Here is a 144179-nt window from a genome sequence, read left to right as displayed (position 1 = left end):
ACAGTGGAGGTGAATGGAACCAGGCGTCCTCCTCTAAAAGCCCCTCACAGAAAGTGAGGACAGTAAACAGTGGGGGACAGGGGACAGTGGAGGTGAATGGAACCACACGTCTTCCTCTAAAAGCCCCTCACAGAAAGTGAGGACAGTAAACAGTGAGGGACAGGGGACAGTGGAGGTGAATGGAACCACACGTCTTCCTCTAAAAGCCCCTCACAGAAAGTGAGGACAGTAAACAGTGAGGGACAGGGGACAGTGGAGGTGAATGGAACCACACGTCTTCCTCTAAAAGCCCCTCACAGAAAGTGAGGACAGTAAACAGTGAGGGACAGGGGACAGTGGAGGTGAATGGAACCAGACGTCCTCCTCTAAAAGCCCCTCACAGAAAGTGAGGACAGTAAACAGTGGGGGACAGGGGACAGTGGAGGTGAATGGAACCACACGTCTTCCTCTAAAAGCCCCTCACAGAAAGTGAGGACAGTAAACAGTGAGGGACAGTGGACAGTGGAGGTGAATGGAACCACACGTCTTCCTCTAAAAGCCCCTCACAGAAAGTGAGGACAGTAAACAGTGAGGGACAGGGGACAGTGGAGGTGAATGGAACCACACATCTTCCTCTAAAAGCCCCTCACAGAAAGTGAGGACAGTAAACAGTGAGGGACAGGGGACAGTGGAGGTGAATGGAACCAGACGTCCTCCTCTAAAAGCCCCTCACAGAAAGTGAGGACAGTAAACAGTGAGGGACAGAGGACAGTGGAGGTGAATGGAACCACACGTCTTCCTCTAAAAGCCCCTCACAGAAAGTGAGGACAGTAAACAGTGAGGGACAGGGGACAGTGGAGGTGAATGGAACCAGACGTCCTCCTCTAAAAGCCCCTCACAGAAAGTGAGGACAGTAAACAGTGAGGGACAGGGGACAGTGGAGGTGAATGGAACCACACGTCTTCCTCTAAAAGCCCCTCACAGAAAGTGAGGACAGTAAACAGTGGGGGACAGGGGACAGTGGAGGTGAATGGAACCAGACGTCCTCCTCTAAAAGCCCCTCACAGAAAGTGAGGACAGTAAACAGTGAGGGACAGTGGACAGTGGAGGTGAATGGAACCACACGTCTTCCTCTAAAAGCCCCTCACAGAAAGTGAGGACAGTAAACAGTGAGGGACAGTGGACAGTGGAGGTGAATGGAACCACACGTCTTCCTCTAAAAGCCCCTCACAGAAAGTGAGGACAGTAAACAGTGAGGGACAGGGGACAGTGGAGGTGAATGGAACCACACGTCTTCCTCTAAAAGCCCCTCACAGAAAGTGAGGAGACAGTAAATGGTGGGGGACACACGGTTGATGTCTGACTGTAGTTTGAAGAAGGTTTTTGGTGTTTAAACTCAGTCCTGGTGGAGAGGGACACACTGGATGCTGTGAGGGACACACAATGTCCTCCAACATCATCATCATCACTCCACAGAGACTCTGTAGATGGTGGAGGTGCTGCTGGAGGAGGAGATGGAATAAAATGCTGGGTGTGTGTTGGAGAAGTGGAGACGCCTGGTTCCATTCACTACCACTGCACACCAGACACGTCTCCACTGTTGTTTTTTAATTGGTGATGGCAAAATCCTCCAGGGCTTCTCACTGGTTGAGTCACGAGGAGAAAGCAGAAAGACAAAAGCTTGCTTTCCACTGTCTTGCTGATCAGATCCGGGTCCAATCAAACACGTTCCTCCATACTTAAGTCACACCTGCTGTCTTCAGCACCGAGACAAGTCGGGACAAATAAACACACACAGCACGACAAATTAAACGCTTCTCATCCCACTCATGTTCTCACACACCCAGCGAGAACCTCAAAAAGTGCCCCGAGGAGCCCAGCAGCTTTGATCTGCCTATTAAACAACAGCCATAACAATAAAAATAATAAAGATGATGATGATGATGGTTATGACGCCTAATTTGATTTATCACCTCAGGAACCAGAACAGGCCTTTTCTGCTGTTCCTGTCGCTGGCTCACGTCCATGCACCTCTGTTTGTTTCCAAGGACTTTGTGGGGAAGAGCAAACACGGCCTTTACGGAGATAATGTGGAGGAGATGGACGCAGCGGTCGGTGAGAAAACACACATACAGTGCCTTGACTTGAAATCTCTATTGTTCTCTTTCTGCACAGTCTCCTTATCCTTAAATTATAAAATAACACAAGCTCTGGTTCCGGTCTTTTCTGGGTTTTAAGCGCCCCCATGTGGGGAAAACATGAATTAGTGTCAAAATTGAATACAATCCACCTCCAAATGTAATCAGTGCACATCTGTGTTGCCGCACAGACACACATTCCCAAGAGTCGAATTCAGAGCTGGAGCGAGTGCAGACAGTAAAAGCCGTGCTGTTTGAAACCAAATCTAATTCTAAGTTTGGAACTAATTCCTCTCCGTAGCAGCAGTTAGGTCTTAATAAAACATACTGAATTAATCTTGTATGCACCCCCCCCCCCACCCCTTCCCAGGCCGAATGGTTCAGCTCATCGAGAGACTGGACCTCGCAGACCACACTCTGATGTATTTCACTTCAGATCACGGCGGCCACCTCGAGGATTCAGACGAGCGAGGGCAGAGAGGAGGCTGGAACGGAATTTATCGAGGTGATGTCCGAATGTTTTAAGCTCTGGACAGTTCTGTTAGCGACCGCTGCCAGATCAGGGCCATCTCAAAGCCTTAAAATCACTTTAATTTAATGTCAGTATTTTTTTTCCCCATTATTTCTGCATTGTTGCTGTAGCGTAAGTTAATGATATAAAGGTGTGGAGATTCACATTTTAACAGTGGCCGTGTAAAAACAGACAGTGACCATGTGTTGTTTTCCTTTGTTAAAAATTGACAATGCTTGAACATGGTCAGTTTCCTCTTCTCTTTCTCTTCAGTTCACTGAGTACAGAGGAGTCCTTTATATGTTACTAGTTCAATTTATGGCCAGAAACTGTTGCTCTGTTGTAACAAGCTTGACATTGTAACAATAAAGGAACTGTTTTTGGTGCCGTATAGAACCCTTCTCTAAAATATTGCAGGCAGAAAAAACTGCAGTTCTCAGATGAGAAGTTCTTTACCTGGACTTTGCCTCTCAGTACGTTTCTGTTAATCAATGTAGTGGAATAATCCTGGACAGGATTTGCCCTTGTTTGTGCAGGTGGGAAGGCCATGGGGGGCTGGGAGGGAGGCATCCGTGTTCCCGGATTATTCCACTGGACGGGACGTCTTCCTGCTGGACGAGTGGTGAACGAGCCGACGAGTTTGATGGACATTTTCCCCACGGTGGTGAAACTCGCTGGAGGAGAACTACCTCAGGACAGGTATCGTCATCTTCTTCCTATTATTATTATTATATCCAATTAATATTAATGTACAGCATATAAAAAATATAACAAAGTCAGGACAGCAAAATCGGATTAAAACAAAATGGTTTAAATAAGAAAATAATAGAAAGAATAAAATAATAAAAAAACATAACATCCAGAAAAAGGTGCCACAGTGAGGCAGCTGGTAGTGTCTTTGTCACAGCTCCAGGGTCCTGAGTGACTGTCTGTGAGGAGTGTGGTGTGTTCTCCCTGTGTCCGCGTGGGTTTCCTCCGGGTGACTGTCTGTGAGGAGTGTGGTGTGTTCTCCCTGTGTCTGCGTGGGTTTCCTCCAGGTGACTGTCTGTGAGGAGTGTGGTGTGTTCTCTCTGTGTCCGCGTGGGTTTCCTCCGGGTGACTGTGAGGAGTGTGGTGTGTTCTCCCTGTGTCCGCGTGGGTTTCCTCCAGGTGACTGTCTGTGAGGAGTGTGTTGTGTTCTCCCTGTGTCTGCGTGGGTTTCCTCCAGGTGACTGTCTGTGAGGAGTGTGGTGTGTTCTCTCTGTGTCCGCGTGGGTTTCCTCCGGGTGCTCCGGTTTCTTCCCACAGTCCAAAAACCCACATTGGTAGGTGGATTGGTGACTCAAAAGTGTCCGTGTGTGTGTCTGTGTTGCCCTGTAAAGGACTGGCGCCCCCTCCAGGGTGTATTCCAGCCTTGCGCCCAATGATTCCAGGTAGGCTCTGGACCCACCGTGACCCTGAACTGGAGAAGTGGTTACAGATAATGAATGAATGAATAGATCATAATATAACCACCATGAGCAGGGAAAAACTATGTAAAAATTGACTTCTGTAAAGTCATTGTTGCTGTCCAATGAAAAACACGTGTCTCCATTTTTGTGGATTTTTTGTTTACTTCAAAACAGTATCTGTCCTTCAGTGTTCGTTTGCAGTAAAAGCCTGTTTTGAATGTATCATTGTTATGATAACACCACCCGTTTCCCTTCATAGTTTAGGTTAACAGTGTTTCTCCACGGTCAGTATCCATGGCTGAGCAAGAATTCTAACACCAACAGCTCTTTGGGCACGTTTGTGGTGTTTGTGTGTGTTTCCTTGTCCTGCTAATGTTGTAGTGGACTGTGTTTGCAGGCTGCTGGACGGTCATGACCTGATGCCGTTGTTGGAAGGCAGAACTGAGCGTTCGGAGCATGAGTTCATGTTTCATTACTGCGGCATTTACCTCAACGCTGTCCGCTGGCGTCCTCCCAACAGTGAGTATCTCGGAGTCAGGAACAGTGGGGGTCAGCCCCAGGTGATGCCATAGCCCTCTGTAACCAGGGGTCCATGAGAGCGTAACTGGCCTCTCTGTCTGGGTGGATTGGATGGCCCTCCGTTTCCCGATCCCTCAGCACACTGCAAAACAAAGCCTACATATCGTCACTGTCTAGAGAAAAGAATCTACCTCCAAAAGTCTATTGGACCATTCATCATGACACTTTCACACAGTGTGAAGCGTTCAAATTATGTAGTAGCCTACACATACACAGCTTTGGAGATGCATGTTTTCCCTTGGATATGTCAGCTGACATAGCGCTATTGTGCAGTTAGCATTCTCCTCTAATGCCGGGATCAGACTACACAATATTTTTATCTTTCACGATGTTCACAATGTCAGATTAGAGCTATAAACCCATGGGAGACTGGTGACACTACGTGTTTGACACAGACCACTCTTCATTCACGTCAGTGTGAGTTCAGATGTCGTCCTATCACAACTACTGTAGAAGAAGATAAACCAAAGTGGACCCGTTCTTTGGTGTTTTGGAGAGAACAGTGCGGACTGTCTCCTGCAAAGAGAACCTGAGGAAGTGTGTTACACGTCCAGAGTGTTTCCTCAGTTTGGTTGTTCCACTGACAGCTGCAGCAGAGCCTCCCTCTTTCTCTTCTCCGTGTTTACAGATGTGCGCCGGGCAGTGCTCTGTCCTCCTATTGGTCATCGTCAGGAACATGTCGTAGGGAAATGTCAGACTGGGCCAAAAGATCCAAACAATTCTAACGCGCTCGACTTTTCCTTTGGGAGTTGTGGGGCGTCACGCATCACTGTCCTTTGATTACGTCGCACTTCACGACTGCTCCTCGTCCCCGGCGTTAAAGGTTCCAACACTGGAAATTTGTTGGATACGACAAAATCTGGTCAAAACTGGGCTAAATTTGTGTCGTCTGATCCCAGCATAGACGTGTTGATTACCAATGTTTTGTTTATTAGAAGTGCAACTGGATGGTGGGGTGTTACCAAGGAGAAAACCGCTAGTGGGTGTAATCAGACATGGCTAAAAATTGGTTAAAGGCTAAGCACCACTTAATGGACCTCCATGAATATTTCACATTGTTGTAGTTACTGACAGATATAAGTATGAATTAAAATGAAAATAGCTTAATGCTTAATTTGCTTTAAAACTGACACTTTTATTAAATTGACGAAAAAACCCGAGCTCGCTACGGAAATTCTTGAACGCAACCGTGACGTCACTGGTGGACAACAGCTGAACAACGCCGCGGTAAAACACCGTTATGACTGACTGTTATGACAGTATCTAGCTAAATAACCAACATTATTCATGACAATAGCCTAGCAATAAGCTAAACTCAAATGTAGAGGTACCGTTATTCTTGTAAATGTGATCGAAGTCGAACTCGAATTCATCCGACACTATAAACCTCCGTAATGCAGCTACGTAGCCGAGTATAATCTGAGACACCGAGTTTAGCGAGTCAAGCTAACGTTAACTAACACCAACTAAAACAGGCGAAGTGAGTGTCCTTACCCTGTTTACCTCCATGTTACAGAGGCTCTTGAACACCTTTCGTTGGTGTCCTTACATGCCCATATTGTTGGAAAAGCGCCAGTGAAATGAGCTACAGATAACGGAGTGAGCGGATGGTCCTTTCCAAAGTGCCCGTTTAAAGTTGAGAAATTTAGTCCATTTTCTGGATATTTTGGGATCTTTGGGCCATTTGTTCACAGATGTCCCACTGTACATTGAATGATTGCAGCCAAAAACAACACACCTTTTCATCATTTTGCATTAAATTAAGTGCAGCTTCTAGAGTTGTTGTCCACCATCTACGTCACAGGCAAGACGCCTCTTAGAGTTTCCCAACACCGTTGGGGGGGGGAGGGGGACCAACGGTCTTTTAAACTTTATTCCTTGAATTAGTAAGAAATAACATGTTTTCTGACTATCAATAAACACAAGTTAGGAACTCAAATTCCACTGTATTTATTTGTTTGACACTTACATAGAGCTGGTGCTTAGCCTTTAAGGCATCAATTTTGAAATGTTGCTGCTGCCGTCCACAAGGGGGCACTGTGCCCATGTGTCCAGTCAGAGTTGGCAAATACTGTACAAGTCCTACAAATATTCTAAAGTGAGACTGACACAATTACACACACTGTTTGCATAATCAGAGTGATTGACAGAGAGAGTGGAGCAGGTGCACATGAGTGTATCCTCATGATACACCAATGCCATGAGTCCCCTGGAGTGGAATAAACCCCCCAGCACTGGGCTGTGGATCAGGGGATCTGCGTTCTCTGGAGTGATGGAGGTCCATCCCATACCTTTCCCCCATCTGTACCTGACCTCCCTGGTGTTCATGTGAATGTTGTATGCCATCAAATCCTCACAGGAATGCCCAGCCCTTATTTCTCATGTCCTCCTCCTCCTTCTCAGGTCAGTCTGTGTTTAAGGTGCATTACTTCACTCCCAACTTCTCCCCCCCCGGAGCTGTGGGCTGTTACGACACAAAGATGTGTATGTGTCACGGTGAGTTTGTGACCCACCACGACCCCCCACTGGTGTTCGATCTGTCCCGGGACGCTGGGGAGAGCGCCCCCCTCAGCCCTGCGATAGACCAGCGTTACGCTGAGGTTCTGAGGAGGGTCCAGGAGGCGGTGGAGGAGCACCGTAGGACCCTCAGCCCTGTCGAGGGACAGCTCTCCTGGAGGAACATCCTCTGGAAGCCCTGGCTTCAGCCCTGCTGCGGAACGTTCCCCTTCTGCTCCTGCTCTGAAAATACACTCACAGAGAGAGCGGGAGAGGGAGGAAAAAGAGGCCTGTTCCATGAAGTTCAATAAAGGAATTGGTGCTTTTCCACTGCATGGCACCGACTCTCCTGGACGCTTCTCTCTGTTTGGTCCCTGGCCGGTTTTCTACTCCCAGAGCTCCCCTCTGTCTCTGCAAGGAGCACATACTCAAAACCATGGTCATTGTCTGTTTATCTTTAATGATACTTATATTTTATACAGAAATCCATTCAAAACATATATTTTATTATTATTAATATTACATGAATTTACATAAGAAATAATAATAATCCAGGGACAGAAAGCAATAAATACTTGAAACATGGTTCATATAAAAAAATAATTATATATTTTAAAAAAAATGATATAATAAAATATCACTTTGCCTTGAAAGCCAGAATATTCATAAAACACACAATGTATGAGCTCAAATGTACTATAAACTTCATCACATCGCTGTAAAACAACGTAAATATGAGGGACTAAATGAACCATGTACTCCACTCATCTCTGAATGTAAAGCTATTGATTATTGATTGGTTTGATGTGTTTAATGGGGCAGAGAGCAGGACACTGTCTCGTTCTAATAAAGAAAACCCCAGTCCAGGTGCTGAAGAACTTATTGTTCTGGTGCTGTTTATATCTGAGGAACAAATAAAGTGAAAATCTCAAACGCAGTCAAAGTGTCTGTGATGATATTGACTTCTGAAAGCATCCTTGTGTTTGTGAAAGGTGTCTAATAAGTTGAACTTATTATTATTATTATTTAAAGAGCTATATTTGAAGGCCCTCTGATTACAAGTTAAACGTTCCACCAGCAGAGGGCGCCACAAACTAGTCACAAACAACGAACACCCTCAGCCAGGATCAGTTTGATGTCTCCAAAAATGTCTGACCTTGGCTTTAAAGAGGTCACGCCCAACCTTACACTGACAAGAACCCGGTTCTAGCTCACAGATCTTCCTCAGGACCGTTGTTACGTGGTTCAGATGTTTTAGATTAGAGCCGGAGCTAAACTCTGCAAGAGTTTGGTTGGAAATAGTTGCGCTGCACACATTTAATCGATCCCACGTTTGTGTGTCAGTGTCCGGGTTTCTGCTGTGAAACTGCAGGAGCTGCTCTGTTTTCTGTTCTGGACTCCAGCCACGGGGCATGGTGAGCTTGGGCTCGGATGCCCACGAAGATGTAGATATAGCTGGAAATACATGTTAATGCATGATGTGAGCTGGGCCAGTGACAGAGGGAGGTGAAAGGGCAGTCAATATTGTTAATATATCAATAGCAAGGCAGATGTATTTATAGAGCTCCTTTCATACGCAGTGGCAACTAATAAATCAATAACATTACAGTCACACTAAGGCCCTGTCCACGTGTATCCAGAAAATGGAGGGGTGAAGCAGGTAGTGTCGCAGTCACACAGCTCCAGGGACCTGCAGGTTGTGGGTTTGAGTCCCACTCCGGGTGACTGTCTGTGAGGAGTGTGGTGTGTTCTCCCTGTGTCTGAGTGGGTTTCCTCCGGGTGACTGTCTGTGAGGAGTGTGGTGTGTTCTCCCTGTGTCTGCGTGGGCTTCCTCTGGGTGACAGTCTGTGAGGAGTGTGGTATGTTCGTCTGTGTCTGCGTAGGTTTCCTCCGGGTGACTGTCTGTGAGGAGTGTGGTGTGTTCACTCTGTGTCTGTGTGGGTTTCCTCCAGGTGACTGTCTGTGAGGAGTGTGGTGTGATCTCCCTGTGTCTGCGTGGGTTTCCTCCGGGTGACAGTCTGTGAGGAGTGTGGTATGTTCGCTCTGTGTCTGTGTAGGTTTCCTCCGGGTGACTGTCTTTGAGGAGTGTGGTGTGTTCCCCCTGTGTCTGCGTAGGTTTCCTCCGGGTGACTGTCTTTGAGGAGTGTGGTGTGTTCCCCCTGTGTCTGCGTAGGTTTCCTCCGGGTGACTGTCTTTGAGGAGTGTGGTGTGTTCGCTCTGTGTCTGCGTGGGCTTCCTCCGGGTGACTGTCTGTGAGGAGTGTGGTGTGTTCTCCCTGTGTCTGCGTGGGTTTCCTCCAGGTGACTGTCTGTAAGGAGTGTGGTGTGTTCTCCCTTTGTCCATGTGGGTTTCCTCCCACAGTCCAAAAACACACATTGGTAGATGGATTGGCGACTCAAAAGTGTCCGTAGGTGTTAGTGCGTGAGAGAGTGTGTGTGTTGCCCTGTGAAGGACTGGCGCCCCCTCCAGGGTGTATTCCCGCCTTGCTCTGGACCCACCACGATCCTGAACTGGATAAGGGTTACAGATAATGAATGAAAATGGAGGTTTCGGAACACTCTCAAAGTGGAGAATTTTTGAAAAGTGTTTAACGTCAAAATTGAGCTTTTTAAAAATGTGTTTCTGTTCACATTAACAGTGTGTTAAGAATCTGATGCTGTTCTGTCTCGGGAACGTGTGTGTGTGTGTGAGACAGAAAAACTAAAGTGTTATCAAAGTCTGTTGCAGGTCTTTAATGTTCTGTTGAAGGAGAGATAGTGGACACAGAGAGAGAAGGACAGAGCTGATGGCAATAAAGAGAGAATAGAAAAGTAAACAGAAAAGAAAGAGACACGACAGCATTTCATGTGTGGACACTTCATGTGTTATTTCTTTGAAAACAGATAAAAATCTTGTTACAATTATCCGGACACGTGTGGATGGGGCCTAATTATCTGTTCTAAACATGGACAGCTGCAGGCGAGCGAGGGGAGCATACCGTGAGGCCAGAAAGTCCAGGGCTGTGTAGGCCCCACTGTTCCTCCTGCTCCTCCAGTGCCGGACCTCACTTATACACCCTCAGTTTTTATACGATGGCTTTAGGCCATTCCTTTATTTGACTCCCACTCCCCACACTTTGAACGTGTGGGAAGTAAAGGTGGGATATTAAACCCATTTATCTTTTTAGGGCAGAAACAGATGTGCAGCAATAACCTCATTCTCCACCACAGGGAGCGTCTCGTATTAAAGACACTCCGACTCAATTAATGCATCGCAGCCAGACCTCGCAAATTATCGCCTCAGAAACAGGGTCACCTTAAACAAGACAGATCTGCCAGGACCACCACAGAGCAGGTGTGATTTGGGCGGTGGGTAGTTCCCAGCACTGCAGTGATACTGACATAGTGATACGAGTGGATCTGACACAGCAGTGTCTACTGGAGTTTTAAACCCTGTGTCTCTGTTAGACACTCCTACCTCGTTGGTCCACCTTGATGTAAAGAGAAAGAAGCTCTTGGTATGATTCTCTGGGCTTCCCAGGAAAAAGCAATTGATGCCAGAGTGATTGAACTCATTTAGCAAATCACAGAGGCTTCTCTCAGAACATCTGTGACCGCAAAGTGTTGAGTGGAGTTTGTGAGAAGATTAGGACATGAATTGCAGTGTAATACAGGGTAATAGATCCCATCTTGAAATGTTTTATTCACTTCAGAGTTTGATCGCTCTGGGAGTGATTACTTTTCCTGTGAGTTGCAGGTTTGTGCAGTTTTTTCATAGGGGAGTATTTATGTTTTTGAATACTGTAGAATCTGAAAACTGTCAACGTAAAATAACATTACAAACTGTCTTCAAAAACAAAACATTGTTAAAATACAAACTGATGAAATACAGCCTGAAAAAAACAACAGGTTTATGAAGTTTATTAAACAAGACGTAAATATAATTCTAAACCCACGAGGTTCAGAGTCAGACTCTTGTGTCGGCCGTTAATCTCTGTGAAATACGGCGGAGGAATTCCTGCTGCTCTGACCTCGTGTCAGGTGGCTTAAATCCGACCTTGAAGCCAAAGCCGTACATCACCAGAACAAGAGCTCGTCGGGAAGGAGTCCAGGCGGGGGTCCCTGGCTCTGTGTCTCCAGAACGAGAAAAGAAAGCGAAGCATTGTCTCTCTCTCCTTTTGTTTCGTTTTAGACTGTGGGACATGTCTCAATTATTCTTTTTCCACAGTTTTTCCTCTGATCTTGCCTCGGTAATAAGTAAAATCATCTTAATCCCACAGAGTATCTCTAATATCCCTCATTCTCACATTGTTTTAAGGATAATATAAGATTATTCACCTGTTTCTGGATGGTTTTTAGTCATTTTGAGAGATTTTTGCTTGATTAATTACTTAACATGATGTGCCATTGGAATCAGACACATTCTCACTGTAGAAAATCACTCAAAACAAGCCATAAATTGTATAGGGACAGGTGAATAGTCTTATAATACTCCTGTAACAATGAGATATGGCCTATTTTTCAGTGTATGTCTCTATCAGCTTTGTGCCTCTGTGGATGAGTCCGCTGAACCCCTCCATTTCTGGGGTGAACGGAGCCCTGCTGGTTTTATGGGTGTCTGGCTGCTGAGGAGTGGGGGTCTTGATTGTTTAGAGCTGATTTAGTGCTGAGCTTTGGCCTGCTGTCTATGTAAGGAATCTGAGAAATAGCAGCAGAGGTCCGGAGATCAGTTCGTGGGTCCATTAAAATGAACAGAAACACAAGTAAAGTCGAGTTCCTGACCTCTTCACCTGATTCAGAGCCTGTTTACAGCTCAAAGCCAGTTTTTCTTCTCGTCCCAAGCCCTGAAACCACGTACATTTCCCCACTGTGGGAATATTAAAGTATTATCTCATCCAACTCTTCCGTGCTAATGATTAATGCAGGGCTCCCCAACTTTTTACGACATCAGTCTGGATGACACCCCCTGGTATGTGGTGTGGTGGGGTGCAGTCCTGGTAAACGCTACAGTATGTTAAGGCCTCCTCACACCACAGCACAACTGATATTAAAGGTACACCAGGTGAGATTTGGTGATTTTGCTCTAGGCTTCCCCTACTGTTAGAGTGTATTTCACTTCCAACCCTCCTCCCAAAGTTACATACGGTTTTTTTCCACTGCATGGTACTGACTCTGCTGGTCTCTACTGGACTCTAGTGGGCTCTTCTGGTCTCTACTGGAGTCAGCTGGACTCAACCAGGTCTCAAAGCCCTGTCTCCGGCTTTGGCTTTGGAAACCACAACAACAGCAGCGGTAACGTTAAGTGCTATTTACTCATCGTGTGTTGGCGTGTTGTTATTGTTTGGGACTGAACACAGTTCTGTCATCAGTTCCAACAGCTCCGTAACTGAACCCCAGTTTCTGGTTTGATGGAGGTCCGTCCGGCTGAAGAGGGGGTCAGTGTTGAGTGTTGTCCTGATGCCTCTGTAAGGGACCTGTGGGTTTTTGTCTCCACTGAAACTAATAGATACACATTTGATTTGTTGTTTTCACAGAGTTAGCTCTAACTCATTAACCAGCGCTGCTTTTTCATCTCGAGCGCTTTATTCAGATACACTTTTGGCGGCGAAATGTTGTTTTGTGTTTTGTGTGACAGATAGAACTGAGCTTAATTGTTTCCATAAGCTTTCACACGAGTGAATGCAAAGCTGTGGTGTAGTCCTCAAAGCTGAGAAGATTCTCTACATGACGCACTTTGGAGCAGCCGCACTTGAGCCTAAGGTCACCACGCTCAATGCTAAATGTTTGCCAGAGGGGTATAATGACCCCCAGCACTGTGCTATGGAGCAGTGAGTCTTTTCTCTGAGTGATGGAGCACCATCCATTTCCTGAGAATACCATCAAATCAAGATGAAAATGTATATCTGTGAGAAGGTCCTAGATTCTGAGGCTTTATTTATCTGTCTCCTCACTTTCTCACACAACGGTTTAGTTCTGATCCTGGGTGCTTAGCCTAGATCTCTGCGTTTGATCCCAAACATATGTTCATGTGATCTTCACCTCTGTAATTCCTCTTAATATCTCTGTAAAATCTAAATTCTATCTCTGTACTTCCAGCTTAATAGCTGTGTAGTTCCTCCTTAATTTCTCTAGATCCTCTTTAGTGTCACTTTAGTGTCTCCTTAATATCTCTGTAATGTCTCAGTGATATTTCTGCACTGTTGCCTTAATATCTCTGTAGTGTCTCCTTAATATCTTGGTCCTGTCTCCGTAATATCTCTGTTATGTCTCCTTAATATCTCTGCAGTGTCTCCTTAACATCTCTGCAGTGTCTCCTTAATGCCTTTGTAGTGTGTCATTAATATCTCTGTAACATCTCAATATCTTTGTCATGTCTCCTAATAATCTCTGTAGGGTCTCCTAATTTCTCCTGTCCTGTCTCCATAATATCTTTGTAATGACTCATTAATATCTTTGTCATGTCTCCTTAATATCTCCATAATGTCTCCATAATATCTTTGTCATGTCTCCTTAATATCTCTCCAGTGGTTCTGCCATTTCTCACCAGCACTCACAACCCTCTCAGTTCTGATGCTGGACACAATCTCTTCATTTTCATCTGGACACAAGCGTCTCATGTCTCCTGTTTCTGGGAGGGGTTTCAGGAACATCTCCTGAGATGTAAATGAGACACTTCTCACATTTTGAACTGAACTGCAGAAGTCCTGTGGTCCATGTGCGGGAAGTGTGTTCTGGCTTTTGGCGGCAGTGAGCTTTGGAGAAAATCCTGCTGAGATGGAGGGGATTTTGAGGCTCGGACCCCCCTCGGACAGAGAACCATCTGGTGGAAATTATCAAGACTGTGGTGAGAGAAGCTGTTTGTGTTGGGCATGGCTCACACTGAGAAGTGGGTCGAGATAGAGCCCTGAGCTGAGAAGGGAGGAGAAACTGAAAGGAGACTTGACCACAGGGCTCATGTTACATGACAATGGAGTGTGTAGTGTTATGTACATAAACACCAATGTGCTCCTTTTTCTTATTATAATTATTTGTTATGCCACAAAACCAACACAAGCGAGCCTAGGCCAGATAGGAGCCCACACAACTGCTCCCTGGGCATGTGTGTGTGTGTGTGTGTGTGTGTGTGTGTGTGCGGTGAATGCTAACATGTTAGTTGAAGTTATAAAGAGTGTTGCAGCCTGGATTAACATACATTCGAAAATGAGGGTTGTGACATTTCCTTAAAGCAACATTAGGATTCTGTATTTCTGCTCTTGTAGGGTGTCATTCACTGTTACAGCACTGTCCTGAAATCACGGGGGAGGGGTGTTTTGCTACCCTGCTTCAAAAGTTACATAGTGCTGTTTCTGGAGTGCTGAGCTCGGTGTAGTAACAACAGAGGCCTTATTCTTCTTATCACAGCTCAGTGGAGCATCACAATGATTTTGAAGCTGGAACTCTAAGGAAAAAATGCTACCTAGTGTTACTTTAAAGGAGCTTTCTGGTGACAATGTTGGCTGTTCCATTCTTTGCTCCTCCTCCTTCCCTCCACAGTAGCTCAGAGCTGTGAATGTGGATCCAGTCTCAGAGTGGAGTCACTTGTGTCTGAGGTTTACACACAGTTGTTTTTCATCTCTCGGTAAAACCCTGGTTTATGTGAGATCAAAGCTTGTTTTCTGTTTTATTCTTCATCTCCACGCTTCACTTGCCCCCTTCCCTCAAACATCTTGACCGAAGTGGTCAGGAAGCTGGGGTTTAGGACGCTGTAAACCCATAGAACCCACTGATTAAAGTGTGGCTGATATCCAGCATGAGGCCAGATCATTAAACAGACAATGAGGAGTGGACACCCTTTATACTGAGTCTCCTCAGCTGCTATAAAGGAACATTAGGTAGTATTTTTACCTTCAAAATTACAGCTTCAAAATGGCTGTGGTGTTCCACTGACCTGTAATAGAAAGTCTACTGGGTTGGTAGATATTTGATAATAATATCTAAAATCTAATCTAATGATAAGGTACAGCTTATGTTTAGGGCATCACGATGGTGCAGCAGGAAGTGTCTCTGTCACAGCTCCAGGTTCCTGGGGTTGTGGGTTCGAGCCCCGCTCCAGGTGACTGTCTGTGTGTTCTCCCCATGTCCACCGTGTGCTACGGTTTCCTCCCAAGGTCCAAAAACTCAAAAGTGTCCATAGGTGTGAGTGTGTGAGTCAGTATGTGAGTATGTTTTGCCTTGTTGAACATCGGAGCAAACCACCACCACCTGACGCCTCGGGAGTCTCTCCTGAGAAATGTGTAACGCTTTACGGCACATGTCTCACACAGAAGAGCTACTACGGGTGTTCAGCTCCCTGCAAAATGAGGCTAGCTAAGTATTCCCAGTCCAGACATTACGGCAGAAGCTGTGAGGAGACATTTGGTGCTCTTCCACTGCATGGAACCTACACGACTCTGCACGGCTCTTATGCTTTTCCACCAGACGAGTAAAACCAGACCCATGTGGTGGAAAAATTTAAAGCAACGTTAGGCAAGTGTTTTTAGCTTCAAAATCTTTGTGACGCTTCACTGACCTGTAATAGGCAGAAAACCTGACATCACTGATGTTCCTGTGGCTGTTTGCTCTAAAATCCTCACAGCTACGTTCCAGTACATTACAGTAAAGCCTTTCCAGAAAAGTTGAGACTGTTACTGCACAGGACAGAGAAACACACTCAGTACAGGAACATTATTATGGCCCTATTTTTATTTGGCGCTACGTCTTCATGATCAGCTTCAGTAAAACAATGGTTTGGAACATGATAATCACAAATGCAGATTAAGTAAAGACTTTAATCATAAACTCATTCTGTTTGAGATTAAACAGCCGTCACATCACAGACTGGAGACGATCGGCAGCCAAATGTTAAAAACAAAGTGCTGTCATTAAATTAAATTAAAGCCTGATTACACGCCTCCTGACGACCCTTTTAAACGTACGGAGAAGATATAAGCGCTAACGTGGCATTTCTCCGAGAGGCCTGCAGCCGAGGCCTGGATATTTGGAGACAGTAGAGTCTGGCTCTTATTTGGAGCTCTATATTTTGTGGCGGAGGGATATAATCTCTAATGATTGGGCTCGAGTGAAGAAGTAGAGGCTGTGCTGCCTGAACACAGCAATAAATGACACCTCTGCGTTAGACAACATCCTGAATCGGGATGATATCTGTCACATCTATCATTCTAAGCTTGTTGTAATGGTACGTCCGCTTCCTTCGGCAGTGCCTCGCCGCTTGGCTACTAAACAAGACATGAAAGAACGTGTAATTTCATGTACATTTCCAATTAAATATATATAAAACTCTGAGGATGTTTCCTCCATTTGTTTTCTCCAGTCGGTCTGCGCTGGAAACTGGTCTAATGTGTTTATGAAGCTTAAGTGTCTGTAAATTAGTAAAAAAACACAGTGTCTCGGTATGCTAGGCATTCTATCTCTCTCTGCTCAAGGCAGAGAAACAGCATCTGGAGGTTTTTAAACAATGGAGAGATTTCAAAAGCTGAAAAGCATGAACCAAGATAAGGATGTTGCCCTATTCCTGCTCCAAAGGTGGGTAACACAATTTTTTGCTGTTCGGATGTTGGAAATGTCTCCAAACTCGGGAGACGGCTAAAATGCTATAAAACTAAACAGCTCGAGTTACAAAGGAGTTTCTGTAGGAATTCAAACAGTGAATAAAAACTTACAGACAACTTACACTTTAGTCAAGATACAGTTGTTTTTTCCTACATTACATTGTTTCCACCTTAGAAGATGTGGAGCTTCTAAACGTAAACAAACCCGACAGAACAGTGTTTGCCCTCAATATAGATGATTTCACTGTATCTAGATGTTCATGTCTTATTTCTCCCTCTGTCTAGTCGTCCCTGCCGGGAGAGACTGTACAGGTTGCTTTCCTTCATTGCGTTTCCTTGATGAAGGACCTCGGGTCTGGATTGTAATTATCTTCGGGTAGAAAGGCAGTGCATAATGTTTCCGCAGTTTCTAAGCTTCTAAGTAACGTGACTTAGAGCCGCAGCAATGGAGCTTGATTACTCCTGCCTTTTAGTCATGACTGATGCTCTGAGAAGGAACAGATAAATACCTTCATAGTGTCACGTCACCTTGGGGATTAAGAGAGTGGAGTTTGAATAGATCCAGAGATTTCCTCATGGTTTACCTTTCTGCCGTGAGCCTGAATAACCTGGCTGTGATAACAACCCTGGAAATGCATAGAAATGCTCCAGCAACACTTCCCAAAAGAGTAGAGACTGCGACAATGAGGGATCGACTCTTTATTACACTGCAATATATGATCCTTGGAGGAATAATGGAAATACAATATAAATAAATAATAAAACAATGTCACGTGTCGAACTAAATCAAGTCCATGGTACGGCAGTGGGCTGTAGGTCCTCTCTTCCATATGGACGACGTTAGCTCCAACACATGCTAGCACTAATCAGGCCAGCTCAAACATCAAAGAGCCTCGTGGAAGTGATGTCACTACCCAGTGTCCTCCACAAAACCAGGGTCAATCGAGAGTGCGCTGAGATCTGTCAGCAGAACCTCTGGGGTCAGAGTCCGGGCGGAGAGAGTTAACACTGTAACGAAAGGACTCCGGCGTGGTTAAACTCACAGATGCTTTATTATGTTTTTTTTTTAAAGTAAGAGGATCAGTAGGGGTCAACATGCAGCAGAAAGGGTTAATACAGGATCATTCAGAATCAAAAACAGAGGGGAAAACAGACAAGAACAGATCCGGAAGCCTGTGGCACAAGGAATAGGATGCCATTAAGCAACAGACCCACCCTGAACGGTTCCTCAGTTTTCAACTCCACATTTACAGGTTCTCAGACAGACAAATGGCCACAATTTCGTTGGTCTTTAACCCACAGACCTGAGAAGTAAAGTTGTTTACCTTGTAACATATTATCAGTTATCTACTACTGCGATATGGTCCTCATGAGAAATACAGGAGAACTCAGAAAGCTCCTGAAGGAAAGCCAAGGCGTGCAGTAATATATAGGAGTTGTCGTTTAAAGCAAATTTAAAAAGAGCAAGTTATAAATGAACTGATAAAGCTTTAAAAGTGTACAAGGACTACAAAAAAGAACTGTCTACAAGTGGTGCCTAATGCTGTGGAAATAATAATTCTAGGTTCTAGGACACAGACCATCAAATCCACTCATGAACGCTGGGCTCTCAAACAAGTGGAAACTCAGGATCGTTCTTAAAAGGTTCCAGCTCTTTTCCCCAGCACTATCTTGGTAGAAAAGCAGAGATTTCTGATAGGGCCAAAGAGCACCAGAAAATACTACACAGTCAGAAATAACACATGCTCAAATCACACCTGCTCTGGGATGGTTCTTGTTGTGGTTGTAGTGTGTGTTGTGCTGATAGTGGATCAGACACAGCAGTGCCTGCTGGAGTTTTAAAAACCCTCAGTGTTTGCTGGACATTTAGAATGATCCACCGAGTCCTGAGCACTGAAGAACAGGGTCAAAGTGGGCTAAGAAAGTATGCAGAGCAACAGATGTACTACAGTCTGTTTGGAGAGTGGGCAGTGAGTGTAAAAGCGAAACGATAGCATTAATGTTTTGGCTGATTGGTGTAATTCTTTTGAACATTACCCACAGACCCTCCTTGACAGAGACAGATGCCTCTCTTAGTCTTTTAGAGGGAGTCGTGAGACAGGACACAAACTGCAGACTGTTCAAATTCCCCCGTGTTTATTTCTATCACTCTGTGATGTGTTAAACTCGTCTAATGTGGCTGAGATAATTGTAAACAGTGTGCATGTAAACATCCCTCGTCTGCGTTCCCACGCTGAGATCGCTCACACACTGGAGTTTCTCCTCATCTTCAGCAGAAAACCAGTGTCCCACCACTAAAATCTAAACTGGATCTAAGTCTCAAACCAGGCAGAGTGTGTAAATTCGCTGTGGTCGGACACATGGTCGGACAGAGGAAACCGACAAATCCTTTTTACACTGTGGGCGAAGCCACAAGCCACAAACAACATTCAGCCACTTCCACAGCTACAATATCCCACAGTAAAGGAAACGAGATGCTCATTAATGTCTCTGTAGTTTCTCCTGTATGATACTGATGGAGAAATTTTAGAGTGTCTCCTGCTGCTCAGATATTTCTCCTAAAGAAAAAAAAAAAGAGCTCTGAAATCTCATTGTCTGTTCTTGAATCTCACAAATGGCACCCACTCCAATTCCTACTGGTGTTTATTGATTATTTTTGCTGCAAATGGAACTGACTCTAAATTTGGCAGAGCGCTAACTGCTAAGTAAACACATAGCGAAAGTGCTACAAAACAAAACAGCTCAATTTAAAATTTGTTTCTGTTGTAATAAACACAGTAAATAAAAACGTACAAATTACATTTTAGCCGTGTACAAACTACAGTAATTTTCTTCCCTCAAACACCACTTCCAACCTTAAAACACGCAGAGCTTCTGAACGTAAACAAACTACAGGGTGAAGTACTTCCCCGCAATGAAGACTTAAAATGAAGGCATCGTCAATCTGTAAATATTTATGTCTCACTGTTCATTAATAGAGTTGTGTTCATTTAGGGATATTTAACTTAATAACTGTGAGTACCCAGTGTCCTCTTGTTTTGTTAACAAACAAAAATATGGTCACGCTAACCACTGTGTCTACTAGGGGTGCCGCATAGCCTCTTTCACTCATTAAGGGGGTGTTCAGAAATCTATGGACATATAGAGTATATGAAAGACAGTGGTGCAGTGCTAGGTTTTTCTGGGCTGTTTCTAGCGCCTTGGGCAGCAGCAGACAGCTGTTCAGATGAAAAAGAAGCGTCCAGCAGCGCCTGATTTATGAGAAATGACATTAGAGCGAAAGGCTTCAGGGGAAAAGAATAAAAACCACTGACATAAATTACAGTCTTTCACCCCAGAAACAGCTGCGGAGGAGGCTAGCAAGCCACAGAATCGAATAAGGCAAGAACAATGTAGCATTTTTTTAGGCTTAATGTTCTTTATTGAACTGAATAAACTGACATTACAAAGGCTCATAAAGGTACACAGTCCAGCGCTTGCTCAACACAGAGGAAATGTGTAACACTATAAAATGAGTAAACTCTAATTAAAGGAGAATAACCCTCATTCATATTTAAATTTCTTTTATAAATGCCCTGGTTTTAATTGGACCAAATATCCTGTTATTTATTTATCTATATATCTTCACTGATCGTTTTCCACTGTTGCTGTGGAGACTTTTATCCTAGTGGTGCTAGTGGTTCTGATGGTAAAGCTAGCAGCAAGCTATGTTAATGAAGTAAACTAACAACCCGGTCTCACACCTACTCGTGATAAAAACGATAAAAACGCTTTTGTTTAAGTAGGTGCTAATGCTGCTAAGATTATTAGCGGCCCCTAACTTCGGCCACCTCCCCTGCTTGTGACAGTCAAACAAGACAGTTGCTACCACATTCAGTGGCTTTGAGAGGTTCACAATGAGATTATGTTTGTCCTGTGTTAGTATCCGTACTCTACATGTAAGAATTACAGTGGTGGTAGATTTTCCCCTCAGAGAAAATTAAGCTAACCGCTAAGCTAACTTTTACACTGAGGGAAATATCTGTCACGAAATGGAAATGTGTTGTGTTCCACATGCAGTTTTGCACACAAAGAATTACAACACTGTTAGAGATACTTAAATATTGTTTAGATGTGTGATTTCTTGCAAGACTGATGTTTAAATGCCCTACTAAGGCTTGATCTTATGTTTTTTGTTTACCCAGTGCAATTGGCAAAGAGACAGAGTGGAATTGCACCATATACGGCAGTGGGTGGATTTAGGGGACGGTCGGAGTTAGGGGAAAGACTGATAATTCACATTATGCCTTTTTCTATGTTATGAGTAATGAAGCCTGTAATGAGGAAGAGTTTTCACGTTACTGTCAAACAGTGTTTGTATGGTAATTACCCATACATTAATGATTGCAATATTGTCGCATAAAATGTCAAAAATATGCGACTATGTCACAAATTGCAGTGTCCTATATATGTGCACCACTGTTGTCCCACTGAGGGCAAAGATGGAGCTCCACTAGTGTTTTTCACAGTGTTTTCTGGGCGGACCACTGGTGATTAAACAGAATTTTAGACAAAATGCCACATTTTAGCACTTTTCCATTCACAGTCCAATTAACATATTTTTTCCTTCATTAGGTTCTTTTTGTTATTCTTTATAAATAAAATAGTAAATAATTTTAATCCAGCACAGTGTCAACATTTTCAGCATTTAATCATTTTATATCAGGCTTATACTCATTATTATATCTCTCATAGATGTTTGTAATATCGGTATTAGTTTATTTTCCAGAATAAAAGTCTCTGTGAATGTTGAATCTGTTTGAGGATATTATAAATGAGTTATACCCTGCACAGGACAGTAATCTGAGTGCTCCGATGGTGGACCAGCAGTGGTCTACCGTCAGTGGTGTGCCAACCTTTTTAGGCCAGTGTGCAGATATTAATCTTCTGTAAAGCGAGGTCATATTTAAGTTAGGGTTAAGGTAACTTAACTTAAGGATTCCTAACTTTATAAAAGCAAATCGGAGCAGGGCGTTTCATCCATATGAAGGTAAACCAGTGTATGCTATGGAGCTCTATGCATACATTTTTAATCTATTTTTATGCATATATTTTTTTAAATAGAGGATACATTCTTTAAAGGAGATTGGATAAACCCTAAAAAAGAGAGTAATTCATGTTTAAAAATGATACATATACTGTGTTTACAGGTGTTTATACTCCATTATATCCCTGACTGTCACATTAACATTGTCCTCTGCCTCCTGCTCAGTGCTGAGCTCATGGAAACACTGCTGTGGATTCAGACAAAAGAACCCAAAGCTAATCAAACGGTTCATCTGTTTTCTCTCAGCACCAAAGACAAGACAAAGAAGACAAGCTTTTTTTTCTGATCCACACATGGAAGAACTTTTTTACTGGAGGTTTTGGGTCAATAGAAAAATTGAGGAAAGTCATCTTTTGAAAATTATGAAGGAACTCCACAACAACATTAAATTCCACATTCTGCACAGTTTCATCATTAAGATGTATACAGCACTGGACAGGGATCTGCTGGGCACTGACTCAGATTCCTCTCCGGTGGAGATGAATGGAACCAGGCATTTCCACATCTCCAACTCTCCCCATCATCAAAGACATGATGGAAGACAGTGGACACTTCGACTCAATCAGGGTGGGTCCTTCACAGCATTCTGCTTTTGTCCCTATCCACCAGTACTGTGTATAAACACCACCTACATCTCCAAACTATTGTCAGACATCAGGACTTGTGTCCCTCAGTGTTTACTGTCCTCACTTTCTGTGAGGAGCTTTTAGAAGTGTAAATCACCATCAATTTTACATCATTTTAACCATTAAAAGAGGATCATGGTCAATGGTCATTGAGGATGTGGCAGGAGCCTCCTGTAGCACATTATTAAATCTGAGATTCAGAACATGTGTCTCATTGTTCTCTTTGAAGTGGCGTGTGTTGTCTTTTAAAGCTCCACAGTAAAAACCCATCCACACCAGCAGCAGGATGCTTTTCTACCCATAAAAAACACAACAGGGAACAAACCATGGGTTATTTAATCTGTGGCAGAGTCTGCTGTGTATTATCCACTTTTACAACCACGTCAGTGTCACTGCAGCGCCGAGCACGAGCCACCACCCAAATCATACCTGCTCTGTGGGGGTCCTGGTTACTGAAGAGCAGGGTAAAAGAGGGGCTAATAAAGTATGCAGAGCAACAGATGGACTACAGCCTGAAACCGTAGACATACACCGTGCAGCTGAGAGAATGGACAGTGAGTGTAGGTACACTGAGATGGTTGTAATGTTATGGCTGAGTGGTGTATATTTCCAGCTGAGGCTGTCAGCTCCTATCGCATGCTTTCTGTCGACCTTTTGAGAAACTGCTGAGATGATGAGGTCACAAACCTGTCATTAAGTACTGGGAAGGATTTCCTCCAAAAGAGGGCGAGGAGAAATAGGTCAGAGTCAAGGAGGAGCTCTGTCACTGCTCTGTGTTTCATCCGCCTTCAGCTCCGTCACAGCTCTGTGAATATGTCCGACTCTGCCAGGTTTTAAAGATGCAATCCATCGTTTTTCAGCACAAGTGATTGTTTAATATTTTTACACTGCAGCTCACATGAGGTGCTCTATTTTCCCTGAATGAGGCCGTTTATGCTCCAGGGAGAGGGTCCCCCGTATGGGGGGCAGCTTAATACGGAATCTCTGATACATTCAGGCCACTAGGTGTCAGTATGACAGCGGATTATACTGTGAAGAAAAACAGTAAAAAAAAATACTAACTGAGACTTCTAATATAAATGTGTACACACGTGTTTTGCAATTAAAATATATTAATAATATAAATAGTAATAAATATACAAAAATGTATATCACAGAGTAACCAGGACAAAAATTGCTTGTTCAAAAGTAATGGCCCATTTTATATTTTATTATTTTACTCACTAGGACTGCACGGTGGAGCAGCAGGTTAGTGTCGCAGTCACATGGCTCCAGGGACCTGGAGGTTGTGGGTTCGACTCCGGGTGACTGTCTGTGAGGAGTGTGGTGTGTTCTCCCTGTGTCTGCGTGGGGTTTCTCCGGGTGACTGTCTGTGCGGAGTGTGGCGTGTTCTCCCTGTGTCTGTGTGGGTTTCCTCCAGGTTACTGTCTGCGAGGAGTGTGGTGTGTTCTCCCTGTGTCTGTGTGGGTTTCCTCCGGGTGACTGTCTGTGAGGAGTGTGGTGTGTTCTCCCTGTGTCTGCGTGGGGTTTCTCCGGGTGACTGTCTGTGCAGAGTGTGGCATGTTCTCCCTGTGTCTGTGTGGGTTTCCTCCAGGTTACTGTCTGCGAGGAGTGTGGTGTGTTCTCCCTGTGACTGTGTGGGTTTCCTCCGGGTGACTGTCTGTGAGGAGTGTGGTGTGTTCTCCCTGTGTCTGTGTGGGTTTCCTCCGGGTGACTGTCTGTGAGGAGTGTGGTGTGTTCTCCCTGTGTCTGCGTGGGGTTTCTCCGGGTGACTGTCTGTGAGGAGTGTGGTGTGTTCTCCCTGTGTCTGTGTGGGTTTCTTCCGGGTGACTGTCTGTGAGGAGTGTGGTGTGTTCCCCCTGTGTCTGTGTGGGTTTCCTCCGGGTGACTGTCTGTGAGGAGTGTGGTGTGTTCTCCCTGTGTCTGTGTGGGTTTCCTCCGGGTGACTGTCTGCGAGGAGTGTGGTGTGTTCTCCCTGTGTCTGTGTGGGTTTCCTCCGGGTGACTGTCTGCGAGGAGTGTGGTGTGTTCTCCCTGTGTCTGTGTGGGTTTCCTCCGGGTGATTGTCTGTGAGGAGTGTGGTGTGTTCTCCCTGTGTCTGTGTGGGTTTCCTCCGGGTGACTGTCTGCGAGGAGTGTGGTGTGTTCTCCCTGTGTCTGTGTGGGTTTCCTCCGGGTGATTGTCTGTGAGGAGTGTGGTGTGTTCTCCCTGTGTCTGTGTGGGTTTCCTCCGGGTTACTGTCTGCGAGGAGTGTGGTGTGTTCTCCCTGTGTCTGTGTGGGTTTCCTCCGGGTGATTGTCTGTGAGGAGTGTGGTGTGTTCTCCCTGTGTCTGTGTGGGTTTCCTCCGGGTGACTGTCTGTGAGGAGTGTGGTGTGTTCCCCCTGTGTCTGTGTGGGTTTCCTCCGGGTGACTGTCTGTGAGGAGTGTGGTGTGTTCTCCCTGTGTCTGTGTGGGTTTCCTCCGGGTGACTGTCTGCGAGGAGTGTGGTGTGTTCTTTCTGTATCTGCGTGGGTTTCCTCCGGGTGCTCCGGTTTCCTCCCACCATCCAAAAACACACGTTGGTAGGTGGATTGGCGACTCAAAAGTGTCCGTAGGTGTGGGAGTGAATGTGTGTGTGTTGCCCTGTGAAGGACTGGCGCCCACTCCAGAGTGTATTCCCGCCTTGCGCCCAATGATTCCAGGTAGTCTCTGGACTCACCGCGACCCTGAACTGGATAAGCGCTTACAGATAATGGATGAATGAATGAATTTTACTCACTTAAGTAGATACTGTGCTGTAAAATGTGGGGGAAAAATGATTCTCCTTGGATGCATTCACATATTTTTATAATTTAAGAAAATAAACAAAACATGTCACATGACCCAGGATATTTACACTTTTACATAAATATCTCCCTTGTTTGTGACTCAAAGAAACACATTTATTCCTGTCAGTGCTTTAATTTTAGTTTTAAAGATGAATGATGGAAATTTGTCTTTTGTGTTTTTTGAACGTATATAATACGTAATAAATTATAAAAAGACAGTATAAAAGTCTTGTTATAAATGTTAGAAGTTCAGAAGAACAAGGAGGAGACGTCTCCAGGAGACGCACGGCTTTCTGTGTTTCTCATTTAAATTTCAAACTTTCATGTCAGAAAAAGGTCTGTGTTTCATTGCAGTGTTATTGTTTCAGCAACAAATTACTGCTTGGACCAGAGCGAGTGCTCCAAAAAAGTTCATTATCTTTGAGGATTTAATCGTCTGTTATGTTATAAATTACTGTAAAATTGTTTTTATGTCATGCACCAATAAATAACCAAAGATGGATCAGAATGAATAGCATCACCCACCATTTAGCAAGTTTGAGCCGCACCCATTGAGGCACAGACTGTAAAAACTCTGTGGAAAAGTGACGCTCTGGAGTAGCTGCACATGAGCTCACCACACCCAGTGACAAGAGTCCACCAGAGGAGTGTAAGTCCCTCATTTTGTGCTGTAGAGGAGCGAAGAGTGTATTCCTTTGTTCTCTGAGTGAACTCCAACTAGTATTGAGTTTGTTTGAAATATATTTGTGGCTGAATTTTGTGAGTGTGTGAAACTGTCCACAGTTTTGTGCGTGTGTGAGAGTGCCGGGGTGGGTGTGTGAAACTGTCCACTGGTGTGAATGTGTGTGAGTGACTGTGTGTGTATGTGTGTATATATGTGTGTGTGTATATGTGTGTGTGTGTGTGTGTGTGTGTATGTATGTGTGCGTGTGTATATGTGTGCGTGTGTATGTGTGTGTGTGTATTTGAGTGTGTGTGTATGTGTGTGTGTGTATGTATGTATGTGTATGTATGTGTGTGTGTGTGTGTGTGTGTATATATGTGTGTGTGAGTGTGTGTGTGTGTGCGTGCGCACAGGTGTCAGTGTGTGAGTAACTGTGTGTGTGTGTGTGTATGTGTGTATATATGTGTGTATTCGTGTGTGTATGTGTATGTATGTGTGCGTGTGTATGTGTGTGTTTGAGTGTGTGTGTATGTGTGTGTGTGTGTATGTATGTATGTGTGTATGTGTATGTATGTGTGTGTGTGTGTATATGTGTATATATATGTGTGTGTGTATATATGTGTGTGTGTGTTTGTGCATGCACAGGTGTCAGTGTGTGAGTGACTGTGTGAGTGTGTAATGGACCGGTGCCCTGTTCAGTGTGTGTTGTATAAGATCCAGACACAGTGAGACTCTTGATCAGGATGAAGCACTTACAGAAAATGAATGAATGAGCAAGGCATGTGCTTAATGTAATGTTTACATCATTTATTAAAAATCCAGATGTGAGGTGCAGCCATACGTTTCTCAAAAATAGATATTCATCAGATTAAATGAAATGAATTAGTCTTTTAAAGACAAATAAGTTAAGAGGCAGTAAGTGTTATGATATCACAACATGAGAGCAACAACAATGACATAAAACATAACGTTCCTTTTTAACACGTGCAGCTGTATTTCTGTTTACATGATTAGGAAAACTACAAATTAATAAACATGACCTTTAAATCAGGCTTCATTATGACATTATAATTTAAAACAATTTCAAATATAATAAACCCAGTTATAAAATACAAACATATTGAAAATGCTTGTTAAACATATTGAAATATATAAAGTTCCCCTGATAAGCAAATTACTACAGATCAGCTCTGTGCAAAAGTCCAGGAAAATTGCCTTTAAGTTCAAGGTTTAATTGGCAGCATCAGGAAACACAGAAAATCGCACACAAACCTCAACAGCTGAATATCAATACCGTCTGTCTGTATTTACTGTGTCCACACAATAACTCAGAGCTTTATTTATTTCAGGGGACTCACTTTCAGTGTCTCAAAGGAATCCACACCCACATCCCCAAAGTTCAGTCCAAGAAATGTGTTGCCTTTGGTTTTCTCCTGATCCTATTTACTAACAGCTCATCAGTGATAGTGGACAAAAGTGGAGTTAATTTTAAAGATTTGTGTCATTTGTCTAATTAATATTCATCCCCTGTGTCTTACCTGACGCCATAAAATGAATAAATTAAACTTAATCTTCATTTTCTTAGGAAATTACATTAACAAAAGTTTGACTGAAAAAATGTGTACCACTTTAAAATAAAACTAAACAAACGAAGGTTTGTAAATGGCTTAAAGATCTATTTATTAATTATATGGATATTAAACAAATTGTAAACACCTTAAAAGTCATTATAATCATTTTTAACAGAGACAAAAAGAGCAACAGTGACATCGTTTTTTTTTTTATTCTGAAAGTGCTGGAACTTACTGAAAATGTCGAGGAAATTAATAAACTAAAACCTGAGAATGTTAATTTAGTCATTTCACATGTTAAGGTTAACCACATTATCATCAGTGTTTAAAAAGTCGTAATTAAACTCGGTGGTTAAATGGTTAAACTTATTAACAAATATGTTCTGGAGCAGAGGGGGTTAATATTGACTGATAGATACAACACAGCAAGGTCAGCATTCGGCAAGATCTGAGGTTTAAGACGGATGTGAGTTCACTATTTGGCAAACAACGGGTCACTGTTTCCCTTTATATCTGTGTGTTATAAATTATTATTAATGAATTTTAATGTGTTACAACTTAAATAACAATCATTAATAAACTAATTTTAAACCATTTATAAACTTTATAAGTGTAGTCTTATTTTAAACTGGTACCAAATATTGTTTTTAATGGCCAATGTTTGCATGATGTTAGCTTAATTAGCACCAAAATTCTATGTACATTGAACAACAATAGAAAATGCTAAATCAAATATTCTAGATCTATAAAATACCTCTGTTATGGACAGTAATCTCTGCACTGACTTTTGCAGTTCTTCGGCATGAACCTTAATTTCATTTAACTTTTGACTTTCTATCAAAACACATGTACGTAAGTTGCTTTGGAATCGCTACCGATTACGTTTTTTGCAGTGCACTTGTAGAACCCATTGTCCCTTGTGGATGGGTTCTGGATAATTAGAGAACCCTGTGGCTGGAGGTATCTATTACCATAGAGTCTTGGCTGAGCTCCAGCCTTCAACTGAGTTTTGTCAGGCATTTCCCAAAGTACCTCTGCTTTAGGAGTTCCGATAGCCATGCAGTTCAACTGGATTGCAACTCCTGGTCTTGCGTACGTGACAGAAGCTGGTCCACTGATAATGCGGGGTGGATAGGCTATCACAATCACTGCAACTGATAAAGAAGACAATCCATAATTGTTGGACGTCTTGCAAAGGTATGTACCCCGATCAAAGACAGAGGCTTGTTGGACAAGTAAGGTACCATTATTAAAAACCGTATACCGTTCCATTTTCTGTGGCCTGGTCAAGACGCTGCCACTCGGAAGGGTCCAAGTAAGTTTGGGAAGTGGGTTACCACTTGATAAACAGTTCAGCTGCAAGTTTTCGCCATTTATGATGCTAACCAAAGAGCTGTACTTGTTCTCAATCTCAGGCTTTTTCCCGGCCTCCAGAGTAACCTTTCTTTCCACATATCCAGCACTATTCCGTCCCACACATCGGTACAACCCTGCTTCTGATGCTGAAGCCTCACTTATCACCAAAGTTCCATCAAAGCCATGGAGAAATCTGAAAATACTGGTTCCGCTCAAGAGAGACGTCCCATTGGGAAGGATCCAGGTGATCTCGGGATTGGGTTTCCCTTCCACAGAACAATTCAAAGTCACTGTTTCTCCATTCGTGAGCTGGACAGTCTCTGTAGCGAGGCTTTTCAATTGAGGTTTTTCTGTTTTCTCTGTGACATGAAGCTGAACCTGAAGCCTGGCCTCTCCTGCCTCATTCCGGGCGATGCAGAGAAGCTGGACAGAATCACTCTTACGCAAGCTACGTATGTCCAGGGTGCCATTGCGGTGGACTGTGATCCTGCTGCCATAGTAGGGAGCTGGGAGAACTACGTTTTCAGGTAGAATCCACATGACACGAGGAATTGGGGTTCCTTCTGCTTTGCAATGTATGAGAACTTGTTGGTCTTTCCCAGCAGTCTGCTCAACTGCACTGATTGGGTTTTGTAGTCCGTTAATGGTGGGTGCTTTAACCACAGTGTCGACACGGACTACTTTCCTGTCTATTCCTGCGCTATTCCTGACTGAGCAAGTGTAGTTCCCAATGTCAAATCTTTGCACCTTGTGAATGAGTAAGGTCCCATCTGAGGAGACCTGATACTTGTCAGATGCTAAAGGTATGATACGATTACTTGGGGAAAGCCAAGTTATACTTGGGGTAGGTTCTCCTTTTGCGCTGCAGGTAAGAGAGACTGTGTCTCCGTAAAGAACCCGAATCACTTCGTATACATTGTTCCGAATTGTTGGTGCTGCTGCAATGACTTTGATATGGACCTTCATCTCATCTTTCCCAATCTCATTTTCAGCGTAGCAGGTATAATCTCCCTCTTCCTTCATCCCCACTTCGTTGAAGTAAAGAGTCCCGTTTTCAAAGACAACATACCTCCTCCTGCGAACCCCACTATCATTCGACTGCATCAAGCTGTTTACCAGGGTGCCGTCAGGAAGACTCCATCTGATCTCAGGATTTGGAAGACCAGAGGCAACACAGTCCACTTTCAGATCCATTCCGTACTGTACCTTGTGGTCATTCAATTGCTTCCGTTCTATTTTTGCTGCTTTCATCATCACGTTTACTTTCAGCAAAACATAGTCATCCCCCATTTTATTTCTGGCGACACAGAGGTAGTCTCCTTTGTCCTTTTCGGTTACCGACTTCACTGTAAGCGTGCCATTACTGAAGACCTTCATTCTGTGATCAAAGCTAGGAAGATAGATAAAAAGAAAGGTTAGCTTAATTGAAATGTAACTAATGAATTTATGAGACTGTGAATTAAAAAGTATGACGAATCAGATGAAAGTGTGAACAACACTGTTTCAAATTTAAGAAATATGCTGTCTGCCCGAAATTCTGAATGCCCCCTTTTAATTAGTGACATTGGGTTGGTGTAATCTCTTAAGACAAGCTTATAGTGGAATGAGGCACACTGGAGCAGCTACACATGAGCCTAAAGTCATCATGGCAAGTTGCCGTGAGAGATAGAGCAGTGGAACTCCATGTTAATTCTCTTAATTTCTGCATAACCTTTGAATGAGCAGGTTTCTTGACTACTGTTTGTCAAAGTTACTGCTTATTAATCAGGTTCTTGTTTGTGTTTATATCTATTTTAATTCAGACCAGCAGTCCGTATGAGAGCTGAGCTTATCTTTAGATCATCCTGATGATGTTGATTTATTTGGATTAATGAAATACCATTCCAAAGGTCTCAGGAATTCTCCACAACAAAAGGAAGTGAAGGTTAGAGAGTGAGCCACCCTGAATAAAAAGTGGCAAGGTGTCATGTAAACTCTGATAAATGTGAGGTCTTTGTGCAAGATTTTGCTGACAGATATGACACTGGGATGGAAAGCGTTCTTCTGTTTATTGCTTCTCCGAACCTTGGATGAACTTCTACTCTCCCGAGAGAGCTGTCCAAACCAAGGATTAAGAGCGTGGACAGGATCCCTTCATCAGCTGCTGGAACAAAGGTGGAGAAGTTCACTTTTTAATCACATGCAGATGGTGCACTGAGGTCCAAATTCTCCTCATCAGATCTGGACGTCCTAATGGCAGCCTTCTATCTGCTGAGTGAGTACTCCTAGAATTACTGTAAACATTTCCAGACTTTCCACACCTTCTTAAAGGAGCAGTTTGTTAATTTTGCCGCCAAACAATTTTACTTAATTAATTAATTTATCCATTGTCTGTAACCCTTATCCAGTTCAGGGTCATGGTGAGCCTGTGTGCAAGGCAGGAACACACCCTGCAGGGGGCGCCAATCCTTAGCAGGGCGGTACACACTCACACATTCACTCACACACCCAGACCAATGGAAAATTTTGAGTCACCAATCCACCTACCAACATGTGTTTTTGGACCATGGGAGGAATGTGGAGCACCCAGAGGAACCCCACGCAGACACAGGGAGAACACACAACCCCAGAACCCTGTGGCTGTGTGACAAGAGGCACTACTGCAGCAAACAGTAGTGCTGCCAAACATTATTCATAAAAGTGATTATTCAAGCTTATATATCTACTTTAAAATGCCTGTTACTGTACCTTAAACAAAACGTCTAATTGTTTTGTAGTGTCTGACTGAGCCAAATCAAGATCCATCGAGCTGGTCCCCCACGATTGTGACTATACTTAACATTTCCTCTCATAATTTTTGGTTTGATATTTTAAGTTTGGTTGAGTAATTGTTCATAAATAAGTTGACAACACTTCAAATATATGTACCTGTAATGTTCATCAATGAGTTTCTTAGCCGGCGTCCTCCAGATGATCCTGGGTTCAGGGCTTCCTGAAGCTCTGCAGTCCAAACGAAGATCCCCACCATAACTAACATCTATCGTTTGAGGAGAAGTGGACATTATTTTGGCTGTGGAGAGGTTTCTCTTGACCAGGACACCCACTCGTCTCTTGTCGGCACCTACAACATTTATTGCTATGCATTCGTAGATGCCAGAATCTTTCTCTGATGGGTTTCGGATGTAAAGGGTCCCATTGGGGAAGACGAAGAGATTGTCATTGATGAATTGGGAAGGTCTTATTGATGTTCCGCTTGAAATGACCCAACGGATGGAGGGATTTGGGGCTCCTTTGGCACTGCAGTGAACATGGATGGTCTGGCCTTCTTCGATGGTGTAGTTCTCTTGTCGTTGTTGCTGGATAATTGGCGGCAAGACTGTAACATGTAGATGAACAGATATAGCGTCTGCACCTGCTACATTGCTGGCGATACACTTGTAGGTTCCTCTGTCGACATAAATGGCCTCCCTAATTTGAAGTGTCCCATTACTTAAAAGCATAATCCTCTGTTTACCGGTGCTGACTGTATGCACCATTGACCGATTTGGAAGCACCCAGCTGGTGTGAGGTTTGGGAAGACCCTGAGCCAGGCAATCGAGATGGATACTATCCCCCAGGTACACCGTTATATCTCGATGCCTTGATAACAGCATCTTCGGTGGCTGAGAAAGAACCACCAAAGTGACCATCATCCTATCAATGCCGTACAGATTCTGAGCCGTGCAAAGGTACTGGCCACGGTCTTGAGGCTGGACATCGTGGATCACGAACGTGCCATTAGACTGTACCTCAAACCGTTGGATTCTGGTGTTCGCTGACATAACCGCACCTGAAAAAAAGAAACATGTCTTATTGCATGATAAGTTTTATTAAGATGAAGAACACTCTGACTTAACTGAATGAACTTATTTGTTAATGTCCTGTTTGTCTTCACACGTCATTTATTAAAAGCAAAAGTTCCCAAAGAAGTTTCAGAAGACTTGATCTGAGATGATGTTTTAGTGCATTAGTCATATATTCTTTTTAAACACAACATTTAACAGTAACGTAAAGTCCATAAGGGTAATTTATGGCTCCAAATCCTTCTTGGTGTCAACAGAAGGCACACACATGTTCTTAAGACATTATTTAGTCACACCAATCACTGCGGTTTTACACTGTGGCAGAAATCCAGTTTCAGTTTACACAGAACACTAAAAAAATTATGGCCAGCGGCAAAACCCATGGACCAAGCTCATAGGAAATAATCTGGAGTCTGATCAAATACTGCGCCCTGCAGGAGATGATGATTTATTAATTAAAAACATCTGAAATCTAGTCTTTATATCTGTTTAGTCTCATTATGTGGTTGTAGTTAGATGTTTGTAAACTGACAGAAGCCAAACTGTCTTAAAAGCACATCATTTTTTACAAACCATTTTTCCAAAAATGTTGAGACAGAGTGCTATATATAAGTAAAATAAATTCAGCGATGCGCAAATAATTTAAACCCTATATTTAGTTGAAGAATTTACAAAGACAACACGTATTTTGTTTACTTTTTTAAATTAGATGACAGCAACATGTTCTAAAAATTATGACAGGGACTTGTTTACCAATGTGTCCATCCCCTCTACATTAAACATCATTCTGTAAGCGTTTGGGAACTGAGGAAACCAGTTGCTGTAGTTCTTCCTTTTTATAGGATTTTCAGCTGCATAACAGCTCTGTGTTTCTGTTGTAGAGTTTTTCCGCTCATAATACACCATATTTAAATGGGTGAAGCTCTGAACCCAGAGCCATGCTGTTGTAATCCGTACAGAATCTAGATTTAGCCCAGAGGACACAGCATCTGTGATTTCCAAAAAGAATGTGAAATTGTGATTTGTCAGACACAGGACACTTCTCCACTTCCCCTCAGTCCGGTTAAAAGAACTCTGGCCCAGAGAAAGCAGCATTATTTCTGTATCCTGTTTAAATCTGCAATTGTGAGGTTTAACTTGTGTTTGTGGATGTGATAATGAACTGTGTTCACAGACAGTGGGTTTGGGAAGTTTTTCTTTGCCATGCAGTGATTTTCACTACAGAAATCACAACTGGCCTGTATTGTTTTGTTTGTCCTTGTGCCATGTATTTAGATATTTCCCTGGATTCTCTGAGTCTTTTGATATTATGTGCTGTAGATGATGAAAAATGTTAAAACATTATGTTTTACTGTTTGGCTGTGCAGTCTTTCACAAAGTGGTGAACCCCTCCCATCTTTACTTCTGAAAGACTCATCCTCTACGAGAAGCTCTTTTTTAAACTCAAGCATGCCAAGCATGTCTTTATTGCCCTGGCCCAATTTTTTGTAACATGTTTATAACATAAAATTAACAGTGAGTTAATGCTTTTCAAAAAACAATCATTTTTCTCTGATATAACAATTGCAAAATTGTTGTTGATTTATCTTCAATTAAATATCATTTAAATTATTTGCACATCATTGTATTCCATGTTGTATTTACAGTTTCTACACTGTCCCAGCTTTTCTGGAACTGGGGTTTGGAAATCAAGCTAAACTGTCTGAAATAGAAAAAGAATGTTTCTCTAAATAAAATGACTTAAGGGAACACTACGTAATATATGTACATTAAAATACCAGCTTCAAAATCACTGTGATGCCCCACTGAGCTGTAACAGGGAGAACAGAGCCTCTGCCATTGCTACTCCAATATCAGCACTGTAGAAACTGCACTATGTAACCTTTGGAGGAGGGTATTAAACTACGACCACTTTCTCCCCCTCCCCGTTTATTTCTGTACAGTGCTGTAAAGCCAAATTACAAAAGTCCCACAAGCTATAAAAAAACCCTAATCTTACCTAATGTTCCTTTAAAACAAGTAAAAACATCCAATAGTAAGATAAAATATTCATACAAACATCTTACAGATGAAATTATATTACATATAATACTAAAAATGCAGAGAAATTTGTAAAACTGTCTAAAAATAACTTCTTCATACAACAGTTTGAAAATAATACGTAAATAGAACATTGTTTTGTAATTAAATTACAAACAAATGTAGTAAAACCACACATGTAGAGCAGTGCACATACCTGTGGAGGCTTTGGTCCAGGTGAGGAAAGGTTTAGGTTCCCCCACAGAATTACAAGGAAGCTGCACATCTGTTTCAGCGTTCACAGTGACTGTGTGGAGGTTCGCTGTGGTGATTCTGGGCCGCATTCTCAGTGGGGAAACAGCTGGAGGATGAGCTGGAGATACAGCTGTTTTGAAATGCTGGTTGGTAGAAATTGCGGTGGTCTGAGCTCTGCTACTGGGCTCAGAGATTGCTCTCAGGGGAGCTGAGGTGCTTGTAGTTCTTGTGGTCATAGACGTTTTATGTGACTGAGAAGTTGATTTAGTGTTTCTGGTTGGTTGTGTAGATACTTGGAGTGACTGGTTGGTGGATTTGGTGGTACTTGGTGTTGTATGTTTGTTTGTAGATGTTTCAGGGTCAAGGCTAGTCAATTTGATCATTCTCGTTGTAGTTATTGTGGTTGTAGATGTTTTAGGAGGAAGGGTAATTGATTTGATGGTTCTTGTAGGTTGCACAGTGGTCGTAGAGGTCTTTGGCAATGAGGTTGTTAATTTGACAGCACTGACAGAGCCTGGGGAGTTGCTAGCTGCAGGTGTCCTATGTATAACAAATGGAGTTCTATGCCTGGGGTAATAAGGGTATCTGTAAATAGGTGTTCTTCCACTGTGCCTGTCAGGAATGTAGTTTCCTGAAGGATATCTGGAGTAAAATGGAATTCGTGAATCTACTACTGGCACCCTGGGTTTAGATGGGGCTTGTGTTGTAGTAGAAGTGGTCGTAGTAATGGTAGTGAGAATAGGAGCAGCTGTTATTGTAGGTATGAATGTTAATAAAGCAATATCCTCTGTAGACAGGGTTGTCTTGGCTGTAGTTGTTGATTCTGAGGTTGTTGAGGTTCTGAGGTTGTTCAGTAATTCTATCTCACCATCTTCACTGGGTTCAGTCCGAGGAATTGCTGATGTTGACCACTGGTTTACAGACTCAGTTTGTCTTGAGCTGTATTCTACGGGTGTGTCTGTTGAAGGACTAACCGATGCCTGATCTGAAAACGATTTCTTCCTGTCTGAATTTAGTGCCTCTTTCTCTTCAGTTGAAAATATTGCAGGGGGAGAAAGGGGTGGAACGGAAGCAGCAACATAACCCTCTTCAGATTTTACATTTTCAACAGAGTTCAAACTTTTGAAGAGATCAACCACGGCAAGACCTTTTTCTTGGTGTGATTCAGGTATACTGGGAATATCTGATGGACTCGCGGTGAAGATTTCTGTTCCATGATCTTCACTGATGGCCTTCTTATTCATATCCTCAGTTGAGAGAACACTTAAAAACTCTTGAGTGACTTCCAGAGGAATGGTTTTGTGGTCTGCTGAAGATGTCACAGCTGCTCCTGTAGAAGTAATGAGCTCATTTGTCTTGACCACTGTAGAAGCCGTGTTTTCATTTCGCCAATCCTCTCTGGATATGTCTTCATTTACTCTCCTAGGACTTGCGACCGCAGATGTTGAAGATGTTGTAATGACTTTGGATATTGAGGCTTGAGTCTTTTGATTTGTGGAATCCCCTTTCCATTTGTGGGTGACCAGACTGATGTTCTCATCAAGAAGGGATACACTTGTTGTTTCATGACTAACACCAGTCGTTGAGGGTTTGTGGTATGTGGAGGAAGTATAAGTAATAGCTCTATGAGTGTAATAGGCTGAGGTTGAGGAGGTTGTAGTTGCAATTATTGATGGAGGATGAGCTACAACAACTCTGGGTACTGTAAACAGCTGTGGTCTGCTAGTGGTTAGGGTTGAGGATGGTCTCAGTCGCAGTCTATTAATCCGTCGATTATTTCCAAATCGTCTTCTGGAGTTCCAGGGGGCCCTTGGCCTTAGCACAGGACTGGGTGGTTCTTTGGGCTTTGTAAATGGCTTAGAGGAGGTAAACACTGTTGAATGGCCATTTTTGCTCTTTGTGTACACACCATTAGCATCAGCAGTGGCTGAGATTATGGAGGACTTTTCCAAAATGCTGTGATCTTTCTTTTCCCCTGAATCTGGCTCCGTGACAGGCCCTGAAGACAACGGGTTATTTTCCATTTGTTGACTCTTTTCTCCGATTGAAGTGCTAGCAGTTAAAGTGTTTACATGGCTTCCCCCCAGGACGTTTATCTCCGTGATGCCGTAATTAAATGCAGCTGTGGACCTTACAGTGTCAGTCTTCAGTGTCACTCCGCTGACATCAGTGCTTGGTTTTGTTGCAGCTACTTGATGCAAGTTATATTGCCCTTGAGTATCTGGTGAAGCTGTGACGGATTGTGTGCTGTCTGTGTGTTGATCTACATTTTGTCGTATTCTGATGCTGCTAGACTCCTCGTTTGAGATTGTGTCATCGGGAGAAGACCCCTCTGTGTTGTCAAATGATCCTTGATTATTTACAGTTGGTCCCCTGCTTTTGAAAGAGTAAGACGGAGTTGTTTTGGGGACGGTTTTCCTGCGAATTTTGGCCAAAATATGAGCCCATTTCTGTGGATCTATTTTGTTCTTTCCTGTGTTCAATTTTCTTCTGTTTTCAAGGACCATCATCCTCTGTTTTCCGTTCACACCTTTCCTAAGAGGTCTCCTGCGGTCTGGTAACCTTTGCTGAGAGTTCCTCAAAGGATGTCCCTGTGATCTTGAAGGTGGTTCCCTCCTCTGGTTAATAAAAGCCCTACTTGGTGGCAGTGTCTCTGGGTCAAAATCTCCAGAAGCATCATCTATGTCCTCTAAAAATGCTTTGACTTTTGTGGACACCCCTGCTGCAGACTGTGGTCTCATGGGATAACGTCTGAGAGGCTGCATTCCTGGCCTTCTCAAGACAGTGAGCTTTGTAGAGACAGCGTCCATACCATGTTCGTTCAAAGCCAGACATTTGTAATATCCATTGTCATTAGATTTGCTGTGGGGAATGAACAGTGTCCCATTAGAGAAGACGAAACCTCTAGATGAGTTTGCTTTGGCATTGATCACCTGGCCATCTGGAAATATCCAGTTGATGACAGCGTCTGGTGTTGCAGTAGAGAGGCAAGGCAGAGAAATGGGCTCGCCTACAAATTTGGATACAGGAGTCCGAATCTCGTCTCCTTGAGGAGGTGTAGAAGATTCTACAATGGATAGACGGAAAGGTAGGAGGTCTATATCTCCAGGAACCTTAGCAATGCAGTAGTAAACGCCAGAGTCTGAATAATCAGCAGCTTTGAGGAGAAGCTGGCCATTACTAGATATGAACAGATGATCATTTGAGCTGCTGAAAGGAGCCTTAACCTTAGAACCATCAGGAAGCATCCAGTGAATAGAAGGATCTCCAGAACTTAACACATTGCAGTCCATCTCAATTCTACCACCCACGACTGAGGTAAACATTGTCTGGGTTGAGTTGCTGTGTTTGATCATCACCCAGGATCTTCTCTGTCGTCTTATCTGATCGTTATTTATGGTGGTTGATATTTTCGTGGATAAAATTAGCTTCACACTCTTGGATGAGGAATAGGGCCTGTTCAGTTGTAAGTTCACAAAAGACTGCATGAGCCAAGATGGATGGGATAAGACATTAGCCCGAACTCCTGTGTAATAGTATGCATCCCTCTCAATGTCCTGCCTGTATCTGTAGCTCAGTTCAGGTTCTTTACTGAGCATGATTTCTCTCCGAAGGTGCGCCGGTGTCTCGCTGTAGTACGCAAGAAGTCTCCATAAGCTCTGGTAGTTCTCCCTGTCTATGGGGCAGTCCAGGTCAAAGTGGAGACTCATATTAGAAGCTATGTCCAAAGACTTGGTGTAATTCCAGGTGATTTTAGTTGAATCTCTCGGCTCTAGAATTCTGCACGTCAAATCCACTTTGTTCCCGTGCTCGTCCAATAGGTTTAACGTCATGTTTCCGAAAGCTGGTTTAAAATTGTCCAGAGAAAGCAGCTCACTGAGGTTCTCCTCTGGAGAGATGCTCCTCTCTCTGGAGCTAATGACTGGACCTGTGCATTGAAGTTCCTTGTGTTCGGAGAAAACCTTCCCTCTCAGCTGCTGTGGTGAAGCACACAGTGGACATAGCTGACCTCTGGCAGATGCCTTGTCCTGCTTACATTTCATCACACCTAAAAAAAAGGAAACAAATATAAGCTGTTACTGGGCGCTGGGGAGAAAATACTGTAGCAAAACAACAGGTGGGTGAACTTCAACCATGATCTTTGTTTGTTGGAAAATGTCTTAAACATAATCAACATTTCATATATTTCTCATTATAAGATTGTCATTAAGAATGTTACATAATTATTTAACCTATTACTGGACACAAATAAACCCCAAAACAACAACAACAAAAAAAACTACTGTTCCATTAAGAGATTTTATTCAGTTTATTCATGAAAGTGTATCCTTCTTTTGGCAGATGGTTTTGATTGTTTTAAGCATTGTTTCTACTATTTCCCAGTAGAAAAAGACAATTATAATAAGCAAAAACACCTAAATATAGGTTGTGTATTGTTGTTCTATTCCCTTAACAGTCTTTATGGTACAGTGATGAGATGGAGCTATCTCTCTGTGCTCCAGGTGCTTTGTGTGTCCAGGTGCCGTTTGGCGCCCCTTCCAAGGTGTGTTCCCACATTGTGCCCAGTGATTCTGGGTAGGCTCCAAACCCACCGTGACCCTGAACTGGATAAGGTAGGGTGACCAGACGTCCTCTTTTACCTGGACATGTCCTCTGTTTTAGACTGTTTTTTTAAATGTCCTGGTGGAATTTCACAAACGTCCGGGATTTTGTTTTTCTAGAGCTTACATAGAACTTCGAGAAGCGTTTCGTTCACAAACTAGTCCCGCCCTCCCCTACTCCGATTGGTTCGCTTGAGTGAGAAGGGGGCGTGGTGAAGTAGCCTAAAATCTTCGGATTGGACGGTCTGACTGTAGAGCTACCGTTATTGGTCATCATTGGATCTCAGATCTGGTCACCCTAGGATAAGGGTTACAGACAATGAATGAATCAATGTTTTAGTTAGACAGTGATGATAAGCTGCCTACTTAGACACCTTAATTGTCGAATTGTACCTCAGCTGCAAAGTTAATCCCATGATGCAATGCAAGCATAACTCCTGTCTATTTTGCTTTTCTCCAAAAGCAAAAATAATCTAAATAGCGATAAAAACAGGAACTAGGCTCCACTGCGCTGAAAGGCTGAGGTGACACTCACCAACGAGGGAAGTAACAGCGGTTGTGTGCAGTGAGCGGGAACGAGCCATGACCCAATCGCTCTCTAAATACAGATTCTCAATAATCTGCCTCATGAAGACTGCAGACTTAAGCCTAATTTATACTTCGACATGACCCCTGCGCCGCAGCCTGATGCACACTTCTCCAGAAATGTAATTACGCGTTGCATCGACTCAGACCGCAGACTAAAGATTGGTCAGTAGTGGGATGGACATTGTTGAAGTTGAACTGAAGAAGTACAGGAACATGACCTCCTCTCCTCCACACACAGAAATGCAGACAGCAGCACATTCACAGCGAGAGATTTCCTCAGACATAGTGTGGACGTTAAAGGCGAATAAAAACACTGAACAAAGGAAAAATATGGAGATCATCTGGAAATAATAACTCAAGGGGAATCGGGCCCACGTGGGAAAAATGTGTCGCTTTGTATTTGCTTCTTTCTTGGCACCTCTAGAACTCTAGAACACTGGCAACTCATTGTGTACTACATGGTGCTAGAGAAATATGTTTGAGATTCCCTAGTGGTGTGATGGTGCAATTGCAGAGCAATGCAGGCTCCAACACAGAAGTATAAATGCTCAGAACAAAGATGTTTTCACTTGCTCAGAGGGCATCTCTCGCGATAATAATCCCTTCCCCGTCCCCACGTGCATTTCAATATAAAATCAATGATGGTTCAGCACTGAAATGTCCGTGATTACCTGAGTGGCGTTCGTTCCAGTCTCTGAGCCAGTCTAACCGACAGTCACAAGTCCAGGGATTCCCAAAAAGGAAGAGGTTCTCCAGCTGAGGAATGCTCTTCAGCATCTCTCTGGGGAGAGAGGTCAGGAGGTTGTCTGACAGGTAAAGGTGTTTGATGGTGGACACGGGGAAGTGCTGCAGCAGTGAGAATGTGCTGAAGGTGGCGGGATGGATCCTCTGCAGGTGGTTCCCCTCCAGGTGGAGCAGACGCAGTGATGTCATCCCAAGGAAAGCGTCCGGATGGATGAACTCCAGGCGGTTGTGGTCAAGGTGGAGTCGTACAAGTCCGGTCAGACCCTGCAAACTGTGGCCAGTGATCACCTTCACCTTATTGTAGCTCATCTTCAGAACCTGGAGGAAGAGGAATTTGAAATTTAATCCCGGATTTCAAAGATGTTCCTGGTTTAAAATCCCTGTTAAATTACAATTCCACATAATTAGCATTCTCTCTGTTCTAACTCCACTCCTCATGAAGGGTGTGAATAGTTGAATAGTTAGAGCTGATCCTTGTACATCTATAGACTGGATATCAGCTCTGTTTAATCTGATTTTACATAACCCACAGATGTACAAATAATTATAATTATGAAAATGTTTTTTGTGTAGTATATAATTGTAATTCAGAATTCAAACATTCTCCACTATTTTGTTATTTTATGGTGACTGTTTTGTCGCATTAAAATCACAATTCTCATTTTTCATTCATTCATTCATTCATTCATTATCTGTAACCGCTTATCCTGTGCAGGGTCACGGAGGGTCTGGAGCTTACCCAGAATCACTGGGCGCAAAGTGGGAACACACCCTGGAGGGGGCGCCAGTCCTTCATAGGGTGACAGACACACACTCACAAATATGGTCACTTTTTGAGTCGCCAATCCACCTACCAACGTGTGTTTTTGGACTGTGGGAGGAAACCGGAGCACCCGGAGGAACCCACCACACTCCTCACAGACAGTCACCTGGAGGAAACCCACGCTGACACAGGGAGAACACACCGCACTCCTCACAGACAGTCACCCGGAGGAAACCCACGCAGACACAGGGAGAACACACCACACTCCTCATAGACAGTCACCCGGAGGAAACCCACGCAGACACAGGGAGAACACACCACACTCCTCACAGACAGTCACCCGGAGGAAACCCACGCAGACACAGGGAGAACACACCACACTCCTCACAGACAGTCACCTGGAGGAAACCCACGCAGACACAGGGAGAATACACCACACTCCTCACAGACTAGCACCCACAGCCTCCAGGTCCCTGAAACTGTGTGACAGAGACACTACCTTCAGTGCCAGCGTGCCGCCCAACACTGAAATCCCCATCTTTAAATCGTCCAAACCCAATCTCACACGTATTTTTGGAAACAATATTTTCCCCAAGAACAGAACAAATCCATCACATGCTTCTGCAGCACTTTTTCTTTAAATTCTTTACATTTTTTTTTAATTCTTTACTCGCTGTTTTCACGCTACTTCATTTTTCGGCTACTTTCTGTTTAATAATATGATAAATGTGACATTTAATACAAAACACAATTACCGTAAAATTCCAAAAGAGCGAAGAATGTTTGCATTTTGAATCACAATTATGCGCTACACAAAAACACTTCAGCACTCGTACAGCTGATAAAAGTGACACCTGCATGAATGAGGAGTGTGATCAAAGAAATGTGACGTCTAAATTGCGATCAATAAAATACCTACACAACTATACATTTAAACTGTACACCACTCTGCAAAAGTCAGAGACCATCTGATATATTACCTTTCTAGTCAGAACACATTTGGAGTTACATAAGATGAAGATCTACGGGCTGCTGGGAGGTGAGCTGCTGTTACAAATGATTTATGAAACAACGGTGCAAGGCCTGAAGTTGCTCCAGAACCACTGCTGCATTTATTAATATTTTTCTAGTGTTTTCAGTTTTGTTTTTTTAGATTAGTCAGAAGTATTTTAGAGCGACAGAGTGTCTCCTTCACTCCTTCACCTGTAAAGCCAGCAGATCTCGAAAAGCCCCATCAGGAATTTTACGGATATCATTCCCATGCATCATCAGGAGTTCCAGTTTCCTTAATCCAGCGAAGGAGCGCTCGGTAATGTGAGAGATGGTGTTAAACCTGAGAGAGAGAGAGAGAGAGAGAGAGAGAGAGAGAGAAAGAGAAACACAATCAGAGGTGAAATTTTGTTTGCACAATAAGAATGTAGGTGATAATGATAAAGCGGCCAGTGAGTGTCAGTAGAAATGGGGTGTTTCTGATAAAGTGGCCACCGAGTGTCAGTGGGGGTTATGATGATCACAGATGAGCTCTTACCCGAGGTTGATGCGCTGCGCATGCGCGGGCAGGTACGTTGGCAGCGCGCGGAGGGACCGAAAGGTGCAGTGCAGTTCGTTGGCCCGCGGGCACGCGCAGGGTCTCGGGCACGCGGAGGCGTTGCTGCTGCGCGTGCACAGGATGAGCAACAGCAGCGGTACAGTGCTCAGGCGCATCTCGGCTTCAGACACTGGGAGTGAAATTAATCTGTGAGTTACTCTCTGATTTGAACTATCCGTCCCAACTTAACTGGGAGTTACTGGTATTTACCAACTTTCCGTTCCAAACTATACGGTCTTACCCTCCGCCTTAAGTGGTGTAAGACTTGTTGCCTGCAGAATGTTTAATTCCACCTTAAATAGTGTAGCAGTTACATTTGGCGCCAACAGAAACCTAAATTACAGAATGGCTCCGGTAGAATGAGCCAATCCACCTTAAATGCTGCACTGTTTAAGGTGGAATGTAAAATTCTCGCACAGGGTGCCGATGTTTTGAGAAAATGAAAATAATTCGAAACGATAATAAATTACCCTTGCATTAATAAATATTAATAAATAAAGTGTTTAATAAATTAATTAATAAAAAACTATAAAGTGTTGTGAATTACCACTTAAATAATAATAATAATAGTACTACTACTACTACTAATAATAATAATACAACGTTATTGACGTTTAAAAAGCCACGAAAATAATAAAAGTCTTAACGGTTATAAAATACCACTAAAATCATAATAAAAGTCTAAAAGCTGTTGTAAAAGACCACAGAAATTATAATTAAAATTACCATTAAAATGATTAGAATAACTAAATAATTGTAAATCATAATTAAAATGTGAATAAATAAAAATAGTTAAAATGTCAACATACATTATATTAAATCTATAAACTTATAAATTACAAGTAAATTATGATAAATATCTATAAACTTTAATAAACACTGAAAGTGAATGAAATACCTCTGACAGTCATCAGTCCACATTTCTTCAGCAGAAATCAGATGCTTCCAAACACACAGTAAAAACGTTATAATATTCCATTAAAAAACAAACACCCATCATGGCTCAAGCAGGAGGCCCTCTGCAGGAATATGAATATGCAAATGAAATAAAATGCTTAAAAATAAAGTTAAATCCAAAGCAGATTCCTCAGGGCTTTGATTGAGAACTTCAGCACAGAGCAGATCCTGCACTCAGCATTCACTGAGCTTTCCAGCACGAGAGCTTCTGTAAGTGTGCGCGAGAGCTCCTGTAAGTGTGCGCGAGAGCTCCTGTAAGTGTGCGCGAAAGCTCCTCATGCGCTTTTTCAGAAGGGTTTTGAGGGGAGGGGCGAGATCTGAAAGTCTCATTAACTCAAGCCACACACACACATACAACACCCCCCCAAATACACACACACATACAACACCCCCCAAATACACACACACACACTGCCCCCAGTCTTCTGGAAAATCAGTACTAAATATTCAAACGTTTCTGTGAGGATTATTTAGCATCATGTAGGGTCAGGTACTGATGTTGGATGATGACTTTAGGACCTATCCTTACCCAAATTGTTGGGAGAACACAGTTCCATGTCTCCACAGCCCAGTTCTGTGCCTTCACACCCCCATGGTGGACTCATGGCATTGGGCATGGTGACCTCAGGGTTTAGAAGAACTTCAGAAATGTCAGAGCCACCTTTGAGACCTTTCTCCTGAGCTGATGTCACTCCAGAGATTCTTTGCTATAATTAACCCCTGTGTGTAAATAACCGCCCCGTGTGCTGTCGCTGTCCGTGCTGGACGCCATTGGGGGTGGACTGTGGGTGTGTGGTCAGTGGTTTGTTGGTCAGCTGTGGAGCAACTGTTTTCTGTTTCTAAAACCGGAGCAGCCAAAATAAAGGTGTTAAAATAGTTGGAATTATTCTCGCAACAATGGCACGATACAATCAGAGCACGAATTCTTTAAGGTGGGTTTTATTTTGAATTCTTTGTGTAAATAAGTGTTGGATCATTGTATTATGTTTTAAAAAGAAATTTTGGTAAAGCACTTTAAGCTGCATTTCATATGAAAGGTGCTATACAAATAAGGATTATTATTATTATTTAGATAAAATCACTTGATTGTGTTTGATTTATTGTGCCACTGTTTACATATATATATATATATATATATATGTATGATTGTAGTGAAAAGAAACCTAACAAATACACAAATTGCCTTAAAAATCTTTGACGTGCGTTACATTAAATATACTAGAATTAAAATGTTTTTAAAAATCAATAAAGGGCGGCACGGTGGCGCAGCAGGTAGTGTCGCAGTCACACAGCCCCAGGGACCTGGAGGTTGTGGGTTCGATTCCCACTACGGGTGACTGTGTGTGAGGAGTGTGGTGTGTTCTCCCTGTGTCTGCGTGGGTTTCCTCTGGGTGACTGTCTGTGAGGAGTGTTCTCCCTGTGTCTGCGTGGGTTTCCTCTGGGTGACTGTCTGTGAGGAGTGTGGTGTGTTCTCCCTGTGTCTGTGTGGGTTTCCTCTGGGTGACTGTCTGTGAGGAGTGTTCTCCCTGTGTCTGCGTGGGTTTCCTCTGGGTGACTGTCTGTGAGGAGTGTTCTCCCTGTGTCTGCGTGGGTTTCCTCTGGGTGACTGTCTATGAGGAGTGTTCTCCCTGTGTCTGCGTGGGTTTCCTCTGGGTGACTGTCTATGAGGAGTGTGGTGTGTTCTCCCTGTGTCTGCGTGGGTTTCCTCTGGGTGACTGTCTGTGAGGAGTGTTCTCCCTGTGTCTGCGTGGGTTTCCTCCGGGTGACTGTCTGTGAGGAGTTGGTGTGTTCTCCCTGTGTCTGCGTGGGTTTCCTCTGGGTGACTGTCTGTGAGGAGTGTTCTCCCTGTGTCTGCGTGGGTTTCCTCTGGGTGACTGTCTATGAGGAGTGTGGTGTGTTCTCCCTGTGTCTGCGTGGGTTTCCTCTGGGTGACTGTCTGTGAGGAGTGTTCTCCCTGTGTCTGCGTGGGTTTCCTCCGGGTGACTGTCTGTGAGGAGTTGGTGTGTTCTCCCTGTGTCTGCGTGGGTTTCCTCCGGGTGCTCCGGTTTCCTCCCACAGTCCAAAAACACACGTTGGAAGGTGGATTGATGACTCAAAAGTGTGAGTGTGTGTGTGTGTTGCCCTGTGAAGGACTGGCGCCCCCTCCAGGGTGTATTCCTGCCTTGCGCCCAATGATTCCAGGTAGACTCTGGGCCCACCGCGACCCTGAACTGGATAAGGATTAAAGATAATGAATGAATGAAAAAAGCAATAAAAATATTACTACTAAAAATAATTATATTTATAATTCTATAACTTGGATATAGACCCTTAGCAGCTACTAACTGCTAAATAATGAAATGTGATGCTGTGGAGCAGCTGCACATGAGTCCATGGTCATTGTCCCCCCCAACACACACACACACACACACACACACACACACACGAGAAACGGCAGTACTGTGTCATCCAACGTCAGCACCTTACCTCACTGTTGTTTATGTGAACTCTGAATGCCATCAAATACTCACAAAAATGTTCCACTCACTAATGTATGGATTTGATTTCATTAGACGTCCATCACTTGTTAAAGTGAGTTCTCTTCTTTTGATTCGTTTTCATGATGATGTGTATAAACTGGAGACACAGCTTCAGAAAGCCTCAGAGGAGTTTAAAAATGACACAACTAGAATTTATTCCTTATAAAACCACCTTTAATGACAGAAATGGCATTAAAACACATTAAAATGGAGGAAAAGACCACATCTGCAGCCGTTTAGAGCGTCAACACTTAACTCTGATGCAGAAAGACTGCAGTTAATATCTCAGTATTATAACAAACACGTGTCCCCACAAAATACATGATAAAATGATGCTTTTGATCTTCCCATGTTGCTGATCTGTATTTGATTTATCCAGACTTACAGGCTCCAGCTGGATCAGGGCTAAACTTTCAGAAAGGGACAGAGAGGGACATGGTGATGTTTCATTATTAAAGGGGTGATGAGCGAAGGACAGAGAGGGGTTCTGGTGCTGGTCCCTGTTGAGTAGGGGTCACTGTGGCCTTTTAAAATACAGCACTCCTGATTTTATCTCATCTTTAATCACAGGGCTGTGGCCTCCTCTCCTGTAAAATGCTTCTCACGTGTGATCATATCAGTAAGACCTCTTATATTAGCCTGTCGTATCATATATGTGCCTGCCACCACCACCAGCCTGACCAATCAGAAAGCTTCGCTAGCTCGCAGTCAGTAGTGATGAATGACTCTGGAGTCGACTCCTCGTCACAAGGTTCTTCAGACTGATGGAGACCATTGTATATAGTTCATCTTCACCTTAGAGTGTTGGACGTTTCAGCAACTGGCCACTCACCAACTATAAGTGTGTGTGGGGGCTGTTTGTATCTCAGGCCCCATCCACACGGATTAAAAATATCCCTGTTTTGGAAAATATCGTCCAGACGAATACAAAAATACAAAGACTCTCCAAACGTGAACGAACCAATTCTTTGTCTGAGAAAATCCCCCAAAACACCCCATTTCCCAGAAGTAAGGGAAATTAGGTGGCAGGCCGAGAGCGGATATTTCCTGAGAGATAAATTGACGTCCAACGCTCCGGGGAGTCTGTTCCCTGAGGGAACACCACTGTAAAAATGACCATAAATTTCTAAAAGAACGTGAGAGAAACATATGACACAGGCCTCAGGAACACTGGACCTCATTAGGGATGAGGTTGGGCTCCAGAAGTGTCGTCTAAATACGTCTGGTGCTTTGAAGTCTCGCCACCATTAGACGAAGTGTAGCCAATCATGCTACCAAGTTAAAATTAATGCACGTTTGGAGCCCTCCCCACAAATCCCCCCTAACACCAGCAGGCTCTGTCCAGTGTGAAGAGTGCGAAGAGCTAAGACCTCAGGAGCTGGACTAAAGGCCTTACAGTTTAGACTTACACACAATTAAATGCAGCAGCAGTGATGTTCCTAGCTTTGGCAGAAGTTTCTTCTCCACCTTAAATGGTGCCACAGTTATATTCTGCCACATACATAGCTTTCCTCTCCAACTTTAATGGGGCAGAAATTACTGTAGCCCCTGTAGAATGATCCATTCCACCTTAAATGATGCTAGAGTTATATTCTGCCACATACATAGCTTTCCTCTCCAACTTTAATGGGGCAGAAATTACTGTAGCCCCTGTAGAATGATCCATTCCACCTTAAATGGTGCTAGAGTTATATTCTGCCAAATACATAGCTTTCCTCTCCAACTTTAATGGGGCAGAAATTACTGTAGCCCCTGTAGAATGATCCATTCCACCTTAAATGGTGCTAGAGTTATATTCTGCCACATACATAGCTTTCCTCTCCAACTTTAATGGGGCAGAAATTACTGTAGCCCCTGTAGAATTATCCATTCCACCTTAAATGGTGCCACAGTTATATTCTGCCACATACATAGCTTTCCACTCCAACTTTAATGGGGCATAAATTACTGTAGCCCCTGTAGAATGATCAATTCCACCTTAAATGGTGCCACAGTTATATTCTGCCACATACATAGCTTTCCACTCCAACTTTAATGAGGCAGAAATTACTGTAGCCCCTGTAGAATGATCCATTCCACCTTAAATGCTGCTAGAGTTATATTCTGCCACATACATAGCTTTCCACTCCAACTTTAATGGGGCAGAAATTACTGTAGCCCCTGTAGAATGATCCATTCCACCTTAAATGGTGCCACAGTTATATTCTGCCACATACATAGCTTTCCTCTCCAACTTTAATGGGGCATAAATTACTGTAGCCCCTGTAGAATGATCAATTCCACCTTAAATGGTGCCACAGTTATATTCTGCCACATACATAGCTTTCCACTCCAACTTTAATGGGGCAAAAATTACTGTAGCCCCTGTAGAATGATCCATTCCACCTTAAATGACGCAAGTTTTCTGTCACCTGCAGAACTTTTCATTCCACTTTAAAGGGAACGTCTACGATTGTGGGCAGCAGTTCTCTCTGGTTGCTAAAAATCCGAAGCTAAATGTCTTTTAAGGTGGAAAGTTGTGTTTGAAAGGAAAAAAAATTCTATTGGTGGTACGTGTCTGAAATGTTTATTCACTGTTTGAATTTCCCGTTTGCCGAGTTTGGAGACAGCAAAAATAAATCAATGTTACCCACCTATGGAGCAAGAATAGAACAACATCCTCATCTCCGTTTGTGCTTTTCAGCGTTTGTAATCTTTCCATTGTCTTAAAACCTCCAGATGGCATTTCTCTGCCATGAGCAGAGAGAGAGAAAGCCTAGCATACTGGACTGAGACACTTTGTTTTTTACCCATTTACAGAAATGGGAGCTTTGTAAACATACTAAGTTTTATAAAAAGTGTGTTTTGATTACAGTCGTGAACTATGCCTTTATAATGTGACCCTGGTAAAAGGATCATTTTCACTTTAAAAGCTAAACTGTTTAAGAGAAGGTTCACTGTTTAAGAATTTGTTCTTTAAGGAGGAGGTGGGGCTACCCAAATGAGGAGGCGTGTCTCTCCACCTCTGGTCTGTACTACACAGGCTCTGGTAACAAATCTGACAACACTGCAGACAGTTCTGACTTAATTTCTACAGAATGGAAGGGAACGGCATGTCGTCCGTGTTCCTAAAGTCACTGAGTAGTTTTGGTTGAACTCTCTCTTTAAGGATGCTCTCAGTAACCGGACTGGGCACGGTATACTTTTTTATGAGTGCAGAGGATAAAGTATTTCCCAGCTGTCCTCATAAGAGAGTGACCTCACTAAGAGGTCTTTGTTGAATGGCCTAGTTTTAAAGTGGCCACTCCTGTCCCAGAACTCCCGGGTGGACGCTCTGGTGGTGAGGAAAGAGGTTATTAATGTAGTACAGTCTTATACAGATTTATATTGTCCTGAAAATGTGGGCCATTGCTCACAGTTTGGCTGCGGGGCATCAACACAAATATTGACAGATATTCAAACCATGTGTGTGGGTAGAATCTGGAGAGATTAGCAGCTTGCTAATCGTTAGCTTGGTCTTCTCAGCTGGCAAATAAAGCTAATACAACTGTCAGGTCAAAACATTGTATTTCAGTGTGAAAAAGATTTTATTCTATTTTCCTACACTCTGCACTTATTAATTCTCTGCATTTAACCCAACCCGTGCAGTACAACGCACATTTACGCACACACTAGTGAACACTAGAGGGCAGTGAGCACAGTGGGAAGCCCTAGCTGGGGGTTAGGTGCCTTGCTCAAGGGCACTTCAGTTATGAACTGCTGACTCTGGGGATTGAACCGGCAACCTTCCGGGTATAACCTTATATGGTATATAAGCCCAGTTCCCTAACCACCAGGCCATGGCTCAAAGAAACCGATCAACCATCAGCATACATCTCTTTTGGATGTGAACACTAAAAGTAAAAATGTTTGTAGACATTCAGCTGCTCTAGTCTTCACTGAGTAGTATCTGTACCAAATCTCCATGCTCCAGAGTAGCTGCACATGAGGCTAAGGTCACCGTGTCTGCAGAGGGTGTGTGTAGCCACAGCATCGTGTACTGAGACAGTTTATTTCTAAGTGTATGTTACATTTGACACTTGTATATATTTCCTCATATTTTCGTTTACCGTTTACTCCTCCAGTCACTCGAATGAAGACTGATACTGCTATAGAACCGAGTGTTTAAACCTCAGGAAAGAGTTTAAGATGCTGTCCTGCAGAGAAAGCCTGTTAAACAGCTAAATATTTATCGTGCAGCCGAAGCGGATAGACTGAGGAATGTCTAGAGCCTTCCTTCGTTCCTCAAGTGCACATCATCCCTGTCCAAGCGTCTCCAACCTGGCGATTTGACAGGAGAGGGACACAACCTTCTTTACTTCCAATGTAAATGAAAGTCATGTGAATTTATAACAGTTCTGTTCCTATTGGTCCATGAAACAGACAACAGAAATCTCCTGTGTGCTCTGGAGCAGCTGCACATGACCCTAAGGTCACCATGCTCAATACCAAAGACGGATGGTATAAAGCCACCATTGGGCTGTGAAGTAATAGGGCTCTGTCCTCTGGAGTGATGGTGCCCCATTCTGTACCTTTGGAATGAGCAGGGATGGTGTTTGTTTATGTGGCTGAATATCATCAAATCCTCACAGCAATGTTCCAACTTCTAGTGCAGGGGTAATTAATTACAATTCATTAAGGTCCCTAATGACTAGAAGAGTCACACCGTTTAAAACCAAACTATTAAGATAGCTGTTTAATTTTTCATCAGTTAACAGTCCAGGTCCGGACAGGACAGCGTCTGGGTGTGGACTTGCACTGTGGGCAGCCTATTCATGACCCCTGATCTAGTGTAAAAGTTTCTCTCGGGAGTAGAGGCAGTCGGTGAAGTGAGGAACACACTTTTGATTTATTCCCTTCATTTCAGAAGAAACACTGACTAAGTAAGTGTCTAGAAATTTTGGGCTGGCTGGACTTCTTGGACTCCTGCATGACCTGCCTGGCAGAGACATCGACTGGAGCTGTGACATCACACGGAGAAGAATTCGGCAGAAAGACGAGCCGTTTAACGAGGGATGAGCATGACTCAGTGAGACAGAGAAAACTCCCTTTCGGTCGCAACGAGAAGACAAGTGTGGAGGTCCTCCAATGTGTTTTGTCCTTAATAACTCTGTAATTCCACATTAACATCTATTTAATGTCTTCTAAATATCTCTAGTTCCAGCTTAACATCTTTGTAGTGTTTTCTTAATATTTCTGTATTTCCAACTTAATGTCTCAGTAGTGTCTCCTTAATGTCTTTGTAGAGTCTCCTATTTATTGGTAGTTTCTCTTTAGTGTTTCCTTCATGTATTTGAAGTGTCTCCTTAAAATCTCTGTAATGTCTCCTTAATATCTCTGTAGAGTCTTCTTAAAATCTCTGTAATGTCTTGTTAATATCTCTGTGGAGTCTTCATAAAATCTCTGTAATGTCTCGTTAATATCTCTGTAGAGTCTTCTTAACATCTCTGTAGAGCTCCTGGATGACACTGATGTCAGATGGAGAGAGGTTGGAGACTGTCGTTTGTCTCCTGCTGCTCAGATGTTTCTCCTGAGGGAAAGAGTCCAGACATTTCCCCTATATCCCCACTTGAGTTTGAGTGGAGGTCTCAGTGGTGTCTCACTTGATTTGAGTGCTGAGATAATAACTCTCCTGTTTATTTGCAGATAAAGGCAGCTCCACAATTTCTCACAGCGTTCACAACTCAGTCAATTCTGAAGCTGGACATATCTTCAACATTTTGATCTGGAAACAAGCGTCTCACACCTCCTTTCTGTCTCAAACTATTTCTCCTGTGGGGTTTAAAAGAATCTCCACTGAGTCTTCACTGAGACATCAAAACACAACAAAACTGATTACACCCTGATTAAAGCTTTGCTCTGGATTAGGGGTGAAATATCTCTATTCTAAAAATCTAATCCAATTTTACAAATAAAATGATGAATAATTATTTTACAGTTTTATAAAAATTGGACTGTATTTTATTTTCACACTTCTTACGCCTCTAGTAGCATTTTACAACTAAAAGTGTCATATTCTGTCTCCTTTCCAGAAGAGTAGAGACATGGAACGATGGTCGTTTGTTGTCGGAGCACATGGAGATAATAATCTGGTTTTAACTGTGAAGAAAATGAAGAAAAACAAGTGAAAACAGGTGTTTTTTCAGCTGAAAAATGAAAGGACCTCCTGCAGAAGAAAGAGGAGCGCGTGTAATTACAGTAATGACGGCATTGAACACAGTTAACCGTGTTAAAACCGTAAACATCTTCCTGTCCTGACAGAATTTCCCTCTCCTCCAACCGCAGAACTGCTTTCTTCTCGGTCCAGGTGAGTTTTTGCGGCCCTGCCTTGGAGACGTGGAGGCATGGGTATGAATAATTATGGGCTGTAAATACAGGCATCTCAGTTTTTTGTAATTATTATTATTATTGTTTTGCATCATTGGTAAACGACAGCTGCATTTCATACTGTATACAAATGTAAGATAAACTAGTGGAAATGATCCAAAATGACTTCAGAAAAATAGTTTCCACTGACATCAAAATGCAAAGCAGTTTTCCTCTTCTCCTGAAAATATTACTGTTAATATTTACATTAATAATGTTTCTTTTAATATTTTTTCTATATTAAATTTGTTTTTCCTCCACTTATCTGTCCGTCCTCATTAACAGAGATGCAGGGAGAGATAAACAGGTTCCACTGAAAGTATCCGGATGTCTCAGCCATGGCCAGTGTCCAGTTCAGAGAGAACTTCAGGAGATACCATCACCACTGAGACACAGGAAGCAGATATGGCAGGGTATTTACTGTGTTTTTTTTTTTATATATAGAACAGATCCTTTTGTGGAAAACCAGTCCACTCTATTTGGGCCTTATCTCAGAGTCTGGGTCTTTTTCTCCTGTCAGCATCAAGACCCTGAGAATCTGAAGAGATCTGAGGTCAGAAATAAGACAATCCAGTGACGAAAGCTTCAACAATGAACCTGAAATTGACCATTTTTTTGTGTTGTTAAAGGAGACATATAAAATGTCTGTGACCTGCTTTGGTCAAAACCCCACAGGCCTCACAGCAGCGTTCTCCCCCTGTCTAAACAGCCCTGCTCAGAACGCCCGCTTTCAGCGCCTGTTCCTTTAAATGATAATGAGCCGCTCGCTGTGCACCCCGACCCTGAGTGCACAGCAGTGAGGAGCGAGGAGCAGAACGTCTGGTTTTTAGCTGTTTTCGCTAGTTCTCTTTAATTCAGTTTTTATTTGGTGTTCTTATTTTGCGTTTAACCTCATCTCTTGCACACCTGTAAACATGGGTCCAGCGCTGTGATTGGACACACTTAGACGAGTGGGCGGGGCAATTCTAAAGTCTTCACTTGACGTCAGAAGTGGAGCACAATTAGAACGACTCGTTTTATCCCGTGTTTTCTGACCCATAAATTGCAATTCATCAAGGGGCAGAGAAAGATAAGATTACCCAATAAGAGCATAGCATGGTTTCACCACGCCTTCTGTTCTCCACCATCACTGCTCTTCATGTCTGTCAATCTCTGTTTACTCACTGTTCCACCCTCACAAACACAGTCAGTTTGGTGCAGGTTCAACCTGTATCTAAAGCTAAATTCTGAACTGTAAAATGCCACTTGTATTAAACCATGCATCAATATTTCAGAGGATCAAATATTTCAGAGTTTGGAATTTGAGAACGTCCCAGATTTGAGGTTACCTTTCTCCAAATAATGAAAATCAAAGTCTTATATAAATGAGAGAGTGACCCTCCAAGATCCTGAGGAATTTGCGATAACTGCAGTCACCTGAATACCCCGGAGAAACAAGGAGAAAAGGCTGAGAAATAGGTGGAGAGAAGGCGAGCACCTGGAAATGAGCTTTAACGGACCACCGCCAAGACCCTGGTCCTGAAGAACTTCAGAGATCACCTCATAACGACATCATTTTCACAAAAGCACACGTTAACTTTACCCCAGACAGACTCCCAAGAGGCTTCGCTAAAAAAAAAGATGTTTTTTTTGACGGTGTGCTTTTAAATCCCATGTTATTCTCAAGCCTCTGGGCTTTAGAGACTGAATCTGTGAAGGATGGTAAACGTCTTAGCGCCGCAGCATAGCGTCACAGCCTTGAGCATGAAAAGCACTCAGTGAAAGGCCTCATTGTTTCTTGAATCATAATCAGACCTATTTAGTTTCATTACATTGTCTGATCTCAGCATCTCCAGTCTGTAAGACATAAATGATCAGCTGACACATGTTTGGTGTCTGAAGTTCATATCTTTTGTTTTACACGGGGGCTACACGTTTATTGAAGCTTATATATATCCCCCAGGCTACAAAACACAGGTGGAGTGTTTCTGTAATCTCTAATAGTGTTTTCTGAGACTGTATGACTTACTGTATGACTGTTATCTAAAAGTCCATGATAAACTTCAATAGCACAACTATAAATAGTAGCAGTCATCTCAAAACCTTTGTCAAGTTTTATAAATATCAGAATGTCAGTGAATGAAATGTAACAAGGAAAAATGAAATGCCTTAAAACTCTAGCAACCACCTGGAATACCACGGCAAACTTGTATTTACAGCTCATGGTATTCAAGATACCACCAATGCCATACATGATCATAGGGATGGGTTTAGTGTACGTAATTGCATTTTTTCCTTCAATACCTACATATTTTCTCAGTTTAAATAAATTACACCGGGTGATTCAAAAATAAAAACGCTTACAATTGAGATCTGTACTTTTACCTCTGTGAAATCACTACTTTATGTAAAGGCAGGAGAGTCCCAGAGGGTTTCCCACTGCAGTGTATTATACATCAAACATGTCTCGGCTGGTTTTAGTTTAAGGTGGAAGCTGTCATTTCAAGGATGGGAGACAGGGGCACAGTAAGAAGATATGAGTTCTCAGAGGAAGTGAGACAGTGAGAAATGAAAAGGTTTCTCAGAGCAAGAAGGAAAGATGATTCTTGGAGGAACAAAGCAAGAAGAGAAATGTTTCTCAGAGGAAGAGACAGCGAGAGGCGATGTTTCTCAAAGGAAGAGAAATGGAGAGTCAGGGAGAAGGTGCTTTTATTAGAGAAAGAGATGCTGAGAGACAGTGAGGAGGTGTTTTTTATCAGAGACAGAAAGAAGACGTTTCTCAGAGAGAGAGTGAGCAGATGTTTGTCAAAGAAAGACAGATAGTGTTTCTTTAAATGACCCGGCAGCTGAGTGACTCGCTAATCCAGCAGCTGGAGGAAAGTGGTGATAAAATCGTGTGGGTGTGAGTGCTCAGGTGTCCGACTGGATCCAGACGAATGAAAACACAGCATTGCTCCCCAATGACACAATGTCTGTGTCTAAAATTTCACACACTTCAACAGACATTTGTATCATGGACACTGAGGACTGGTCTTTGATACTAGACTTTAGCTTGTCAACAGTCTGTGGTCATTGTAGTCTGCTTCTCATGCTCACGTACTGTCTACGAAAACACACTGTTGGAGCACACGCAGAATGAGGCCTGACATCGTCCTGCTGAAACAACCATGGACTTCCCTGAAAAAGACGTCATCTTGATGGCAGCATATTTTATGTCTCTCTAAAATCCCAATACAGGCCTCAACATCAGTGGTAACTTCACACATCCACTGTTCTCTGATCTTCCCCCACAACCCCATGATGTATGTTGGCTTTTGAACCTTTCCATTCAATGATAACTTTCGCCTTGTCTTTGACACAAAGAGAACTTCTGCAGGGTTGATGTATGTAGTTTCAGGTTGTTTCTTGATGCAGGGGTGGGTTGTGTTCTGAACTCATACCGAGCCAACGTGTCTATGTCTATCCCTGTGTCATGATGGTTTCTCCTGCAGAGCTGTCTGAGGGCTGGAAGGTCACACTCATTCAGCAGTGTCCAGCCTTGCCCGACAGACAGGGATCTTTCTCAGTGTAAAGGCCGGCGAATGGTGAAAGACCCAAGAATGAATGAGTTATCTGAACACATCTATTGCACCCTGTGGTAAACAAAATGGCCGTGTTATTCTATGGATTTAAGAATATTCAGACCTTATAAAACACCAAAGGAGTTTTACCATTCTTTTCCTTGAAATATATGAGTGAATCCTAAAGTCTGTGTCCTATGGATGGTACGAATGTGAGCCCTTTTTTAGAAAAATATTAGGTGCCAGGAGGCAGAGAATGCAGGCGTGATTTACCAAAATTACAAACAGGTGCCGTGAGGAAGTCCAGTTTCGTCCAGTTCAGCGTAATTATCCGTTCGCTTCTGTTCCCCTTTTATTTCCACAAAAGCCAACAGCTTGTTGAAGGCCAGCAGCAGTGTCTGTAATTCAGAGCAGAGTTGTGGATGTGGAGCTCCTGCTCAAACTTCTGCCACTGTTTTGAAAGTAATCCATCTCAGTGTTTCCTCTCTGCCTCATATCTGTGGAAGCGCTTTTAAGTGTTAAACTGTTTTAGAGGATGCTAAGAGACTTCAGTTAAGTGATTTCAGCCATGAGAGAGAACCGCTGACGGAAAGGGAAAGTGTCTCCAGATGGAGGACGTCCAGGGATGAATTAAAGCTGTCCAGCCCTAATTTGACCTCCTTCAATTTAATTCAGGATCCATAAACAATTCTACACCTACTCCTGTCTACTTTTCTGGGAAGGCTTAGCACAAGATTTGAGAACATTTCTGTGATGATTTTATTGTATTCAACTGCATAATCTTCAGCGAGGTCAGGTGTTGATGTTATTAGTTCTAGATCACAAATACCATTCCATATTATCCTAAATTTACTGGATAGAGCTCCGTCACTCCAGCCCATTTTTATACCCCTCCGGTTGACTCTTGCCATTGAGCATGCTGATCTTAGTTAATCTGTGGCTGCTTTTCTGCAGGGCTGGTGAATGGAACCAGACATCCACCCGGAAAAGCCCCTCACAAAACATTGTGTTACATTTTTAGAAATAACTCCAACCCGTGATGTAAATCTCAGTTATCCAGGAGGATGGAAATTTTATAAATGTGACTTTTAAGCACATTTCCCGTTCCTAATCCACCATTAATTAAAGAAAACATCTGTTGTGGTGCTGCTAGCCAGGACAAACAGAACACAACCCTGTGTCTGGAACTGGACCTCAGTATTTGACCAGATTTTTCTCTAAAAACCAGACGAAATTGCTATGAGCATGCCCCCCTCCCCCAATCGTTTTTTTGGTTCCACTTTACAACCCTATTTAAAAAAACATGGAATCACCCGTGCTAGCACCTAGCTCAATGATAAAATAACATTGTAAGTCTTATAGGTGTACTAGCAAAAATATGCTTTGTCACAAAGGTGTTTTGTTTTTGATGTTTATGTTCCTAACTGCAGCGCTGCAGGTCTAGGCCACAGAATGTATCCCAGAGTGTACTTTTTGTGTAGTGGATAAGCAATTACCATAAAACAACCCAAGTTTTGCCCAGTCCATCAACAGCCCTGGCTTCCTCGGCTCTGAGCATGTTTTCTACATTTACATATGACTCAAAATAACACAGCTACAATAAATCACAACCAAACCCCCCTTTGCCCCTGAATCTCTATAGTTTTTATCGAAGCATTATCTAGCGTCCTTCCTCCAGCCAAACCCAACATAAACTTGCAGAAGTCCTTGAGGAATTGGCCAAATAAATGAGCAATTTGTTATTTTTTGATCGGAAAAAACTCCTCTGAGCTGCCTCTGGTGGCTTCTGGAATAAATTAAATCCTTATGATTAGAACTAGGACTGGTTCTAGCCCAAAGCCTTGTATTTCCATTTAGATTTTCACTTCTGGGTCCCACCAACCCCCACACTGTTAAACAAGACCCCCATGGACGTCTTTAGACCATGTTCTTTAGCCTCCACAATTCCTTCATTTTCTTCAACAGTAAAATGCGGAACTGTCCCGTATTTGACCCTTCTGATGTCAAGTGCAGACTTAAGAATCGGCCCGCCCCCTCATCTGAGTCTGTCCAATCACAGCGCTGACCCCGCATTTATGTGAGAGTGCAAAGACGAGGTTAAACACAGCAAAACAGACACAACGAGCGGAGAGAAATAAGAGCACTGAGTAAAAAGATAACAAGTATGAAGAAACGAAAACGGCTAAAAACTAGAGCTTCTGCTCTTTGCTCCTCACTGCTGTGCGCTCAGGGTCGGGGTGAACAGCGAGCGGCTCTTTAACTTTTAAAGGAACAGGCGCTGAAATTGGGCGTTCTGAACAGGGCTGTTTAGATGGGGAGAACGCTGCTGTGTGGCTTAATTGTAATTGTAGTCTGATGGTAGCTGTTGACTGTCCTTATTCATGTTGGACTTTAAGGCCCTTCTTGTGTTCGGCTGGAGGTTTTTAATGTCAGGGAGTAAAATGATGACGAAAACGAAGGTTCCCGGCTTCTGAGGAAATCACTCTGGGATCATTGCTCCCTGGAATAGTTTTGGAAAGACAGTACAATACCTCTTTCCCTTCCCCTCTTCCCTAAAATATGCAGACCATCTATGGCGGTAAAGATCACCAATCAATAATCAATATATCATTCCAGTCTGAGGTGTTGTGTAAAATGGCGTACAATCGCCTTTATCACATAACAAGCATGACACAATGACAACAAACAAACAAACAAAGAACTCCATTTGCATCATAAACATACAGATACTACGGTGGCCCAGAGAATCCAATCCCAACAGCATCCTGAAAGAACATTGGTCAGTGTAGTGGATAACACTCTCCTTCACTCCTCAGACCTAGATTGTATTCCACAAACCATGTTTGGCAGTTAGCCAGCTAACTTAAGCCCAAAATTGAGGACTGTCCAATAGAAATCTTCCTCAGTTCTGCTCCTATGAGCTTGGGATTAAGTTATCTGGCTAAACTGACAAATCCTGCTTTGTGGAATAACCCCCAAGGTTCGATTCCCAGCTTGGGCAGCAAACAATAAGGTCCTTGGGCTAGACCCCTAACTGGAGAATGGTTCTGGATGAGAACATTGGCTAGACACTATTAAAAACTCTATAAACAATGTGACTAGTGCCCCCTGGTGGCTGGGTGGAGGGGGCTTGTTAAAGCCGTGTCCCTGATTGTTAAAGAGAAGGGTTTGGTACTGGAAGGTCGCTGGTTCGATTCCCACTACAGGATAATTGAGGGTGGGGGGAGGGGAGGAACAGGACTGTCTCCTCCCTCAACATCCACAGCTGAAGTACCCTTGAGCAAGACCCCTAACACCCAGCTGCTCCTGGGGATGCTTTCCCACAGCATCCCTTCATTATTTATTTTCTTTTTAATGTTGTGTCATAATGTTTTAGTGTTCCCTGTGACTGTTGCTTTGTTCTCGTTTCTTGTGCTTGTTGTTCTCCGTTAATGTTTGTGCTTCCTTTTCTTTTCATCCTGGGTGCTGTCTCTCTGGGCCACCGTAGATTACAGATTAAGAAGTACGGTCACGTGTGGACAGATGTTGAGACTCATGGTGGAGTCACGCCGATAATCTGCATAGCTGTTTAGTATAAATTTGCATATTCATTCCCGGAGACCGGAGGGGGCGTGGCCAAATGGAGGGAGCAGCGTACAGTACGGTAAAGGTCATGTGCACTTGCATAAACACAAAGAGTCAATCAGTGCATAGATAAAGCTACGTTCACCAGGCTAACAGACGACAGAACAAGACCGAGTCGAGAGAAAAGATGCAAAAACAAACATCCCAGAAATATTAATATTCATATTTAAAAGTTCTTAAAAATCTCAAGGTCCTTCGCAGAAACGGCTGGCTCCTTTTTCCGCTTCTCGTCCGGATACGTGTCGAAGTTCGAGGAATCGCCGTCATGCAAAACCTTCGGGACGATGGCCGGCTGGAAGAGAGACGGAGTGAGAGAGAGAGTAAAGAAAAGCAGGGAAACTGTAAGTACAGGAAATTCTCATCACATCAAGAGAAAGAGGGAGAAGAAGGTGTGAGAACAAAATAAGGGAGAGGAGGCAGAGGAAGATGGAGAAAGAAGAAAGGAGAGGAAAGATGGACAGGACACACAGACAGGAGAGAGAGGAGGAGGAAATGGGGAAGTGAGAAAGTATTCAAACACTCCTCCTAATGATCGAGGTTAGGTCTGTAAAGCCATTATTAATGTACACAAACGGAGGGGAAGTGTTCTTCCTGTAGGAGGCGACATGCCCATATAAGATCCGGGCCTGAGCTGGATTTCTCTCTGGCAGAAAGGAATGGTTGCTGATCCCAGGGTTCCTCACACACAGAAGCTGTTGTGAGTAAATACTGGTAAAGTATTTAAACGCCATTCAAATATATTTCCATATAACACACTGATCCAGATACAGTTTACAGTGGACAACCTCTTGACCATCCTAATTCCAATATACTCAGTGGTGTCATATATATTGCAAGTGGGCCGGGTTTTCCTTTGACCGCTCTAAATCCAATCCCACACCATGTGGGCAGTCCAACCTTCCAGAAGGAGCAGAAACAGTCAGAAATACACATGTATCATGATGTTCCTGCGTATGAAATCCCATTTGGTGTATATATATATCCCAATGTCCGTATGCTGTCAATCAAAAACATTAAATTTAATTATTTCTCTGATGTTTGTTTACATCCCACTTCAAATATATTTGAATTGCACTTATTATACTGCAATTGGACACTTTTTATTTGACTGGATTATTTTAAAAGTGGGATGGTCAGATCTCAGCTTTGGAACAACATGGGAGGATTATAAAAACCACTCCTGTCTAAGTCTGGGTCTCCCTTACACAGCGTATACACATACTTCCAATATATTTGATTCATACCAATTGGACAAATATGTCCAATTACCAATTATCCTAGCTATATCAGACATACAGCAAGTGGGATCCCAATTCCAATATAAATTGTGTATGTCAAATATATTGCAAGTGGAACGGCCAAAGTTAAATGTGAGTACTTTTTGGAAAAACATAATAGTTATGGTAAAATTTAACATTTAAACATACATGCCATGTCCCATGGTAATTGGACCCACATCCCACTTCCAATATATTTGACACCATTAGGATACATTGTGATCACATTTCTAGTATGCTGAATGATCCCTGTTTACCATCCCACTCCCAATATATTTGACTAGACAGGAATATATTGGAATTAAGACGTGCGGGAACAATCTTGTGTCTTCAAGCCGATTTGCAGAGAAAAGGCCAGAGTTTTGACGCGTATAATATAGATCCCTAAATACAAATGAAAAATCGGGAATGGGAATGATTAAAACCAGACACACAATATTCACCTTGAGTTTCCGCTGAGGAACAATGTCCCAGTCTATTGACCTGAACCATCTGTGCTTCTTCACATCATCTGCTCCAGCCTTCACACACACACACACACACACACACACACACATACATATATATAAAAACACAAACATAGTTGTTAGGACTTTCCATAGACAAAATGATTACTGATGCTAATTAGCACTAGCCCTAACCTTTAAATTGTCTTAATAAGCACTAATAAAATGCAGAGGCAAAACTGACTGACTGCACCTCTTATACCAAAGAAATGTATCAAATTCACTGTCTTTATTCATCAGACAATAATAAGACCTCTAGACGTGGCTTTACAGCTGCAGCGTATCTTCACGGTTCAGGAACAGGGAGAAACAGTAGTCTGTTCTGCTCTGAAACCTGGGCCCCTCTGAAACGTGGGGATCAGGAGCTAAAACCCTGTAATCTCACAGTGGATAGAGTCAACAAGCTGACTGTGATGCCTTTCTTCCCTCCCTCTGCCTTGTTCTCTCTTTCTCCGCGATTCTGTCGCTCCATTTCTCTGGGAAAACTCCCGGGAGAAAGGCGGCAAATGATAAGCTAAATCCGCCCAGGATTTCCTTTGTTACTTTTCAGTCTGGGAAGCTTTTGAGAACGTTTAGCAGTCTTTAGAAACTGAGAAAATTCACTCTATCACACTCAGGGTTTCACCAGACAAACACCAGCACATAACTAAAGCTAATCAGAGGTTTATATGTTGAATTGAACATGTGTGTGGCAGTGAACACACAAGTGCACTGTGATCACATACACATGGAACCAGGTTTCAGTAGCTGAGCCTCACCCTGAGTGAACCACCACTATGATCATGTCCAAATATTTATGGACACCATAAATATGGAATTTAAAGGAACACAAGGCAATATTTTAAATTAAAATTCCAGCTTTAAAAACATTGTGATGCTCCACTGAGCGCTCAGCACTGCAGAAACTGCACTATGTAACATTTAGAGGAGAGTAGAACCCCCCCTCCCCATTTGATTTCAGTACAGAAAATTCTCAGAATTCTTTATTCTGAATCTTGTTTTTTTTTTGTTTTGTTTTTTTAATGCTGTGGCCCTAAAACTCTGTTGTACTATTGCCCTTGTGTATGAAAGGTGCTCTATAAATAAACTTGCCTTGACTTCCCTAGCCTAAAGCTAAGTTACATGTACAAGGGCACGAGCCTAACATTACCATGCCCTGTGTTAAGAGTGAGAATCAGTGGAATGGTGTTTTAAAATAATGTTTTTAGCGAGCTGTAAGAACACAAAAAAAGTTCTATACAGGGGGTCCTCGACTTACGACGTTGATCTGTTCCTACGTTGCGTTGTAAACCGATTTTCGATGTAAGTCAGAATATGCGTACATACTGTACGTAAATAACATACTGTAAGCACTTATCCTATCATAACACCTATCCTCCTTGGTCCCGAGCCGCGTAACCGTGTATTCTTCCGCCGCGCACACCAAACACGAACTCAGTAAACATTTAGCCGTTGATTCAATGTTGAAATAACGTAATGACTGCCGTCTAATCAACGTTCTCTTAAGGTTGAAAATGAAAGTTGAAAAGACGTCCAAACACAGAAATTGAAAAGACGAATATTAAACGTATTTTGGACGTCCATTGACGTTATTAATTGGTCCCGAAATAAATTACTTGTATAAAACACGTTTTGGACGTCCACTGACGTTATCGTTTGGTCACGACTTAACTAACTTATTAAGATGGATTTTGAAAATCCTTTGACGTTTAAAATATGTCCTTGACGGACAGACTACTTTTAGACCTATTTTGAACGTCCAGGGACGTTCCTTGTTTACTGGGAAGTTCGCGTTACGACGTTTACGACGCAAAACCACTCAAGTCGAAACAAGGCTTCATACAGTAAATGGGAGATGTGTCGTAACCACGAAATATCGTAACTCGGGACTGATGTAACCCGAGGACCTTCTGTATATGGTAATAAAGTCCATCTTCTGTACTTTGACCTGGAGGATGATCTGAGTTTCTATCTCAAATGGTTTGGGGTTTATTCACGTTTAAATACAACATGAGAACAATTCAGCTGTTAAACAAACAGTGATGTAAATCCCGTGACAGGCCGCTAGATGTGTTTGTATTTATTTAGAGTCCAGGGCTTTACTGGAGTTTCCACTTATCTTTTCTTCTCTAAGCTCCGGCTTAATGATGACGACACAAAAAAAAATAAAACACGAGTGGGGATTTGAGTTTGAGTGAAATATAAAGAGAAAGTCAGGATGGATTGGTCTGAGTTAGGATTTATTACAACAGGAGACTCAACCTGACTTTGAAGGCTGCGGCCAAACACCAAGTGCAGTGTCTGTGGGGTGTGTGTGTGTGTGTTTGGTGGGGGGGCATGACTCCCGCTGGCTCAGAGCTGACCACAGATCAGAGGGGAGTAGAAGTGATAGCATTAACAAAAACAGTAGCAGCTGCAATGTTCAAAGACAGAGATGGGTAATAATGCACTAGATTTACTTCAGTAACTTTTTGAACAAATTGTACTTCTAAGAGTAGTTTTAATGCAGAGAGCACAGAAGCACAATGGCAGAGACAACGTAATCTTTGCCCATTGAGCCCATTTTTTTGTTAGTGAACATGTAAATTTGCAGAACTACACACACACACAGTTTTTGGTTTACATAAACTTATGTACAGACTTTCTTTTGTTATTCTATGTAACCTTTGCCTATTGACAAAAAAAGGGTCAAAACAAGTTTAATCCAAGAAGTGTGTGAGGACAGAGGTGTGGTGTTTGCTAATTTTATGCTAATGTATAGGCCTCTATTACTTGTTGGCTACATGCTACAGTGCAGAACTGAAGTAGCAAGATTTGGACACAAGAAATATCACAGATGACCGAGTACAATGGAGATAAAGAGGAAAATGAGTAAAAAAGAAGCTTTGCCAAATTCTCTTTTAGCAGCAGAGCTCAATGTGCGTAAGCACAGCTGCTAAAGCTCACAGAGAAACACATACAGTAACGCTAGCAGTGTGAAGACTCGCACTTCCTCCACTACGATAAAACCAACAGAGTCCAGACACAAACACAGATGTCCAGAAAGGCATTTTCACATTCCAATATGAAAGGCTTGGGAGTGTACAAATACATTTGTGGACACACTTTGCTGTTGGGCAAATGCTGTTGGTTCAATGCCAAAATTACACCAGAGGGGTATCAAGCCCCCAAAACTTTTCTTAGGACTGATGGCGCTCTATCTAATACACTCAGGACAATTTGGGATCAAGAACAAATCAAAGAACATCATTATCTGACCTCGCTAGTGCCCTCTGCCATCAGATCCTCACAGCAATGCTCCTGCATCTAGTCTGAGACCTTCCCAGAAGAAGGAAACAAACTTCCAAATTATACCCTGTGTTTCAGAAGAAGGGTGTCTACATACTTTTGGCCAATCTAAATCCACAGAGCCAATAAAAGGCATAGTTCAGAGCCCCAAATGAAAGAGTAGCAACCCTTCCCTCCATTCCAGGCTTTTATTTTGGCAGGAATGAGGGAGGCCTCTGCGAAAACTGAAAACAACTGCGCTCCCAGGACTGTGGAGAAATGCTCATTATGGAAAAATATACCGTAATAAAATGTAAAACACTAAAAACAGCTCCAGCTGTGGAGCGGAAGATCGCTCAAAGCTGAAATGAAGCAGGTCTCAAAACCAGTCTGTTTCAGATTCCCACTTAGGTCATTAACAATACAATGCCACTGTTATGAATAAAACACATTCATAACCTTTTTATAACCTCATGTAATGAGCTGATGAACTTTACCCAGCGTATTCACATCAACACTGACAATAAACAAGGATAAAATCAGTGAAGTTACACTGGAGCCAGCACAGTCTGACTACACCGATTTATACCCCTCTGGTGGACCCTTGGCATTGGGAATGACCATACGTTCTGGTTTCATGTATTCCACCATCTGCACTCACCCATTAAAGGTGATGTCCACAAACCTATGGACATATACAGGTTATGTGCAAAGCAATAAGGCCGTCCAGAATTTACAAACAAATAATTACCCCAACTGGCCGGTAAGACACTGGCACCAGCCAAGATCTTTATTGGCCTTTAGCTGAAGAATTTTAACTTGTTCACTGTCCAGTAGGAATGAACTGCGCTACGAATTTAGCCCCGCGGTGATCAGAGATATTAATTGGAAGTGCCTATTCTTTAAGAGTATTATAACTTTATGACCAACCAGTTGGCTGTGGCTGCCAGTTGGAGTACTGCCAGGGTGTACCACCAGCGGGAGGTGTCCAGGAGGCGCCCTTACCAGGCACCTGGACCACCTCAACTGACTCCTCTCAGCGTCAAGAACACAAAGCTCCTGAGAATGACCAAACCAACGTGGTACTAGTTCTGTTCCCCTTCTGGTTACATTTCCTAATTTGGAACTGTTCTGTGCATGTACACCGACATAAACTCATAAACTTAGTTCCCAGCTGGAACCAAAGAACAGTGGGTTCTTCAGCAAAAACCGTGACGGCGTCTGTGGATGAGTCAAGAAAATGAAGCTCCAGAAAGAGCTCAGAGCCACAGTCTGAAACACTAACTGTAACAGACAAAACTACATCATTTCCATGACCATGTCCTGACTCTATCTGTTTATCTCCGGCTCTGGAACCAAATTCAGACACAGCCATGCTGGAACCCCCCCCCCACAACGCCTCCTGCTGGTGGCGTATACTTGGTTCTTTGTGGAAACAGTACCCAGTCAGTACCCAAAGCTCATGACAGTAGTTGATGGTGGGGACGTAAACTATGAGCGGTAGGTTCTCGACCCCACCTAAAAGGAGCATGCCATCCTTTCTCAAGATGTAACCATATCTTTGGATTTGAAGGTGCTGATCCTAATTCCAGATCCCAGATCTGATATCCAGACGGTTCAGGAATCCCTGAATCATATTTGGCCTGTGATCACAGACACGCATCATCTCTGAAGAAGAAAAGAAGACAGATTTAAAGCTTTGAGATCTGATGTCAACATAATTCCCCTCCTGCGTTTTTTTATCAAATCCCTTTTTCTGTGAAGTTTAAAGTTTAAGCGTCATTAAAATAAATGACAGAACACTTAAAAGAAGACGGAGCCCTTCGCCGTGATGTGGTACTCCTGACTTTGTTCCTTAAATATATTTTAAAAATGGGTTTAGGCTGTTTACAAAACAGCTCTGACAAGAAATACACCCCGTGTCCAAGAGTTTGTTTGACACCTTTTAAAAACAGTGAATTAGATGCATCCATTACTAGATTTTTCATCTAATCCCCATGAATAAATACTGCCAAGAGTCTAAGGCCATCATGCCCAATGCCAAGAGTCACCCAGAGGAGTGTAAAACCACACAGCGCTGTGCTGTGGCAAGATGGCGCTCTATCCCCGAACTCTTGGGAGGAGCTGGAGTGGTGTTTGTGAACCACAACTTCTAAGATTCTCATCAGATCCTGACCTCACTGATTTTTATGTGTCTGAACATCATCAAATCCTCACAGCAATGTTCCATTCTGTAGAACACTGCTCGAAGTGCACAACCTACTCATGATCAATGCCCTTCAGTCCAGAAGATGGGCTTCATACTTCACTAATTGATTTATTAATGTTTTAATAAATCAGTGATCTTTTCTACTCCGTCTCCTTTGGTCTTCCTCAGCTCCATCTCCACTCAAACTCCTTCACTCCGTCTCCTCTGCTTTGTCTCCTGTGACAATCTTGGCTACATCTACATTTTCACTCACGTGAGCCTGATTTTTAAATCGCGTTTCAGTTGCGTTATCTCCATTACTGTTTTGTTTTCACAGACCACAAACCTGTTCTCTCAGAAAAACAAACAAAACAGCCTGCAGTCCTTCAGCATCTGGTGACCTCTGACCCAGTTTGTGGTTCCTATCCGCTGCGGGCGGCGCTAGTCCAGGATTTTATGGACAACCTCGAGTAGCTGAAGCTAAAGGTAAAAACTGTCTTTGTAACATTCCTCACAGTAAAGGGTTAAAAAGCACTGGCCTCGGGACGGCAGGACACTCATTAAAACGGAAGGAGTGTGAGATCAGAGGGGCTGAAAGGTCAAGGGTCAGGCATTTAATGCAGACCGAGGGTCTGTAAAGATATAAAAACTGGTTTAAAACCCTGTTAGGAGCAGAGAACAGAAATGTCACCACAACCTGGAGCTCATCAAGCACCCCATCCTGAGGTGTCGGTTCCACCTGGGGTTGGGGGTGTTTGGGTCTTAGACAATTTGGCGTGCCAGACATGAAAACATCCAACATCAGCACCAGCTCTTCCTGTGGCTGAATGCAATCAGATCCTCACAACAATCTTATAGCACTGAGTGTTAAGCCTTTCCCAAAGAGAATAGACTGTTATTGCAGCAATAATACAAAATAACGTTTTCAATGGTTACTGTACCCTTATTTCCATGGTTACATTTCAGCGTTTCCATGGTAATGCCACATTTGTTTCCGTGTTTATGCTTCAACCATTGCCATGGGTAAACCATCGGTTCATTAGTTACACTGCATTCGTTCCATTGTTACGCGTCACTACACCTGTTTCTATGGGATTGCGATATCATTTCCATGGTAACACTACACATGTTTCCATGGTTGTACTATACAGTTCCCATAGTAACACTACACGTTTCCATGGTTGTATTATACTGTTCCCATAGTAATGCTACACTCATTTCCATGCTTCCTCTTAACTACTTTTCATGGTGACACTACACTTGTTTCCATGGTTTTTATATATCATTTCCACAGTAACGCCAGTTGTTTCTATGGTTTTAATATATCATTTCCATCGTATCACTACAGGTTTCCATGGCTTTAATATATCGTTCCCATATTAATACTACACCTGTTTCCATGGTTTCACTCCACTTATTTCCATGGTAACACAATACCTGTTTCCATGGTTGTATGGATTCCAATACCGAGCATTACATTTATTCCATCACCATGTGTTCTGCAATTGATACCCTATTTGGTGCCCTAAAGAACCACATAACACATTCTCCCTCTGTCTGAAGAACCTCTCGACCAGACAGAACTGCTGCCTTGGAGAACCCTCTTTTTTAAGAATGTAGGCCAAGCTGCTTAAAGCACTCACCCTCATGTTCCCAAGCCGCTTGGTTTTGTCGACAACGAGCAGCTTCTTGATGAGATCTCTGTCCAGAAAAGACACAGAATATTAACACGTTGTTAACTAATTAAGCAATCAATTAGAAAATTAATAAATCAGTGTGTATAATATGGCTGGAGGTCAATGAATATGATATGTATAGTGTATCACTGAAAAGCGCAGTGATATTAAGTATAGTCGCCCGTCCCTACTCAACGTAATCTAAAACCAAAAAGCAGATGAGTTGGCTCCTTATTTCTAATCATTTTAAAATGCAGTATTTGCATAAACTCCCAACAAACTGACCTTCTCGACGTTTCTGAAGCTTCGAGCTAAAAGCTGTGTAAGATTAATGGATGGTGATGTTAAATGTCCTCTTACTTTACGTAGAAATCCAGATGGCGAGGGAAGTTGAGCTTGGCAGCGAGAACCTTCTGGTAGATACCGAAGGGATTGTCATCAAAGAACGGAGGATACCTTAAAAACAGGAGCAAGAAGCACATCGTCATCTTCTCTGTGGATTAGATCAGTGTGTGTTTAAAGAGAAGAAAATGACAACCTCGGGGTAGGTTTACAGCTCAGCAAAGCCATCCTCAGGTGAGGAAACCCGATGCAGATCACTGTTATTTTAAATCCTAGAAGACTGAAGCTCGGGTAAAGGTCAGCCAAGATAAAACAATGGAGCAGATGAGCAGAGGTTAGTTCTCTAGGGATAACAATCTACTACTATGGCCCAAAGTCACATTACCCCAGAAGAACATTTTTCTGCTCATAGGTTGCTCTATAATGGCTCAGGAGACATAATGGTGATTCTCGTTTGAGCAGCAGGAGACTTACTACAGTCTCCTTTGTCATTCCATATGACCTCCTTGTTGTCTAGAGGATATTAAATGTATTTTTTTATTATTTCTCTCACCTCTGGGAAATTACAGTTGCCCCCAGAAGGTTCTAGAGTGATTTTAATTATGAAATCTATGTGACATATTGATTCCACTGTCTTTAGTCCAGCTCCTAAAGACCTAACCACTGGGAGACCTGTTATCACTCCTAGAAATATTGAATGAATTAATTTTCAGTTTCTGCTAAAGCCTGAGTAGACTGATCAATCAATGTGATTAGTTGTTTATCTCAGTGTTACTGAGCTCTAAAGCTTGAGTAGACTGAAAAATCAATGTGATCAGTTATTAATATCAGTGTTATTGATTTCTAAAGCCTGATTAGACTAATAAAATAATGTGATCAGTTATTGATCTCAATGTTATTTAGCTCTAAGGCCTGTGTAGACCAATAAGTCGATGTGATCAGTTATTGATCTTAGCGTTACTGAGCTCTAAAGCCTGAGTAGACTGATCAATCAATGTGATTAGTTATTAATATCAGTGTTATTGATTTCTAAAGCCTGATTAGACTAATAAAATAACTTGGTCAGTTATTGATCTCAGTGTGATTGTGCTTTAAAACCTGAGTAGACAAATAAAACAATGTGATCAGTTATTGATCTCAGTGTTGTTACCTGTAATGAGAACAGCCGCAGTCCTGAGACTGACCAGAGAAATGGACAATGGCCTTAATGACCCCAAAAGGACTTGAACGGAGGATGTGTAAAAGGTCACTATGTTCTTCCTCACTCTGAGAAAATGAGACTCTCGGACCGGTCAGAGCCTTTGTAGCCTATATTTCCACATATGCCTGTTTTTATTAAAGAACAAAGCTATATTTATTTCATCCCTGAGGATCCCACCTAGGACCGAGACCCTGCTGCTGTGGCAGCGACACTAACTGCAGCGCCACCGTTCTGCCGGTACTGACATTATATTTACAGTTTTTAGGAAAATGATAAAGCTCTGTAAGAATTATAACTCTCTGCAGTCTTAGCCCAGACCTCTTTAGCCAATATGCGTCAGAACTCAGAAACAAGAATGAGAGCGCTACCTTCCAACATCAACAAATAAATATTTCAGACAGGCTTCGAAACGCAAGCCTCGAATCCATCACCTTAAACCCTGACCCTCAGCTTCTCCCCCGAATTCAGCTGCTCCTCAGTCTGGAAACTCAGAACTCAGCAGGGATCAGGGAAAATCAGGCAGAGGTGGGGGTACAGGTGAGTCAGATTTCCTACTCAGTGAAAAGGTAACACTTTCCTAACCTCCAAAAGTTACATAGTGCAGTTTCTGTAGTGCTGAGCCCGAAGTAGCAATGACAGAGCTTCTGTTCTCCCTTTTCCAGCTCAGTGGAGGTTCACCATGATTTTGAAGCTGTTATTTTAAGGTAAAAATAATAACTAGTGGCCAATTGATCAAACAAAAAAACAGTTGATCTTTGTTGCTAGAGAAAAGGGGGATTGATGAGTATGTGTTACTAACCCTGCTGTTGCTCTTAAAGTCTTACAGTGGCTTAGTGGTTAGCCCATTTGCCTCCCAGCGTTGGGATCTTGGGTTCAAGTCCTATCTGGGTAGAGTTTCCATGTTCTCCCAGTGTCTGCGTGGGTTTCCTCCAGGGGCTCCGGTTTCCTCCCACAGTCCAAAAACATGGAGGGTAGGATAATTAGCTTCTGTAATAATTGTCCTGGTGTGAGGGAATGAGTGTGTATGTGAATGAATGTCTGTATGTGTGAGTGAATGTGTGTGAGCCCAGATATGGATTGGCGCTCTATCCTGAGTGAAACACTAGTTCCCGATGCAGTCCTCCAGGTGGACAGTCATTCCTGGTTGAGAGTACGCTGTGTGCGTTTGGCTGTTGATTCTCGCCAGTGTGTGTGTGGAGTGTTGAATGGAATGGCGTTCTGAGCAGTGTAACAATAAAAAAAAAAGATGCATATAATGCATCTCTCTCCAGCCTTCAAAACAATGCCATTATTAAAACAATATGGTGTTGGAAGTGTTGGAATCTGGTCACTTTTGTAATGGAGGACATGGGAGCTGCAGTACAGTCTGTTTTTTTTCAACATGTAAAGATCGTATTCGATCGTAAGGTCGAATTTGATTGAACGATTCCGGACAAATACAAACAAAGGCAAACAGACGTGACACACCAAGGTGAGGGGCTGAATTCCTACTCTCCTCCAAGAGTTACATAGTGCTGTTTCTGCAGTGCTGAGCTCAGAGTAGGAACAACAGAGTTTCTGTTCTCACTTTTACAGCTCGGTGAAGCATCATTGTGAATTTGAAGTTAAAATACAGGAGGTCCTCGGGTTACGTCCGTCAAGTTACGATGTTTCGTGGTTACGACACATCTCCCATTTACAGTATAAAGCCTTGTTTCGACTTAAGTGGTTTTGTGTCGTAAACGTCGTAACGTGAACTTCGTGTTTGGTGTGCGCGGCGGAAGAATACACGGTTACGCGGCTCTGGACCGAGGAGGACAGCGTCACCCCAGTCGCATTGTATGTTACAGTATGTTATTTACGTACAGTATGTACGTATGTTCCGACTTACACCGAAAATCGGTTTACGACGCGACGTAGGAACGGACCAACGGCGTAAGTCGAGGACCCCCTGTATTATGTAGCGTTGTTATAACCTTAACATTTTAGAAGTAGCCACATGGGAAATAGATGGACTTCCCCTTTAAAAGATGCTAAAGATCTAGAGACAGGTGAATAATCTTACAATGTTCCTACAACAATCTCACAATGAGAAATGTTAGAGATATCAAAGAGGTTACAATGATTTTACTGAGTAGGACACACTTTTGCTGCAGTGTATTCCATTCCTTACTGTAGTTCTCTGTATAAATCTATATATAATGTATAAACTCTGACTCCAGGGACATAAACAGGCCTGGAGTTCTCACTGGAGCCTCTATTTACGGTGGAACTCCAGCCTCTGCTTATATGATTTATAGCCCTGACGCTCGTTGATCTCTCAGGAGTCTCCACAGCGACTCCGGAGAAAAACCCCTCAGGAGAAACAGCCTCAGAGTGAAAGGAGATTTGAGACACATTTGTGCAGCATCAGAACTGAGGGGGTTGTGAGCGCTGGTGAGAATCAACTGCAGATAAACAGGAGTGTTATCTCAGCACTGAGCCCAGTGTGAGACGCCACTGACATCTCCACACAGACTCGAGCAAAGACACAGGGGACATTCTTGAACTCATTTTCTCAGGAGAAACGTCTGAGTCACATGAGATACTGTCTCCACCGTTTGTCCGTCCGACTTCAGGAGATAGAGGAAAAACTAAAGATATTAAGGTGGCACTACAGAGATTTAAAAGGGACATTATAGAGATGTTAATGTGGAACCATAGAGATATTTAGGAGACACTACAGAGACATTAAGGTGGAATCACAGAGATATTTATGGGACACCACAGAGACATGAAGGTGGAACCACAAAAATATTTAGGAGACACTACAGAGATATTAATGTGGAACCACAGAGGTATTTAGGAGACACTACAGAGACATGAAGGTGGAACCACAGAGATATTTAGGAGACACTACAGAGATATTAATGTGGAACCACAGAGAAATTTACGAGACACTACAGAGACATGAAGGTGGAACCACAGAGATATTTAGGAGACACTACAGAGACATGAAGGTGGAACCACAGAGATATTTAGGAGACACTACAGAGTCATGAAGGTGGAACCACAGAGATATTTACGAGACACTACAGAGATATTAAGGTGGAACCACAGAGAAATTTACGAGACACTACAGAGATATTAATGTGGAACCACAGAGATATTTAGGAGACACTACAGAGATATTAACGTGGAACCACAGAGATATTTAGGAGACACTACAGAGATATTAATGTGGAACCACAGAGATGTTAAGGAGACATTACATAAGTTTTAGAGAACCAACAGAGATATTAAATTAACACTATTTCTCTTTGTTTTCTGGAGAGACGTGTTTACTTTCTCTTTTGCATCTGTTTCTCTTGAGGAATCACCACTGAGTCTCCTGAGACACCAAGAGCATTCAATTTTTTGAGTAGCAACAACTTAACCTCTGGGAGTAAATGAAGACCCTGGACGAAGGTCTCAGTAGAGAGTAGAGAACCGGTAAACATCTGGAAGCTCAGCTTCCTTCCTTTTCCTGTGCTCCGGCCAAAAGAAAGAGAACAGGCCAAGCATAACAGGACTAAACAAAGCCCACACAGCTGAGGACGGAACAGAAGGTCACAGCTGGACCTAGTTTTGAACCCCAAGTCCTTTTCCACCAACATGGCTCCAGTTCCCGTTCACGGACCTACTTTTGAACCATTCAGTGCATTTCCACCAACATTAACCCAAAAGGTTTGTTCCCACCTGGAACGAAACGAAAAGCAGGAACCGTGATGGTGTCCATGGATGTGTTGACCTAAAAGAGCTCCATAAAGAGCTAAAGGGGTGTGGTCAGTGGAGCCAGAAATGTCTGTCACCAGTGACCCGTTATCCTTTTTCTGATATGGAAACAGGACAGAAGATAGGAAGGAAATAAAAACAAAGAGTCAAAGAGCTGTGTTGTAAACAGTGGATATACCATGATTCTATCAGTTTATCTCTGGTTCTGTCCTGGTTAAAACACAGCCTTGGCTCCCAACAGAACTGGAGCACCTGCTTTGCTGGAGAACACCAAGTTCTGAAGGCTGATCTATGCTTCTGCGTCAAACCTGCGCAGTAAGCAAAGTCTACGAACTGTACGCAGTAGTCTGACACACACCTCCTCAGAGATGTAACTAGGCGCTGAAAGTTGAAATGAGGACGTCCTAAAACACAAACTCGTTATCTCCACTCCATGCTATATTTTATTTCATGGAAGAAATAAAAAGAGGCAACAAATTAAAGTTTAAGCACCACTTAATGGACCTCCATGAATATTTCACATTGTTGTAGTTACTGACAGATATAAGTATGAATAAAAATGAAAATAGCTGCTTAATTTGCTTTAAAACTGACAATTTTATTAAATTGACGGAAAAACCCGAGCTCTCTACGGAAATTCTTGAACGCGACCGTGACATCACTGGTGGACAACAGCTGAACAACGCCGCGGTAAAACACCGTTATGACTGACTGTTATGACAGTATCTAGCTAAATAACCAACATTATTCATGACAATAGCCTAGCAATAAGCTAAACTCAAATTTAGAGGTACCGTTATTCTTGTAAATGTGATCGAAGTCGAACTCGAATTCATCCGACACTATAAACCTCCGTAATGCAGCTACGTAGCCGAGTATAATCTGAGCCACCGAGTTTAGCGAGTCAAGCTAACGTTAACTAACACCAACTAAAACAGGCGAAGTGAGTGTCCTTACCCTGTTTACCTCCATGTTACAGAGGCTCTTGAACACCTTTCGTTGGTGTCCTTACATGCCCATATTGTTGGAAAAGCGCCAGTGAAATGAGCTACAGATAACGGAGTGAGCGGATGGTCCTTTCCAAAGTGCCCGTTTAAAGTTGAGAAATTTAGTCCATTTTCTGGATATTTTGGGATCTTTGGGCCATTTGTGCACAGATGTCCCACTGTACATTGAATGATTGCAGCCAAAAACAACACACCTTTTCGTCATTTTGCATTAAATTAAGTGCAGCTTCTAGAGTTGTTGTCCACCATCTACGTCACAGGCAAGACGCCTATTAGAGTTTCCCAACACCGTTGGGGGGAGGGGGACCAACAGTCTTTTGAACCTTATTCCTTGAATTAGTAAGAAATAACATGTTTTCTGACTATCAATAAACACAAGTTAGGAACTCAAACTCCACTGGATTTATTTGTTTGACACTTTCATAGAGCTGGGGTTTAGCCTTTAAGGGAAACAATAATGAAAACCAATAAATGTTTATATGAATATAACCAAAAAAATGATCAGGAATTCAGTATTGTATTTGTTTCTCTCTGGTATCGCAGTTAAACTATGCTCTGATTATAAAACTAATACTACTACACCACTACACTGTGCACTACATAGGGTGGAGGAAGGTATTTGAGATTCAGTCCTAGTGGTTTAGTTGTGTAATTGCAGAGTGACACAGTCACACCAACACACACTTATAAACAACCACAATGGCGTAGAGCACAGCATAATCTCAGCACAGAAGCAGAAATCTTAATCCTGAACAGAACCAGTTCAAGAAGCACAGTTCATTAGGCTGAAAAGTGCCACGTGATGTTTTAGCTCAAGAACCTGTTAGAACCCTGTTAGGAACCGTCTGATGGAGGTTTTAACATAGAGTTATGGCGTGAGGAAGAACAAATTCCTGGTCCCTTCATATACAGCCGAGATTGTGAGAGGTCTAGAGGACGCTTCCGATGTATCCTTCGCATCCTTTACAGGCTAACAGCACATGTACAACAGGGAGAAGGCTGTAGGCCTACCATTGCTCATTTTGCCAATCAAAGTGGGGCTCATGAGTGCCCTCTATGGGCTCTATGTGTAGCCTTTGAGGCTGGGTGGTCTGCAGAGGCCTGGTCTTCGTCTAAAGCCCAGACTGTGTTCAAGCCGCAGTTACAGATTTCCAGACCCACAGTGACCCCTACTGGATATTCATGTTACTGCACCCACTACTGAAGGCAAGTTCTCGCAACAATGCCATTCCAATTTCTCCCCACTGTTCCTCCGCCCAGCATCGAGGGGTTGAGTAGGGGTGGGGTGGGTTGGGGAGGGGGGTGTATAAGGCCTATGGCAGACTCTTGGCATTGAGCAGCGTGAAGAGAAAACGCATGACTCTCACTCACCCCGACAGCATCTCAAAAGTGAGGACTCCTAAGGCCCACCAGTCCACCGCCAGACCATGGCCTTTACCCTGGATCACCTCGGGCGCCAGGTACTCCGGAGTTCCGCACAGAGTACACGTCCTGAACAGACACACATCAGAGACGAGTCTGTGTTTATTTCAGTTGCAGTCAAAAGTGCCAGTACATAAATAGGTCATTCATTTATATTTTATGGACACTCTCTCTCCTCTCTCTCTCTCTCTGTTTATATCTCTCTCAGTCCTCTCTCTTTATCCTTTCTCTCTCTCTCTCTCTCTCTGCTCTTTTTCTCACTCGCTCGCCCTCTTTACTCTGTGTCTTCTGCTATTTCCTCTTTTCATTAAATGTACTAATATAAGGAGGTTATTATTATAATGATTATTAATTTGTTAGGGCCTGATCATGATGTTTTATTAGAGCTCTCTGGGAAATTATAATATTTTTTATTTGTTCATTTGCAATAGAACAGTCAAATAAATAAATAAATAAATAGGTAGAAGGGCTAGGCACTTTCACACTAGACTTTGGTTTAAAAGAGATATGCTTTGGCTTTGGATACAGAGAAGAAATACAGATAAAGAGAGGAGGCTGGGGTTAGTGTAATTCAGAATTAGTTAATAAAAGTGTGGTTGTGACAGACCCTGTGTGTGTGTGTGTTATCGTGTCTGATCTGGGTTTAACCTGTTCCTCTGATCTGTATTCAGCTCAACTCCTTCTGCAGCAGAGCAGCGCTGCCATCCACAGCCTCCAGGGGGCAGCACTCCACCTGCTTTAGACTCCCTTACAAATATCATAAACAGACGCTGGAGACCTGATCACTGTCCCCAATGCCAGGGATGGGTTAGAGCGACATAAAGCCCCCTAGAACTGTGCTATGGAACAGTGGAACTGTGTTCCCTGAGCTCCTCTGAGATGGTTCCGAGTGCCCAAACAACCCCTTCATTTATTTTATGGATGTTATGGATTTATCTGTCATTATTTGGTTCTTGGTTCTAGTTTGTGGTTCTGTGTTATTTATTCCAGGTTTTATTTCTAGCTCTTGTTCTTGGGGGAGGGTCACTAGACAGAACTGTAATAATGTAATAATAATTAGTTTTGCTTTGATGTGTATAGAACGTCACCCACCTGTCGGCCACTTTCTTGGCGAAGCCGAAGTCGGTGAGTTTGACGTGTCCCTCTCGGTCCAGGAGGATGTTCTCCGGCTTCAGGTCTCTGTAGACGATGTCCTTGGCGTGGAGATACTCCAGAGCGCAGACGATTTCGGATGAGAAGAAGAGCGCCGTGTCGTTCCCGAACTTCCCGCGACTCCGCAAGTAACTGAACAGCTCTCCGCCCGGGACGAACTCCATCAGCATGAACAGGCAGCGCTCGTCATGCCATGTCCAGTACCTGAGGGTCCACAAGAATGGGGGCAGTCACTCACTCACGCTCTCACCCGGTCACCCACACACTCACCCGGTCACCCACGCTCTCACCCGATCACCCACGCTCTCACCCGGTCACCCACGCTCTCACCCGGTCACCCACGCTCTCACTCACACACTCACCCGGTCACCCATGCTCTCACTCACACTCTCACCCGGTCACCCACGCTCTCACCCGGTCACTCACACTCTCACCCGGTCACTCACACTCTCACCCGGTCACCCATGCTCTCACCCGGTCACCCACGCTCTCACCCGGTCACTCACACTCTCACCCGGTCACCCATGCTCTCACCCGGTCACCCACGCTCTCACCCGGTCACTCACACTCTCACCCGGTCACCCACGCTCTCACCCGGTCACCCACACACTCTCAGTAACTCACCCAGTCACTCACTCATTCACCCAGTCTCTCACTCAGACACTGAAGCCAGTCAGACTCACAGTTTGACGATGAATGGGTGGTTGACCTCCATGAGGACCTCCTTCTCGTTGTGAACGTGCTGCTGCTGCTTCAGTCGAATCAAGTCCACGATCCTCATCGACTTCAGCGCGAAGAAGGCCTTGGACCTCCGGTCCTGGACCAGAACCACGCGGCCGAACGTCCCGGTACCTGCGGAGGAACCGGACCAGAATGCTCTGCTGAAGAGATCTGAGCTTTTCTGTTCCAAACACTCTGTCAGAGGGGTGTAAAGCCCCTGCAGTGTACTGTGGAGAACAGTGGAACTGTGTTCTGTGTCGACTTTTCAACCTCCACATGAACATCATGAATGATTAGGTCTGGATCCAGAATCATCTCAACAGTGAACCTCCATCACTGGAGAACACAGTTCCACTGCTCCCCAGCCTAGTCCTAGTGTGTGTGTGTGTGTGTGTGTGTGGACTGTTCCTTTGCAGCTGCAGACTGACCTACTCTGTGCTGAAATAACAAGGTGTGTGTAGGTTTTTAGTCAAAAGAGGCTCAAAACTTTATAGAAATGGGTCAGTGTGTGTGTGTGTGTGAGTGCATACTTGTGTTATGTGTGTGTTTTTGTGTGAAAGTGTGTGCATGCCTGTGTGTGAGTGTTTATTAAAGAGAGTGTATTTGTGTTTTTGAGTGTGTGTGTGTGTGTGTGAGAGAGAGAGAGAGAGAGAAATCGAGTGTGTGTGTGTGTGTGTGAGTATGAGAGTTTGTGTGAGAGAGAAAGCAAGTGTGTGTGTGTGTGTGTCCACCTGAGGCCCCATTTGCAGCTGCAGCACTTTCTGGATTATCACCTGCCGACCCGAATCAGCGAAACACACCATGATTTACCATCGTTTGCAGAACTTTACACACCCCCGGACACACTGAACCTCCCCAAACACACACACCTCACACAACCCAGCAGATCTTTATGCACCCCTGAACACACACACACCCTAAACACCACCAGCAGAACTTTACACAGCCCTTGAATTTACACACTCCCAGACACACACACCCCACAGCAGGGAGCATCCAGGTCCAGCTGGAAGCATCCTCTTCCAACAAGGAGCATCCACATTGCACAGGGAGCGTCCAGCAGGGAGCATTCACGTCCACAAGAAGCCTCCACGTCCTGCAGGGAGCGTCCAGCAGGCAACATTCACGTCCAACAGGGAGCAGCTCATATTTCAGAGCCTGTGTCTACACCTCAGAACAGCGGCTCCATTACACAGCGTCACCCAGCCTCCCAGGCCCCGATCAATACTGTAACTGCAGACGCTAGGCTACAAACATCCCTCCAGAGCAGTGCAGCTCCAGATAGATCTGGACTCTAACCTATAATGAGACACAGTGGAGCAGCTGCACATGAGCCTGGGTGTGGATGGTGTGCTTTGTTTTGAGAGAATGCACACGCCCGTCTGCGACTGTCGATATTATCGTTGTTGTTATCGCCATGGACACCGCCGTGAGCCCAAAAATTAGAGCTTTACGCTTGATGCCTTGTTTACGAGCGTTCGCCACATCCCCCAGACACACAGCACTGAGCGAAACCCAGGTCATATTTCAGAGTGTGCACATGTCACCAACTACAATCTCACGCAATGCTGCAATTGCAAACGTTGCAAACATTATTTTGAGGAATGCACAGGAGGAAGAGCATTGTCTCAGAGCTCAGCCTGCTGCTGTGATCCGGATCAATACTGTAATTTCTGCTGCAGTTAAACAGGATGCATCTATTCAGAGCATGCAATCTTGATCCTGCTCAATGCTGCAGTTGCAAACGCTGCAGTTACAAGATGCAAACCGCTGTCAGAGCATGCACGAGCCGGCCTAATGCAGCAAAGAGCACAGCTTCAGAACATGCACGAGGATTAGTGTGTGATGCATCATGCACGAGCTGTAATGCAACGGTGCATCGTTTCAGCGCACGCACTCGCTCGCTTATCCAATAAATATTTAAATGCAAGGTGCACGAGAGATACACCGCTTTGCTATTGTTGTAAGGACGAATGCTGCCACAAGCACGTGCCCTGCGGCTAATCCGGATTCGGCTAATATTCTGCCGTGTGCATGAACTTTGGCAGACGCCAAGCACGCGCGCTGACGGGATGTTGTGATGATGTGCACGCACCCACGGTGGCCACGGAGTCCAGGATTCCCGGGGAGAAGTCGGTGCACCCGGGCTGCGGCTGTGCGCCCCTGCGCGCGCTCCCGGCGTCCCGGGACGCTTCTCCCGCGGCGGGCGACGTCTTGGCCGCTGTCATCCTTCTAAAAAAGAACAAAAGATTAACCAAAAAAAATCTCTCTCTCACCTCGCACGCATCGCTGGACCTCGGTTTAAGCGCTCGGTACCGTGCACGAGCTCCGGGAAAGAAAAAGGACAGAGAGACGAAGAGAGAGAGAGAGAAAGGAGGAGGGGGGTTCAGTAGCCCATCAGGAAAGCGATACACGAAGCACGCGCCGGGAGGAGTCAGTGGCATTGTTTGGTTGAACGCGAGGATGAAACCATTGCATTGGAACAATACTCGTGCATCGTTAAGGGCTGCGGTGCAGTGCACGAGGACTGTTTTCATATGTGTTCAGTGTTTTTGGGAGTTTATAGCGCTGTGTTATTAACAGAAGTCTGTTGCATTGTAGAAACACAGACTTACAGCTAACTACAGACTGTTAGTACCAAATATCAACATATTTTTTTCACTTTAAATAGTGTATTAAGCTCTTTTTACCACCTACATTTATATTAAACCATGTTTATGACAGTGATGGTTTACTATATTTTCATTCAACTTATATGAGATCAAGAATCAAACTCCTCTGTCTCTTAATGAACCAGTTTATGCTCCATAGAGTGGGTCTCCTACTGTGTTTAAATAATTTAGTTACTACTGTACATCTCCCATACATCCAGACCTCTGGGTGTCAACGCATACAGTACCCTGCAAAGGTCTTAGGCTCCTGAGATGATTATTATTCATTTACTTAGGGAATGTTTTGACTACCGATAACGGGCTACATGATGACCACACCTGGTGTTAGTAGGCACAGGTCTGAAACGAAGCAGCCTGGATGTAACGCTGTAACAGTGTAGATATAGCATCCTGTCTGAGAAAAGTGAGGAAATGCTACTGGAACAGTCACACTTTCCTCAGAATAGTTCTGCCCTGGTGAAAACAAATTTAAACACGCTCTCAATCGCATTCACAGCCTCAAAAAAAGAGCTGGAATCTTTCCTGACATGGGAGAGTCCACAAAAATGACTGGCATTCAGACGGAACTAAAATCATAGAGGAACCCTGCCAGGTGCAACATTACTCCACCTCCCGGTGTAAAGCTAATCCCATTTCAACAGAGCGTAGAAAACAAGTCTCTGGTGTTGTGTAGGAATCTGCAGCATTAGGGAGCATCAAAAAGTAATTTCTCAACTGTATTTCAGTGAAATTTCACAAAAGTGTTTAGTGTTCAGACAGAAGCTGTACTCCCCGTAGCACCTAGTACAAGTAAGATAAGGACAAATAGCTTACATTTAGCATTTCATTTAAATATTGGCATGGTGTCTGTTATAAGTTGAGATGAAAACACATCATCCAGTCATATATTTATTACCCAGGAATATTTATTAGTATTGGTCAATAAATAAATATTTATGTATTAATGGGGCGGCACTGTGGCGCAGCAGGTAGTGTCACACAGCTCCAGGGACCTGGAGGTTGTGGGATCGATTCCGGCTCCGGGTGACTGTCTGTGAGGAGTTGGTGTGTTCCCCCTGTGTCTGTGGGTTTCCTCCGGGTGACTGTCTGTGAGGAGTGTGGTGTGTTCTCCCTGTGTCTGCGTGGGTTTCCTCCGGGTGATCCTCTGTGAGGAGTTGGTGTGTTCTCCCTGTGTCTGCTCCGGTTTCCTCCCACAGTCCAAAAACACACGTTGGTAGGTGGATTGGCAACTCAAAATAAAGTGTCTGTAGGTGTGAGTGTGTGTGTTGCCCTGTGAAGGACTGGCGCCCCCTCCAGGGTGTATTCCTGCCTTGCGCCCAATGATTCCAGGTAGGCTCTGGACCCATCGTGACCCTGAAATGGATAAGGGTTACAGATAATGGATTAATTAAAGATATTTGAAGGAGCACTAGATAAGATTTGGTTTTCTATAGTTGCAGAGTGTTAATCACTTTTACAGCACTGTTCTGAAATCAAAGTGAATGAGTGGGATGTTTTCCTACCTTCCTTCAGAAGTTACATAGTGCAGTTACTGCAGTACTGAGCCAGGAATAGTAACGACAGAGGCTCTATTCTCACTAGTCCAGACCAGTAGAGCATCACAATGATGTAGAAGCTGTAATTTTACAGGAAAAATACTACCTAGGGTTGCTTTAACTCCCTGTAATCCTCGCGCACACACACTCTAATGGACCTACAACTTAAGCCCACTTGAAGCCTCCTGCCACAACATCCTAACCCTTAACTCCCACAGCATCCTCTTTTTTTAAATACAGGATATGTCCATCCAGCAATGCTTTCTGAACAGAAGTGTGTTATGTTGTTTTGATTATTCCTGCTCTGTAACTCTTTCACCTGTGCTATCGAGGGAGGCTTTTTAAAATCCTGGACTTACATAACCAATGTGCAATGGACAGGCTGCCACTTCCGATCTTTCTTGGAATGTGGCCCTATTTCTGCCATTGGATTTTACACACTGGACGTGTTCAAGCAAAACTTAGCTCAGACTACAACGACGTCCAGTCAATGGACCGCAGCCTGCGGCCTCAGGACAGAGACTTTTAGTCTGCTGGAGCATCACTAACGACCCCCTCATATTTTATTCTCTAAAAATCCCGCCGCAGTTCACTCCTGGACGTCCGGCCTCGGCTAAATATTTCAGACCCCTGATTAACTCTGCGTGGGCTGTGGGATTTTAAAAAGCAGCCTGTAATTACACATAAAGACACAACACTGACCTGAAGGGGTTACTCAGGAGTGTGTTCCTCTCTTCACTGCACTAACAACCTCTGCTGGAACATTGCTGTGAGGATCTGATGGCTGATGGCAGACATGAGCTCAGCTAAGGTCCTAACCATCCTGAGCTGGAGCTCCATCACCCCAGTGGACACAGCTCCACACTCCAGGGCTCACAGGGCTTTATCCTGCTGCCAGGCTCCTGAGCTCCGGCTCATGTGCAGCTGCTCCAGAGTGTCCCATTATAAAACGGCCAGGGATTGTAAGTGAAACACAAAGCAGAAGAATGTGAAAATATCTATAGAAACACACACACACACACACACTGAAGTAATGGGCTCCCTTTCTCCAATTCCACCAAAGAGCAAGCTGTAGTCGTAAATCAGTACTGACCCTTGTGGCTGGAAATATACACTACATTTATAAATCATTAGTCAGTTCATACAAAACCCAAAGAAACGAATTTAGTGGCTTAAATTATACATAAATGCTGTTTACTCTTTTATCTTTTTTCATTTATGTATTCATTCATTTATTATCTGTAACCCTTATTCAGTTCAGGGTCACTGTGGGTCCAGAGCCTACCCAGAATCATTGGGCGCAAGGTGGGAATACACCCTGAAGGGGGCAATATATAATATTACATATAAGAATACAGAAGTTAAATAAAACGGTTTTGTTTAAATCTCTTTTTTTCAAATGCCTAAAATACACACACACACAATAATTCTCCATTTTAGAAGATACCAATGATATTTCATGAAGCTAGTTTAGCTGCTAGCGTTAGCAGTAGCAATCGCTAGGCTAACCATCTCCATAGCAACAGGAGAAGTAGCCAGGGCAAACAAAAGATAACGGTATTTATATTATGTTAATGAAAATATAAACAGGGATATGTGGAGAAAACCACTGTTTATGGACCTTTTTAAATATAAAATAGCATTCGTTAACAAGTTTACTCTACTTTTTTAGCAATTGTTCTTCTTTATTAGTTTGGGATGGTTTGGGCCTTCACTCCTCGGACACTGCGTAAGATACACACCCGCTGTGTCCTGAAGAGGTAACTAAATGCATTCATTGCTTATATAAACCTCTCAGAGCTTTGTTGGTCAGCAGTGTGTCATTTTGCCGACTGGGCATCGAGAGCATGTCTCTCTGCATTTACTCCTCAGTAGCTGACAGCAATAAAGGGCCTTTTATAAAGATGATACACATGCAGTATTCGCTGAGCAGCACACTCGACTGTCCATGCTTTTAAATTCAGTGATTTAAAGGTGCAGTAAGTCATTTTTACACTCACCTGCCCACCCACCCACACACACACCCACCCACACAAACACACACACACACACACACACACACACACACACACACAAACACGCACAAACACACACACACACACACCCACACAAACACGCACAAACACACACACACACACCCACCCACACAAACACACACACACACACACACAAACACGCACAAACACACACACACACAAACACCCACACACCCACCCACACACACACAAAGAAACAGACAATGCTTATGAAAGAGACTATTTACTTTTACATTGTTTAATAAGAGATGCAGCTAAATGATGAAGAAACAACTGGCTCTGCTCTGTCCCCGTTCATTGAAAGGGCCCTCCACATGGGGGCGCTCATATTTATTACAGGTTTACAACAGAATCTTTGACATCCTGGGCACTTGGTGCTAGCACAGATATTTCTTGACATGAAGATATCAGTGGAGACACTGTTACATTAAGTTCTTCAAACCTCCATCACACCCAGTGTTCATTTTTCCATTTTTCTATTTTTATGCTTTGTAATTCATTAATGTATTTAGCTTTGTACTCACTTGTCTGTTGTTCTTTATGAATCCTGGTGTGTATTTTCTTGCTCATTAATTAAATCCATAAATTTAATCCATTGCCTTTTATTTGTAAAATCTGTAAAAAATGAAAAATAAAATCAAAAATACAGTTTCAATCCATTTGAGTCCATCGTTACTGTAGAAACGCTGTTTAAGAGGGACAGGACAACACAGCTCGTTTAGACAATGCTTTGTTGTTAACTAATGGTTTTTGTAAAGGCTCAGAAAAGCCCCCAATCCACTGCACTGCATGACTGTGCATGCCGCATGGGCATTTCTCTGACATCCTACAAATGAAGTAAAGAATTTGCTGCTCTACAATCAGAACAAGATCAGAATCTGTCCACTCGTGCCTGACTGGATAAACACAATGCAGCTGCTGCATTAAAGGCAACACAGACGATTCTGGAGAGCTACTGCTCTCACAACAAAACAAACTCCCTCCTCCTGTTTGTGTTCATTCAGAAGCGCTGTGTCTTTTAAGGTGGAGCGGTGTGTCTGAGTAAGAAGTGATTGTATCTTGTTGGTGTCTGAACTGTAGCTTGTCTGTAAGTTTTTATTCACTGTTTGAATTCCCACCAAAACTCATTTTTGACTCAGGTTGTTTAGTTTTGTGGCATTTTCACTCTGCGTTTACTTTCATCCAGTTAGTGCTCTCCCGAATTTGGAGTCAGTTCCACCTTAAATAATGTAACTGTAACAGCAAAAGTTAGAGAGACGCCTGACCAGGTTCAGACCGAGACAGTTATTCTGTTTCCCATTTACGGAGCCAGGGCTGTGTACAAACACCGGAGCTTTTTCAGCACAGAAAAGAGATCAGCAAATAGTGAGGAAATATTCTCTGAGTTTTATAAAAACTGAATTAAAACTAAATTTCTCAACACAGACCACCATGCACAGTGAGATGTGGACACGTCCTCTTGGTCTCCCCAGAACGTGAGGGGGCAAGGACAGTCTACAACGACCACAGCACAAATACACTGTCCCTGTCCTCAACACAACCATTCATACACCAAGCTGCAAGGCATGATGGGAGCTATTTTCCATAGACAGAGGGAGAGAGAGAAAAAAGCAGCTGAACTGAGCTTTCTTTACATTCACTGCGTTCAGAGGCTGAGGAAACATCTGCAGGGAGCCGCCACCAAAGAGCCGGATGAGTTTAATCTCTGAGGAGCATCTCTGATACCCACCCCACCACCCCACACACACACACAGCCCTCTGAGACTGAAAACAATACAGTTTATATATGGGGGACTCAGATTAATTTGTCATAATTCAGAATAAAATAAAATAATTATAGAGAGAAAGAGTCAAAAGTGTTTTAGAGCTAGGGAGTGTGTGTGTGTGTGTGTGTGTGCCTGAGTTGCCTGTATGTTTATGTGTGTGAGAGAGAGAGAGAGAGAGAGAGAGAGAGAGCTGATGAGACGCTGATAAATGAGATGCTGGTTATCCTGAATTCAGTGGGCTGCTGTGAGTGATTGATCCAGTGGGTGGCGCTGTTGCGCTGCGGCTTTTCCAGGGTTCAGTCCTGATTCAGATGAAGAGTGGAATCTAAAACTGGCGCTGATTAACTTCATTCAGTGACTCTCCGAGATATAAACGTATGTGTAATTACACAGCACTGCGGTACTTCAGCAAAAACGATCAATAAACTAATCTAGAAATAAAACGTTATATAAAAAGGATAACATTATCCTTTACAAAGGCATTTTTACTCTCAAAAATTAGCAAACCGTGTTTATCAACGTTTTTAAATACACCTGTTATCCCTAATAAACCGGTTTGTGCTGCGGGAGAGTGTCTCCCACACGGGGGAAGGCCAGGTTCACAGAGAAAAGCAGCAAAATTAAAATAAACTGTCGGTTAATCTACAAAACCCCACTTTGTCTGCAGGCTATAAGTCTATAACGGCCCGTCTGCAGTCAGCGTATGTATCTAACGGCCCCGTCTGCACTCTGCGAAAAGGAGGCTAAGCTAATAGCTGTTACTCTTTAAAACAAGTTCAGTACTGAATCTCTGACACATTCAGGCCACTAGGTGTCAGTGTAACGGCTTCGTTATAACATGAAGAGGAACCAGAGGAGAAAATAACTGACTGCACCTTTTTATTCGCCAAAGCTCAGAGCTGTAAAATCGACGCCTCAGAGAGAGCTTTTACTGAACCGTGTTTAATATAACATCTTTAACGTCGTAATTCTGGAAAGGCTCATCAAGGCCAGACACTGTTTATTTAGGATGATTTATTAGCCTTAATCTGCATATTTTAACTCCAAACTTGTCTCTAATAAAGTCTAAAAGCCCAACGTGAGTTTAACAGCGGAATAACACGAGAAACATGTCCAGATTTTATATCTCAGCTTTTATTTCTGATTTGATTAAAGGCCATTAACAAGTCGTCGGTGGGAGTGAGTGATGGACACTTTCCTGGACGGTGATGAAAATCTGTCTCCAGAATCTAAATCTGATCCAAAAAATCCTCGCCGCTGAATCCAAAAGCTGTTCTTATTAAATTATCCCCATTTGCAGGTGAGAACACAGCCTCCGAGCTCTATCCCCATGTTCTTTGGAGTGCCCTTGGGTCCTGTTTATTGGTTAAAAGCTGGTCGCACACAGGGAGCCCTCCAGGGACAGTGTTGGGTCCAGGGTGGGAATAAGACCCATGGACCACACATAGAGAGACAGTTACAGAGCTGCACACATCTAATGTCGCTTTCCCACTGGTCCATACACTACTCATCATTCCTGCTTCTCCATCAGGTAAATCTGGTCCTGGAAGGGGGTTCTTTTTTTTTAATCCCTGTTCTCTCATGGTTCAGAGCGAGCTGAGTAGGGACTAAACCGTGGTGTGCAAACCTTGCAGAGCTCTGATTGTCCAAAGAGTCGCCAATCTACGCCACACAATGCAGACGACCAGCACTAACTCTCCAGCTACAAGAGAGATCACATTTGTTTATATCCGACTCACAATGGCAGCTCGTAAAATTACACTGTGGTCTTTTGAAAAGGTTCAAACGCTCCTTGGACGCTTGGAGCTGGATGCTGAAATGAAGGAACAAACTCTACTGATCTGTCTGAACTGATGATGGAGCTGTGTGCAGTCCCAAACAACAACAACAACAGGCCAATACACAATGAGTAAACGATGCTTAACATTACTGCCGCTGTTGTTGTGGTTCCCAAAGCCCGCTGTTCCCGTTAGGGAGGGGTTTCTGAGACGACACCAGATACATTTGCTGTGGGAGTGTGAAACAAACCAGGGACCAAACAGAGGGTAGGGTCCAGTAGAGTTGGGAAAATTAAGTGTAAAATGCTAAGCCCAGATTAACAACAACAGAGGCTCTGTTCTACCAATTACAGCTCAGCGGAGCATCACAGTGATTTTTTAAGGTAAAAATACTACATAGTGTTGTTTTAAGTACTTCTTAGCTCTTGCTGCAGCCATTATTTTACACTCTATATTTCCTGGTTCTCAGTTCTAGTTTCCTCTCTTTAAACGATGTTGTTTATTCTGTAAATAAAGTAGAATATTTGTGTGTTGGTTCTTTGCTCATGATAAACGTCACAACCTGGAGAGAAACGCTCCTCTGGACTCAAAGTTAAAGCTCCACTCTCCAGTCTTTTATGCCTTTATCAAACTCAGCCGTAAAAGCAAACACACTGCTGTTCTTCTGAAACCTTCGCCACCTGAAAGTCCGCTTTCTCCCTCTGTGGCGTATCTCCCCCTCCAGGCCCGATGTCCAGCCCAGGGGCCGTTAATCTGATGTTTTCACAGAGATCCAGGACAAGGCTCGGCTTTTACTCCTGAAAAAGACCCTAAAGGTGGGAGCCCAGTCATTAAAAACTAAACTAACTTGAATAAATTATTCAGATTTTGATTAGGGACAACATGTGTTCACGATTATTAATAACAATGGATCATATTGCTCTCGTTTGCTCAAGTTCAACCCTAAAGAAAGTTCACTAGAGTAAATAATTATGAACATTTTTATTGCCTCTGTTTAAGGAGCATCTTTTCTCAAGATAAATAACAAAGATGTCACCAAAGGTTTTGTCCTTTTAAAGCAACACTAGGTAATGTTTATACCCTAAAGTTACAGCGTCTAAATTAATGTGATGCGCCACTGAGGTGTAACAGGGAAAATAGAGGCTCTGTTGTCGCTACTCTGGGCTCAGCACTGCAGAAACTGCACTATGTATCTTCTCAAGGGGGGTAGGAAAGCGTACACAGCTACATGGAGAGCATTTTATCCTACTGACGCCTTTCTTTGCCGTGAGCAGAGAGAGAGAGAGAGAATGCATAGCAAACCGGCATGATTAGACCTTAGAGCAATGCTAGGTCAAATCTGGTATTTTTGCTCATGGGCGCCCTCTACAGTGTGATTGACATTGTGGCAGTGTCATGAAATTAAGGGTGAGAAGTAGGGGAGAGGTGGGGGGTGGTTTCATGCCCTCCTCTGGAAGTTACACGGTACAGTTTCTGCAGTGTTGAACCTGGGCTCTATTTCAGCTCAGTCGAGCATCACAGTGATTTTCAGGCTGGGATTTTAAGGTAAGTACATTACCCAGTGTTGCTTATGGTTTTGAAAGTTCCACATAATTTTGGCTGTATAGTGTACACTTAGCATTTTAACCTAAAGCATCTTACAATAAAAACAAGCTCACGATGAACTGTTTAAACCCATGAACCACAGCCTCGGCCGGGGCTGCACTCTGCTAATCAGACTCTACCCAGAATCCTCTTTGTGTTTTGATCTGTTTCCCAGTTCTGCTGCCAGTTTGGTCGGAGGTTGTGCCAGTGTTTAGTCGAAGCTGATTCCCGGACGGTAACATCCTGCCAACAACGATCTGCTCTGAAAGACCATCAGGTCCACCACACACAGACACACAATAACCCCCAGCGTTCTCAGGGTTATTCTTAGGGTTCTCCTCAGGGTTCTCAAAGACACTGTCAATGAACAGCAATGAGCACAGAACTCAAAACACCCCTTGTGCCACACATTAAATTTCTCTAAAGAATATAGAGAAAAATACATATTCTCTGCTCAGTGCTTTATTAATACTGAGATACACATTCTTTTGGGTTAAATATTTTATAATAAAAGTCCCCCTTCACTGTGTCTATAATAATAATAATAATATTAATAATAATAATAATTAGGGGACAACGATACACAAATTTTACCACACAATATTTCCCTTTTCCCTTTTATTTTTTGACGTAGAGGTCAAAGAGGCCAGTACAAACACAACAGTATATTTAAAAACTGGTACCAGAATGTTTCATATAAAATTAAAAATATATTTAAAAAAATGGAGACATGGTGCTAACATAAGTTCTATCTAAAAGCACAGCTTTAAATTCCCAGTTTTTCAGCACTGACCTGTTGCTTTCAGCGCCGCAGCAAAACAGCTCCCTATAGGAGGAACTGTGACTCTATTGGCCGCTGATTGGCTAAATAAAAGTGACGACCAATAAGAAGCGCGTTCTCTGTTTAGGCGCCGTAGAGAATCTGCCCCTCGCTCTGGCGGAGAGAGAGAGCTGCGTGTTTCTGTCTTAAACCATCGCCAAAACACTTTTAGTGTCCAAATACGGGACGGTTGGTAACACTAGTTTCAAACCAGTCTTGCTCTCTCCGCTAGCCATTTCACATAAAGCTAATCGTCCAACAGGCTAACCACAACAATAGCATTGTTAGTTAGTAGCTCTAAACACTTCTCCGGCGTCGTCATAGTAACACAGCATTCCTATTACACACCGTGCCACTAGATGTCGCATGAAACTACAGCACAATGTGTTTGATTCACAGCTCGTATCTTATCGAAACCCCTGTAACGAATAAAATGAATATTACTATGTGTATTGTGACACCTCCTTATAACAATCATTTATAGTTCATGTGGTCTACACACATATTTACAACAAATATTTTAAAATATAAAAACGTAAAGCAGTGTAACCACAAGTAAAACAGTAATTAAAATGAAGTAAACATAATTGAATTAAAATTAGAATGTATTCATTCTTTCATTGTCCCTAAGCGCTTATCTGGGTCAGGGTTGCGGTGGGTCCAGAGCCTACCCGGAATCACTGGGCGCAAGGTGGGAACACAGCCTGGAGGGGGCACCAGTTCATTACATGGTGACACATTCACTCACACTCACAACTACGGACACTTTTGAGTCGCCAATCCACCTACCAACGTGTGTTTTTGGACTGTGGGAGGAAACTGGAGCACCCGGAGGAAACCCACATGAACTTGAACCCACAACCTCAGGACCCCAGAGACACTACCTGCAGCGCCCTATAAATTAGAATTATAAATATAAAAAATAAAATCTTGCTATATCTTCCACCATAGAAAATAAAAATGCATGGTTGTATTTCTATTAACGTTTAAACTATTTTGTATTGTATTTGTATAATTAAATTAATTATTTTTCTTTATTTTTCCTCCATAATCCCACACATGGCCCACCATGGACCACTAGTTTAAACCCTGGAGTAAACCAAATCCACACACACTCTCTATCTCTCTCTCTCTCTCCTGCAGGTTTATCATGTTCAACCTTGGCAGAGTCCTGAGTCTCTTGGGCTGCTGCAGATTCTTATTCCAGTCCTCTGTAAGTCTCTGGACACCACAGCCACTGACTTGTTTTCAAGCTCAGACTCTCGCTTCTCCCTCTCCTTTTAACGACACACACAGTTTCTCTCTTATTTCCCTGTGTTCCTCCTGCTGAGAGAGGCTGAAATTAAAGCTCACCGCTTCAGAAGAGACCCTCGCCAAACCATGGATCTCTGCCTTTTTCATTAAAGCGCAGTGTATGAAAAATTATGAGGAAATAATGCGTGGCCCATCTCAGTTTCCCTCAGTTTTCTCTTCGGCCGATGATGAATTACTGTGATGTTTAATTAATTCATATCGTGCGCTGTGCAGCGGCGTCCCCCAGGGTTATCTTCTGGGGCCAACTTCTTTTATTAATCATCAGGGTTTTTTTTTTTACTTTGTATACGGCTCGTGTTTTATTATTTTTTAAATGAAATAATCAGGTCATTTCACATTAATTGGACGCTTCTGGATGATTCTGTCAGAGCTCTGTAATTGCAGAACCAGTGTTTGGACGAGGAGCTGATTATGCATAAAAAAATGCAGAAAACGTGTGTGTGTGTATATATGTGTGTGTACAAGTGAGTTTCTCTACCTATTTTCCTTGCAGCCACACACACACACACACACACACACACACACCCATAAACATTTTAGGGAACCTTACAGAGATTTATACAAAACTAAAACAAACTTTACACTAACCCTAATCTAAACTACCACTAGACTAACTCTAACACTAAACATAACCGTATCTTAAACCAAACTATACCTAACTCTGACACTAATCGTAACCTTAAATCTGACCTTAACCATAGTCATAGTCTTCATTTTAAAATGTCATGATGTGTGTTGTGGACTGTAGTTTTGTTTGTGAACCAAAGACCGTATCCCAAACTGTGCCTTATTCACTATGTAGTGCACTATTTTGGGGTTATGCCATTTTATAGTAGTGTCGAAAAACATAGTAGAAAAAGTAGTGTACTACCTATGTACACTATTAGATAGTGAATACCCATAATTCACTGTCCAAAATCATTCCCTACACTCTTGAATTTAGTTCCCTATGGTAGTGCACTATATAGGGTGTGATGTAGGGAATAATGAGTAGGGCGCAATTTCGGACACAGCACAGGTTTGCGTCCTCAGAATGTGACATATAGCTGGTACACACACACACACAGACACACACACACACCCCGCTGCTTGTTCTTGTACAAATCTGTGGCTTAGAAAGTGGCTCCAGGCCAGGAGTTTTGTGCTTGGCAGAGAAAGCAGATGAAGCCACTTCTGACTGTAAAGAAAAACATTTAAAACCACACTGCTGCCGCATCACCTCCCCATGCTCCCTCCATTCTCAAACCCAGCTCTCCACATGTTCAGATTAACACTTATCACAGAATTAGGCACTCGGCCCATTTATCAAATCCTCTCAAAGCAAAGAGAGACCTCTGTGATCTGACTGACTCTCACCATAAAATCAGCTCTTACTCAAATCTATTCATCTGAAATCTGATCAATATTTCTAATATCTCTAATTCAGGGTGTTGTTTACTAATTTTATACGTAGTGGAAGTGTCGTATATCAAATACAAAAAAATCTGATTATTTCTTACATTGAAGGTAAATACTCGGACCTTGGAATAAGACACTTTCTCGACAAAAGCAGTCACTTAAAACAAGTGAAAAACATCTAGAAGCAGGTGAATAACATTCTCAGAATGAGGGATATTAGAGATATCCACTGGATCTAAGGTTAAATCACTAAATAGGAGGTGATTTTTTCATCATCAAAAAGCAAGCTAGCTCTGTGTGTTCCTGCAGCAGCTCTGTATGTCGATAAGGTTTAATATTCATCGGAGAATTGGGCCCCAGACCCATTTATCAATCGCCGGCAGCTAGCCGAGCTCCTCAGCGACTGGATTCCCTTTCAGGATTGGTTAGCGCCGAAGCTCCACTGGTCTCAGGGACGCTGATCAATGCCAAGAGTCAGCAGGGCAGACTGGAGGAGATAAATCACGCCGTTAACGTCGTCTCTGCTACTGACACCTATTACACCGATCTGAATCCTTTTCTTCCCGGAAGAGTAATGACGTAGATCATCGCCCTGTCGCCCTGTCTGGATAATTACGGAGCGAGGAGTATCTCGTCCAGACGACAGTGAGAAATGACCCCTCGTCCACCGTGTGAATATTGCGAGTTAAAGAGGTTTCCGACGATGGCCGAAAGCAGACGCCCAACTAAACAAGACAAAACATGCTGCCAGCTGTAAGCTTTCAATGCTAACTCGCTAAGTGCTAATCCAGGGGCTGTGTGACACTGTCAACAGGTGTAAGTGAATGACTGGGTGAATGTGTGACCCTGTCCACATGCGTGAGTGAGTGAGTGACTATGTGACACTGCCCACAGGTGTGAGTGACTGGGTGAATGTGTGACCCTGTCCACAGGGGTGAGTGAGTGAGTGTGTGACCCTGTCCACAGGTGTGAGTGAGTGAGTGACACTGCCCACAGGTGTGAGTGACTGAGTGAGTGTGTGACACTGTCCACAGGTGTGAGTGACTGAGTGAGTGTGTGACACTGCCCACAGGTGTGAGTGACTGATTGAGTGTGTGACACTGCCCACAGGGGTGAGTGAGTGAGTGAGTGTGTGACACTGCCCACAGGTGTGAGTGAGAGTGTGACCCTGTCCACAGGTGTGAGTGACTGAGTGAGAGTGTGACCCTGTCCACAGGTGTGAGTGACTGAGTGAGAGTGTGACCCTGTCCACAGGTGTGAGTGACTGAGTGAGAGTGTGACACTGTCCACAGGTGTGAGTGACTGAGTGAGAGTGTGACACTGTCCACAGGTGTGAGTGACTGAGTGAGAGTGTGACACTGTCCACAGGTGTGAGTGACTGAGTGAGTGACACTGCCCACAGGTGTGAGTGAGTGTGTGACCCTGTCCACAGGTGTGAGTGACTGAGTGAGAGAGTGACCCTGTCCTCAGGTGTGAGTGACTGAGTGAGTGTGTGACACTGTCCACAGGTGTGAGTGACTGAGTGAGAGTGTGACACTGTCCACAGGTGTGAGTGACTGAGTGAGAGTGTGACACTGTCCACAGGTGTGAGTGACTGAGTGAGTGTGTGACACTGTCCACAGGTGTGAGTGACTGAGTGAGAGTGTGACCCTGTCCACAGGTGTGAGTGACTGAGTGAGAGTGTGACCCTGTCCACAGGTGTGAGTGACTGAGTGAGAGTGTGACCCTGTCCTCAGGTGTGAGTGACTGAGTGAGAGTGTGACCCTGTCCTCAGGTGTGAGTGAGTGTGTGACACTGCCCACAGGTGTAAGTTACTGAGTGTGTGACACTGCCCTCAGGTGTGAGTTACTGAGTGTGTGACAGTGCCCACAGGTGTGAGTGACTGAGTGAGTGTGTGACACTGCCCACAGGTGTGAGTGACTGAGTGAGAGTGTGACCCTGTCCACAGGGGTGAGTGAGTGAGTGAGTGACACTGCCCACAGGTGTGAGTGAGTGTGTGACCCTGTCCACAGGTCTGAGTGAGAGTGTGACCCTGTCCACAGGGGTGAGTGAGTGAGTGAGTGACACTGCCCACAGGTGTGAGTGAGTGTGTGACCCTGTCCACAGGTGTGAGTGACTGGGTGAGAGTGTGACCCTGTCCACAGGTGTGAGTGAGTGTGTGACCCTGTCCACAGGTGTGAGTGACTGAGTGAGAGTGTGACCCTGTCCACAGGTGTGAGAGTGTGACCCTGTCCACAGGTGTGAGTGACTGAGTGAGTGTGTGACCCTGTCCACAGGTGTGAGTGACTGAGTGAGTGTGTGACACTGTCCACATGTGTGAGTGACTGAGTGAGAGTGTGACACTGCCCACAGGGGTGAGTGAGTGTGTGACCCTGTCCACAGGTGTGAGTGAGTGAGTGAGTGACACTGCCCACAGGTGTGAGTGAGTGTGTGACCCTGTCCACAGGTGTAAGTGACTGAGTGAGAGTGTGACCCTGTCCACAGGTGTGAGTGACTGAGTGAGAGTGTGACCCTGTCCACAGGTGTGAGTGACTGAGTGAGAGTGTGACCCTGTCCACAGGTGTGAGTGACTGAGAGTGTGACCCTGTCCACAGGTGTGAGTGACTGAGTGAGAGTGTGACCCTGTCCACAAGTGTGAGTGACTGAGTGAGTGTGTGACCCTGTCCACAGGTGTGAGTGACTGAGTGAGTGTGTGACACTGTCCACAGGTGTGAGTGACTGAGTGAGAGTGTGACACTGTCCACAGGGGTGAGTGAGTGTGTGACCCTGTCCACAGGTCTGAGTGAGAGTGTGACCCTGTCCACAGGGGTGAGTGAGTGAGTGAGTGACACTGCCCACAGGTGTGAGTGAGTGTGTGACCCTGTCCACAGGTGTGAGTGACTGGGTGAGAGTGTGACCCTGTCCACAGGTGTGAGTGAGTGTGTGACCCTGTCCACAGGTGTGAGTGACTGAGTGAGAGCGTGACCCTGTCCACAGGTGTGAGAGTGTGACCCTGTCCACAGGTGTGAGTGACTGAGTGAGTGTGTGACCCTGTCCACAGGTGTGAGTGACTGAGTGAGTGTGTGACACTGTCCACAGGTGTGAGTGACTGAGTGAGAGTGTGACACTGCCCACAGGGGTGAGTGAGTGTGTGACCCTGTCCACAGGTGTGAGTGAGTGAGTGAGTGACACTGCCCACAGGTGTGAGTGAGTGTGTGACCCTGTCCACAGGTGTAAGTGACTGAGTGAGAGTGTGACCCTGTCCACAGGTGTGAGTGACTGAGTGAGAGTGTGACCCTGTCCACAGGTGTGAGTGACTGAGTGAGAGTGTGACCCTGTCCACAGGTGTGAGTGACTGAGTGAGAGTGTGACCCTGTCCACAGGTGTGAGTGACTGAGTGAGAGTGTGACCCTGTCCACAAGTGTGAGTGACTGAGTGAGTGTGTGACCCTGTCCACAGGTGTGAGTGACTGAGTGAGTGTGTGACACTGTCCACAGGTGTGAGTGACTGAGTGAGAGTGTGACACTGTCCACAGGGGTGAGTGAGTGTGTGACCCTGTCCACAGGTGTGAGTGAGTGAGTGAGTGACACTGCCCACAGGTGTGAGTGAGTGTGTGACCCTGTCCACAGGTGTAAGTGACTGAGTGAGAGTGTGACCCTGTCCTCAGGTGTGAGTGACTGAGTGAGTGTGTGACACTGTCCACAGGTGTGAGTGACTGAGTGAGAGTGTGACCCTGTCCACAGGTGTGAGTGACTGAGTGAGTGTGTGACCCTGTCCACAGGTGTGAGTGACTGAGTGAGTGTGTGACCCTGTCCACAGGTGTGAGTGACTGAGTGAGAGTGTGACCCTGTCCTCAGGTGTGAGTGACTGAGTGAGTGTGTGACACTGTCCACAGGTGTGAGTGACTGTGTGACACTGTCCACAGGTGTGAGTGACTGTGTGACACTGTCCACAGGTGTGAGTGACTGAGTGAGAGTGTGACCCTGTCCTCAGGTGTGAGTGACTGAGTGAGAGTGTGACCCTGTCCTCAGGTGTGAGTGACTGAATGAGTGTGTGACACTGCCCACAGGTGTAAGTTACTGAGTGTGTGACACTGCCCACAGGTGTGAGTTACTGAGTGTGTGACAGTGCCCACAGGTGTGAGTGACTAAGTGAGTGTGTGACAGTGCCCACAGGTGTGAGTGACCGAGTGAGTGTGTGACACTGCCCACAGGTGTGAGTGACTGAGTGAGTGTGTGACACTGCCCACAGGTGTGAGTGACTGATTGAGTGTGTGACACTGCCCACAGGTGTGAGTGACTGATTGAGTGTGTGACACTGCCCACAGGTGTGAGTGACTTATTGAGTGTGTGACACTGCCCGCAGGTGTGAGTGACTGAGTGAGTGTGTGACACTGTCCACAGGTGTGAGTGACTGAGTGAGTGTGTGACCCTGTCCACAGGTGTGAGTGAGTGAGTGAGTGAGAGTGTGACACTGTCCACAGGGGTGAGTGAGTGAGTGACACTGCCCACAGGTGTGAGTGAGTGTGTGACCCTGTCCTCAGGTGTGAGTGACTGAGTGAGTGTGTGACACTGTCCACAGGTGTGAGTGACTGAGTGAGTGTGTGACCCTGTCCTCAGGTATGAGTGACTGAGTGAGTGACACTGCCCACAGGTGTGAGTGAGTGTGTGACCCTGTCCACAGGTGTAAGTGACTGAGTGAGAGTGTGACCCTGTCCTCAGGTGTGAGTGACTGAGTGAGTGTGTGACACTGTCCACAGGTGTGAGTGACTGAGTGAGTGTGTGACCCTGTCCTCAGGTGTGAGTGACTGAGTGAGTGTGTGACACTGTCCACAGGTGTGTGTGACTGTGTGACACTGTCCACAGGTGTGAGTGACTGAGTGAGAGTGTGACACTGTCCACAGGTGTGAGTGAGTGTGTGACCCTGTCCTCAGGTGTGAGTGACTGAGTGAGTGTGTGACACTGTCCACAGGTGTGAGTGACTGAGTGAGTGTGTGACCCTGTCCTCAGGTATGAGTGACTGAGTGAGTGACACTGCCCACAGGTGTGAGTGAGTGTGTGACCCTGTCCACAGGTGTAAGTGACTGAGTGAGAGTGTGACCCTGTCCTCAGGTGTGAGTGACTGAGTGAGTGTGTGACACTGTCCACAGGTGTGAGTGACTGAGTGAGTGTGTGACCCTGTCCTCAGGTGTGAGTGACTGAGTGAGTGTGTGACACTGTCCACAGGTGTGAGTGACTGTGTGACACTGTCCACAGGTGTGAGTGACTGAGTGAGAGTGTGACACTGTCCACAGGTGTGAGTGACTGTGTGACACTGTCCACAGGTGTGAGTGACTGAGTGAGAGTGTGACCCTGTCCTCAGGTGTGAGTGACTGAGTGAGAATGTGACCCTGTCCTCAGGTGTGAGTGACTGAATGAGTGTGTGACACTGCCCACAGGTGTAAGTTACTGAGTGTGTGACACTGCCCACAGGTGTGAGTTACTGAGTGTGTGACAGTGCCCACAGGTGTGAGTGACTAAGTGAGTGTGTGACAGTGCCCACAGGTGTGAGTGACCGAGTGAGTGTGTGACACTGCCCACAGGTGTGAGTGACTGAGTGAGTGTGTGACACTGCCCACAGGTGTGAGTGACTGATTGAGTGTGTGACACTGCCCACAGGTGTGAGTGACTGATTGAGTGTGTGACACTGCCCACAGGTGTGAGTGACTTATTGAGTGTGTGACACTGCCCACAGGTGTGAGTGACTGAGTGAGTGTGTGACACTGTCCACAGGTGTGAGTGACTGAGTGAATGTGTGACACTGTCCACAGGTGTGAGTGACTGAGTGAGTGTGTGACCCTGTCCTCAGGTGTGAGTGACTGAGTGAGTGTGTGACACTGTCCACAGGTGTGAGTGACTGAGTGAGTGTGTGACACTGTCCACAGGTGTGAGTGACTGAGTGAGTGTGTGACACTGCCCACAGGTGTGAGTGACAGAGTGAGTGTGTGACCCTGTCCTCAGGTGTGAGTGACTGAGTGAGTGTGTGACCCTGTCCTCAGGTGTGAGTGACTGAGTGAGTGTGTGACACTGCCCACAGGTGTGAGTGACTGAGTGAGTGTGTGACACTGTCCTCAGGTGTGAGTGACTGAGTGAGTGTGTGACCCTGTCCACAGGTGTGAGTGACTGAGTGAGTGTGTGACCCTGACCACAGGTGTGAGTGACTGAGTGAGAGTGTGACACTGTCCACAGGGGTGAGTGAGTGAGTGTGTGACCCTGTCCACAGGGGTGAGTGAGTGAGTGTGTGACCCTGTCCACAGGGGTGAGTGAGTGAGTGTGTGACCCTGTCCACAGGGGTGAGTGAGTGAGTGACACTGCCCACAGGGGTGAGTGAGTGTGTGACCCTGTCCACAGGTGTAAGTAACTGAGTGAGAGTGTGACCCTGTCCTCAGGTGCGAGTGACTGAGTGAGTGTGTGACCCTGTCCACAGGTGTGAGTGACTGAGTGAGTGTGTGACCCTGTCCACAGGTGTGAGTGACTGAGTGAGTGTGTGACCCTGTCCACAGGTCTGAGTGACTGAGTGAGTGTGTGACCCTGTCCTCAGGTGTGAGTGACTGAGTGAGAGTGTGACCCTGTCCTCAGGTGTGAGTGACTGAGTGAGTGTGTGACACTGCCCTCAGGTGTAAGTTACTGAGTGTGTGACACTGCCCTCAGGTGTGAGTGACTGAGTGAGAGTGTGACACTGTCCACAGGTGTGAGTGACTGAGTGAGAGTGTGACACTGTCCACAGGTGTGAGTGACTGAGTGAGAGTGTGACACTGTCCACAGGTGTGAGTGACTGTGTGACCCTGTCCACAGGTGTGAGTGACTGAGTAAGTGTGTGACCCTGTCCACAGGTGTGAGTGACTGAGTGAGTGTGTGACACTGCCCACAGGTGTGAGTGACTGTGTGACCCTGTCCACAGGTGTAAGTGACTGAGTGAGAGTGTGACCCTGTCCTCAGGTGTGAGTGACTGAGTGAGTGTGTGACACTGTCCACAGGTGTGAGTGACTGAGTGAGTGTGTGACCCTGTCCTCAGGTGTGAGTGACTGAGTGAGTGTGTGACACTGTCCACAGGTGTGAGTGACTGTGTGACACTGTCCACAGGTGTGAGTGACTGAGTGAGAGTGTGACACTGTCCACAGGTGTGAGTGAGTGTGTGACCCTGTCCTCAGGTGTGAGTGACTGAGTGAGAGTGTGACCCTGTCCTCAGGTGTGAGTGACTGAGTGAGTGTGTGACACTGTCCACAGGTGTGAGTGACTGAGTGAGTGTGTGACCCTGTCCTCAGGTGTGAGTGACTGAGTGAGTGTGTGACACTGTCCACAGGTGTGAGTGACTGTGTGACACTGTCCACAGGTGTGAGTGACTGAGTGAGAGTGTGACACTGTCCACAGGTGTGAGTGACTGTGTGACACTGTCCACAGGTGTGAGTGACTGAGTGAGAGTGTGACCCTGTCCTCAGGTGTGAGTGACTGAGTGAGAGTGTGACCCTGTCCTCAGGTGTGAGTGACTGAATGAGTGTGTGACACTGCCCACAGGTGTAAGTTACTGAGTGTGTGACACTGCCCACAGGTGTGAGTTACTGAGTGTGTGACAGTGCCCACAGGTGTGAGTGACTAAGTGAGTGTGTGACAGTGCCCACAGGTGTGAGTGACCGAGTGAGTGTGTGACACTGCCCACAGGTGTGAGTGACTGAGTGAGTGTGTGACACTGCCCACAGGTGTGAGTGACTGATTGAGTGTGTGACACTGCCCACAGGTGTGAGTGACTGATTGAGTGTGTGACACTGCCCACAGGTGTGAGTGACTTATTGAGTGTGTGACACTGCCCGCAGGTGTGAGTGACTGAGTGAGTGTGTGACACTGTCCACAGGTGTGAGTGACTGAGTGAGTGTGTGACCCTGTCCACAGGTGTGAGTGAGTGAGTGAGTGAGAGTGTGACACTGTCCACAGGGGTGAGTGAGTGAGTGACACTGCCCACAGGTGTGAGTGAGTGTGTGACCCTGTCCTCAGGTGTGAGTGACTGAGTGAGTGTGTGACACTGTCCACAGGTGTGAGTGACTGAGTGAGTGTGTGACCCTGTCCTCAGGTATGAGTGACTGAGTGAGTGACACTGCCCACAGGTGTGAGTGAGTGTGTGACCCTGTCCACAGGTGTAAGTGACTGAGTGAGAGTGTGACCCTGTCCTCAGGTGTGAGTGACTGAGTGAGTGTGTGACACTGTCCACAGGTGTGAGTGACTGAGTGAGTGTGTGACCCTGTCCTCAGGTGTGAGTGACTGAGTGAGTGTGTGACACTGTCCACAGGTGTGTGTGACTGTGTGACACTGTCCACAGGTGTGAGTGACTGAGTGAGAGTGTGACACTGTCCACAGGTGTGAGTGAGTGTGTGACCCTGTCCTCAGGTGTGAGTGACTGAGTGAGTGTGTGACACTGTCCACAGGTGTGAGTGACTGAGTGAGTGTGTGACCCTGTCCTCAGGTATGAGTGACTGAGTGAGTGACACTGCCCACAGGTGTGAGTGAGTGTGTGACCCTGTCCACAGGTGTAAGTGACTGAGTGAGAGTGTGACCCTGTCCTCAGGTGTGAGTGACTGAGTGAGTGTGTGACACTGTCCACAGGTGTGAGTGACTGAGTGAGTGTGTGACCCTGTCCTCAGGTGTGAGTGACTGAGTGAGTGTGTGACACTGTCCACAGGTGTGAGTGACTGTGTGACACTGTCCACAGGTGTGAGTGACTGAGTGAGAGTGTGACACTGTCCACAGGTGTGAGTGACTGTGTGACACTGTCCACAGGTGTGAGTGACTGAGTGAGAGTGTGACCCTGTCCTCAGGTGTGAGTGACTGAGTGAGAGTGTGACCCTGTCCTCAGGTGTGAGTGACTGAATGAGTGTGTGACACTGCCCACAGGTGTAAGTTACTGAGTGTGTGACACTGCCCACAGGTGTGAGTTACTGAGTGTGTGACAGTGCCCACAGGTGTGAGTGACTAAGTGAGTGTGTGACAGTGCCCACAGGTGTGAGTGACCGAGTGAGTGTGTGACACTGCCCACAGGTGTGAGTGACTGAGTGAGTGTGTGACACTGCCCACAGGTGTGAGTGACTGATTGAGTGTGTGACACTGCCCACAGGTGTGAGTGACTGATTGAGTGTGTGACACTGCCCACAGGTGTGAGTGACTTATTGAGTGTGTGACACTGCCCACAGGTGTGAGTGACTGAGTGAGTGTGTGACACTGTCCACAGGTGTGAGTGACTGAGTGAATGTGTGACACTGTCCACAGGTGTGAGTGACTGAGTGAGTGTGTGACCCTGTCCTCAGGTGTGAGTGACTGAGTGAGTGTGTGACACTGTCCACAGGTGTGAGTGACTGAGTGAGTGTGTGACACTGTCCACAGGTGTGAGTGACTGAGTGAGTGTGTGACACTGCCCACAGGTGTGAGTGACAGAGTGAGTGTGTGACCCTGTCCTCAGGTGTGAGTGACTGAGTGAGTGTGTGACCCTGTCCTCAGGTGTGAGTGACTGAGTGAGTGTGTGACACTGCCCACAGGTGTGAGTGACTGAGTGAGTGTGTGACACTGTCCTCAGGTGTGAGTGACTGAGTGAGTGTGTGACCCTGTCCACAGGTGTGAGTGACTGAGTGAGTGTGTGACCCTGACCACAGGTGTGAGTGACTGAGTGAGAGTGTGACACTGTCCACAGGGGTGAGTGAGTGAGTGTGTGACCCTGTCCACAGGGGTGAGTGAGTGAGTGTGTGACCCTGTCCACAGGGGTGAGTGAGTGAGTGTGTGACCCTGTCCACAGGGGTGAGTGAGTGAGTGACACTGCCCACAGGGGTGAGTGAGTGTGTGACCCTGTCCACAGGTGTAAGTAACTGAGTGAGAGTGTGACCCTGTCCTCAGGTGCGAGTGACTGAGTGAGTGTGTGACCCTGTCCACAGGTGTGAGTGACTGAGTGAGTGTGTGACCCTGTCCACAGGTGTGAGTGACTGAGTGAGTGTGTGACCCTGTCCACAGGTCTGAGTGACTGAGTGAGTGTGTGACCCTGTCCTCAGGTGTGAGTGACTGAGTGAGAGTGTGACCCTGTCCTCAGGTGTGAGTGACTGAGTGAGTGTGTGACACTGCCCTCAGGTGTAAGTTACTGAGTGTGTGACACTGCCCTCAGGTGTGAGTGACTGAGTGAGAGTGTGACACTGTCCACAGGTGTGAGTGACTGAGTGAGAGTGTGACACTGTCCACAGGTGTGAGTGACTGAGTGAGAGTGTGACACTGTCCACAGGTGTGAGTGACTGTGTGACCCTGTCCACAGGTGTGAGTGACTGAGTAAGTGTGTGACCCTGTCCACAGGTGTGAGTGACTGAGTGAGTGTGTGACACTGCCCACAGGTGTGAGTGACTGTGTGACCCTGTCCACAGGTGTAAGTGACTGAGTGAGAGTGTGACCCTGTCCTCAGGTGTGAGTGACTGAGTGAGTGTGTGACACTGTCCACAGGTGTGAGTGACTGAGTGAGTGTGTGACCCTGTCCTCAGGTGTGAGTGACTGAGTGAGTGTGTGACACTGTCCACAGGTGTGAGTGACTGTGTGACACTGTCCACAGGTGTGAGTGACTGAGTGAGAGTGTGACACTGTCCACAGGTGTGAGTGAGTGTGTGACCCTGTCCTCAGGTGTGAGTGACTGAGTAAGTGTGTGACACTGTCCACAGGTGTGAGTGACTGAGTGAGTGTGTGACCCTGTCCTCAGGTATGAGTGACTGAGTGAGTGACACTGCCCACAGGTGTGAGTGAGTGTGTGACCCTGTCCACAGGTGTAAGTGACTGAGTGAGAGTGTGACCCTGTCCTCAGGTGTGAGTGACTGAGTGAGTGTGTGACACTGTCCACAGGTGTGAGTGACTGAGTGAGTGTGTGACCCTGTCCTCAGGTGTGAGTGACTGAGTGAGTGTGTGACACTGTCCACAGGTGTGAGTGACTGTGTGACACTGTCCACAGGTGTGAGTGACTGTGTGACACTGTCCACAGGTGTGAGTGACTGAGTGAGAGTGTGACCCTGTCCTCAGGTGTGAGTGACTGAGTGAGAGTGTGACCCTGTCCTCAGGTGTGAGTGACTGAATGAGTGTGTGACACTGCCCACAGGTGTAAGTTACTGAGTGTGTGACACTGCCCACAGGTGTGAGTTACTGAGTGTGTGACAGTGCCCACAGGTGTGAGTGACTAAGTGAGTGTGTGACAGTGCCCACAGGTGTGAGTGACCGAGTGAGTGTGTGACACTGCCCACAGGTGTGAGTGACTGAGTGAGTGTGTGACACTGCCCACAGGTGTGAGTGACTGATTGAGTGTGTGACACTGCCCACAGGTGTGAGTGACTGATTGAGTGTGTGACACTGCCCACAGGTGTGAGTGACTTATTGAGTGTGTGACACTGCCCACAGGTGTGAGTGACTGAGTGAGTGTGTGACACTGTCCACAGGTGTGAGTGACTGAGTGAATGTGTGACACTGTCCACAGGTGTGAGTGACTGAGTGAGTGTGTGACCCTGTCCTCAGGTGTGAGTGACTGAGTGAGTGTGTGACCCTGTCCTCAGGTGTGAGTGACTGAGTGAGTGTGTGACACTGTCCACAGGTGTGAGTGACTGAGTGAGTGTGTGACACTGCCCACAGGTGTGAGTGACAGAGTGAGTGTGTGACCCTGTCCTCAGGTGTGAGTGACTGAGTGAGTGTGTGACACTGTCCACAGGTGTGAGTGACTGAGTGAGTGTGTGACCCTGTCCTCAGGTGTGAGTGACTGAGTGAGTGTGTGACACTGCCCACAGGTGTGAGTGACTGAGTGAGTGTGTGACACTGTCCTCAGGTGTGAGTGACTGAGTGAGTGTGTGACCCTGTCCACAGGTGTGAGTGACTGAGTGAGTGTGTGACCCTGACCACAGGTGTGAGTGACTGAGTGAGAGTGTGACACTGTCCACAGGGGTGAGTGAGTGAGTGTGTGACCCTGTCCACAGGGGTGAGTGAGTGAGTGTGTGACCCTGTCCACAGGGGTGAGTGAGTGAGTGTGTGACCCTGTCCACAGGGGTGAGTGAGTGAGTGACACTGCCCACAGGGGTGAGTGAGTGTGTGACCCTGTCCACAGGTGTAAGTAACTGAGTGAGAGTGTGACCCTGTCCTCAGGTGCGAGTGACTGAGTGAGTGTGTGACCCTGTCCACAGGTGTGAGTGACTGAGTGAGTGTGTGACCCTGTCCACAGGTGTGAGTGACTGAGTGAGTGTGTGACCCTGTCCACAGGTCTGAGTGACTGAGTGAGTGTGTGACACTGTCCACAGGTGTGAGTGACTGAGTGAGAGTGTGACCCTGTCCTCAGGTGTGAGTGACTGAGTGAGTGTGTGACACTGCCCTCAGGTGTAAGTTACTGAGTGTGTGACACTGCCCTCAGGTGTGAGTGACTGAGTGAGAGTGTGACACTGTCCACAGGTGTGAGTGACTGAGTGAGAGTGTGACACTGTCCACAGGTGTGAGTGACTGTGTGACACTGTCCACAGGTGTGAGTGACTGAGTGAGAGTGTGACCCTGTCCTCAGGTGTGAGTGACTGAGTGAGAGTGTGACCCTGTCCTCAGGTGTGAGTGACTGAATGAGTGTGTGACACTGCCCACAGGTGTAAGTTACTGAGTGTGTGACACTGCCCACAGGTGTGAGTTACTGAGTGTGTGACAGTGCCCACAGGTGTGAGTGACTAAGTGAGTGTGTGACAGTGCCCACAGGTGTGAGTGACCGAGTGAGTGTGTGACACTGCCCACAGGTGTGAGTGACTGAGTGAGTGTGTGACACTGCCCACAGGTGTGAGTGACTGATTGAGTGTGTGACACTGCCCACAGGTGTGAGTGACTGATTGAGTGTGTGACACTGCCCACAGGTGTGAGTGACTGATTGAGTGTGTGACACTGCCCACAGGTGTGAGTGACTTATTGAGTGTGTGACACTGCCCACAGGTGTGAGTGACTGAGTGAGTGTGTGACACTGTCCACAGGTGTGAGTGACTGAGTGAATGTGTGACCCTGTCCTCAGGTGTGAGTGACTGAGTGAGTGTGTGACACTGTCCACAGGTGTGAGTGACTGAGTGAGTGTGTGACACTGTCCACAGGTGTGAGTGACTGAGTGAGTGTGTGACACTGCCCACAGGTGTGAGTGACAGAGTGAGTGTGTGACCCTGTCCTCAGGTGTGAGTGACTGAGTGAGTGTGTGACACTGTCCACAGGTGTGAGTGACTGAGTGAGTGTGTGACCCTGTCCTCAGGTGTGAGTGACTGAGTGAGTGTGTGACACTGCCCACAGGTGTGAGTGACTGAGTGAGTGTGTGACACTGTCCTCAGGTGTGAGTGACTGAGTGAGTGTGTGACCCTGTCCACAGGTGTGAGTGACTGAGTGAGTGTGTGACCCTGACCACAGGTGTGAGTGACTGAGTGAGAGTGTGACACTGTCCACAGGGGTGAGTGAGTGAGTGTGTGACCCTGTCCACAGGGGTGAGTGAGTGAGTGTGTGACCCTGTCCACAGGGGTGAGTGAGTGAGTGTGTGACCCTGTCCACAGGGGTGAGTGAGTGAGTGACACTGCCCACAGGGGTGAGTGAGTGTGTGACCCTGTCCACAGGTGTAAGTAACTGAGTGAGAGTGTGACCCTGTCCTCAGGTGCGAGTGACTGAGTGAGTGTGTGACCCTGTCCACAGGTGTGAGTGACTGAGTGAGTGTGTGACCCTGTCCACAGGTGTGAGTGACTGAGTGAGTGTGTGACCCTGTCCACAGGTCTGAGTGACTGAGTGAGTGTGTGACCCTGTCCTCAGGTGTGAGTGACTGAGTGAGAGTGTGACCCTGTCCTCAGGTGTGAGTGACTGAGTGAGTGTGTGACACTGCCCTCAGGTGTAAGTTACTGAGTGTGTGACACTGCCCTCAGGTGTGAGTGACTGAGTGAGATTGTGACACTGTCCACAGGTGTGAGTGACTGAGTGAGTGTGTGACACTGTCCACAGGTGTGAGTGACTGAGTGAGAGTGTGACACTGTCCACAGGTGTGAGTGACTGTGTGACCCTGTCCACAGGTGTGAGTGACTGAGTAAGTGTGTGACCCTGTCCACAGGTGTGAGTGACTGAGTGAGTGTGTGACACTGCCCACAGGTGTGAGTGACTGTGTGACCCTGTCCACAGGTGTAAGTGACTGAGTGAGAGTGTGACCCTGTCCTCAGGTGTGAGTGACTGAGTGAGTGTGTGACACTGTCCACAGGTGTGAGTGACTGAGTGAGTGTGTGACCCTGTCCTCAGGTGTGAGTGACTGAGTGAGTGTGTGACACTGTCCACAGGTGTGAGTGACTGTGTGACACTGTCCACAGGTGTGAGTGACTGAGTGAGAGTGTGACACTGTCCACAGGTGTGAGTGAGTGTGTGACCCTGTCCTCAGGTGTGAGTGACTGAGTGAGTGTGTGACACTGTCCACAGGTGTGAGTGACTGAGTGAGTGTGTGACCCTGTCCTCAGGTATGAGTGACTGAGTGAGTGACACTGCCCACAGGTGTGAGTGAGTGTGTGACCCTGTCCACAGGTGTAAGTGACTGAGTGAGAGTGTGACCCTGTCCTCAGGTGTGAGTGACTGAGTGAGTGTGTGACACTGTCCACAGGTGTGAGTGACTGAGTGAGTGTGTGACCCTGTCCTCAGGTGTGAGTGACTGAGTGAGTGTGTGACACTGTCCACAGGTGTGAGTGACTGTGTGACACTGTCCACAGGTGTGAGTGACTGTGTGACACTGTCCACAGGTGTGAGTGACTGAGTGAGAGTGTGACCCTGTCCTCAGGTGTGAGTGACTGAGTGAGAGTGTGACCCTGTCCTCAGGTGTGAGTGACTGAATGAGTGTGTGACACTGCCCACAGGTGTAAGTTACTGAGTGTGTGACACTGCCCACAGGTGTGAGTTACTGAGTGTGTGACAGTGCCCACAGGTGTGAGTGACTAAGTGAGTGTGTGACAGTGCCCACAGGTGTGAGTGACCGAGTGAGTGTGTGACACTGCCCACAGGTGTGAGTGACTGAGTGAGTGTGTGACACTGCCCACAGGTGTGAGTGACTGATTGAGTGTGTGACACTGCCCACAGGTGTGAGTGACTGATTGAGTGTGTGACACTGCCCACAGGTGTGAGTGACTTATTGAGTGTGTGACACTGCCCACAGGTGTGAGTGACTGAGTGAGTGTGTGACACTGTCCACAGGTGTGAGTGACTGAGTGAATGTGTGACACTGTCCACAGGTGTGAGTGACTGAGTGAGTGTGTGACCCTGTCCTCAGGTGTGAGTGACTGAGTGAGTGTGTGACCCTGTCCTCAGGTGTGAGTGACTGAGTGAGTGTGTGACACTGTCCACAGGTGTGAGTGACTGAGTGAGTGTGTGACACTGCCCACAGGTGTGAGTGACAGAGTGAGTGTGTGACCCTGTCCTCAGGTGTGAGTGACTGAGTGAGTGTGTGACACTGTCCACAGGTGTGAGTGACTGAGTGAGTGTGTGACCCTGTCCTCAGGTGTGAGTGACTGAGTGAGTGTGTGACACTGCCCACAGGTGTGAGTGACTGAGTGAGTGTGTGACACTGTCCTCAGGTGTGAGTGACTGAGTGAGTGTGTGACCCTGTCCACAGGTGTGAGTGACTGAGTGAGTGTGTGACCCTGACCACAGGTGTGAGTGACTGAGTGAGAGTGTGACACTGTCCACAGGGGTGAGTGAGTGAGTGTGTGACCCTGTCCACAGGGGTGAGTGAGTGAGTGTGTGACCCTGTCCACAGGGGTGAGTGAGTGAGTGTGTGACCCTGTCCACAGGGGTGAGTGAGTGAGTGACACTGCCCACAGGGGTGAGTGAGTGTGTGACCCTGTCCACAGGTGTAAGTAACTGAGTGAGAGTGTGACCCTGTCCTCAGGTGCGAGTGACTGAGTGAGTGTGTGACCCTGTCCACAGGTGTGAGTGACTGAGTGAGTGTGTGACCCTGTCCACAGGTGTGAGTGACTGAGTGAGTGTGTGACCCTGTCCACAGGTCTGAGTGACTGAGTGAGTGTGTGACACTGTCCACAGGTGTGAGTGACTGAGTGAGAGTGTGACCCTGTCCTCAGGTGTGAGTGACTGAGTGAGTGTGTGACACTGCCCTCAGGTGTAAGTTACTGAGTGTGTGACACTGCCCTCAGGTGTGAGTGACTGAGTGAGAGTGTGACACTGTCCACAGGTGTGAGTGACTGAGTGAGAGTGTGACACTGTCCACAGGTGTGAGTGACTGTGTGACACTGTCCACAGGTGTGAGTGACTGAGTGAGAGTGTGACCATGTCCTCAGGTGTGAGTGACTGAGTGAGAGTGTGACCCTGTCCTCAGGTGTGAGTGACTGAATGAGTGTGTGACACTGCCCACAGGTGTAAGTTACTGAGTGTGTGACACTGCCCACAGGTGTGAGTTACTGAGTGTGTGACAGTGCCCACAGGTGTGAGTGACTAAGTGAGTGTGTGACAGTGCCCACAGGTGTGAGTGACCGAGTGAGTGTGTGACACTGCCCACAGGTGTGAGTGACTGAGTGAGTGTGTGACACTGCCCACAGGTGTGAGTGACTGATTGAGTGTGTGACACTGCCCACAGGTGTGAGTGACTTATTGAGTGTGTGACACTGCCCACAGGTGTGAGTGACTGAGTGAGTGTGTGACACTGTCCACAGGTGTGAGTGACTGAGTGAATGTGTGACCCTGTCCTCAGGTGTGAGTGACTGAGTGAGTGTGTGACACTGTCCACAGGTGTGAGTGACTGAGTGAGTGTGTGACACTGTCCACAGGTGTGAGTGACTGAGTGAGTGTGTGACACTGCCCACAGGTGTGAGTGACAGAGTGAGTGTGTGACCCTGTCCTCAGGTGTGAGTGACTGAGTGAGTGTGTGACACTGTCCACAGGTGTGAGTGACTGAGTGAGTGTGTGACCCTGTCCTCAGGTGTGAGTGACTGAGTGAGTGTGTGACACTGCCCACAGGTGTGAGTGACTGAGTGAGTGTGTGACACTGTCCTCAGGTGTGAGTGACTGAGTGAGTGTGTGACCCTGTCCACAGGTGTGAGTGACTGAGTGAGTGTGTGACCCTGACCACAGGTGTGAGTGACTGAGTGAGAGTGTGACACTGTCCACAGGGGTGAGTGAGTGAGTGTGTGACCCTGTCCACAGGGGTGAGTGAGTGAGTGTGTGACCCTGTCCACAGGGGTGAGTGAGTGAGTGTGTGACCCTGTCCACAGGGGTGAGTGAGTGAGTGACACTGCCCACAGGGGTGAGTGAGTGTGTGACCCTGTCCACAGGTGTAAGTAACTGAGTGAGAGTGTGACCCTGTCCTCAGGTGCGAGTGACTGAGTGAGTGTGTGACCCTGTCCTCAGGTGTGAGTGACTGAGTGAGTGTTTGACACTGTCCACAGGTGTGAGTGACTGAGTGAGTGTGTGACCCTGTCCTCAGGTGTGAGTGACTGAGTGAGTGTGTGACACTGTCCACAGGTGTGAGTGACTGTGTGACACTTTCCACAGGTGTGAGTGACTGAGTGAGAGTGTGACACTGTCCACAGGTGTGAGTGAGTGTGTGACCCTGTCCTCAGGTGTGAGTGACTGAGTGAGTGTGTGACACTGTCCACAGGTGTGAGTGACTGAGTGAGTGTGTGACCCTGTCCTCAGGTATGAGTGACTGAGTGAGTGACACTGCCCACAGGTGTGAGTGAGTGTGTGACCCTGTCCACAGGTGTAAGTGACTGAGTGAGAGTGTGACCCTGTCCTCAGGTGTGAGTGACTGAGTGAGTGTGTGACACTGTCCACAGGTGTGAGTGACTGAGTGAGTGTGTGACCCTGTCCTCAGGTGTGAGTGACTGAGTGAGTGTGTGACACTGTCCACAGGTGTGAGTGACTGTGTGACACTGTCCACAGGTGTGAGTGACTGTGTGACACTGTCCACAGGTGTGAGTGACTGAGTGAGAGTGTGACCCTGTCCTCAGGTGTGAGTGACTGAGTGAGAGTGTGACCCTGTCCTCAGGTGTGAGTGACTGAATGAGTGTGTGACACTGCCCACAGGTGTAAGTTACTGAGTGTGTGACACTGCCCACAGGTGTGAGTTACTGAGTGTGTGACAGTGCCCACAGGTGTGAGTGACCAAGTGAGTGTGTGACAGTGCCCACAGGTGTGAGTGACCGAGTGAGTGTGTGACACTGCCCACAGGTGTGAGTGACTGAGTGAGTGTGTGACACTGCCCACAGGTGTGAGTGACTGATTGAGTGTGTGACACTGCCCACAGGTGTGAGTGACTGATTGAGTGTGTGACACTGCCCACAGGTGTGAGTGACTTATTGAGTGTGTGACACTGCCCACAGGTGTGAGTGACTGAGTGAGTGTGTGACACTGTCCACAGGTGTGAGTGACTGAGTGAATGTGTGACACTGTCCACAGGTGTGAGTGACTGAGTGAGTGTGTGACCCTGTCCTCAGGTGTGAGTGACTGAGTGAGTGTGTGACCCTGTCCTCAGGTGTGAGTGACTGAGTGAGTGTGTGACACTGTCCACAGGTGTGAGTGACTGAGTGAGTGTGTGACACTGCCCACAGGTGTGAGTGACAGAGTGAGTGTGTGACCCTGTCCTCAGGTGTGAGTGACTGAGTGAGTGTGTGACACTGTCCACAGGTGTGAGTGACTGAGTGAGTGTGTGACCCTGTCCTCAGGTGTGAGTGACTGAGTGAGTGTGTGACACTGCCCACAGGTGTGAGTGACTGAGTGAGTGTGTGACACTGTCCTCAGGTGTGAGTGACTGAGTGAGTGTGTGACCCTGTCCACAGGTGTGAGTGACTGAGTGAGTGTGTGACCCTGACCACAGGTGTGAGTGACTGAGTGAGAGTGTGACACTGTCCACAGGGGTGAGTGAGTGAGTGTGTGACCCTGTCCACAGGGGTGAGTGAGTGAGTGTGTGACCCTGTCCACAGGGGTGAGTGAGTGAGTGTGTGACCCTGTCCACAGGGGTGAGTGAGTGAGTGACACTGCCCACAGGGGTGAGTGAGTGTGTGACCCTGTCCACAGGTGTAAGTAACTGAGTGAGAGTGTGACCCTGTCCTCAGGTGCGAGTGACTGAGTGAGTGTGTGACCCTGTCCACAGGTGTGAGTGACTGAGTGAGTGTGTGACCCTGTCCACAGGTGTGAGTGACTGAGTGAGTGTGTGACCCTGTCCACAGGTCTGAGTGACTGAGTGAGTGTGTGACACTGTCCACAGGTGTGAGTGACTGAGTGAGAGTGTGACCCTGTCCTCAGGTGTGAGTGACTGAGTGAGTGTGTGACACTGCCCTCAGGTGTAAGTTACTGAGTGTGTGACACTGCCCTCAGGTGTGAGTGACTGAGTGAGAGTGTGACACTGTCCACAGGTGTGAGTGACTGAGTGAGAGTGTGACACTGTCCACAGGTGTGAGTGACTGTGTGACACTGTCCACAGGTGTGAGTGACTGAGTGAGAGTGTGACCCTGTCCTCAGGTGTGAGTGACTGAGTGAGAGTGTGACCCTGTCCTCAGGTGTGAGTGACTGAATGAGTGTGTGACACTGCCCACAGGTGTAAGTTACTGAGTGTGTGACACTGCCCACAGGTGTGAGTTACTGAGTGTGTGACAGTGCCCACAGGTGTGAGTGACTAAGTGAGTGTGTGACAGTGCCCACAGGTGTGAGTGACCGAGTGAGTGTGTGACACTGCCCACAGGTGTGAGTGACTGAGTGAGTGTGTGACACTGCCCACAGGTGTGAGTGACTGATTGAGTGTGTGACACTGCCCACAGGTGTGAGTGACTGATTGAGTGTGTGACACTGCCCACAGGTGTGAGTGACTTATTGAGTGTGTGACACTGCCCACAGGTGTGAGTGACTGAGTGAGTGTGTGACACTGTCCACAGGTGTGAGTGACTGAGTGAATGTGTGACCCTGTCCTCAGGTGTGAGTGACTGAGTGAGTGTGTGACACTGTCCACAGGTGTGAGTGACTGAGTGAGTGTGTGACACTGTCCACAGGTGTGAGTGACTGAGTGAGTGTGTGACACTGCCCACAGGTGTGAGTGACAGAGTGAGTGTGTGACCCTGTCCTCAGGTGTGAGTGACTGAGTGAGTGTGTGACACTGTCCACAGGTGTGAGTGACTGAGTGAGTGTGTGACCCTGTCCTCAGGTGTGAGTGACTGAGTGAGTGTGTGACACTGCCCACAGGTGTGAGTGACTGAGTGAGTGTGTGACACTGTCCTCAGGTGTGAGTGACTGAGTGAGTGTGTGACCCTGTCCACAGGTGTGAGTGACTGAGTGAGTGTGTGACCCTGACCACAGGTGTGAGTGACTGAGTGAGAGTGTGACACTGTTCACAGGGGTGAGTGAGTGAGTGTGTGACCCTGTCCACAGGGGTGAGTGAGTGAGTGTGTGACCCTGTCCACAGGGGTGAGTGAGTGAGTGTGTGACCCTGTCCACAGGGGTGAGTGAGTGAGTGACACTGCCCACAGGGGTGAGTGAGTGTGTGACCCTGTCCACAGGTGTAAGTAACTGAGTGAGAGTGTGACCCTGTCCTCAGGTGCGAGTGACTGAGTGAGTGTGTGACCCTGTCCACAGGTGTGAGTGACTGAGTGAGTGTGTGACCCTGTCCACAGGTGTGAGTGACTGAGTGAGTGTGTGACCCTGTCCACAGGTCTGAGTGACTGAGTGAGTGTGTGACCCTGTCCTCAGGTGTGAGTGACTGAGTGAGAGTGTGACCCTGTCCTCAGGTGTGAGTGACTGAGTGAGTGTGTGACACTGCCCTCAGGTGTAAGTTACTGAGTGTGTGACACTGCCCTCAGGTGTGAGTGACTGAGTGAGAGTGTGACACTGTCCACAGGTGTGAGTGACTGAGTGAGAGTGTGACACTGTCCACAGGTGTGAGTGACTGAGTGAGAGTGTGACACTGTCCACAGGTGTGAGTGACTGTGTGACCCTGTCCACAGGTGTGAGTGACTGAGTAAGTGTGTGACCCTGTCCACAGGTGTGAGTGACTGAGTGAGTGTGTGACACTGCCCACAGGTGTGAGTGACTGTGTGACCCTGTCCACAGGTGTAAGTGACTGAGTGAGAGTGTGACCCTGTCCTCAGGTGTGAGTGACTGAGTGAGTGTGTGACACTGTCCACAGGTGTGAGTGACTGAGTGAGTGTGTGACCCTGTCCTCAGGTGTGAGTGACTGAGTGAGTGTGTGACACTGTCCACAGGTGTGAGTGACTGTGTGACACTGTCCACAGGTGTGAGTGACTGAGTGAGAGTGTGACACTGTCCACAGGTGTGAGTGAGTGTGTGACCCTGTCCTCAGGTGTGAGTGACTGAGTGAGTGTGTGACACTGTCCACAGGTGTGAGTGACTGAGTGAGTGTGTGACCCTGTCCTCAGGTATGAGTGACTGAGTGAGTGACACTGCCCACAGGTGTGAGTGAGTGTGTGACCCTGTCCACAGGTGTAAGTGACTGAGTGAGAGTGTGACCCTGTCCTCAGGTGTGAGTGACTGAGTGAGTGTGTGACACTGTCCACAGGTGTGAGTGACTGAGTGAGTGTGTGACCCTGTCCTCAGGTGTGAGTGACTGAGTGAGTGTGTGACACTGTCCACAGGTGTGAGTGACTGTGTGACACTGTCCACAGGTGTGAGTGACTGAGTGAGAGTGTGACACTGTCCACAGGTGTGAGTGACTGTGTGACACTGTCCACAGGTGTGAGTGACTGAGCGAGAGTGTGACCCTGTCCTCAGGTGTGAGTGACTGAGTGAGAGTGTGACCCTGTCCTCAGGTGTGAGTGACTGAATGAGTGTGTGACACTGCCCACAGGTGTAAGTTACTGAGTGTGTGACACTGCCCACAGGTGTGAGTTACTGAGTGTGTGACAGTGCCCACAGGTGTGAGTGACTAAGTGAGTGTGTGACAGTGCCCACAGGTGTGAGTGACCGAGTGAGTGTGTGACACTGCCCACAGGTGTGAGTGACTGAGTGAGTGTGTGACACTGCCCACAGGTGTGAGTGACTGATTGAGTGTGTGACACTGCCCACAGGTGTGAGTGACTGATTGAGTGTGTGACACTGCCCACAGGTGTGAGTGACTTATTGAGTGTGTGACACTGCCCACAGGTGTGAGTGACTGAGTGAGTGTGTGACACTGTCCACAGGTGTGAGTGACTGAGTGAATGTGTGACACTGTCCACAGGTGTGAGTGACTGAGTGAGTGTGTGACCCTGTCCTCAGGTGTGAGTGACTGAGTGAGTGTGTGACCCTGTCCTCAGGTGTGAGTGACTGAGTGAGTGTGTGACACTGTCCACAGGTGTGAGTGACTGAGTGAGTGTGTGACACTGCCCACAGGTGTGAGTGACAGAGTGAGTGTGTGACCCTGTCCTCAGGTGTGAGTGACTGAGTGAGTGTGTGACACTGTCCACAGGTGTGAGTGACTGAGTGAGTGTGTGACCCTGTCCTCAGGTGTGAGTGACTGAGTGAGTGTGTGACACTGCCCACAGGTGTGAGTGACTGAGTGAGTGTGTGACACTGTCCTCAGGTGTGAGTGACTGAGTGAGTGTGTGACCCTGTCCACAGGTGTGAGTGACTGAGTGAGTGTGTGACCCTGACCACAGGTGTGAGTGACTGAGTGAGAGTGTGACACTGTCCACAGGGGTGAGTGAGTGAGTGTGTGACCCTGTCCACAGGGGTGAGTGAGTGAGTGTGTGACCCTGTCCACAGGGGTGAGTGAGTGAGTGTGTGACCCTGTCCACAGGGGTGAGTGAGTGAGTGTGTGACCCTGTCCACAGGGGTGAGTGAGTGAGTGTGTGACCCTGTCCACAGGGGTGAGTGAGTGAGTGTGTGACCCTGTCTACAGGGGTGAGTGAGTGAGTGTGTGACCCTGTCCACAGGGGTGAGTGAGTGAGTGACACTGCCCACAGGGGTGAGTGAGTGTGTGACCCTGTCCACAGGTGTAAGTAACTGAGTGAGAGTGTGACCCTGTCCTCAGGTGCGAGTGACTGAGTGAGTGTGTGACCCTGTCCACAGGTGTGAGTGACTGAGTGAGTGTGTGACCCTGTCCACAGGTGTGAGTGACTGAGTGAGTGTGTGACCCTGTCCACTGGTGTGAGTGACTGAGTGAGTGTGTGACCCTGTCCACAGGTGTGAGTGACTGAGTGAGTGTGTGACACTGTCCACAGGTGTGAGTGACTGAGTGAGAGTGTGACCCTGTCCTCAGGTGTGAGTGACTGAGTGAGTGTGTGACACTGTCCACAGGTGTGAGTGACTGAGTGAGTGTGTGACACTGCCCTCAGGTGTAAGTTACTGAGTGTGTGACACTGCCCTCAGGTGTGAGTGACTGAGTGAGAGTGTGACACTGTCCACAGGTGTGAGTGACTGAGTGAGAGTGTGACACTGTCCACAGGTGTGAGTGACTGTGTGACACTGTCCACAGGTGTGAGTGACTGAGTGAGAGTGTGACCCTGTCCTCAGGTGTGAGTGACTGAGTGAGAGTGTGACCCTGTCCTCAGGTGTGAGTGACTGAATGAGTGTGTGACACTGCCCACAGGTGTAAGTTACTGAGTGTGTGACACTGCCCACAGGTGTGAGTTACTGAGTGTGTGACAGTGCCCACAGGTGTGAGTGACTAAGTGAGTGTGTGACAGTGCCCACAGGTGTGAGTGACCGAGTGAGTGTGTGACACTGCCCACAGGTGTGAGTGACTGAGTGAGTGTGTGACACTGCCCACAGGTGTGAGTGACTGATTGAGTGTGTGACACTGCCCACAGGTGTGAGTGACTGATTGAGTGTGTGACACTGCCCACAGGTGTGAGTGACTTATTGAGTGTGTGACACTGCCCACAGGTGTGAGTGACTGAGTGAGTGTGTGACACTGTCCACAGGTGTGAGTGACTGAGTGAATGTGTGACCCTGTCCTCAGGTGTGAGTGACTGAGTGAGTGTGTGACACTGTCCACAGGTGTGAGTGACTGAGTGAGTGTGTGACACTGTCCACAGGTGTGAGTGACTGAGTGAGTGTGTGACACTGCCCACAGGTGTGAGTGACAGAGTGAGTGTGTGACCCTGTCCTCAGGTGTGAGTGACTGAGTGAGTGTGTGACACTGTCCACAGGTGTGAGTGACTGAGTGAGTGTGTGACCCTGTCCTCAGGTGTGAGTGACTGAGTGAGTGTGTGACACTGCCCACAGGTGTGAGTGACTGAGTGAGTGTGTGACACTGTCCTCAGGTGTGAGTGACTGAGTGAGTGTGTGACCCTGTCCACAGGTGTGAGTGACTGAGTGAGTGTGTGACCCTGACCACAGGTGTGAGTGACTGAGTGAGAGTGTGACACTGTCCACAGGGGTGAGTGAGTGAGTGTGTGACCCTGTCCACAGGGGTGAGTGAGTGAGTGTGTGACCCTGTCCACAGGGGTGAGTGAGTGAGTGACACTGCCCACAGGGGTGAGTGAGTGTGTGACCCTGTCCACAGGTGTAAGTAACTGAGTGAGAGTGTGACCCTGTCCTCAGGTGCGAGTGACTGAGTGAGTGTGTGACCCTGTCCACAGGTGTGAGTGACTGAGTGAGTGTGCGACCCTGTCCACAGGTGTGAGTGACTGAGTGAGTGTGTGACCCTGTCCACAGGTCTGAGTGACTGAGTGAGTGTGTGACCCTGTCCTCAGGTGTGAGTGACTGAGTGAGAGTGTGACCCTGTCCTCAGGTGTGAGTGACTGAGTGAGTGTGTGACACTGCCCTCAGGTGTAAGTTACTGAGTGTGTGACACTGCCCTTAGGTGTGAGTGACTGAGTGAGAGTGTGACACTGTCCACAGGTGTGAGTGACTGAGTGAGAGTGTGACACTGTCCACAGGTGTGAGTGACTGAGTGAGAGTGTGACACTGTCCACAGGTGTGAGTGACTGTGTGACCCTGTCCACAGGTGTGAGTGACTGAGTAAGTGTGTGACCCTGTCCACAGGTGTGAGTGACTGAGTGAGTGTGTGACACTGCCCACAGGTGTGAGTGACTGTGTGACCCTGTCCACAGGTGTAAGTGACTGAGTGAGAGTGTGACCCTGTCCTCAGGTGTGAGTGACTGAGTGAGTGTGTGACACTGTCCACAGGTGTGAGTGACTGAGTGAGTGTGTGACCCTGTCCTCAGGTGTGAGTGACTGAGTGAGTGTGTGACACTGTCCACAGGTGTGAGTGACTGTGTGACACTGTCCACAGGTGTGAGTGACTGAGTGAGAGTGTGACACTGTCCACAGGTGTGAGTGAGTGTGTGACCCTGTCCTCAGGTGTGAGTGACTGAGTGAGTGTGTGACACTGTCCACAGGTGTGAGTGACTGAGTGAGTGTGTGACCCTGTCCTCAGGTATGAGTGACTGAGTGAGTGACACTGCCCACAGGTGTGAGTGAGTGTGTGACCCTGTCCACAGGTGTAAGTGACTGAGTGAGAGTGTGACCCTGTCCTCAGGTGTGAGTGACTGAGTGAGTGTGTGACACTGTCCACAGGTGTGAGTGACTGAGTGAGTGTGTGACCCTGTCCTCAGGTGTGAGTGACTGAGTGAGTGTGTGACACTGTCCACAGGTGTGAGTGACTGTGTGACACTGTCCACAGGTGTGAGTGACTGAGTGAGAGTGTGACACTGTCCACAGGTGTGAGTGACTGTGTGACACTGTCCACAGGTGTGAGTGACTGAGCGAGAGTGTGACCCTGTCCTCAGGTGTGAGTGACTGAGTGAGAGTGTGACCCTGTCCTCAGGTGTGAGTGACTGAATGAGTGTGTGACACTGCCCACAGGTGTAAGTTACTGAGTGTGTGACACTGCCCACAGGTGTGAGTTACTGAGTGTGTGACAGTGCCCACAGGTGTGAGTGACTAAGTGAGTGTGTGACAGTGCCCACAGGTGTGAGTGACCGAGTGAGTGTGTGACACTGCCCACAGGTGTGAGTGACTGAGTGAGTGTGTGACACTGCCCACAGGTGTGAGTGACTGATTGAGTGTGTGACACTGCCCACAGGTGTGAGTGACTGATTGAGTGTGTGACACTGCCCACAGGTGTGAGTGACTTATTGAGTGTGTGACACTGCCCACAGGTGTGAGTGACTGAGTGAGTGTGTGACACTGTCCACAGGTGTGAGTGACTGAGTGAATGTGTGACACTGTCCACAGGTGTGAGTGACTGAGTGAGTGTGTGACCCTGTCCTCAGGTGTGAGTGACTGAGTGAGTGTGTGACCCTGTCCTCAGGTGTGAGTGACTGAGTGAGTGTGTGACACTGTCCACAGGTGTGAGTGACTGAGTGAGTGTGTGACACTGCCCACAGGTGTGAGTGACAGAGTGAGTGTGTGACCCTGTCCTCAGGTGTGAGTGACTGAGTGAGTGTGTGACACTGTCCACAGGTGTGAGTGACTGAGTGAGTGTGTGACCCTGTCCTCAGGTGTGAGTGACTGAGTGAGTGTGTGACACTGCCCACAGGTGTGAGTGACTGAGTGAGTGTGTGACACTGTCCTCAGGTGTGAGTGACTGAGTGAGTGTGTGACCCTGTCCACAGGTGTGAGTGACTGAGTGAGTGTGTGACCCTGACCACAGGTGTGAGTGACTGAGTGAGAGTGTGACACTGTCCACAGGGGTGAGTGAGTGAGTGTGTGACCCTGTCCACAGGGGTGAGTGAGTGAGTGTGTGACCCTGTCCACAGGGGTGAGTGAGTGAGTGTGTGACCCTGTCCACAGGGGTGAGTGAGTGAGTGACACTGCCCACAGGGGTGAGTGAGTGTGTGACCCTGTCCACAGGTGTAAGTAACTGAGTGAGAGTGTGACCCTGTCCTCAGGTGCGAGTGACTGAGTGAGTGTGTGACCCTGTCCACAGGTGTGAGTGACTGAGTGAGTGTGTGACCCTGTCCACAGGTGTGAGTGACTGAGTGAGTGTGTGACCCTGTCCACAGGTCTGAGTGACTGAGTGAGTGTGTGACACTGTCCACAGGTGTGAGTGACTGAGTGAGAGTGTGACCCTGTCCTCAGGTGTGAGTGACTGAGTGAGTGTGTGACACTGCCCTCAGGTGTAAGTTACTGAGTGTGTGACACTGCCCTCAGGTGTGAGTGACTGAGTGAGAGTGTGACACTGTCCACAGGTGTGAGTGACTGAGTGAGAGTGTGACACTGTCCACAGGTGTGAGTGACTGTGTGACACTGTCCACAGGTGTGAGTGACTGAGTGAGAGTGTGACCCTGTCCTCAGGTGTGAGTGACTGAGTGAGAGTGTGACCCTGTCCTCAGGTGTGAGTGACTGAATGAGTGTGTGACACTGCCCACAGGTGTAAGTTACTGAGTGTGTGACACTGCCCACAGGTGTGAGTTACTGAGTGTGTGACAGTGCCCACAGGTGTGAGTGACTAAGTGAGTGTGTGACAGTGCCCACAGGTGTGAGTGACCGAGTGAGTGTGTGACACTGCCCACAGGTGTGAGTGACTGAGTGAATGTGTGACACTGCCCACAGGTGTGAGTGACTGATTGAGTGTGTGACACTGCCCACAGGTGTGAGTGACTTATTGAGTGTGTGACACTGCCCACAGGTGTGAGTGACTGAGTGAGTGTGTGACACTGTCCACAGGTGTGAGTGACTGAGTGAATGTGTGACACTGTCCACAGGTGTGAGTGACTGAGTGAGTGTGTGACCCTGTCCTCAGGTGTGAGTGACTGAGTGAGTGTGTGACACTGTCCACAGGTGTGAGTGACTGAGTGAGTGTGTGACACTGCCCACAGGTGTGAGTGACAGAGTGAGTGTGTGACCCTGTCCTCAGGTGTGAGTGACTGAGTGAGTGTGTGACACTGTCCACAGGTGTGAGTGACTGAGTGAGTGTGTGACCCTGTCCTCAGGTGTGAGTGACTGAGTGAGTGTGTGACACTGCCCACAGGTGTGAGTGACTGAGTGAGTGTGTGACACTGTCCTCAGGTGTGAGTGACTGAGTGAGTGTGTGACCCTGTCCACAGGTGTGAGTGACTGAGTGAGTGTGTGACCCTGACCACAGGTGTGAGTGACTGAGTGAGAGTGTGACACTGTCCACAGGGGTGAGTGAGTGAGTGTGTGACCCTGTCCACAGGGGTGAGTGAGTGAGTGTGTGACCCTGTCCACAGGGGTGAGTGAGTGAGTGTGTGACCCTGTCCACAGGGGTGAGTGAGTGAGTGACACTGCCCACAGGGGTGAGTGAGTGTGTGACCCTGTCCACAGGTGTAAGTAACTGAGTGAGAGTGTGACCCTGTCCTCAGGTGCGAGTGACTGAGTGAGTGTGTGACCCTGTCCACAGGTGTGAGTGACTGAGTGAGTGTGTGACCCTGTCCACAGGTGTGAGTGACTGAGTGAGTGTGTGACCCTGTCCACAGGTCTGAGTGACTGAGTGAGTGTGTGACACTGTCCACAGGTGTGAGTGACTGAGTGAGAGTGTGACCCTGTCCTCAGGTGTGAGTGACTGAGTGAGTGTGTGACACTGCCCTCAGGTGTAAGTTACTGAGTGTGTGACACTGCCCTCAGGTGTAAGTTACTGAGTGTGTGACACTGCCCTCAGGTGTGAGTGACTGAGTGAGAGTGTGACACTGTCCACAGGTGTGAGTGACTGAGTGAGAGTGTGACACTGTCCACAGGTGTGAGTGACTGAGTGAGAGTGTGACACTGTCCACAGGTGTGAGTGACTGTGTGACCCTGTCTACAGGTGTGAGTGACTGAGTAAGTGTGTGACCCTGTCCACAGGTGTGAGTGACTGAGTGAGTGTGTGACACTGCCCACAGGTGTGAGTGACTGTGTGACCCTGTCCACAGGTGTAAGTGACTGAGTGAGAGTGTGACCCTGTCCTCAGGTGTGAGTGACTGAGTGAGTGTGTGACACTGTCCACAGGTGTGAGTGACTGAGTGAGTGTGTGACCCTGTCCTCAGGTGTGAGTGACTGAGTGAGTGTGTGACACTGTCCACAGGTGTGAGTGACTGTGTGACACTGTCCACAGGTGTGAGTGACTGAGTGAGAGTGTGACACTGTCCACAGGTGTGAGTGAGTGTGTGACCCTGTCCTCAGGTGTGAGTGACTGAGTGAGTGTGTGACACTGTCCACAGGTGTGAGTGACTGAGTGAGTGTGTGACCCTGTCCTCAGGTATGAGTGACTGAGTGAGTGACACTGCCCACAGGTGTGAGTGAGTGTGTGACCCTGTCCACAGGTGTAAGTGACTGAGTGAGAGTGTGACCCTGTCCTCAGGTGTGAGTGACTGAGTGAGTGTGTGACACTGTCCACAGGTGTGAGTGACTGAGTGAGTGTGTGACCCTGTCCTCAGGTGTGAGTGACTGAGTGAGTGTGTGACACTGTCCACAGGTGTGAGTGACTGTGTGACACTGTCCACAGGTGTGAGTGACTGAGTGAGAGTGTGACACTGTCCACAGGTGTGAGTGACTGTGTGACACTGTCCACAGGTGTGAGTGACTGAGTGAGAGTGTGACCCTGTCCTCAGGTGTGAGTGACTGAGTGAGAGTGTGACCCTGTCCTCAGGTGTGAGTGACTGAATGAGTGTGTGACACTGCCCACAGGTGTAAGTTACTGAGTGTGTGACACTGCCCACAGGTGTGAGTTACTGAGTGTGTGACAGTGCCCACAGGTGTGAGTGACTAAGTGAGTGTGTGACAGTGCCCACAGGTGTGAGTGACCGAGTGAGTGTGTGACACTGCCCACAGGTGTGAGTGACTGAGTGAGTGTGTGACACTGCCCACAGGTGTGAGTGACTGATTGAGTGTGTGACACTGCCCACAGGTGTGAGTGACTGATTGAGTGTGTGACACTGCCCACAGGTGTGAGTGACTTATTGAGTGTGTGACACTGCCCACAGGTGTGAGTGACTGAGTGAGTGTGTGACACTGTCCACAGGTGTGAGTGACTGAGTGAATGTGTGACACTGTCCACAGGTGTGAGTGACTGAGTGAGTGTGTGACCCTGTCCTCAGGTGTGAGTGACTGAGTGAGTGTGTGACACTGTCCACAGGTGTGAGTGACTGAGTGAGTGTGTGACACTGTCCACAGGTGTGAGTGACTGAGTGAGTGTGTGACACTGCCCACAGGTGTGAGTGACAGAGTGAGTGTGTGACCCTGTTCTCAGGTGTGAGTGACTGAGTGAGTGTGTGACACTGTCCACAGGTGTGAGTGACTGAGTGAGTGTGTGACCCTGTCCTCAGGTGTGAGTGACTGAGTGAGTGTGTGACACTGCCCACAGGTGTGAGTGACTGAGTGAGTGTGTGACACTGTCCTCAGGTGTGAGTGACTGAGTGAGTGTGTGACCCTGTCCACAGGTGTGAGTGACTGAGTGAGTGTGTGACCCTGACCACAGGTGTGAGTGACTGAGTGAGAGTGTGACACTGTCCACAGGGGTGAGTGAGTGAGTGTTTGACCCTGTCCACAGGGGTGAGTGAGTGAGTGTGTGACCCTGTCCACAGGGGTGAGTGAGTGAGTGTGTGACCCTGTCCACAGGGGTGAGTGAGTGAGTGACACTGCCCACAGGGGTGAGTGAGTGTGTGACCCTGTCCACAGGTGTAAGTAACTGAGTGAGAGTGTGACCCTGTCCTCAGGTGCGAGTGACTGAGTGAGTGTGTGACCCTGTCCACAGGTGTGAGTGACTGAGTGAGTGTGTGACCCTGTCCACAGGTGTGAGTGACTGAGTGAGTGTGTGACCCTGTCCACAGGTCTGAGTGACTGAGTGAGTGTGTGACACTGTCCACAGGTGTGAGTGACTGAGTGAGAGTGTGACCCTGTCCTCAGGTGTGAGTGACTGAGTGAGTGTGTGACACTGCCCTCAGGTGTAAGTTACTGAGTGTGTGACACTGCCCTCAGGTGTAAGTTACTGAGTGTGTGACACTGCCCTCAGGTGTGAGTGACTGAGTGAGAGTGTGACACTGTCCACAGGTGTGAGTGACTGAGTGAGAGTGTGACACTGTCCACAGGTGTGAGTGACTGAGTGAGAGTGTGACACTGTCCACAGGTGTGAGTGACTGTGTGACCCTGTCCACAGGTGTGAGTGACTGAGTAAGTGTGTGACCCTGTCCACAGGTGTGAGTGACTGAGTGAGTGTGTGACACTGCCCACAGGTGTGAGTGACTGTGTGACACTGTCCACAGGTGTGAGTGACTGAGTGAGAGTGTGACACTGTCCACAGGTGTGAGTGACTGAGTGAGAGTGTGACCCTGTCCACAGGTGTGAGTGACTGTGTGACCCTGTCCACAGGTGTGAGTGACTGAGTGAGTGTGTGACACTGCCCACAGGTGTGAGTGACTGAGTGAGTGTGTGACACTGCCCCCAGGTGTGAGTGACTGAGTAAGTGTGTGACACTGTCCACAGGTGTGAGTGACTGAGTGAGTGTGTGACACTGCCCACAGGTGTGAGTGACTGAGTGAGGGTGTGACACTGTCCACAGGTGTGAATAACTGAGTGAGTGTGTGACACTGTCCACAGGTGTGAGTGACTGAGTGAGTGAGTGACACTGCCCACAGGGGTGAGTGAGTGTGTGACCCTGTCCACTGGTGTAAGTAACTGAGTGAGAGTGTGACCCTGTCCTCAGGTGCGAGTGACTGAGTGAGTGTGTGACCCTGTCCACAGGTGCGAGTGACTGAGTGAGTGTGTGACCCTGTCCACAGGTGTGAGTGACTGAGTGAGTGTGTGACCCTGTCCACAGGTGTGAGTGACTGAGTGAGAGTGTGACCCTGTCCTCAGGTGTGAGTGACTGAGTGAGTGTGTGACACTGCCCTCAGGTGTAAGTTACTGAGTGTGTGACACTGCCCTCAGGTGTAAGTTACTGAGTGTGTGACACTGCCCTCAGGTGTGAGTGACTGAGTGAGAGTGTGACACTGTCCACAGGTGTGAGTGACTGAGTGAGTGTGTGACACTGCCCACAGGTGTGAGTGACTGAGTGAGGGTGTGACACTGTCCACAGGTGTGAATGACTGAGTGAGTGTGTGACACTGCCCACAGGTGTGAATGACTGAGTGAGTGTGTGACACTGTCCACAGGTGTGAATGACTGAGTGAGAGTGTGACCCTGTCCTCAGGTGTGAGTGACTGAGTGAGTGTGTGGTACTGTCCATAGGTGTGTGTGTGTGTGAGTGTGTGAGTGAGTGACTGGGTGAGTGTGTGTTCCTGCCTTGTGTCCAGTGATTCCAGGTGGGCTTCAGACACACTGTGACCCTGATCAGGATGAAGTGCTTACAGTAGATGAATAAATGAGTTAGAAAGAGGCCTGTGTGGTTTTATCGATGCAGATGAGCCAAAAATCTGGACAATGATTGACAGGACGACAGTGATCTTCATTTTCTCTGCAATGTCTCACCCCCCCAACCTTTGGAAGTGTCACTGAAGGGCAAGCGCTCTGGAGGATAATGAGCCGGCCGCGAGTCGGAGTGTCTCAGGTGGGTTCAGCGGGCGGCTGATGTACACGACGGAGATAATGTGCCTGGAGTCAATTGGCTCTTTCAATGAAATGAATACAATGAGGTCATTTCATGGCCCAGCGCTCACGTCCAGCTCCTCATTGTGTCTCTGGCCATTAGGACGAACTGCAGGAATTGGAGGAGCGCCTTTATCTTCCGAGCCGGAGATGAAATGTGGAGGCTCCCTGCAATTTGGAGCTTGGTTTCCGGACTGAAAGCAGAGTTCATTTCTTCTCAGATTAATCACCACATATAATTTATTTATCTCTCTTCAGATATTTCCGAGCAAAGCAGAGACTGCACTGCTTCAAAACTTCAAACAATGATCCAGGGATAAAAGGAGGAGGGACTCATAACAGCCGTGAAAGACCTGAACGGCCCCCGTCGGATCAGAAAAACACTCACTGCTGTGCTGAACAATGCAGAGACATTTCTGTGAGGAACTGATTGTTCCAACTAATCTCAAAGTTATGGGATGGAGCAATGGTGATTTTGATGGTGTTAGTGTGTTGTGCTGGTACAACGTGGATCAGACACAGCAGTGCCCCTGGAGTTTTTAAACCCCTCAGTGTCACTGCTGGAATGAGAATAGTTCACCAACCAATAGCATCAAGACAACAGCGTCCTGTGGACAGTGTCCTGTGCCCACTAATGAAAGACTGAGTGTCTTACAGTCGACTATAGAAGCTTTCCAAAGCTAAGGATGCAGCCAAGGTCGGGCGTGTCCTTTGTAGCACATGTCTTATGAAGATTCCTTCGTAGTAACCTAGGTCAAACACAGTGTAAAATGCAGTGTAAGGATGATGTCACCGGAAAGGTCTGATCTGCCTCAAAGCACTAACCTGACTTTAGATTAAAGTAGTATTGTAGTTTGAATTTTAATCGTATTGTATATGATTATTAATATTATCATGCAAGACAATGCTATTTAATAAATGTTATTAAAACTTATATTTTAACCATAAACAAATACATTTCAACTGGGAGGGCAGCACAGTGGCGCAGCAGGTAGTGCCGCGGTCACACAGCTCCAGGGGTTGATTCCCGCTCCGGGTGACTGTCTGTGAGGAGTGTGGTGTGTTCTCCCTGTGTCTGCGTGGGTTTCCTCCGGGTGCTCCGGTTTCCTCCCACAGTCCAAAAACACACGTTGGTAGGTGGACTGGCGACTCAAAAGTGTCTGTAGGTGTGAATGTGTGTGTTGCCCTGTAAAGGACTTGCGCCCCCTCCAGGGTGTATTCCTGCCTTGCGCCCAATGATTCCAGGGCCCAATGACCCACCGCGACCCTGAACTGGATAAGGGTTACAGATAATGAATGAATGATTTCAACTGGGATAAAAATAAAATACATATATGCTTTCACACTGTAATATGCCCATAAGCTTATTGAGTAAATATGGTACACATAAAATCTTTTAAATAATCATTTATTTTACACTTTAAAGATAAACAAACCCTGCTCCTGAAACTTCTGAAGCTGTTTTTCTCTCTTGTTTATTTTCTCCTTCGCACTGTACATAACGGCTCAGAACGTACGCTGCATTTCTGGGCTGTACACAAACCATCCTTCACATTCAAACAGCAGTGTGTGACCAACAATTCAACCTACCTCGTCTGCAGCCTAGGCTTTGGAACACAGCTAGTGAGTGGACACAATGTTTTAAAACTCCAGCAGCACTGCTGCGTCTGATCCACTCGTAGCAGCACAACACACACTAACACACCACCACCACGTCAGTGTCACTGCAGCACTGAGGATGATCCAGATCTTACCTGCTCTGTGGGGGTCCTGAGCATTGAAGAATAGGGGAAAAGGGGGTAACGTATGCAGAGCAACAGATGGACTACAGTCTGTAACTGTGTAACCACAGATCGTAACAGTGTGGAGAGCGAGTGTAGAATCAAGGAGAGATCATTTTCATTTTATATACATGTATATATACCCGCGACTTGGGCTCAGAAAGCCGTATTCAATCTGCCGCAGGAAAATTTTTTTTCAGTTTTCCTGAATTTTAATAAAGTGCTGAGTATCTGTGCTGCGTAGAAACTGGTGTGAATAATGGATAAGACAAGTTTAATACTCAGTGGAGAACCAGGATTCGTAGAAAATCTGTCCAAAATATATGGACCCCCCCTTAAAATGAGCGATCCCAGCTACTTTATGCTGACACAGTGTGTGCATCTCTGTAGAAAAGCACTACAAAAAAATACAAAGGAGGTTGCTGTGGAGGAGCTGTGTGCTGAATGCCGCCAGGAGTCCAACAGAGTGTGTGAATGGCTGTAACACCCCCTCCCCTCCCTCAATATCATTTTACTGAGGAGAATCAAAACACAGCAGCTTAGGAACAAATAAATCCAACAGTAAAGATCAAAGTGGAAAGTCAGAACTCTGCTATTATTATGTGTTTTTGTTGTTGTTACGAAAAGTAGTTCCCAGAGCCGAGTGGCGCCCCCTGGGGGACATGTTTAAATCCTTCGCCTGCAGCACAGTAACAGTCCAGTCGTGGAGGCTTGGAGCCCTGGACGCTGTTGCCTCCTGTTTCAGTTCCAGCCTCCAATTAGAAAATCCCCCTCACAATCTGGCAAACCTGCGGCTGCTGGCGTGCTTAGCCCCAGCGCTAGGCTAACTGCCACTCTCCGTTTAGCTCAGATTAATATGCTGTAAGAGCAGAGCGCGGGAGATAAGGCTGACACCAACACACGCAACACCAGGGGGGCCTAAAGTTTGTGGACAGCCCTTATGACGAATGAGCCTAAGGTCAATACGGTCAAGGCCAAGTGTCAGAGAGATTTCGACTGCGCATGCGCATATCATGCTCGTTTACACTTCTTCGAAGATAATTGTAAGTAGACACGGTCCTGTATGTGTTGAACGGGGTGTGTGTCCCACATCGTTATTCGTCATGTTTTGTTAGAGTACTTCAACAAATACACGGACATATTCAGCTGTAAATAAACACAATTTACCGGTGTGTAACCTCCAGTGGTAAGACTAATTGGTGTTTATGTGTGTTTAATGTTACTCACTCTTCAAGATAAAGCTTCTCTATGCTTTGGAAAGCTCTCTGCTTCGCTCTGCTGCTACAGGCATGGTCTACGCATGCGCAGTCCAAATCGGGTATTCACAGCCTCCAGTATCTGACTTCATAAATACCCTATGGTTAAATAGCTCGTGTTATAAGGGGTGTTTACAGATTTTAGGGATCATGGTTTATACTTGAGATCTTAAATTGCTGTGGTAATGAGAATATTAGTGTTACACTCTTTAAAATATAGATGCTTAGTGTTTCTGAAAAAAATAAAAACGCAGGGGCTGGGGAACCAGTGTTCACTTGTAAATCCTTTTAGACTGTAGTCAAACAGATAAAGCATTTTTTGTTGTCAGATATCTATTAAGCCAACTGCCGATAGGACTGTCAGTAGCCTTTTGAACACTGTCAAAGCAGAATCTCCATTTTGCAAATACTGTATTGCCAGTTTAAAATAACTGTACTGTATTAAATTGTTTATTAATTACAATAAGATCTGAAGTTACTTTGATTCAAAATTCATCCATGATAATTTGAGGGAGGGAGAATGAACTATAGTTTCTCCAGAAAACAGTGCTAACATTAGATCTGTCTGAAAGCAGAGCTGTAGTTCCCATTGTTTCAGCTTTGACCTGCTGCTCTCAGCGCCCCCTGTAGGAGGGACTGTGACTCCGTTGGCTGCAGAACCCTTTTTAGCAACTTTATATTTAAGAGCGTGGGTGTTTAAGAGTGGATCAGACACAGCAGTAGCTGCTGGAACCTCAGTGTCACTGCTGGACTAAGAACAGTCCACCAACCAAAAACATCCAGCTGAGAGTCGATAGCGTCCTGTGGGTGACGCCATGTCCACTGATGAAAGACTAGAGGAAAACCAACATTCTGTGCAGCGACAGATGAACTACTGTCTCTGACTTTACATCTACAAGGTGGACCAATGAGGGAGGAGTGTCTAACAGAGTGGACAGTGAGTGGACACAGGGTTTAAAAACTTCAGCAGTCGCTGCTGTGTCTGATCCACTGATCCCAGCACAACACACACTAACACTAACACACCACCATCATGTCAGTGTCACTGCAGCGCTGCGAATGATCCACCACCCACATCATACCTGCTCTGTGGTCAGTGGAGCAGAGAGAGTGAATAGTGAGTGTAGAAACAGGGTGGCTGTAATGTTTTGGCTGGTTGGTGTATATACAGGGAGCAGAATAAAGACGACTGCAGAATAAACAGCGATGGGAACGTCTCACGACGGCTCCCGGAGCAATTAGGAAGCAGCCGGGTGTTGATGGTTATTTATAGAGATGTAAATGATCTCATGTTTTATGTACGTGTGGCTCGGCTCATCAGCAATGCGGTTAAATGCTGGAACTGCGTTCCATCTCTGGAGAGAGCGTCTTCCCTGTGTGGGGCATTAAACTCATGTCCAAACCCTCGCAGACGTGCTCATATCTGAGAAGATGTCTGTTTAATTGATGAGACTGAAGCTTCTGGCTCGTGGCTTTTCTTTGAAGTTCTCCGGCTTTTCTCTCTTCGTCTCGTTCGGATCAGAGCGAGAGAAAAAATGAACGACAGAAAATCAAAACATTCAACACTGTGTGGCCATTTCACAGCAGAGATCTGTCGTTTTCACCCCAGAAAACCTAGCACTGTGTGGGAGAGTGATTCCAACTCAGACAAGATGAAAAATCAAGCTGTTCTTTTCAGTCCCTGAAAGAATCTAGTGCATGCTCCATAGAGTGGAACCCCCAGATGACCAAAGAGATCAGAGATCTTCTTCTAATGTGGAACTGGTTCTGCTCCAATTTATTAAATTTAACTTTATTCATTTTAAACCATTCAGGACATTTCCAGAACCTGAAAGGTGCTTCACCGCTGTAATCAAAGAATAGAACGTCCTTCAGCAGAAACCATAGAGACGATAGTCTCCTCTACTTGTCTTTTATGCTTCTCCATCAGGTAAATCTGGTCCTGGTCCTGGAAAGGGGTTCTTCTTGTCCCTGTTCTCTCGTGGTTCAGAGAGAGCCGAGTAGGGACTAAACCATGACGTATAAACCTTGCAGAGCTCATTGGCCAGAGAGAGTCGTCACTCTACGCCACGCGACGCAGACGACCAGCACTAACTCTCCATCTGTAAAATCTCCAGCTACAGCAGAGATCCATTTGTTTTTATTCGACTCACAGCAGCAGCTCATAAAATGACGCTGTGGTCTTTTGAAGAGGTTCAAACACTCCTTGGATCAGTGGCTGATGAAAGAATCCAGTGAGAGCTGGATGGTGCAACAAGGAAGGAACAAACTCTACTGATCTGTCTGAACTGATGACGGTGCTGTGTTCAGTCCCAAACAAAAACAACAACAACACGCCAATACACCATGAGTAAACAATGCTTAATGTTACCGCTGCCGTTGTTGTGGTTTCCAAAGCCTGCTGTTCCCATTAGAGACAGGGTTTTGAGACGACACCAGATACATTTGGGGGGAGGGGGGACTGTGGGAATGGTAAACTAACCAGAGGTCAAACCAAGAGTATAGTCCAGTAGTGTCCAGCAGAGAGCCCAATAGAGACCAGTAATGTAGCTACCAAGCCAGATGAAGTCTGTTATCTGCTTTCTGATCTGAAAATTGTGAGGAGATAAAAGCAGGAAAATGCAATGGTTCCCAAATATGGGATGCAGCATTTCACTGGAGAGAACCAAGGTTCTATTCCTGAACTGAGCCAGTTCAAGATCCAGAGTTCATTTGGTCTAAAAGAGCTCTGTGTGTGTGTGTGTGTTTAAGGGAGCGAGGGAGATGAAAACGTCCTGCTGCGGAGTGCTGAAAGGTCAAGCATATTCTGACTAAAGACAAAGAGCAATTTCTCAGACTGAGCGAGTGTGGCAGCTGTTAAACTCTCGCGCCGGAGTCTCAAATGAATTTTAAAATCTCCTGACCCTCTCCTCCGGAGGTCGGCATCTCTCCTGGTCCGACAGCTTTATGATGAATATGAAAATCACCTGCGTCTCTGTCTCGAACAAGACGTCATATTCTGCGTCTCCAACAAGAAGGATCTCAATTCCAATCCCAGCTGTTTACTGTGTCTGTTACATCAGACTCAACACGTTCAGAAGAGAACACTAATCTCTGATTCTGTTCATCAGACTCAACACGTTCAGAAGAGAACACTAATCTCTGATTCTGTTCATCAGACTCAACACGTTCAGAAGAGAACACTAACCTCTGATTCTGTTCATCAGACTCAACACGCTCAGAGGAGAACACTAACCTCTGATTCTGTTCATCAGACTCAACACACTCAGAGGAGAACACTAACCTCTGATTCTGTTCATCAGACTCAACACACTCAGAGGAGAACACTAACCTCTGATTCTGTTCATCAGACTCAACACACTCAGAGGAGAACACTAACCTCTGATTCTGTTCATCAGACTCAACACGCTCAGAGGAGAACACTAACCTCTGATTCTGTTCATCAGACTCAACACGCTCAGAGGAGAACACTAACCTCTGATTCTGAGTGTGAGTGACTGGTTGAGTGTGTGAAACTATCCACAGGTGTGTCTAAGTGAATGGGTGAGTGTGTAAGTTACTGGGTGAATGTGTTCCTACCTCACTCCCAATGATTCCGGGTGTTTTGAGTGTTCTGGGTTTGAAGTAAGACTGAGTGAAACAGCAGAGACAGCGGGGACGCTCCACAGTTTCTGATCCCGTTTAAAGTGAAGAGGACTCCGGACGTGTTGGAATAAATAAAGGCGTGTGATGGATGGCTGTGTGCAGTGGAGGGAATATTAAAGTGCGTTTGATTGGCGTCCCGTCATTAAAGGTGACTGATCTGACCTTTGCGAGCGGCTCATTTCCAGACGGCTGCTTCAGGAATGGCAATGTCCGTTATGCCCAAGACTCAGGTGCAGAAGTATTGATCCCCTGCTGATATTTCTGTGAATTCCGTATTTAATCCTGGTCAGTTTCTCAGGAGGATGGACACTTCAGCTGTGTCTCAGTATTCGTTTCTACAAAGTGGTTACAAAACAGAACTACAAAGTGGAACACTGACCTGTGATTCTGTTCATCAGACTCAACACACTCAGAGGAGAACACTGACCTGTGATTCTGTTCATCAGACTCAACACACTCAGAGGAGAACACTAACCTCTGATTCTGTTCATCAGACTCAACACACTCAGAGGAGAACACTAACCTCTGATTCTGTTCATCAGACTCAACACACTCAGAGGAGAACACTAACCTCTGATTCTGTTCATCAGACTCAACACGCTCAGAGGAGAACACTAACCTTTGATTCTGTTCATCAGACTCAACACGCTCAGAGGAGAACACTAACCTCTGATTCTGTTCATCAGACTCAACACGCTCAGAGGAGAACACTAACCTCTGATTCTGTTCATCAGACTCAACACGCTCTGAGGAGAACACTAACCTCTGATTCTGTTTATCAGACTCAACACGCTCAGAGGAGAACACTAACCTCTGATTCTGTTCATCAGACTCAACACGCCCAGAGGAGAACACTAACCTCTGATTCTGTTCATCAGACTCAACACGCTCAGAGGAGAACACTAACCTCTGATTCTGTTCATCAGACTCAACACGCTCAGAGGAGAACATTAACCTCTGATACTGTTCATCAGTCTCAACACGCTCAGAGGAGAACACTAACCTCTGATTCTGTTCATCAGACTCAACACGCTCTGAGGAGAACACTAACCTCTGATTCTGTTTATCAGACTCAACACGCTCAGAGGAGAACACTAACCTCTGATTCTGTTCATCAGTCTCAACACGCTCAGAGGAGAACACTAACCTCTGATTCTGTTCATCAGTCTCAACACGCTCAGAGGAGAACACTACCCTCTGATTCTGTTCATCAGTCTCAACACACTCAGAGGAGAACACTAACCTCTGATTCTGTTCATCAGACTCAACACGCTCAGAGGAGAACACTAAACTCTGATTCTGTTCATCAGACTCAACACACTCAGAGGAGAACACTAAGTACTGATACTGTACAGGAACATTGTTGTGATGGTGTTGGAGGTTAATCATGTGATCTACACGTGACCATGATCACAGTTTATTGAGTTTAAAAAGTGACACATTCAAGATTTGTACGATTTTTTTTCAAATGTTCAACTCTGCTTTTATATAAATGTTTATGAAAACGGTTCGAGCTCCTCGGAGACAGACGTCCTTGTCCTTCAGCATATGACAAACAAACCGAGCTTCAGCCTCTTCATGGGAATAATATAAAACACAGAAATAAATAAAATAAAGCAGCGAAAACCTGGCAAATGAAAAACAGTCACGAAACGTCTATCCTTGACTCCAGCGCCCCACACTCTTACAGTTTATTGAGTTTCAAATGGAGGAGATTCGCCCTCTCCAGAACACTTATTGAATAAGGGGAGATGGGGGAGGGGAGAGAGAGAGAGAGAGAAAGAGAGAGCGAGAGAACACAGTGCATCATCCATCAAATAAAGACCTCTGTATAAATTTCATGGATTGACGTCATTTTAAGATGCTGCTTCATTGAGATGCTACAATCGTCTCCACCTCCAGCAGAGTTACGAGAGAGAGAGAGAGAGAAAGAGGGAGAGAATCAATCACTTTTATTAAAAAATGAATTATTTGGGACATTATAAAGTGCCGGTGTTTAGAGGTAGAAGGTGTGGGTCCTGGGATGTGAGTCTGAGTCAAGAGTCATAAGATCTGAAGTCTGAGTCATATCATGAGTCAGTGTTGAGAATCTGATCTGATTCATAGGATTCAAACCTTGAGTTGATTCACGAGTCAATAGGATGAATTCAAGAAAAACTTTATGGGACGCTATGGGAGTCAAAATCATGAGCCGCTGAAGTTTTAGGATCTGAAAAGATTCAATGTCTGATGCAAGTGTGAGTCAGTAAATGTGTAACACTGCATTTATGAATTTCAGGTTATGATTGAAAATGAAATAATATATAAAACATAACAACAATGAATCCCAAACGACTAAAATCTATGATCCTTTATTTTAGAAACAACAGCAGAAAAGTCTGGTACACGTTGAGCCAAAAGCAAACCTTTCAAAAATAAAACGACAGTTTACCCTGCTGCCCTTTTGTGTTCGACAGAAATGTCTCTGCGTCGGTTACAAACGCTCCATAAACCCGACGTGGACCGCCATCAATGTCCGACCGAACACTTCAGAACAAAGTTTACATCCAGTGGGCTCTGATCCAGAGAATCCACAGCAGAGCTCAAGCTGCGGAAATAAAAACAAGCAAAAATGAACATTTCGCTTCTGGGATATTGTTTGTTTGTTTGATTTTGTTCATAAAATAAAAAGAAAGCCAGTCCCAGAGAGAAGGTCTACGCCTAAAAAGAGGAGAAGAACTAGTATATACAAGGACAGACTTATCAGAATGACGGATATACGACAACGAGGCGGGAAAACTGGGGAAACATGTTGAAAATGGAATTCCCAGGAGCATCGCATTGGAAAAATAGCCTTGTAGTCAAACGCTAGGCCTGGACGATACAGTGATATAATCAGACATCACAATAAGTGCCCACTAAATAAAATATATAATGTAGATATAACATGTACATCTTACGTTGCATGAATAAAATTATCAGCATTTTCAGTATTGCTTTTTGTTCATATGTTTATGTTCGATGTAATTAAAATAGTCTTTTGTTTTGGATTTTTTTCCCCGCAGTCAGTTATCACTGAAATCTACAGCTGCTTTGATTTTAAAAACATATAAAACACATGGGCATTGATTTAGAAAATCATACGTTTAGCTTTGTGTTGTTTTCCAGGAGAGAATACTATCACCACACAAAATGACCACGAAAGAACCCACACCAGCAGGAGCTCAGAAACCAAAATCAGCACACTGCTATATAACGTAATAACTGTCCTGAGAGACATTTATTATATCAATTAATTTTATAAAGCATTTTAGCTTATTATATGTTTTAGAAAATGATTAGTTATGATATTAATTAAATATATAATTTTTCATTATTGTCTGAATAGGTATAGCCCAGGTCTAGCGCACAACACAAAGACAATTTCATTGCTGCGTTGCCTTTGGGAAACTGAGCTGAGGATGTCTTTTAAAGGGCTGTTGTGACATCAGAAAAAAATCTGGACACCACTGTTTTGGACATGTCTTTGCTGATTTCTGAATTTCAAGAATTTACAGTAAAATAAGTTTCTTCATGATTTAATGCAGAATTATTCAATATGATATGATTATTGGGGAAAATTAGAACATAAAACATGCCACAGTTCATACTCATATATATATTTTATGTTTTATTTTCCCCCTAAAGACTTCATATAAGTCAAAACGTAGAGATTTTGCTGTGAAAGGTGAGTAAAAATGCCAGATTAAAGCATGCTCTCTGTGGAGGGCACTTAGAAAACCAACAGAAACATGTGATTTGACCAGAAATGTCCAAATTGTTGCACAAAAACTGAATGAAAATGAAAATGAACAATATTGCTGACCATAACAGCATCCAGCCTTCAGCAGAAACTCCACTATTCAACAACAATGAATAATGTTTATATTAAAAAAATAACATATATATAATAATAAATAGCTGGATTACAACAATCTGTGGCCGCACTGACTTTATAAACATTCAGAGTTAGTTTGTAAATAATCTGCGGAGACTTCCTGAGGCTGAAGGTATAACCAAGACATTTGAGATGTTTATAATATTCATACAATTCGTTTCTGCAGAGAAATGGAGAATGACAGACTTGGGCAAAAGCGTGGGCATCACTTTTGAATCAAATTGATGGTATTTTTATTAATCTACAACTAAAACGTGGCTAAATCGCTATCAATTCTTGAGCACAATTTCTATGTTTGTGCCAAACTTTCTTTATTTAAAGGACCCCAACTAAATTATCCTCACGTTATTATGAAACAGACACTATACTGACCCCTAGAGGCCTGGATGAGCTTTTATATACATCGCCGACACAGCAGTTTGGTTCTCCGTCTCATTTGAGCTACACTTTCCAGAAAATGATGTACAAATGATTAATAATCACTTTCATGGACATCGTTGGCTTTTGTTGGTTTTTTGTGGTGGGAAAACTACAGATTTGTCCTTTAAGTTCAACTGGTTGTGTTCTTGCAGGACTGTTTGGCACCACGGGGCTCCCCTGTGGCTTGATGGTGTATTTCCAGGGGACAGAAGTGAGAGAACACTGAGTTAAGATTGAGAAGGCTGAGGGTTTTAAATGGCATCGCTAGCCACTTATGCTCCCACAGATCCAGCCCTGGGGAGTCTGATTAGCTCTGAAACTCAGGAACTTGGGGGAAAAAAAGCAAGGAACTCCAATCAGGAGGGAAGGGACCTTGCACTTGTTTGAGATGTTCATTTAATTCAAAACACTTTGAATAAAATCCAGAGAATGTTTCCTTACCATTTGCAAATCTCCAAAAAAGCTCAAGTGTTTGTACACAGCCCTGGCTCTGTAAATGGGGAAAAAGCTACGTGTCTTAGTCTGAACTGGGTCAGTCTCTTTCTCTCTCTCTCTCTCTGGACAATGAAAAGACTCACTGACTTGTTTTTTCTGTTACAGTTACATTACTTAAAGTGGAACTCTAAACAAACGGGAGGGGTGGGGTTTTCCACGTATGGCGAGATGTTACGAAAATTCTGAGACATCTCCTCACATAAGCGCAAGCCCACCCTGTTCCTCCAGGCTGGAATTTGTCATCTCCAGACGTTCCTCGCATTCTAGCTCCCCAGTATCAGAGGTGTTTAAGGTCTGGGTGGGGGGGGGGGGGGGGACTGTGGAACCGCAAGAAGAGAAGTTCTGTCACAAAAGAATATCTGTCTCCAAATATATGTATCTTTTTAAGGTCAATTAAGGCAATGCGATTTTTGGAACATTTCTATTCATCCATCTATTGAGAAATATCACACTGTAAATTCAAACCGTGAAGAATTCAACTGTGAAATAGGTTTCATATGTAATTTTCCCCAAATGTATGGAATTCAGCAAATAAATCCTAGCTGTTTATTCCCAGTGTTTCTTTTTTTCAGCTGCAGGAAGTAAAAGCGATTTTAAAGTAGTGCCCACAAGTTTTTGGACAAGTGTGTGTGTGTGTCAAGAAGCCGCGAGGCGCCAGAAAATCAATGTGAAAATTAAAGTTTTGAAATGTTGGCAGCATACACACACACACACACACAAATGGAGCAGAGCTTGGCGCATTGAAGCGAATGGAACCAAAAGGTCTCTCTCTCTCTTTTTTTTTTTTTTTTTTTTTTTTTTTAAAGCAGAAACAACACCAAGAGCTGGAGCTTCTTGCGCCTTATTCCTATGCTATATACATTACTGTAGGTTCTAAAATAACTATAGTCAAAGTGAGAAATGGGATCATCTCCCTCTGGAGCAGCTCTTCAGGTTTACAGCAAAGAAGAGACATCTTACTCAGTGAAATCCTCCTAAAGCTCATGGATATCTCCAGTGTTTCTCTTTTCGTCATGTCTGTGTTTACCTGGTGAAGCCAACTCTCTACATTAAACTGGGGAAGTCTTTGTCCACTGCGCAGCCAAACTGCAGTGTTCCAGAAAGTATCCGAGAGGCAGGTCAGCCGAGGTCAGCTGAGGTCAGGGGAGGTCAGTGGAGGTCAGCGGAGGTCAGTGGACCATTTTTAAACCACTTATTTTTTTAAACAAATAATATATTAATTTTTTATATTTCATTTCTATTTTAGTAGTTTTTTTATTGTTTTTACTCTCTTTTAAAATGTAAATGTTTCTTCTGTAACACTCTGTACTACTCTGTAAAGCACTTTGAATTACTGTTGTGTACGAAAGGTGCTCTATAAATAAACTGGCCTTGCCTTGCCATGTCATTTTCTTCTTTTGTTTTTGGTCTCTTTGTTTGAGTGGTGGTGATATATACATTTCTCTGAGCTTCATTCCCTGCATGTCATTATTATAATTACATACTTTGAAGAACTAATGTGGATCGTTTTTGTTATTTTACAACAGAATTTAGCCATTTTCTCCCGAGATAAAATGACTCCTAATTTAGAAAAACCATCTAGAAGCATGGGTAAGTAATGTATAAATACTCTTAAAATGATCTCAGGCTGAGGGAAATTACAGATATCCACTGGATTAATGAAGATTTCACCGAGTAAGACATCGGTTTGTTGCGGTCCGACGGGTCGATGCATGGCACTGATATTTACACTGCACTCTGATCTCTTTGTTGAAGATTAAGCCATGAATCTGAAGCACGGCTTTAGTTCTGATCTCTCTGATGTGCAAATCGCAAAACGTGCCAATACTGAAATGTACAGAACAGAGCCGAGACAAACAGAACAACAAGGAGGTACCAGTTGTTCAGTTTTCCCATAATCGGGGCTTGCCGATATGATGGTATCTCAGTAACATGGAGTTTAATGGGGAGCATGTCTACCCTTACCCTGATTTCTCCTGTCTCTCCGTCATATCAACATTTTTCATCATGTGGTTGGGTTTATTGTCGACTGATGCTAAGCAGAAATCTCATCCTTCACATTCAGCCTCAGTCACATTAGACATTTGCTGTTTGAGTCAAGTCGGTGGGGTTCGCTAACTACCAGGCTAATGATGATTTCACACCAGAGGTGGCGTGGTATGTGAGGTGCGTTGGAACCTGTGACACTTGCAATTTTTTACCAAAAGCCAAACATGCGAAATCGGATTCTGTTTTCCTGTGATTATACCATCCACGAAAATCGTTCAATTGCCGCTTTTCCACTGCATGCAGCCTACAGACTTGACTCAGCTCGAATCGTTTGCTTTTCCACTGGCCTGGAACCGAGTTCTTTCGTAGTCGCTTGTCGCTTATGGTTCCAACTGAGCCGAGTAGGTACCAAATGTAAGCCCTGCAAAGCCCTGACTGGAGACACCTGTCAATCACCACTAAATGCAGAGCTCCAGCACAAACCTGCCACTTGTAAAATCTCTGAAGTTACAGCAGCTTTCACATTTGTTTTTATCGACTCACAGCAGCAGCTCGTAACATTCCCCCAAAGGATTCTGAAAAGGTTCAAACGGGTCGGTGGCTGAGGAAAATCTCCAGCGAAAGCGAAGGAAAACTGATTTGTAAGAACTGGGCCACTGAGCCATGTTCAGTCCAAACAACAACAACAAGGCAATACACAACGAGAAAACAGCACCTGAATTCACTTGTTATGGTTTCCAAAGTCCGCGGTTCCCATTAGAGACAGGGTTTCGGGATGTCACAAGCTCCATTTCGTTGGGGAGTTGTGGGAGTGGAAAAGCGTTAAGCTAAAAGTGAGTCGAGTCGAGTTGATCCCATGCAGTGGAAAAGCACCATATGAATATTGATTAAATAAAGTTTATGTTGACTAAATGTATGCATAGCTTAAAGTTAGAAAAATATCCAACAAAATTAACCTTCCTAGAACTTCAGGCTGTTGGGCTCGAACTCGTAAAAGGTCAGGTTTTGAGCTCTAGAAACACTGCCGCTACAATTAAAAATACAACTATTTGTTGAGATTTATCGGTTTAAGTTATACATTCAGCAGGAGGACTGAATTCTATACTGCTTCTGTATAGAAACTGCTAGACTGCTGCACACGGCATGCCTCAAAAATAGACCCAAAGCTTATTTTTGCGGTTCACACGTGACACTCACAGTAGGAGATTAATATAGAAGTATACTGCGTGCAGAACAGCACAGTGCATTTACCACATCTGGCGTAAAATCACTCACTTTGGATAATTTCACTGAAATGAATGGGAATTCACTTGTGACGTTTCACTGGGTACAGTCTAGTGTAACCACGGCTTTGTAGTTTCTCATTAAACTAAGAGGATTATCATCAGATTCTGATTTTCTGAGGTTTATCAGAGTCTTTTTAAAAGTCTTACCATTCACTGAATAAGTCAAACATCTGTGAGACTTTACGTATGGTGTGCTGTGGAACTGTTAAACAAATATGGTATTTATATCGTTATTTGTCTTATTGACCATATCTGAATGAAATCTATGAAATTAAGACAATCACGGAGCTCACAGCTTATGCTAATGTCGCTAAAGATTATTACTAAGACTTTAATCACAGGGCATTGCACGATACAATATTATCATGATACGTTGCTCACGATAACGATGATATCGATATACTGTGACTCTGAGATACTCAATATATTGCAACAATTCTCTACGATAAATCAACTAAGTGCATAGCTTAGCGTGCTCGTGTCTCACACACACTGACTGCAACTCTTCCAAGTGTGACATCATTCCCATGTAGTAAAAAGGCCATAAACTGTCGTAAATTGGAGCAGTTCTGCTGGGAAAATGTCTAGATAGAATATGATTAGCGCCACCATGTGGAGTAATGAAGCAGTGACTTCAGTAAGTAAAACTGGAGGGTGATTCTTAGGGAGTTAGGAGCGCCTACGTTTCAGTTAAAATATTGATATTTGACGCTACGTATTAATAAGGTATTGCAAACGAAAATGAAATAATATAATCAGAGTATCGATATTTTGTCCCACCCCTAATAAAGACTAGTCATTTCCAGAACTGAAAATAATTCTAGAGCTTCCAAATCTTGATCCAATAACATGAACAAACCGACCGAGGAGATCAGAATCTTTGAGCAAAGAGATCAGAATGCAAACCGGGGGTCTTGGTATGATTGTATCTATTAAAGAGTGACGTAGAGTCATTTGCTGCGCCATAGAAGTGAAAATCATTACATTCACTGTTCACATTATACAGGTTTAACCAGGTGTCGCCGCGTCCTCCGTGGTGAGAGTCAGTAACAAAATAACACGCTTTCATTTACTTAAATAATCTGTAGCTCACCACCGAGTTATACCCGAGTGGTGGAGTGTCCGTGAGGGAGGCCAGTATTGCTGGGAGTGCTGTTAGCATATGTGCTAAAGGGATGGTAGGAGGACTGCATCCCCGACAGGGAATTGGGGATCATGGTGATGGTGTTGGGGGTCATGAGGGGAATATCATCTGGAGATCGTCGGAGAGTCAGAGCGTAATCCGGAGGGCAGGGTAGTCGGAGGATATCGTGTCCCTGAAGCGACTCGCAATCGTGATCGTGGTCGTGATCCAGCTGCTTCATCTGCAAAGACATCAGCTCCTCGCTCTGGACTCTAGGCAAGTCATTGGCGAGGTTCCTTGGAGGACTGAGACGCCGGCTCGACTCCAGACGGTGCTTATCCTTCTTGTAGTAGAGCGCCGCAAAGGCCAGGATGTTCAGGAACAGCAGAGAAGCGCCTACTGCGATGGTGACGCTTAGCTCCGTTGAGTAATCCCTCGCCTCGATGAGCACTGATCCATCATCTTGGTCCGGAGGTTTCTGCTGGTCCTGGGACTGCTTTGTGTTCCCCGCAGGAACGGCAGGATGCCGAGTGGTGGAAGGCCACAGTTTGTTGGACAGTCGTTTGGTGTAGGAGAAGGGAGTCGTGTCCTGAGGCGGGATCTTGGTGGTGGACGAGACATAATGGATAAGCTCGTGGATGTTGTGTAAGTGCGGCACCAGCTCCAGCCAGAAGGCCACCTTGGTGGCTCGGTAATGGTCCCGGACGCGGGGCTTGAGGCCGATGTGCAGGTAAAGCTGGTCTTTGGGGTTGTACTTGGACCACGCCACCTCCTCGAAGCGGTTTGGTTTTGTGTGGATGAATTTCGTGTCCTGGGGAACTGGTTGATTCGGATCTCTGGAACGGAGGAGAAATCATACTTTAAATTGATTAAAACATTTTTAATTTTAATTTAAGTATCAAGAACTAGGCCTACCACGACCCTGCAACGAATCAAGCGGAAAAGAAGATGAATGAGTGAATGAACTAGACCTGCCACAGTAGCCATTTTTGTGGTCGATATATTGTCCCAGAAATAATTGTGATAAATGATATTATTGTCATTTTAAGACCACTTTATGCCAGTGAGATAATGACAATACAATATCATAATAATGCACTTACACTCTTGCAACAAACTATATATATTTTGCAATAAAAGATATTAAGGACACTACATTTACTAAATAAATAAAATATAAATGAAATAAAACCACTGTGTAAAGAATTGTGAGGTGAAAAAAGAGTAGAGACGAGAGAAAATGAACATGTGAGTGTGTGTCGCCCTGTGACGTTTCTGCAGTGCTGAGCTGAGAGTAGCAAAAAACAGAGGCTCTATTCTCAGTATCACATTGATTTTAAAGCTGTAAAAGTATTACATACTGTTCCTGGGGATGATGGGGATTTCATATGTTCGCCATCATGAACACAGTGCACTAAAACTAAAAAAATTTTAGTTTATTTTTTAGGTGAATGAATATTACCATAAAATTAGCATAAAATGACAAAAGATTGGAGAATGTTGAATTACAGCTATAGGTTAAGTTTGGTGTGTTCTCCCTGTGTCTGCGTGGGTTTCCTCCGGGTGCTCCAGTTTCTTCCCACTTTCCAAAAACATACGTTGGTAGGTGGATAGGCGACTCAAAAGTGTCCGTAGGTGTGAGTGAATGTGTGAGTGTGTGTCGCCCTGCAAAGAACGGGTGCCCCCTCCAGGGTGTGTTCCCAGCTTGCGCCCAGTGATTCCAGGTAGACTCTGGACTCACCGCGACCCTGAACTGGATAAGGGCTACAGACACTGAATGAATGAATGAATGAATAATAATTAACAGCCCAATCACCACATATGCCATAATGCCTTGTAGGACTCACCCGGTTTTGGCGAAGTTGGTCCAGTAGGTCATGACCACGGCACTGAGCATGATGTCATTCTTGGAGAAGTTACAGCTGAAGAGATCCGTGGGTCCGATCATGGGGATCCCGAACACATAGGGGAGCTCGTCTCCGTGGGCAGAGTCAGCCCAGGCCGGCTTCATCTCACTCTGGCAGTGGTGATAGAAGGCGTAGAAGTATGTGGGTGAGCCATACTGGGCGTGTAAATCTGCAGTAGCTACAGCTGGCGCCACCCACTGGTGATCTGTGAAAAGTGCAACCAGGGTTTTGCGCCTGGTTTCTGGGTTCTCTTTATCTGCCCAATCAGTGTACATGAACTTGATCGTCTCCCGTAAAGTGTCCTTGCCCTCCGGGTAGCCGTACAAATT

General features: G+C 45.5%; 4 protein-coding genes and 2 long non-coding RNA genes across 11 annotated transcripts in view; 3 read left to right on the top strand and 3 right to left on the bottom strand.

Moving 5' to 3' along the window:
* arsh (arylsulfatase H) overlaps positions 1-8062 on the top strand; it is a 13922-nt gene extending 5860 nt beyond the window's left edge. For all 4 annotated transcript variants that reach the window (XM_066686181.1, XM_066686184.1, XM_066686182.1 and 1 more), the window contains 5 exons: positions 1958-2094; positions 2488-2622; positions 3165-3327; positions 4456-4577; positions 7041-8062. In XM_066686181.1, the coding sequence (XP_066542278.1) occupies positions 1958-2094; positions 2488-2622; positions 3165-3327; positions 4456-4577; positions 7041-7444 (961 nt within the window). In that variant the 3' untranslated portion in view covers positions 7445-8062. The remainder of the gene's footprint in view (positions 1-1957; positions 2095-2487; positions 2623-3164; positions 3328-4455; positions 4578-7040) is intronic.
* Positions 8063-26711: 18649 nt separating this feature from the next.
* On the bottom strand, positions 26712-44206 carry mxra5b (matrix-remodelling associated 5b). The gene is made up of 8 exons (XM_066640943.1): positions 44086-44206; positions 43128-43317; positions 42803-42932; positions 40764-41154; positions 35362-38951; positions 34866-35154; positions 31716-32616; positions 26712-30198 (listed from the first exon to the last, which is right to left on the bottom strand). The coding sequence occupies exons 1-8, from the start codon at positions 44096-44098 to the stop codon at positions 28290-28292; spliced, it is 7413 nt and encodes a 2470-aa protein (XP_066497040.1). The 5' UTR covers positions 44099-44206; the 3' UTR covers positions 26712-28289.
* An 8564-nt stretch (positions 44207-52770) lies between these two features.
* Positions 52771-60216, top strand: LOC136710804 (uncharacterized). The gene is made up of 3 exons (XR_010804663.1): positions 52771-52988; positions 53333-53460; positions 60074-60216. It is a non-coding gene; the product is annotated as an uncharacterized lncRNA (long non-coding RNA).
* On the bottom strand, positions 59239-129093 carry LOC136710802 (cAMP-dependent protein kinase catalytic subunit PRKX-like). Of its 3 annotated transcripts, XM_066686633.1 has the most exons (11): positions 129041-129093; positions 85468-85558; positions 83610-83831; positions 80796-80932; positions 78664-78832; positions 77921-78184; positions 76778-76897; positions 69485-69580; positions 69092-69149; positions 61931-62008; positions 59239-60502 (listed from the first exon to the last, which is right to left on the bottom strand). In XM_066686633.1, exons 4-11 carry the CDS (start codon positions 80926-80928, stop codon positions 60377-60379), a joined length of 1044 nt encoding a protein of 347 aa, XP_066542730.1. In that variant the 5' UTR covers positions 80929-80932; positions 83610-83831; positions 85468-85558; positions 129041-129093; the 3' UTR covers positions 59239-60376. The 3 variants fall into 3 exon arrangements, with proteins under 3 accessions (XP_066542730.1, XP_066542728.1, XP_066542729.1); XM_066686631.1 differs by lacking the exons at positions 83610-83831; positions 85468-85558; positions 129041-129093 and having other exon boundaries at positions 80796-81265; XM_066686632.1 differs by lacking the exons at positions 76778-76897; positions 83610-83831; positions 85468-85558; positions 129041-129093 and having other exon boundaries at positions 80796-81265.
* LOC136710805 (uncharacterized) lies at positions 60411-70408 on the top strand. Its single transcript, XR_010804664.1, has 3 exons — positions 60411-60551; positions 67786-67934; positions 69494-70408. It is a non-coding gene; the product is annotated as an uncharacterized lncRNA (long non-coding RNA).
* A 12495-nt stretch (positions 129094-141588) lies between the features above and the next one.
* nlgn4xb (neuroligin 4 X-linked b) overlaps positions 141589-144179 on the bottom strand; it is a 17221-nt gene continuing 14630 nt past the window's right edge. The window contains exons 4-5 of the mRNA XM_066686385.1: positions 143791-144179; positions 141589-142779 (exon numbers count right to left, since the gene is read on the bottom strand). The exon at positions 143791-144179 is cut by the window's right edge and continues 401 nt beyond it. Of these exons, the coding sequence (XP_066542482.1) occupies positions 141921-142779; positions 143791-144179 (1248 nt within the window). The 3' untranslated portion in view covers positions 141589-141920. The remainder of the gene's footprint in view (positions 142780-143790) is intronic.

This window comes from Hoplias malabaricus, chromosome 12, assembly GCF_029633855.1.
Source record: "Hoplias malabaricus isolate fHopMal1 chromosome 12, fHopMal1.hap1, whole genome shotgun sequence".
Classification (NCBI taxonomy): Eukaryota; Metazoa; Chordata; class Actinopteri; order Characiformes; family Erythrinidae; genus Hoplias; species Hoplias malabaricus.
Note: the sequence above shows the minus strand (reverse complement) of the source record. Positions and strands in the feature narration are given on the sequence as shown.

What these genes read in the sequence shown, in the direction of transcription:
- mxra5b (XM_066640943.1), bottom strand. An exon ending in GCGCAGCGCATCAACCTCGG is followed by an intron (nt 42,933 to 43,127) that starts GTAAGAGCTCAT and finishes TCTCTCTCTCAG; the next exon opens with GTTTAACACCATCTCTCACA. An exon ending in CTCATTGATGAACATTACAG is followed by an intron (nt 30,199 to 31,715) that starts GTACATATATTT and finishes CTATCTTCCTAG; the next exon opens with CTTTGATCACAGAATGAAGG.
- LOC136710802 (XM_066686631.1), bottom strand. Translation starts at nt 81,237, where the DNA reads ATGAAAACAGTCCTCGTGCACTGCACCGCAGCCCTTAACGATGCACGA. An exon ending in GGACTCCGTGGCCACCGTGG is followed by an intron (nt 78,833 to 80,795) that starts GTGCGTGCACAT and finishes GTTCCTCCGCAG; the next exon opens with GTACCGGGACGTTCGGCCGC. An exon ending in ACTTTTGAGATGCTGTCGGG is followed by an intron (nt 69,581 to 76,777) that starts GTGAGTGAGAGT and finishes CCTGTTTTTAAG; the next exon opens with GTATCCTCCGTTCTTTGATG.